This window comes from Buteo buteo, chromosome 4, assembly GCF_964188355.1.
Source record: "Buteo buteo chromosome 4, bButBut1.hap1.1, whole genome shotgun sequence".
Taxonomy (NCBI): Eukaryota; Metazoa; Chordata; class Aves; order Accipitriformes; family Accipitridae; genus Buteo; species Buteo buteo.
This window is the reverse complement of record NC_134174.1, coordinates 29,102,029-29,244,192: the sequence shown is the minus strand read 5'-3', so window position 1 is coordinate 29,244,192 and position 142,164 is coordinate 29,102,029. Positions and strand designations below refer to the sequence as shown.

The following is a 142,164-nucleotide window of genomic DNA, read 5'->3' as shown; positions in this document are numbered from 1 at the left end:
CATTTCTCTGAGTAAATGAATTAAGCAACAGCACTTTGAAGAGCTTGAATTGCTCTTGACCTTTGTTTTACAACTGCTGCTATGTTCAACAAAAAGCACTCAGAAAGAAGTCCTGGCATACAGTTTCCTCAGTGATGTTGCTAGGATACTCCTTCCAGGTGCAGAAACCATTGCAAGCTTTCTTTTTGTATGGGAAAAGACCATCAGCATTCAGTAATAGCTCTTGTGAATAGTTTGCTGTCTAAAGTCTCTGCTGTAGGCACACCATGCTGCTGCCAGGTTTGCCATTTTTTCCTGCAGAGCATCAAACTGCTATGGAGTAAAACACCAAAATTTATTCATTATCTTTATTATTATTATCTTATTATCATTGTCTGCATCTGTCTAGCAGCCTCACATCCCATGTCTCCAATCAGGGAAGGACCTTTCAGAATAATATTTAAAACAAAGCATTAAGCAAAAGCCAGCTTGATACTGAAGGAAAAAACCCCACCACTAAAGTCGTGTTCAAACGCAAGTCTATTCAAAATTATTGTTGCAGATCAATAGTGCCAGAGTACACACATGCTAACAACATGAATATTAGATATCATTCCCTCCTGACTTTGAAATAAAATCTGAAATAGCGAAAGCAAGAATTAGATCATTGGCAACATTGCTAAGCAATGTGGGAGAAGGCCCAGGCAGCATCCTACAAGAGTCTATCAATTTTGCATTAAAAACTCTGTGGATTTAATTTCCATAGCTAAATAACGGTTGCAGTTGCACTTCAGATGTTCTCCCAGTTTTGACAGAAATACATAAAAGCTGCATCCCTTAGATTTGCACAGGGAGCAGTCTTAACTATTTGTGCAAGCTATGTCTCATAGGCCTGATGCAAAAATCACCAAAATGCCATGCTCATTAAAGCTCTACAGTATCTGTCCCTTTACAGCTCAAAGAAGACTGCAGAATCCCCTGTCCCCTTCCCTACTCTACATAAATCATCTGATGAGAAACATCTTCCTGGTTTCTTCATCATTTTTATGAGAGACTTGCTTATGCCTACGTGCAACATACCTGTCAGCAGTCAAGGAACTCAGGCTAATCCTCTTGATTGATCATTTAAATACAGCACAGTTCCCGTTTTACACTCTGCAGCTCTTGCAGAATCATGTTTACCAAAGCCAATCTAGGCAGCTTGCCAGTACTCATGTATTATTATCCTTCAGTTTGGTTTACCTGTCTATTCAACCTCTGCTCATTACCTGGATACCTGAAACCCAAGAATACCCTTTTGGAGCATGTATCGGTCACAATGTGGGGAAGTCATCTGTAACAAGAGCATTGAATAACAAAACTTGGTGCACAGAAAAGCCTCTGGGTGTCCTTGACTAGCACAAAGTGATTTTTTATTCCATCTCTGTAATATGAGCTTTACCATTTTTCACTGAGTTGTTTAACAATTGCAGAATTTTTGCATCTTCTGGCTCTAAGAAAAACTACATGCAAGTCAAACATTATCTGAGTAAAAACTAGGCTAGTTCTGGGGAAGTGAACAGAGAGGCATTTTATTACAATAGCACTCAATTTACTTCTTCAAAGTTTGGGTAAACAATTTATATAACAACAAAGGGCTAACAGTAAATTCATTCCAGGAAAAAACCCACAAGTGCAAATCAAGAATAAACTCCCTTATATGATTCCACTTACATCTGTTGAGACAGAAGAAGACACAGCACATGGAAATAGAAGATTGACTTTTCTGTTTTGTAGCTGGAAAGATCTATCTTGGAATTGCTTTGTATGCTCTATTAAGTTGAACACACAAAAGATCCCACAGATTCTGTGCCTCTTTGCATGAGAGCCCTGGTGTGTTTAATGTGCATCACTTTTTGCAGAAATTCACCAGGAAAGCCATAAGCAAGTACAGTTCTGCTAGAACTGCAAGGCTTCTGCTTTTCTATAGACTAGAGTGCATCGTGGTCACATTTTATAGCAAAAATTACATTTTATAATTAAAGACTGAGTATTTTAAGGAACAAAAAGTTAATAACATTATAGAAAGTTGGGAACTGTAGCAAAACACTTTTTGAACATTAATGAAGACTTTACAAGATGTTTCCTTATTAAAGAATAAAAATTCTATATAAAGACAGAGTTAAGATCATGAAAACATTTTCAATTTTAAGTATATAACAGGGAAACTCTATTTTGCCACAAATATTGTGTACTAGATCCTGTTTTCAGAAACATCCTTTTACTGAAGCAAAGAGTAAATAGTTCAATTGCATTAAAACTGTCAAATCTTGTAACATGTTTAATCTGTTACTGAAACAAACAACAGCTCTCAGGAACAGTGGACAGTATCCTTCTGTTGTTTGATTATTTTGTACAACTCTCAAAGAGAGAAACAAAACAATTGAGTGTCAGTTAAGGTCAATGACACTTCTGCAATCGACATTAAAGAAGCAGCTACAAACACATCTAAATGTCAGATTTCTATACCTACTGATTTCCGCAAGAACAGACACTCACAAATCAGGACAATTAGGCAAACAATGTCCTCCATTTGGACTCAATTACTGGTTTTTACGAACAGAAGATGATGCCATGCAACTTGAAAAAAAAAAAACAAACCAAACCCAACAAAAACCCACAAAACCAAAACCCAACCACTTTTTCTGCCTTCTCTACAACACCCAACTCGTCTAGTCCCAACTGCAAGTGCTATAAACCTTTAAAAATATGACCTATAAATGCTTTCTGAGGTTCCTAGCCAAGAGCCATGAAATCCTTACTCTAATGTTAGGGGTAATGGCAACTCACCGCGATCTTTTCTTTCATCACTAGTAAAAAAAAAAAATCCACAGGCAGGTATAGGAACAATTTACACAGCAGACACCAATATGTTCAGTGTGGTACAATTTTCCTTAAGCCAAGCACAGTGGGAAAGTTTTTGCCATTGAAATGTGTATCTTTGATCTTCAGAGAGATCAGCCCCTTCAACACTTACCGAGGCCACTGGCATGTCCACTTAAATGCTCCAAGAGCATCTTGGGAGCAGGTTTCAAGCTCGGGTACTGACTGAACACATGAGCAAGCAGGCAGCTTCAAATAGACTGTTTAAAAAAACCAGCATCTCTGCTTGCTTGAAGACTAGCAGGCAAGTTGTCTGGTAGAGATCTCTGTTTCACCTGCAACAGCTGGCAAAATAGCCAACAAGCAAAGCCATAGAAATACATCTGCCTTTGGGTCATTCCCACTGTCCACTGCATAACTGGCAGAGAAATTAAACTGAGCAACAGCACTCAAGATAATTATTTTTCATATACCTTAGCGTGCTGATAGCTTTTAAGTAAACTCACATATTGCATTGAACATAACCAGTGCAGCTGGCAGCAAGGAAGATAATTTTTAACCATTTCAGCATTAAGCGTCAAGCTTGATCGTAAAAGACAGATTGACTAAAAAGCTTCATTGCAGTGAGATAAAAATAATACAAAATGAAACAGTCCCAGACAAGTTGCAAAACCCTCAATGATTAGCCCATGGTGCCAAACAACAGAACAGGAATAAACAAGTCACTGGCAAAGTCTCTGGCTCCTTTAACTGTCTGCAGGTGGTGCCATCCACTGCTACAGGAATTTGACACAAGCACATCTTTTCCACTTGGCCTGTCTCCAAAAAGCCTCTTTGCAACCCTGGCATTTGTCCACTAAAACAGCTCTGCCTTTTTCTTGCTCCCAGCCCTGTCCTCTCTTCTGCAATAAATCTCAGACCATCCAAATAGCTCTTTAATGTCAAAAACTTTGTTCTAAGCAGAAAGCATTACTGGGTGTTGGTTAGGTACTTACCTATACAGTGAAAGCCTTCCTATAAAAACATCATCATGCAGTTGTGCATTTCTGTGCCTGTTTAGCTAAAGGTCAACTCCAACTGCTGCAATATTCCCCAGGCTGACTCCTTTGCCTGGAAATGTGCTGTCACACAAACAGCAGTCACAAAAAGTATACAATGTAAAGCTACAGTCATGGGAGTAAGATATACCTACGGTCATGTCCCCCCTCTCCAGAATGGACCGAAATTCGCTTCTTTGCACACTCCCTGGCTTCAGCTCACATTTAGCCCAGCCAAGGAAAGTCACACGCTAGCCTTTCAGAGGAACAGCACCCACAGAGCTATTCAAAAGAGAACATAGCCCCCTGCAGAGGGTTTCCAACAAACCATGAATCAGGGGACAGATGACAGCTGTTATGTCCAACTCACTCCCAGGCAACACTTGGCCAAATCCCACCCACCGCAGAAGCATCTGTCAGAGAGCTTGGTGCAGTTGTAACTTCCGTCAGACCCAGGACCCCAGCTTGCAGTGAGGACAGGAGCCACCATCACATACTGAGGTAGCACAAAGCAGTCCTCAGATCTTGTTTCAGGGCATATCCCACTGCAGGAAGTTTTTTTCATTCAGCTGAGAACAAAGCTTTGATGGAATATGGGCAACTTCACACCTGCCTGAGCAGCTCATGATGTTGATGGATATGCACAGCTACTTTTCCTTCCACTCTCCCTAAACGGATATCCAACTTTAAAGATGTTTCCTATGCTAGAAAGTAAGTTTCTGCAGCCTTTCACTGGGCTGGAATTTATGGCCCACATTAAAAAAAAAACCACACACAAAAAAAACAGTTTAGAAATGAAAAGCATCATCTTTACCACTGCAGAAGGTCTCAGGGGAGTTGTTTGGACACTGCAGATCAAACAGCACTAGTTTGGACTTGAGGACCTTAGCCCACAGTTCCCAAACCTTTCTCCATGGCTTTGGCACTATTAAACACCCTTTTCATGTTTCAGTTCATCTAAATTTCAACCAAAAGGAAGTGATACAAGACAAACAGAGCAACTGAGCACCTCCACTGTATTACGGAAGACTCAGTAAACATATTTTCAAAAGCCAGTTTAACAGAACCCTTACTGCGAAGATACTGGGTTGTTGGATCTCACAGACCAAGGTGAAGCCTCCAATAGAAATTACAGAGGTGTGCAGGTGCCTGCAGGATGTTGAAAACGTAGAACAATTCCAGGGGAAAAAGTAAATATGCAGTCCAGGAAGTACCTAAGCAAGTGATCTGAATGACAGGCTAGATTTGCTGCAATATTTTCTTGAGAACAAGCAAAATATTTCATAATTTCAGTGGAGTTTTCAACCTTGGAAACTCAGCATATAGCTGGCTATAGCCCACAACAGAGAAATCCAGTATCTGGAAAAAAAAATATTGCTACAACAACAAAAAAAAAAAAGCTCGCTTTTTTTTTTTTTTTGAAAAGCAGAATACAGTTCACAGAGGTTCAGTTTATTTCAGTTTTTCAAATAAACAGTGTTTCAGCTTTCAAAACAGACTGAGTTTGCTAAACGAACAGCAGTTTCAGTTGTTTCATTGCCCAGAAATCTTCAGTACAAATCAGGCTGCTTACGGAGAAGCTGTGCACTGCCAGTAAATGGAACATAAGATAAAGCATACTTGGAAAAAAAAAAAAAGTTTCACATCATATATTAATTATTCCCAAAAGCTTCACTCTATTGTCACCAATGAGGGCAGTTTGTTGGGTTTTGCATATTGAGCTTTCTGTTTGTTAGCGGTTTGATAGCACTGTGTGAGTCACGTTAATGATTAACACTACTGACATCTCTTTACTTCAGTTCTCCCAAGACCGTTTTTATAAAACATAGTAAGGAATTGACAGAGTGGCTCTGGATGCATGTTGTTTTAGAAATGCAGATATCTACATTTCTCTAACCTGATGTTTAAAAAAAAACAAAATAGATAGCAAGAAAAATCTTGTGCAAGCACCACAGCAATTTTATCAGGTTAAAGAAAAGCATGCCGCCATCAACCTCAGCTTCTCTGTGCATGTCATGCTTCATTCTGCAAATTTTTAGCTCATGGACTGTATAATCAAAAGATCACTAAAGCTCTCTAAGTATGAAGCAAGAGCAAAGTTGTGTCAATAAAGCCACTCACCTCTTTCTGCTGATACTTCTAATCAATTTTTATTTGGTACTGAATGAAAGCAAGCCTTTTAACAAGGCTGCTCAGTATTGAGGAGGCTCATATTACTCACACAGCAACAAAGGCCAAGAGTGTTCTGGGCTGTATTAACAGGAGCAGAGCCAGTAAATCAAAGAAAATTATTATCTGATTCTACTTGGTGCTTGTTAAACCATGCATACTAAGGCTAGTTTTGGGCCCCAATATAGAAAAGACACCTATAAAAGGGGTCGAGTTCAGCAGAGGGCCACCAAGATGGTCAGGGCTGGAACACTTGCCCTGTGAGCCAAGGCTGAGGGAACAGGTCTTGTTGAATCTGGAGAAGAAATAGTTTTGGGGCACCTGACAGCAGCCCCTTAAGAAGATGAAGCCAGGCTCTGCACAGCAGTGCATGGTGGGAGGATGAAAGACAATAGGCAACAGTTGGAACAGGAGAGGTTCAGACTGGCTGTAAGGAAAACTTTTTTCCTTGAAGGACAGCCCAGCAGTGGAGCAGGTTGCCCACAGAGGTTCTGCAGTCTCCAATCCCGGTGAGTTTCCAAGATGTGACTGGATAAAGGCCTGAGCAACCCGGTCTGACCCCATAGCTGACCCTGCTTTGAGTAGGAGCTAGGATAGGCTCCCAGGAATAAAACAGTAGTCCAGTCATCTGGTCGCTGGTACCTGTGCCTCCCACAGCCACTCACCCCCCACTTCGACCACCCTGCTTTCTGTAACCCAATGCAACAGCACTTTTGACCTCCACTAGCTGTGAAGTTTTCTTGGGTTACACCAAGTTAAAGAAAAAAGGTTACACTTACGTCATGCTGTTAATGCGGCCATGCAAAACAGTGTCCATATGGTAAAACTGTTGGTTTTCTCTTCAACCTTCAAATAAATAGCTACTGTTTTCATAACACTTTTTTCATAACTGAACTCCATCTGTACTGGCTTGTTGTTAGAGCTGGTGTCTCCACAGTGATGGAGTGGACATGTCCTAAAGCAAGACAGCAGTGTAAAAAAGCTAAAACTAGCCTTGAAATGAAGTCACTGACTTTGAAACCGTATCGATAACTATAGCAGAAGCATTACTAATTAATGCAATTTCTTTCATTAACTACATTATATTAACACAAACTGTTGTCTTTTCTGACTGAGACAGAGAAAAAATTAGCACTGTTCAAATTACCCTCATCCTAAAAGAGCATTAAGGCAGTTAAGATCTGCCATTCAGGATTCAAGGTGCAAGAATTCAGAAGACTGAGGATAGCACAGCTCAGCCTGTTTTCTTGAATTTTGTTTTCTCACTCAAAAGATGGAAGCAAGAGCTGCTTCTGCTGAAAATCTTTAGCACTGAGAAATACACAATACATATCAAGTTTTTCACAATTAATGTTGTTAGAGAGTATCTTTAGAAAAATTCAGAGTAAATTAAACTGAATGGAGCTTATTATAAAAAAATTATACACTCCTGTTCAGTGGTAATTGTTAAACAGTGTGACTAGAGACTGCTTGCTGAGACAGTGAAAAAATTTGCACCCACAAACACTTATGCAAATTACACCTTTCAGGTACTTCACTCTGAGCAGATCTGGTAAACGCATCAGGATTTCGAAGAACACTACAGTACCTTGTACCTTGCTGCTGTGAGCACAATCAGTAGTTGAAATACAGCATTTGGGCTTAGTGCAATACATAGTCAACTGAGAAAAGGCTTTTACAATACAGAATTAATACCTTAGTAAGAATTTGATATGGAAATGCATGAAACACCCAGGGGTATCATCTCATCTGAAGGCAGTGGTAAGGGCTGAATGCCAGCTAAAATTAGGTGCTAAATGTTATGAAATAATGTAAGGTTTACATAGCCATTACACGGAGAGAATTAAATTAGTAAGCAAATAATAGCAAGGTAGATAAAAAGTTGGCCTTCAGGGAGTACAAATGTTTTCTTCCTTTTTTCATCCTGAAAATATATCAACAGAATCACTACTGGAGCAATGGCGATAACCAGGAAAACCCAATTATAACAGAATATGCAAGTTAGTAAAATCTGAATCAGATACCTTACTGCAAACAACCTTAAAAGTAATGTTTGAGAATAAAACCATTAAAAACTCACTTAAACTGTTCTTCATGTTCTGGCAGCCTATACACAGCAGTGCAAAATAAAGCACCATTTTAGGTCATCCACTCTTTTCAGGCCTGAAGAAAATAAAAAGGAACAGAACTCTAAATAATCCTAAACAGTCCAATACGAAGTATGACCACATACTGTGAGTTACACTTCACAGAAGCCAGCACCATTGAAGTACAAAATTATTCTCCTTTGACTTGCAAACCTACATCCCAGTTTGTGAGCCAGGATGAAAGACAGTGGAAGAAAGGGACTCCAAAAGAAAGGAATCCCATGAAGCACATCCCCAGCCTCTTGCTGAGCTGGCATCCTCATTAGGATTGTGTGTTCCTGTGTGTAACTACAGAGTGCCTGACAAACAACGTCCACTCCAGAGGCATGACCTTTTGCAGGCAAAACAGGAATCAGGTACTCACAAGGCCATCATTTCATCTGTAGCTTCATTAGACATGCAGCAGAACAACACTGATACAGATGTTAATTGCTGTGAACAAATTTAAATTATTCAAATGAAAATAAATCTGTCCTAAAAGCTTGCCAGGTCCGTTTTGGAAAATGTGAAATGTAAATATTGACTTTTGCAAAACGAGAATACGGAAATTTGCCTCAGTGCCGCATAAGCTATGTCTTAACAGGCTGTTTGCTTCACTGCCACTAAGCTAGGCCTTAACACAGCAAATGTAACCTTTGAGCTCATTGGAGATGGAACGATAAGACAACCGCCTGCAGCTGCCGAAAAAACGCAGGATGAAAGGTGCAGCTGGAGGAAGACTACTAACTTCATCCCTTGCAGACCCCCAGGAGCCCCTCAGAACCACAAGAGATGCGCGCAAGTGGGGGTGGTCTGGGGTGGAGTTATGTTAATCGATACCTGCAATATTAAAATGACTTCTTGAAAACACCACAAACACAGTGTATAAAAGGCAAATTCAGATCTAACTGGGTGCACCTCTGGTTTTGACCATGCACCCAGTACTGTTTGCCTTTGCTCTATAATAAATTTGTAAAATTCATACAATTCTGCGTGAGTGCGTTTCTCACAGAAAAGAATTTGTCTCTCATTTTAAGCAAGGTTGAGAATTGCTAAGAAGTAGAGAACACTCAAGTTCAAGTATGCAGGTATAGGTGTACTCCAGGTGTACTGGTTCCGCAGGTGGCACTTCAAAACTGTTCCTGAAAGCTGGCACAAACATGCAGAGAAGCTCAGCCTGTGAGGACCTCCACAGCGAGGTGGCCAGTGCCTGCAGAGCCACCTGGCAGCACTGCAGAATTCACTCAATAAGTGACACTTGGGAGTCATCACACAGGACCAAATATAGTTTCCCAAAACTGCCCCCCCCACCCCCTTTGGAAGGTAATTACAGCCCATAAATACAATGGAAGTTTTACTCCTTACTCCTCAGGCTGTTGCTGAACCTTTTTCAGGACACTCAATTCCACCCCTCTTCTATCACAGGATTCTGTCTGAACATCAAATTAGCATTAAGTCCCCCTGCCCCTCCCCCCCCCCCCCCAAGCAAAGAAGCTTCAGAGATGCTCTCTGCCCATTTTTTAGCTCCTTTTCTGAGTGCTTCTCTTCTCCCTAAGTTCTGGGATAGACTCACACAAGGGAAAGAGAAGTGGGGAGCTAGCCCTTATCAGGTTACTCCACCAAATGCACAAACAACAAGAACACAAAACAATTCCTTGTCTGATCTCATTCCAGTTCAGTCAATACCTCCAGCAAAAATGGATAAAACCTAACACTTCACAGAAAAGTGTACTGTCTTTTCAATGTCACTCTTCAATAGGAGATTTTCCAAGTCAGATAAATTTGCAGCCTTCTATAGGATATTTTCCAAGTTAGATAAATTTGCAGCCTGCAGTAGGGATTTAAAGGCTCAGCAGAGCCCAACAAGCAGACCTCCTATTAAGATAGGTGATCAACACATTACGTGACCACAGAAAAGTCACAGTCTGTATGCCAATCCCAGCCTCAGCCTAACTGGAAAGCGCAGGGCTTTCTTCGCTTTCCTTGCGAATAGTTTGTAGCCCTGCAACAGAGATGCTGAACTGGCTGCAAATTCAGCCTCTAAAGGCTAAGCAAAAAATGTTTAAATTTTCTATTGTTTGCTTCTATCAGAGAGCGACCACAAGAAGGGAGCCGGGCAATTCAGGCACATGGAAAATGCTGCTATCAAGTGAGAAGGCAGGCTGGGGTGACAGAAACGAGCTGGTTATGACCAAGGACAACAAGCAGGCAGTTGCTGAGATGCATTCTCCTGGACTATCACCCCAGTTTCTCTCTTCAAAGGCTCTGGAGGTCAGTGCCCTCAAATTGAATATTTCTACTTGTATCTAACCCCAGTTGAGAGCCCCCTCCTCCTCTCCCAGCACTGCCCTCATGCATCCCCCGTGGCTGTACAGGAAAGGTGGGAGGGAGCAGTTTGCCCCTCGTTTGCTGAACAATTGACCGAAAAACTCAGCTAAGCACAGGAGATGGTCCTACAGAGACAGATGTTAGCATTTCGACAGAGACTGCTCAATTATCTGATCCAGAGGAAAAGTTTTTTTTTTAAACTGGCCCCTACTTCATCCTCTGAGGGAGATTTTAATTGCCGTGATTTTCCTTTCTTCTTCCCCTCCATCCCCCAAGGAGGAGAATATAACAGCTCCTACCCAGTCCTGTGTGTACCATGCAAGCCAGAGCTGGGATCCCCAACAGAAGGGAAGAGAAAGACACTTTGGATTCTACCTGGGAATAAATACAGCAGGACAGTTTGTGGTTCTTTATAAGCTTTTGGGACTGGATTTTCCCTTTATTTGATTAATCTCCTGGTGGCCAACATGAGTCAAGGTGTAGTCTATTCTGTAAAGTCAGGATGTCCAATTCTGCATATGTTTCTCTAGAACAAACCTCATGTGAACTGCTGGGATAAAAAGTAACACAAAGATCTGTGGGACCACAGTGTCTTCTGATGATGAGCAATAGCCAGGAAAGCTCCTTGAGATACAGCGGTGAGGAGGACTTCTGAGTGCTGGGGGCTTTAAAACCAGCATGCAAAGGGACTGGAGTATGCCAAGGCCCTAGGATAATCCTTCACTGAAATGTGACTTGGCAGTATTAGTGCTGCAGTGCTGCGTGCCCATTACTTCTCACTTACAGTCCAGCAAACAAGTGGTTGTGGATTAAAAAAGGAAAAAACTCAAAATGGTTAGCTGGTTTTTCTCACGAGTCTGAAAACTCAGTCTCGACACTTTTCCCGTACCGTGGCCAAGGATAAAGATACTGTGGGCCAAGTGATTCCCATCACTGACACCTGGTGCCCCCAGATATCTGAAAATTCACCAAACGTTGCTGGAGTTTGCAGACACTGCTATTGCTATGCGCTGCAGGAAATGTTTCCTAAAAACCACTTAGGAAAACTGCTTGGTTCCCAACATCCCAGCCTTTAGTCTTGAAGCACGAGAAACCCAAGTGGCTTGAGTGCCACGTTATTGCAAACAATAACACAAGAGCAGGTAGATTAAAAAAAGCAGTCAAATCTCTATGTAAAATAAAGACAGCAAATATGATACCAATAGCTTCATTTTTAAATATTGTCAATTCCTTTAAAAAAAAAAAAACCCAAGAAACCTTCGTCACTTGCATTTTAGTTGTCTAACTTGTCATTTGTTTCTCTAAAGCAAAATATATATAAGGCAAAAAAGTCTTCCAGAACAGAAAATGGTCATTATGATGACTGATGGAAGAGAAGGCACAGAACACATCAATTTTAACCAGAAAAATTACCTAAATACAGACACTCAAATTGCAAATTTGTTTCAGTTAAGCTTCCAGAAATGGAAGTAAAATGATGAAAACGTCGCTTCAACGTCAATTGTCTGAAAAAGTGAAATTCACAAAGAGAAGCTTCTTCAAAGGCATTCGATTAAAGAAACTGTGAGAGAAGTCTAACTTTTTAGAAACCCCTTTGGGTGTTACTGCAGCAAGAGACAAGATGATAGGGAAAATTATCTAATTAATTTACCAAAATAATTTACATTTGGATTTAACCAGCCGTTGTATGCATCAGAAAAGAGGTTACTGGGAAGCAAGGAGGTAAAAAACAGAGGAGTCAAGGACTCTCTCTAAATCATCTCCAGGAGAGCGGCAAGTAACATATCAATATTCACCATTGATATAAAACTTAACTATAGTAAGAGAGAACCATTCCAAACATACCTAGAGGTATTACTGCTTTTTAGATGGATACCAGTAAGTAAAACACTGTTCTTCCTTCTAACACCTCACCTGGATTAATAAAGAGTTAAGAGGTCAGCAGCCTACTTGTGATCAGGGAAGAGGAACTCATGCAGGAGCAGATGCTACCAGAGTTTAGTAAAGTTACCAGAGTGCCTGAGAAATTAGACTGCACAAAGAGATCAATTTTCTAGTCAGAAAATGGGCCTACGACAGAGAGTGGGTATTCTTTACAAATTATTGGTCAAGAAGGGTAGATGCCAGGAAAAAAAAATAAATCTATGTGATTTAAGCTAAAGCCAGTGTTAAAAGAAGCACAAAAATGTTGGGCTGGCCAAGGACAACACAGGCTAGACATCAGAAATTTTCATGTTAAAAATTTTGAAACAGAACATTCCTCAAGTTTTCCAAAAGTTGACAGATTTCTTGCTTCAGGAAAGAATTCAAAACTGCACTTAAAGAACTGCTAGTTAGCTTCAACAAAAAGCTTTTGTGATCTAATTATTTATTTGTGATCTAATTAGTTATTATTATTATTAGTGATCTTATTATTATTACCTGCCTGAAGTAAAATGTACTTCTAACTTAAAATATAATTCATCCATGGACAGAGAGTATTACAGAGCTACGCTCAGGGAAAAATAACAATAAACCTCTCAAATAATGACAGCTAGGAAAATCCCTACTAACCTTTGGAAATCCGACTGAAAAGGGATTTGTTTGCACTTCACCAAGTACCTAGTAGGTAAAACGAGGTTGAAGAGCTGTATATCTTCTCTTCAGCATCTTCTGTCCTGGTTTGGCTGCTAATGCTTCTGATCCTTTAGTTTTGGGAAAGTTAAAGCACAGGCGGTTCACATCAAATTGTTAAAGCAGACACCTGAGCTGACCCGAAGCAAGGACTACACTGCTCATTTATCACTTACCTGCCTTAAGCTTGGTAATTAGAACTTGGTATCTCCTATAATCACTTTCAGCAGAGCGCAACCCTAATTAACCATGCCAAAACCACACAGAAAATTGCAAGAACTGCAGGAGCGCCATGGTATTGTCTCCTCCTGCTAAAGGTTGGTCAGCAAAGAGCAGCCTCCTGGGATGCTCCACAGGTTGAACCGACATGAGCCCCACAGGACCAAGAGTAAAACAGACCCCAGGATTAATGACCCAAGCATACCGAAGTCTGCCCCCACTCCAGAAACTGCAAACAGTAAAGGGATTTACTGACCAAAACCAATACCCCAAGTAAAAACTGAATTGCTGTGAGGCAGCAGTCAATACCAGGAGCAGAAATTTAATCTGCTCTGCTTGTGAACCACAATTATCACGCTGGCTGGTGTATTTCGCAGTCAGTAACATTTCGGAGGACTTTTTGTGGCAGCTTTGCATTAAGAGTACTCAGTAGTCCAGCAGCTGTACTTTTACATATAGACTAAGCCCTTGCTCGCAGCCTGGCCTCAGCAGACTGCAGAGGTCACTAGCACAATTAATTGAATATGAACCAATTGCAGGTAGCAGACAGAAAAGATGGCTAAATACCCATCAGTACTATCTAGTTAAAAATACTCAAAAAATTTCCCTCGAGGTTGTTTTGTCATTGTTACTGCCAGATCTGATAGCGTGTTCCCTGTGTATCCCATGAAAGTTAATAAATTCAATTTAAGTGATGGGGGGGGGGATATAAGACAGTGCTGTGATATGTCATCTTCTGCAAAATTCCCATCTTCTAAATTTGTAACGTGAATAATTACATATTTAAGGTAGCAACCTCAATCTGTCTGAGCCTGGTTTCTTCTTAGATCTTCCATCAATTTCACTTTTATGCATTTTTAGAAAAGGTCAAATCACTTTGTAGTTTGTTTGTGTTTTGGTTTTTTTTTGTCAATGTCTCCAGAGGAATTAAGACTAAAAGCAGCTGCTGACTTCAGAGCACCATGTCTACATTACCCGCGGTGCTGTGTGCTGTCCATGTTTCCCTCCTCCAGTGGCAGCACGCTCTGTAGCTCTTTCTCAGAGAAATCTTTGTGCTGAGTCAATCCATAACATCCAGCCCCAGCGTTTCTTTCTACACATCATCCTTTGCCTAAAAATGTTCACCATGAATGAAACTAATTTCGTCTTCCACTGGTTATGAATGCACCTTCTAGTTCATTACATGATCAGTCTCTGGACATACTACCTCCAGTCACCTCCTCCAGGAAACAACATTACCCACGACAAAACACCGAAACCAGCCAGCACGCCTGCTTCCTATCACATTTTTCCTAAATATTGAGTGCACATTGAAATGACTCACCAGGTCACCACCGACTTGACTTCAAACCAGATTACCAGCAGCTGAAACCCAGTTTGTCCCAGTGTCCATACCGACAGGGAGGCTGCCGCCTCTGGAGAATGCTGCGGTGGTGATGCCCCGCTCGGTCCCCGCTTTTCCACCAGCCCGGCTGCAGGATTTTTGCCTGCCAGGATTTACACTGATACTGCTAATCACAAAATGCCACAGGCAGAAGTTACCTGCCGCGAGAGAGTGGTTCGGTACCTCCAGCCGATAAAGCCCCCGATGGCAGCTCAGGTGACCCTGCGTGAATCAACCAGCAGCTCTGCAAAACGTAGAGGATCTCACCATCGGGATCACATGGGCAGGCGGTGAAGGAGATTAGAAATAGTCAAGACGAAAGCAAATAAATTCAGTGGCATGGGAGGGCTTCAGCACCGGCCATGTCCTGCTGCCACTGTGGTCAGCCGTACCCCCGCTCTCCCCTCCTGTCTGCTGTGCCAGGATGGGGCACTCTCCCTCCAGAAAATCCCACTCTGGGCTGGAGGAACCTCTGTTTTGCACTAAAATTTCACAGAGACAAAAGACTCCCTCCGCACCCCATCCCGTGTTTTCCTTTCCCAGGATCAGGGCTCTTGCCCTGTCTCAGATTACCCTTTCATGAAGCAAGGCCCTGGCAGAGCAGGCAGGGATTTACGTAGGTTCTTAAATTGCAGGTTGCATTTGAATAATCTTTTTACAAACTGTCCTCATTGAAAAAAGGACCTAAAGTGGATTCATTTTCCTTTTCTTTAAAGTTTAAGCGTGAAGCAGGTATTGGAATGAATTCACTGCTCAGAGTATCTGCACAGCCACTTCTTATCAATCCTACCTACTCTGAGCCCCTGCTATCCAAACGTCACACTGTACAACTTCTGCTTTCATCCATGGATCACAATTATTGTACATTGTATTACCCCCCCCCCAAATCCTCTTTTGTGCTGTCCATCGTTACATGCCCGAATCACAAGACTGAAAATGCTAACTGCACATTCCTTGCAAGCGTATTACTGGATCCCAAGGATAATCAGAGGATTTATACATGTGCTGCCACCCATACATGTCCCAGTACTAAAGGTCTTTTTTTTCCTCTCCTCAGTATGACGAAAAGATACATCACCACCCCACCCCCCCCCAAAAGAGGTCATTAGCTTGATTTCAGGAAAGACACTAAGGCAGAAAATCAGGTTCAATATTGGTAAGAAGCTAATCCTCATTTTAATCTGTTTAGTCACATTATACATGGCTTCCTTGTATCAGAGAGATACTTGACAAGCATAAGCTTTTCTCTGTAAACAAAGGTTTTAAGAATACTCTCAAATTGCACTTGGAAACCCTTCCACAAAATTTTACAATTTGCAACATGAATGTTCTAATAGTTACAATTAATGTAATGTACTTAATAGAAGTACTTAATAGTGGAGGGCCTCGGCTGGACCGAGGGGCCTGGGGAGGATATTGACCTTGACAAGGTTACAGTGTTCCCATGAGAGAACAAGAAAGAATAAGAAGCATGGCTGGGAAACTAAATTTAAGAAACACGTTGACTGTTTGCAGTTGTGATAAGGAACCTCAAAAAGTCACCCAAGGAGGGGTGAGAAAAACAACTTCTGACAACTTTTTGACCAATAAGGGACAGACATATGTACAAGACAACAAGTGTAATGGGTATAAATTTGCTGGCTTGTAGTAATAAAAAAACCCTTCTTTGCTTGTGCTATAAGAATGCGTACGTGTCGTTTGTCCGTCTCGACCGTGACACTTAATTTGCTTGAATAGTACTTTGATAAAACAAGGCATCAGACACAAGCTGAAAAGGAAACTCTCTTATGGGATACCTAGGCTAACTCTTCTGAAACACAGAGGAGTCTTTCCAGATGTTTAAGAGAACTTTCAAAATTCTCTCATTTCATATTAGAACCAAGCTAAAAGCGTAACAACCCGACTCCCCAACCTGTGTATACATTATACTTACAGTGAAAATTGCCTCCTTCTCATTCAACTTTTCCTCTGCACACGTGCAAATGACCATTCTACAGTAAATCAGGTTGGTCTGTGAGACAAGTGGTTTTTGAGACCAGCATTACAACATACTTTTATCTCCAACTGCTTATTTCTATGACATGACATGTGGCACCAATTTTTGCTTTTTTTTTATATGCAGATCTGCTGGCTCCCATCCAGCCCTGCTAAAAAGGGACCAAAAATGAAGGTTGCTGTTCTCCAGCTGTTTCTGCCTCTTGCGTAACAAAACAGGAATGTAACTGGATGACCCTGTGTCAGAAAGACCAAAAAGAATTAAGCAATACAGGGGAAAAAAACCCCAAACCTCACACTCAAACAAATCCTTCTATACACCACTAAAAACGTTGCAAGTGTACTTTCTCCAAGCATTCAGAGCCCCCTCACAGGACTATCGTTACCTATTTGTTCCAAAAGATCACTACGACACTCCAGTATCAGCTAAGATGGAAGATTCTACAGCGTATGAGAGAAAAGACTTTGAGAGGCACCACTCGGACCACATCATTTGCTTCCCACAAAGAAATGAAACGATCAGACCTCACCATGCTAGCAGATCGCTTTCCTATGGGAAGTTTGCGTGAACATGCCTTGACGCTGCAGACCGAGTTATTAGCAAGAACAAAAGGTACCTACACAAGCTCTTTACTCAGCCTGGGCAAGAAAGACAGACTGTTAGATCTGAATATATAGACATCACTGAACAATTTGAACAATTTCTATCAACGAAGTATTTCAACATGCATCTGTGGCTTAACGTGCTCTGTAAATGGTCTGAGGGTAGTAAAGTTCTGCAGGAACTATAGAAAAACTCTAATAGCTTAACTTCATAACCCTGCACCAAAAAAATCAAATTGCAGCAGGCAAGCAACAAACAAATCTACTCAGCACCACTATTCTGTCATTTTAGAGAAGACTAAAGAGAACTAAGCTAATTTGGCCTAGCTGAAACAGCTTGCAGGATTACTGAATCACACCTGAAAAAGATACTGGTTCTTACACATACTGTAGGGTACTTAACCTGAATCCTCAAACAAGTTAGAATCCACTCGTTAAAGAGAACAACAATTTAAAACCCAGCACAATAAAAGGAATCAAAAGCAGCATACAACTGTAGTGTCACATGTTTTCAATACAAATTCATGTATCGGATACCTAGAAATTCAAAAGCAAGGTTCCTAACCACAGTTAAAGCACTACAAAACATGACTTCAGGCAATACTTGGTGTGTTCCAAAACTCTAAATTTATACTCTGTAACATGATGCCATGGATTGATTATATAGTGAATGAATAAAAAAAGGAAAATTATTTTTGCTTGAAAGTAATACATTTTGTTACTAGAGCTTTTTACTGTAACTACTTTCATGCCATACATCTGATGAGACCCAGTATGCAGAAACATAAAAGTTTGGTGGGAAAACACTGGCAGTTTTGATGGCTGAGTAGAGGTATTCATTATTTGTGCCATTTTTATTGTCATACTACATGGCAATATACAAGTCCCAGCTGAATTTCTACTTGAACCATTTCTGCTTTCTGGAAAATATTAGCATAAGTGTATTGACTGTGCTACCTACACATTTTGCAATCTGTTGCTGGCCATAAGACTCAGTCACTCAAAATTAATTATTTTGTATTTTATATTTTTAAATATAAACTGCACTGAACAAATGCATTCAAGGTAAGAACCTGACCTGGGTACACAAAGATTACAGAGAAGCAAGAGAAAAAACACATTTTGTGCACATTCCTGATAAAATTGTCAGTGAAAGTTAACTGTGTTACATTAAGTCCAAACAGATATTGACACAGTACATGAGTCAGCAGAGATGGACTGAAAGCCATTCATCTCTCTCTCAAAGCAATTAAACATTGAAAAAATGTTATGTTAAAGGACTAGGCTTCATCATGTTAGATTCTGAAACAACTCAGTTGTAAATGCTGGATCTATGGAAACCCACAGGCACCCGACAGAGAATTCCAACTTCTTTGTTGTACACTTCAGGGTGCCCCAGGCTGAGCCAGAGGACACCGGACAAACCAAGCAACAACTGGGATAAACCAAGCAACAACTGGGAAGTGATTTTGCAGCAGTGCCCAGGTGCTACAGGCACAAGCATCAAGCACTGGGTGAGTCAAGAAAACATTATGTGTCTTTATCGTGGTAGAACATGCAGCAGTGCTGGAAGCAGCTCCGTTATCCCGCATGCAATCCTCAACACTTCAGAAAACTTTGGCAAAAATTCACTGTTGGTGTACTTGCCACTGTTGCTATGTAGCACTGAAACTATATATTTCTGCCTTTTTATTACCAGCGCAAAAGCAAAGGGGCCTCAAGAGAGCCTACTTTATTCTAGACCATTTTGCATGCAGATGTATCGCTTGGAACTTTCTTCCTAGCCTTATTCACAAACATCCACTGATGTCCGAATATCACTTTGTAAGGGTTTAACTCATTAATTCCCCCATACTAGACAAAATACAAAAGGGAAGGGACATAACCTATAAAGCGAGACCAGATTCCATTTACTAGTCTGCTGTAGCAGTGCTTTCTCTACAGAACAAGGCAGTCTGACCTTTACTACTTTCCACAGAGCATCTGTGATGATTTTAAAACTACAAACAAACTGGATGTTCAGGCATCAGAGTAAAACCCAGCTTAGGCTCAATTTTACCAGCCTTTCACCAGCAACTGGTATGTAATGAAAGACTGAGAAGCGGAAAGTCCACGAGATGGAAAGTGTGGAATTTAAATGAAAAAACATTGTTCATAAATTAAAACTGACAGAAGATTGCTTCTCTAAACCTCTATTACTGATACTCTACTCAATTTTCTTAAGAATTAGTTCTATTTCTGGGAATATTATCAAGAAGCTTTAGCTAATGACCAGCATTGATACTGTGTAGATACAGAACCTTGTGCTGTTTGGTAAAGCAATTTAAACAGTCTGTGGAGGTGTCTGGTCTTCCTCAGATTAGTTGTACTTCAGGAGACAGGTCAAGCTCTGTGGAGGTTGTCAAACTTTTCCTTATTTTTTTTCCTTTATTCTTTACCCTTTTCATTTCCTTTCCAACAGAAATGCAGACTGTACATAGTATCTGAAACACTATTACATCAAAGCAATATAGAGAAAGATTACACTCATTCTAACAAATACTTTTTTTCTTAAATACTGTAAAAATCTGTATCGCTCTAGCAACTATCTCACAGGGCCACTCACTGAAACACAAGATGAGGCCTGCTTGTCACAACAACTGCTTTCAGCTTGGCAGGTTAAGGTAAAAACACCCCAGCAAAATATTTCAACAGATGTTTCAGTGTGCCTAAAAAGATGTTATCTTGAATTCTAGAATTATTTTCTTGTATGTTCACATGTACTGCTGAGAATTCATGAACAAAGTGTTTCAAACGCGATCCTTCCAAGTCCATTTAAGTAAATGGTGCTCAAAGTAAAAAATGAAACATGCTGTCAACAGTTTGTACAAAGGTAAAGGTGAAAAATATAATTTGATTACAAAAGAATTTGTTAACACCATCTGTACACCACAGATAACGCTCTTCATAAGATTAATTTATCACCATCCTCATTCAATCATTCTAATGAGCTGTTATCTCTTAATTCATAAAGCATGCATTTTCTGTGTACTTATATGCAATAATTAGTGTTTTTATAGTACTTCCTACTTCAGTGTGAACAGTTAAGATATTATACAGTGACTCGGGTGAGATGAATGAGGGGGAAGCTTACGCATGTTATTTTAATGAAAATATATTTTACTTGTCTAGCTTCAAAAGAGCCAAGAAAGGTAAGTGATAAAAGCACCAGCTTAGACTCTTTTGAACATAAATTCAGGCATTTTAATGGGTATCTCAGTAAAGCTCCATGAGTTTCCATGTAGGTTATTCATACATATTATGGCACTTGGACTCTCCTAACAGGTATTTAGTTACCTACGACATCTAGGCTAAAAAAGAAAAGGTCTGCTAAAATTAACCATTTCTGTGAGAAAACACTTCTGTCCCAACCTTCAAAACCCTTAATTTTCCTGGAAGTTGCACCAAAATACAATTGTTCGTATTTCACATTATTTGAATAAGTTGCCTTTGACAATATTGTCAAAGGCAACTTGTAAGTTTAGAGCTCTAGTGATTTGTGAACACAAAGGAAGGCAATCTTACCCACTTTCAAAAAATCAGGTTGTGTCCTGCTCCTTAGTAATTATAACATGGAGTATTGATACTTGTGTATCCATTCTTTTGTTGGACTAAAGTCTTTGAAGTAATTACACATATTAAGAAAGAAGTCCAAATTTAATTAAAGGTGGCTTACAATGGTAGCTTTTTCTCCATGTAAGGCATTATTCTGACATCTACTGGCCTGGTATCCAACCATACATTTTAATACACTGCGTTTGTTATTAAAAAGGAGCATATATATTAATCCAAAGATAAGAACAATTAAAGGAACACAAATGACATACATTTAAAACAGGCCCATGTATTTTCATATAAATCTCACAACCCTACCAGTATTTTTGGTAGGTTTCTATTGCTTTCTTAACTCATCTGAACTACTGTATATTATGAGGCTTTAATACAAGCAGCTTTGGGGAAGAAAGTTACATTTGGAAGGGAAAAGAAAGTTGTGACAAGTAAAAAAAAAAATCCAAGAAGCTTTTTTTTAAAAAAAACTTTACTTGCAAAATTAAGCAGCATGCTATTTTGTGATTTATATTTGAATTTAAAAAGACTAATTAGACCGAAATAAAAATAAAAACCTAAAAATGGCAATTCTATAAATAATGAAAATTTTGATTTCACTAGACTTTAATGAAAAACATTTGGTAATTAAATACTTGCTACTGTTCATTACGTTGATGAACTTTATTAGGGTTAAAACTATAACAAAGTTCATCCTAAAACATTTTGCAATGCAAAATTATTTTCACTCAAGGAGTGTCTCAAATTGAATGCTAAGAATTACAAGCAATCTTCAGAAGCAGACACTCACATTCATAAAACTTTATACATCTTTTGGAACTAAGATATTTATACTACTAAAATCAAACATGCATCACTTCCCATACATTCTGGTATCATGATTTATATTACATTATGTAACATCATTCTTCTAAACAGCAGCAGTTTTATCATACGTTTGCTCCATTTTCTTTGGATTTCTGATCTTTATCTTCGTTCTTCACAATATCCTTTAAAAGAAAAAAGGGAGAGGATAACATGAATTCTAGAAGTGCTATTTCTCATGTGAACTGTAAAGCAGCATGAGGCAAAGATACGGTTTGATAGCAACTTTAAATACCATGTTAAACTGAGTAAGGTATCAGTTCGTTATAACCAATTCATATTTCCAGGATCTTCCTGAAAAATTGAGGGGGCAGAAATTAAATGTGACTTAAGCACTTCTGAAGAGAAGCACAAAAAACATCCCCAAAAGCCTGACTTCATGGTCTAAAGGTTTGGGGTTGTTGAGATTTTTTTTTTTTTTTTAAAGAGCAAGTAGAAAGTTCTTGCAAAATCCATGAAATTAGGATTATCATTTACCATAATAGTTCTAAAATAAAATACTTACATTGGCCAGAGCCATCAGAAAACACTAGGCTTAGAAGACATTTTTATCTCAAAAATAACCAGACAGAAATGAGCAAGGCTATTTAACTGAGCTAAGAACATGGCAAAAGAGCATTATGCAGTGCCTTCAGCTGCCAGTTCTGGTGGAGTAGCAGGTCTACAACATTAGTGAAGCACAGGACTGCATAATGATACTGGTGACAGACAGCTGCAAGGTACTGCCAGTTTAATAAGCTACAGTGACTTATATGATGCATCACTTGTATCCTACAAGGGGGGAAAAAAGTTCTAACATTTGTCAAGTTTTCTAGGGTTTTTTGTGTGCATGTGGTTTTGGTTTTAGAGCTTCAAAATAAATGTAGATAGAAGCAGAAGCAAGGCTCCCTCATAGTACCAGTTTGCCACTCAGTAGCCTTCATAACCTACTTCTATTCAGCCTTACTTAACAGACCCCCCCCAGCATTCCTAGGGAATATGCAAGTATCTTTCTGTACAGCGACAGAAATGCTCTGGAGCATTATGCAGTTTGCTTAAAACTCATTTTACTGAAATACCCCCACATAAATTGAAATACTTCAATTCTGCCTTGAAAAATTACTCCTAAGTCATCAAATGGAAGAGCAGATTTGACTGTTGGGGTGGACAAGGTCAGGATAGGAAAACATTAAGATGGTTTGAGATTTACATTGATATTTATAGATTTTTAAAAATATTTAAGTCAAGAACATGTGTTTCGAGCTTAGAAAAAATACATTTTATTTGTTGTCTTTAAGTAATCAGTATCGCATTGAGCATCTTATATATGTTAAGATACTACTGCCCTGAATTAATGTGAAAATTCTTTTTTATTCTGAAGCTTTTGTTCTGATAATTTAGTCTACAGGAAGCTTGCATACAATAAAAAAAAAAATTAATTAAACAATTCTAACCTGTTTAAGAACACTCTGTATTTCATCCATAACAGTAGCTAAATTTTTGATTGTCTTATTCAGCTGACCCTCAAATTGCAAATTTTTATCATCCGAGATCTTCAAATTTTCTTGCAGTTGGCCAAGGTCCTTTTTCACTTCTTTAAGCTCTGTAGACAGACTTTTGTTAGAATTCTCCAGTTGTAGTATGGTCTTTTCATCCTCATCTTAGGGGGAAGAAAAAAAAAAAAAAGTCAGTCACTTCCAATGCTCTGTACTTTGCATCTTAATAGCCCATTTACATGCCAACACCGTAACTACCAATTTTTAAAGAACATTAAAAACTGCATTGCATTACCATTTGATAACACTGAATTCTGACTACATTTGGAAGTCTGACATTCAGCTTGAATAAAAAAGATAAAAGCATTTCAGAATGGTGCCAACAGTACTCAACAATAGATGGTGTGCAAGTTCAAAGGGCTTGGGAAATAGAAAATATAAGTTTATGGTAAACAAATAGCTAAGGAATTTAGATCACAAATATACTCAAATTGGTTCATCTACTTAAAAAGTCTTAGTGTCTTGCATCCATGTAAGTACCACCTTCAAATAATGTCCCACCTGTTTTTTCTTCTAGTAACTGAAGCTTTTGTTCTATCTCTGCCCGCACTCTTTCGCTCTTCTCCAGCTTCTGTAAAAGGCTCCCAACATCCACCATAGCTCCATTGTACACAATGAGGCCAACATTTTCTTCTATGGCTTTTGATTCTTGCTTTATAGTAGGTGATGGTAACAGTAATCTGTTTCCTGTATTAGATTAAGTAGCATTAAGAAATAATCATTCTGTCATTTTTTGGTTCTAGTGACCAACCTCAAAAACTTCTTAGAAGAACAAATTCCTAAAAGAATAAATACAGATTCAAGTTTGCTGGTCTATCCCTCACGTTTCTCTCCTCCCTCCTTACCCCAATTATGCCTCCCCCACCAAAAAAGGACCATGCTCTTTCATGACATTCTTCTATGCCTCCTTTCTGCAGTAATCTATCTTCAAAAATCAGGCTCTGTTCTACTACCTACAGCACTGATCCTCCTCACTGCAAAACTGCTGTGAATGAGAAATGTTGTTCATCAATATTCAACATTAACCTCTGTCCTCCTTCCTGTTCCAAGATATTAAGATTTATCCTATAGATGCAACAAGGTGTGTTGGAAGCCAGAAATACTACAATTTATGAACTGCCCAAGATTTACTTTTCCAAACTGGCAGGTTCCACGCAGACCTGAATTAGTTTCTGCAAGAAAGCAAGTATCTCCGAACTCTCACTATTATTTGCACAGAAACAATTATCTGGAAGTTTGTGGCATTAAAAAAAAAAGTAATACCACCTAACATATCTTCCTGTAGCTCTTCAGACTCTTCTTGGTTTTCTTCATCTTTAGAAGTATCTGTTAGTCTTCTGTAAAAGCAAGATTCTCTAAGCACTACTTTATTAAGTAGCTTCTTGACCTAAAACACAGCCACAGAAAGAAATATGGTGTTACTTAATATGCAGACATTATATTACCTAAACAAGAATGTTTTAACTTGGAAAACTTAGAGAAATTGCACAGCTTTTTGAACTTTAACATACTGGGGCTTAAAATGAAAACAAGCTAGAGGAAAAAAAAACCCACAATATTGAGACAAAAGCTACACATACAATATGGGCATATTAAGAGCTGCAAACTTCACCTTTTTATTCCAAGACAATTTACAAAAGATTAAACTAGTATGTCTTTGTAAATATGAAGTGGCTACATAAAAATCGGGGATCAAGTATGTAAGCAACAGCCTTTAGAAGCTAAACTATACTTACATATATATACTCTACACTTACAGCATTCCTGTAATATTTTCAAAGAGACTTCTATTACTATACAAAACCTGAGCACGTGACAGGTGTAGTCCAAGAGTGTATAGTATCTCCTCCATGTCCTTCTCCAGAAGATATCCACAATGACTTTGATCAAAATAAACAAAGGCCATCAGAAGATCCCTATTAACAGTTACCATCTGCGTCTTGTCTTTCTCCTACAGAAGATTCATTCACAGGATCATTAGGAAGTTAAAATACCATTTTCCCATCATCTACTAAAAACAAGTAAACTTTTCAGTTAAGAAAAGCTTTCCTCTGTTCATTTTATCGTTATTTTCAGTCAAGTGATTAATATAACTAGCATTCACCTACTGAGCTCAAATATAATACAAGCTAGCTACTTAGAATAAGTAATCTTTCAAATATTTAAAAGAATTACAGCACAATGCACAGTAACATCTGGTAGACACACTTTCCTTTTGTTCATGCTAGTTTGTAAAAAAATTTGAAGAATTAACCCAATTAAACAAGTAATAGTAAACATCCCTTCTCTCAATTATATATTTTACTGAACTGCTGTTTTCAAAGTGAAATCCCTATAAACATGTAATGAATAAGCATCCAGCTCTCACAGCTACAGCAATTCTGCACTGTGTTTTCCCATTATTCCTACTCCTACATCTCCTATTTTTCCTTTAGAAAAAAATTAAAAAGAATCAGAAACTTGTTTTATGCCAGTTTATCAATCAAGCTAAGCTTCCGCTTTTCTTAAGTAAGAATACAGCAGTTGAAAATAATGCATAAAATAATCACATCTGCTGCCTCTTATATGCACATAAAGCATCAGTCCTCACATCCTTCAGACAGATCAGTATCTAAGAAAGTTTTCCAACAGCTTTCACCCAAAAAACTTTAAAATGTAAGTGAAAGTAGGTTGTAAGCACTCTACCCAAAGCTGCCACATGTTCCCTAACTTCTAAACACTTAATGTTTCAGCCCAGAAGTGCTGAAGGAATCAAGGAGTGCAAATAGTCTTACAATAAAATAAAGTTAAGCTCTAAGTAGGACACCTCTAACAAGGTTGTATGTAGTTGTTAAGAAAGGTGTTAATTACTTTATCTTTAGATGACCTCTCTTTACAATGCCTATTTCCCTCTCTTCTGTCCTCCCGTTTGTTCATTTCCTCTTCATCCCGGTCTGTAAAATAGAAAGAAAATTCAACATATCCACAGCAAACGATTCTGTAACCATTATCTCAAAATACATATGTTAATTTTAAAAGTTCACATAAACCCCCAAATATCTGAAATTAATGTATTTCCCTGAAAAATAACAGAAAACCCAAATGGCATTTAAGCAAGTCCTGTTACATTTTTATTTTCTCTGGTTTTATTTTAACATAAGCCATTTGTCATTTTTTAACCCTGCGTTTCTTTCACACACACAGGATAGAAGAGCCGAAACAAATGCTAACTAGGCCAAAATGAGTTCCGCCAACATCACCATCTATTTAAGTGGTGCAGAAAATTACCACAATTCTCCCTAATGAGGCTTGGCAGAGTCTGCATTCAGCTATGGTTATTCCTATTAGGACAAAATCAGTACTATTTACTCTCAAGTATTTTATAATCATAAAAACCATATTAACTATATAATCAAAAGCATGTGTTTATACTCATGTCTGAGTGAGATATTACTGATCCTATGACTTAGATTCTCCAAGAAGTTACAAATCACATTGCTTATTAGATGTGAATTACAAACTGCAGTTTTGTTTTGTTTTTTTTTTTTTTAAAGGTAGACAGTACAGTAAAACTAAATCCAAAATCAAGAGAGAAAGAGGAATATGACAACTGCAGGGATGGATTATGGCATGCAGCTCTGTACCTTATGTGCAAGTCTTTGGTTAGAGAATCACGTGCCAAGTTCAGCTTTAAGCTCACCTTTCTTGTGAGGAAAACTTTGGAACAAACTATGTATCAGAACACTTGTCTAATTTTGTCAACACGTTTCTGAGAAGCTATAGCTTTCTCCTGCACCTCCATGGCATGTTGGTTTGTTCTCAGCAACTCTGACTGGGAATGGCACAAGGACAGATTACGGGAAGTAGCAGCACTTGTACAGAACAGACAAGCCCAGGGCACTCTCACAGCCAGATTATAAGCAAGTAAGAGTTATTTTGGAAACCACAGATTAGCACCAATTTTTTAAGGCTGGTGCAGTACTCTGCCAAAATACAACTGAAAAGACTGGGACTGCAATATCTAAGCAGTTCAACCCCACATCTCTAGCAAAAACTCTCCACAAAAGGACAAAAAACCAAAGAAGTACAAACCAAAAAGCATACACCATGTCTTAGACCTTTCTGAATCTCTAAGCAGGGAAAGAGGGCTACTGCTGCTCCCTGGAGACAGGAAAAGTTCCCCAGCCCCTTTCCCCATTTCTTCAGGCAAACACAACTCCACCCAAACAGAAATCAACTCCTCATAACATCAGGTAAAGAGCACCCCACACTACATTCTGGCCTAATAAAAACAGAATGACATTTCAGAACTGAGGAATAGGAAGTTAGGCACTTAAAAGTGGCTTGGTTTTTCAGAGGTGCTGAATACTCACATCTCCTACTGACTTCAATGGGAGTTGCGAGTGGTCTGCATTCTGAAAAAAATAAAACCACTTCTATATGCATGCCTTACTTTGAGTACCACAGCTAGTTTATATCAACTATGTTCATACAATGCCTAGCATAAAGGCACTTACATTTTAAATAGATCTGGTCAGAATTACTATAATAAAATTAGTCTAATAACGTGATTTTAAATTGTCTAGTTCCAGTGCATTCTCCAGCTTGAAAGAACATATTCAGTGGCAGTAAAAAAAAAAATGAAAGCCACAAAATTCATAATTCAAGATACCTTCATCTTCGTCTTCAGCATCTTCTGCCTCCATTGGATCATATTCTTCTTGATTATTGTCATCTTCAGTTTCTTCTTCATCTTTAGAATCATCTTTTCTTTTATCTTCCCTCTGTAACAAAAGTTCGTAAACATTTATCCAGTCAGAACTAAAAAACAGGAAAACAAAAGCCTTACTACCATTCCCTCAAAATTTGTGTATGTTTATATTTAGTCACTTTAAAAAACAAATACAAATCTACATGATCAAGCTGAACGTTAAAATACCCCAATACACCTGTAAAATTTTTAAATTACTGAATCTGACTGAAGCATATTTAAACAAATTGAGTCAAAACAATTAACTAACACTACAAGACCTGAGCTCTCAAAAGCAATAAAGTAAAATTCAAATAGAAACAGTTTAGTATTGATCCAGACAGGACAGTACTTCATATGAGCTATCTGCAGACCTTCTTTTCGTCTCTATCTTCTTTTTTGTCTTTATCATCTCCAGATTTTCTCCTCTTAGGTTTCGGATCATCTGTTTCATCATCTTTTTCTTCTTTTTTTTCTTTTCTCTCATCTTTTTTGCTTTTTTTGTCTTTTTTGTCCTCCCTCTCTGGGAGAGAAATCAGTGCTTTGTAAATTCTGACACCAAAATCTCTCTGAAGCATTTCATTGAAGAGTTCTGCAAACAATGATACCTGCACATAAAGAAGAATGAAAAAAAAATTTAAAATACATATTAAAAATTTATACACTTATAATTAAACAGCTATGAGGTGCTAACTTTACAACTTTCACCATGTCGGAATTTTATATAGTGTCAGATTTCTTACTGTCTGCTTTGAATATAGAAACCTTAAACAACTTTTAGAAATGCTTCTTTCCTGTACTGCAGTAGTTTAGGACCTAGACTAGCTGTATAAATTATAAACTCAGTTCCATATCTGAAAATCAGCGCATTTCTTCTGAATATCATACAGTGCCTGACTATACTGCTATTGTAAACCACATACCAAAGACTGGACAGCTTTTTCTAGGTATTGCACAAAGAAGCTAACTTATTTAAGTTTTATTTTGCCATGCTATCATAAACATCTAACAATTTAAGGATACTGCAGGTATCAGACAGAATTAAAAAGAAACACAAATGGCTAAGTAATATAGCTAAATTACCTCAAAGGAATGTTCTTTATTATCTTCTAATCTATAGTCCAGAAGAACACTAAGAGACATAATGCTACAGTCAAACTTCCCGCTCTTTGCTGCCCAATTAGGATGTACAATGATTGCTGGTTCATCAGGTAAGATATATCGTCTCTCCCGCCGCTGACGTTCCATTTCTTCTTGACGTTTTCTTTCCTCTTCCTAAAAAGAGGCAAAAAAATAACATACAGCATATTCCAAAGCTGAAGTTTCAGCCTATGTATTAGTTTTTAGGACTCACTGCTTTGAAGAAAGCAAAGGGAAGCCTAAGCTGCTGAATGCAACACAGAAGACAGACAGAAGTCACAGACTAGAATTTCCAGAATGCATACTCTGTCCACTGCCAACACTTGCCTAAGACAACTGGAAACTTGAGCAACACAAAGCAGGACATGCAGTGTTGTTTAGCCCACAGAGCAACGAGCACCTTCCAACTATCTTATGGTGCTAACCACAGTATGTTTATTCAACACTGGAAGGACTCAGGCTAGTTCACTTCAAGAAATGGTATGCAAGCTAGCATATGTATGCTAGCTAGTCAGTGCTCCTGAGGGGGCCTTTTGTTTGTTTAGGGGCATTTTCAGAGCTGTACAGTACAGTAAGCCGTCTTATTCCTTATACAGGAAGAGTAAAGGCTTCATACATCATCCTCCCAAAGATACCCAACACAGCTTTAACAATTATCAGATGACAATTTACTCAGCTCTTTTGATTATGGGAAATGCAATCTCTCTAGATACAGCTGATGCAAATCAAAGAAAAGGTAAAAAAAGGAAAAATACCAAGCAGCTTACTGATTGCCAAGAGAGAAATATTGTAGTCTTATGAGTACGGAAAAAAAGTCACAGCAGAGCTTGTGATTTTTAAAAAAGGAAGCACAATCAAAGTTCCCTCCCCTGATCTTAGAAAGCTGTGGCAAGAAACCCCAAGATAGCTGAAGCCCATCCAAGCTGTGGGAAAAGGCAGCAGCTGACAGAATTAGCAAGCACATGGCCTTTGCTCCCTCAACAGGGTTTACACAGATATATAAAATTTCAAATCAACCCATATTGGTTAGCAGGTAGTACACAAAAAGGCAGGTTTAAAAGTAACTAACACACAATATATTCTCCAGACATTTATGTCCCTTTTCTGTGGGTGAGCTTTTGCCTTATTGCACAGATGTTGTTTATCCTTGTGAAATAGCAGAACAGACCAAGTACCAACTGCAAGACTGAGAAACTTCAATACGCAGGAAGTTTATCCAAAAGCAAAAATTAAAGCTTCATAATAAGGGGAAAAAAAGCCTAAGCAAACCATTAGCCATGTGAAGAAACTGGACTGTTTGAGAGCTATAACCTTTTATGGACCAGAACCTGCCCTCCTCCCATTTCCACAACTCCCTAAGGCTTGTATGCCACTAAAAGCCAATTCAACTAAGCAGCTGCTTTTCACGAAGGTTTAAGAAGTTAAGATCTTGTTAAGTGTATTCACCTGTTCTCAAGCATAGTTTTCTCAGGAGCCTGGGATTTATTTTTCCTTACATTTAAGGTCTGACATTAATTCAGACACCCTTAGTGCAGTTGCACATTTCAGCTGAGTTTGCTGATGTAAAAAAATTCAAACTTGCCAAGATTTCGTTCCAATTCAGCAGCTCAAGTTACAGCAAGAGTTCCCAGTACAGTCATCCGAGAACTATAAAATTCCAACACAGCTAGGCATATTCCTGTACTTGTTATACTTATTTAATTATACAGATTTTATAGATAATATTTTATGTATTTATGTATATTTAATAAGACTTAAACCAAGTATGTCCAAAACCTAACCTCTTTGTCATCTTCAGATTTCCTATCCTCCTCCTCTTCCTCTTCTTTCTCAGACTTCTCTAGCTCCTTTTGCTCTTCTTTTTGTTCCTCTACTTTCAGCTGTTTTGTCAGTCGAGCTATCAACTGAGATTTCAGTCCTTTAGAGCTAAGGGTTCGACTTTCTAATTCTTTGCGAAGGTCATTTACCTGGTAAATAAAAGCTCTGTAAGTGGTATCAACCAGTGACATTGCAAAACATTTGATTAGCAGAAAAGGTGAAGTAAAAATTAAGTAAGAGCACTGAAGTCAACTGTATTTTTAAATCTGTACTGAAAACCACTAATATTTACTGATATATAAAACATATTACATTTAAAGTTGTGTTCTCCTCAAAGAATCCCTTTCTGAGGAACTTTTCAGAGGGGCAGGGAAAGGATTTTACTATAGTAAAATATTTTACTACTATTATTCCTTTCGAGGAAACTTTTTATGATGTCTCCTGACGTACATTTTTGTATAATTATTGCCTTTTTAAACTAACATTAAAGTATTTTAGACCCCACATTTTTTAATGCAAACAGATAGGACCAGATTACTGCAGAACTTTCATTTTCCAGTTAATGTATCATATGTGATACCCTTTTAACTGTACAAAGTTCAGAAGTTCAGAATAGTTTCAATTAGCTGTATTCACTTACTAAAATCAGAAGTCACACTTGCAAGCTGTGATATCATACCTAATACCTATAAAATCAGCAAGGAAGATAAAACACTACTGACTTTTTTTTTCTCAGTTAAGGGAATATACACGCTATATTTCAGGTCATGCCTTAAAAATGAAAATGTACAATGGAATCAAGTTTTAAGAAAAGTGTTAGTTACCTTCATTGTTTTTGGATCCAGTTTAGACCAGTGCGTAGGTGTTGAGATCTCTTTAGCTTCCCCATCATCCTTTTCCTCTTCGTCCTGACAAATAAAATTTAGAAATTATCATTCAGAAAGCTTGAAAGCATTTCAGTTTATTTTTTAAATTCTGTTGCTGATCTGTGCAAGGTCACAACTGTTTCAGATAGTCTTCTCCTAAAGTTATTATTTAGACAAGTTCACACACACATTCTACCACTTTATAAATGATCACAGTGCCACTCAGCCAATACAAGCCAGATCTGTGGAACACAAAAGGGTGATAAGCAACACCACAAAGAATATAGGGGTTACACAGACACTGCTGGTCTCCATTAACCACACAGTGTGTGATCTTCCCGCAGGTTTTAAATCCCCCAAATTACTCTTTGTTCAGTCAGACCTTCCCTTATTCCAAGATGTTGATCAGCCACATGGCCTGAAATTCAGATGTTTCAGACTAGCATTTGTTCAATTTCAAATATCACAATTAGAACTGGCCACAAGAGAGAATTTGGAAATTTTAGAAAATGGCAAAATGTTTATAGAGACAGCTATTCATAAACTGCATCTCACTCAACAACTGGTCCCAGATTCCAGCAACTACGTCTATGATAAAAAATTTTCTGCGCATCATAAGCACAATTTAATTCCATTTGTGATATCAGCATACACATTTAAAGTTAGTGAACTAGCTGAAATAAAAATAAAAAACAACATTCACTACACTGCTGAAAGCTGGTTTACCAGTCATTGTTACCAGTTATGTTCCTCCTATGTATGTATGTTGTGTAGTATGTGGTGTGCATTTTGTGCCTGTGTTCCTGTGCCTGTGAGAAGCAGAAATAGAAAAAGGGATTAGCGTTCAGTGCCTGTTCTCCATCAGCCTCCTTGCGTTCACCCTGAAGCTTCTCGACCAGCTGCTGCTTGTATCCTCGGGAGAGGGTTTCCCACTCTGAGCGGGTGGGAAGGCAATGCCAAACATCCGGGAAAAATAAAACCACTGTCTCCACATGAGCTGGAACTGTACGCCCCTTGTGGGTCTCCTCAGGGCGATGGTAGCGAATCTCTGCAAAACGGTACCTGTTGCAAGGGAAGAAGCATGTTGGAAAAAAAATTCTACAATACATTTTAAAGAGCCTAGATCACTTGTAGCACATCAAGTAAAGAAACTTTGCTGCAAGACCTTGAAGTTTATCTAAAGAAAAAAATTATGGAAGCCATATTTTCTCTTTTGGCGCATTCGTAAAAAGGTATCACAATTGAAAAGTAGGAAAACCAACAAAGTTCTGTTTCTGTAACTTGTTCTTTAGCACACATAGGTTTAATGAGCAAATAAAAGTTGCTGAAGCACTTCAAATTTAGCACACAGTAGACTTTCCTGCTATTAGTAAAACTGCAATGGGTGTTAACACAGGACAAACTCATCAAGAGAAAATATGGCTATGTAACGAACGGCTATTTATTTATAACAAAAGAACAATGAAATGAAGTTCTCCTGACGATCTTCTCCAGCTATGCACAAAATGAAAAATATTTTCAATGCACATTCATTAAAAAATTACAGCATAACATGTCAAAATAAATCCAGAATTTTTAATTAGTTCTTAATGCAGTATTCAGCACAGTTGGCACCAATCAAGCTTATTACAAAACAGAACATCCTTTGAGTAGTTTACCTGCACTACCAAGAGCAGCCGACAAAGAAAAAGAGGTTTTTCCATCTTTTTTTTTTTAAACTCCTGGTAACAGACAATTATTTCTACAGCGTACTTTGCTTTGCAGTACAGTACTTACCATTGTGTGCACACACTTAAGTCAATCCCTGTAAGAGCCTTGCAACAGCGAATAGCCGTCTTTATCAGCACGGAAGGGTCCTTTTCTGGATCAGGTCCATCCAGTGATGGGGACCAGTGTCCTCCAATAGCCATAGCTTCATCTTTGCCTTTCATACCCACTAAAAACTAGACAGAAAGAGTCTTCTGAATGTTCCCCTGCTAGGGGTAAAGAGTCATTTTCCCAAAGCTCAAAGAATATTTCATAGCACACACACTGAAATCCATGAGTAAACTGTCACATTATTTTGAAATCTGAAAATGAAAGTCAGTCAAGAAAGAGTTCAGTTGTTTTTTTCCACAGATTATTTCAGAAATGGAATAGGTTTAAAACATCATCACTCATTCTTGTTGGCAAGACTTTCCATCAAGTTTCTTTATTGGTATAGGCTTGTTCCTTCGCAGTTAAAAGCTTTCTAACAAAAGACAAACAGATACTAATTTGTGTCTTAATTCCAATACACACTTATAGATGTTCCTGCTCAAAAGTGATAAAGCAAAGCTACAAAAGGTAAGACCACAAGAGCATGATATCTATAAATTCAAATCCTCCCATTTGCTTTAAGATGATGGAGTTCAATTGGAAAACAAGTCTGTGTTGTCCTGAAACACCATAGCACTTACAGGTTGTTCAGTTTAACAGTAGTTACATTTCACTTAATACAATGGTTACTTAACTGTTGCTTCATTTGTATTCTCTTCACAGCTGATTCCTTAAAAAAAAGTCTAAGTGCTTGTAAAAAAAGGCTAACGAAGTTAATTATTATATAATTAATATAGGTTTCTCCAAATGCCTATTGTTTAACTAAGTTGAACAAAGCAGTAAATACGAAAGCAGTGAAGATGGAGCTCCTATAAACTGGAAAAAGAATTGACATATAAACTAGGTCTCCTCAAAGGAAAAACGAAGCCATCGTTTAGCTGCCTACAAACTTCTCCCTTATCAACAAATACTTAAAAGCTCTATAACCAACCTTTATTGCCAAAAGTGTCTGGCACTGAAGAATATTTACCTTTACAAGTCTAGCAGGATGCTGAAATCCATCACGAAGTTCTTGGGGATCTTCAGCCAGAGCACATGACTTGTGATAGAGATCTTCCATACTAGGACTAGCCATCAACATCACCTGTTGTGTAAGTCAGATCAGTCTTGTGAAGGTCTCCCACTATGACTGGTAAACAATGACCACAACTTGCAAACACACACATACCAGTACTTTTTCCTTAATGTCACAAAAAAATCAGAACAAGTAAAGGTAAAATAAAACTGTAGAACTGAATGTTAAAATGTCTGCCAAGGACCAATTGCCCTCTGTCCCATATGGATGCAACATGTGGTCTTATAAAAAAAAAAACCAAACTGAAAGCATATAAAAGCAACACGCTTTGCATGTTATCACTACATGCCAAATACCCCATACCAAGAAGCACACTGAGTACATTTCTGGTTTCAGTAACCAACTCCTTCCTTCCATTTTCCCACAATCACAAGAGAACTGACCAACACATTCATCTGCATCCTCATAGCATCCCGTTAGCTCAGTCAAATCTAGCAAGGTTGCCTTACATCCTAAACAGGTTAATATTATGAAACAGGATGCTATTCCTCAGTTACTGAATATATTTTTAAGCTTAACCTTCTGAAAGAGAGCTCTTGCTCTGCATCAATAGACTGAAAAAATCAGTATGTCTGATACTTGAGCCAAGGCTTCAAAGTTTTTATACACAGAAGTAAAGTCTTTCAGAAATATGGGGTTAACGGGAGTTTTGTTTCTAAACCCATCTTTAACATGAAATAATTCTAAACAGATTGACCTAGAAATCTCAGACCTATTTTAATGAAAGAGCTTTCAAATGGAACAGGTTTTAGGAAGACTTTTTGACACTGAGGTCTTTTATACATTTAGATAATCCCAATATGCTCAATCTACTTTCAGCTTAGTAATAAATACTGAGATGAAAGAAAAAAGAAAATATCACTAAACAGAAGAGCACAAACTGCATAGAAAGGACCCTTGGGAAAAAAAAAAAAAAAAGAGGGGGGGGCTCCATTAACTACTCAGAATGAATTGCCTAAGAAATACACTCATAGATCTTGCGGGAGCTGGCTCTACTTCCTATAATCAGATCAGTGCAACTGGGTGCAGCGAATGGAAGAGACCTCGGTAAAAACAAGGCTTAGGACAGCTCTAGTAACAGAAAAACAAACTGAATTTCAGTCATGATTCTTCTAGCTCTACATACTAGCTCTTTACCAAAAAGCTTAAAACTGTATTTTGCTCAAATCACTGTAGAATATTTTCAGTTCAGTTATACTCACTTTTTCACTCTATTGGTAAAAAAGATTTCTAATGAATAGTCATAATACTGGAAACCTGTACAAACCTTTGCACTGTACAGATGATCAGCATCAGGCGGATCAAGGACAGCAGCGTTTTTATCTATAGGATCTACTTCTCTATGCATTACGTAGAAATTACAGTAGTTTCCCAGCTGAAATGGTCTAGACATAGGAAAAGCATCCACCCATGTAAATTGAGCATCAAAGAAATCGCTTGGAATATACAAGTTCTGGTAACGCCGCCTCAGCTCCATCATATCACAGCTACGGCTGAAATAAACAACATTATTTGAAAGATACAGCAATAAAAGCACCATTAATAAAGCACATAATTAAGAGGTATATTAACAGGAAATACAACCATTATGTATTTAAAACTATACACATAAAATTTAAAAAACAATATATTTAAGTTAGAGTGTCTTGGATTGAAGTTTAAAAACAAGTAACTACTAAACACTCCTCCGATTAAGGTGTCTGCATTTAGGGAATATTTATTAAACAGGGTTATAAAGGTATTTTTCAGTAGCATTCAAAAATAACAAAGAACCTAGAAAAAGTTTATCGTACAAAGTTCTCAGCCATTACATATTTGATCTTTCTTTGAAGTTAAGATCATAATTTAACACTCGCTACACACATGTGCGTTGACATGGCTCACAGTAATCTGTGCCCACAATGAAGTGAGATGTAGGTAAACATTTGGCACTATAAACATACCAGTCCAATGAAAACTTGGAAAACTGAACCGTGTAACGAGGAACAACACGTCGCGGTCTTCGAGGTGACCTCTCCCTCTCTCGTCTAGGCGATCTCTCTCTGGAGCGTTTTCTCTGGGGTGATCTTTCTCTGGACCTACGTCTCTCTCGTTCTCTTTCACGACTTAAAAAATGCATATAAGATACAAATATTTTTGCATGCTGGTAACACAAAAAGCTTTCTAGCACAACAGAAGCTAGACCTGTCAGAGATGACTCACAAAAGGAGAGGTGAAGTTCCTCAGTTTGTTTCAGTACACTGTCTCTTGTAAAGAGAGACTGATTATGCAATTCCTTTATTTCAGATACACAAGAGCTCTTCACCAATACCTAATGGTAAAGCCACTTGTACTTATCACTGACTCGCTCTGGAGCAAGCAGCTCAGCTCTGTTTGAAGATAGGTCTTTACAGAATGCTTTGATTATAGTCTAGTCTTCTACAACATACCTCCTGTCGTCTTTTCGGTTTGGCATAGGGTCTCCTCCTCTGTCATTCCTCCCAGAAAATCTGGATGGTGGGTCTAGTCTTCGAGCTGGCTGAGGCTGTGAAACTAGACGAACAGGGGGCTGTAACAAACCACCTGAAACAAAAATATACAAGATCAATACGTAACAGGGGGCAACTATCTACCCTTTACAAACATTGCTGCTTTACAGTTGTTTCACTTGTGTACATTTTCTAAACTAACTCTAGAGTCAAATAAATCTATCTATTAATAATACCCACCCCAAGAAATTCAAGAGACCTGTGCTTTTCTTCACTGATGCAAACTGAGACTCTAGTAAGTGAAACTGGTTTAAAACCATCTTCTTAAGATGGAAGCTAATATAATCTAAGCACATAGAAGCTATCACAGTAAATAGCTAAGCCTTTTCTTGGAAAAGTAATTTGTTTTGCACATACTTTTGCTGTCTCAAGACATTTAACCAGCTGATTGTAAATGGAGCAAACACTACTGAACACCAATGAATGACTAATTAGATTGTAATAAGCATTTATCCAAAACAGTTCTGTTGAGGTGACAGCTTAAGATCTTCTCCCCTTGCTTTTACTATGGGTAACACAAATCTTAATTTTATCTTATTATCTATCAGTCCTATTACTGATTCTTCAGCCACTCAAAGTTCAAGTGACCCCACAACAACCTTTGTTTTAGATTTGCCACGTTCAGCAGTGTTTCTTTTCTCAAACGCCAACTTGGCTAACAGAAATAAATAACACACAAATATAGAAATAATAGTTTTAACAATACAACTGTGTGAAACCTGATCTTGTTGAATACTCTGTAAGATGCTGAAGAACTACACTGCCATTAATACTTTCAACTCCCCAGCTTGTCTGTGGAAGTGTCAGACTAAAAATTACATTGAATTTGCTTTCAGCTTGTGAAATCTTAATATGAACAGGAGTCCACAGGGATTTCACTAACCATGTGATTCTTGAGCTACTGCAGGCAATGTGCCTTGCATATAGCTGCAGGAAGACGTATATTCAAACTGAAAATTCTATAGGGTCCTTGCCATATTATTTCAACTATTACTTCAGTCTTCTGACAAACAAAAATATAATCATCACACACTAAGCACCAGAAGGACCACAACAAACTCTGTGTGCTGAAGGAGCACCTTTTTGCTGTGGCTGCTGCAGTAATGGCTGAGGTTGTGTCTGAAGCAAAGGTGTAATTGAAGCTGCTGATATCTGTGCCTGCAACAAGGACTGTGGCTGCGGCTGTGCCTGAACACTGAATGCAGTCTGCTGTGCAATGGGCTGAAGAACTGCCGGAGGTGTCTTCAGTAATGGCTGAGCTTGTGTCTGGTTCTAACAGCAGAAGAGAAAATGAGTTGTGAGTGAGCTTAAACCAGAAGCAGTCAGTACAAGCTAAACTGGGTAACCCCATATACCTGATTTGGAAGTGTCTGGATCCTTTGTGCATTCCATTTGAATGGCATATTAGGATTGTAAGTAGCTTCTACCAAAACTCGGTCACCCACCTGAGGCGTCTTTCCTTTAACAGCACTGCAAATGTTACAGAAAATGTATCGTGAGAGTCTTATTTAGCTAGTTTTACATTTGCAAGCTACATTTAAAGTTGGGAGAAAGTAGACAAAGTTCATTAAAAAAAAAGCTTACAGGAAGAGCATCTACCCCCAAATTCAGTGAAAGTACTATCTGCTTCAGTTTGGAGTATGCACAGGAATTTAATTCCTGTCTTTGGCCCAAAAGCAGAAGTTCCCTAAACAGTACTTAGTTAAGACAGGCATATAGCAAGTTACATGCATTTAAACACCCACAAACTCTGCAACTTCATATTATAAGGAGCTTAATACCTTCTGAGTCTCCCAGCTTTGGGTTTTGCATTAAGAAAATTCAAAAATTCACATAAAGGAACTCAGATCTAGCGTCTATTAACTTACCTGACCATCTGACTTTGTACTGACAGAAAACAACATACTAACTGCAGGCACTCTCAGTGGAGGCACAGAATTAGAATGCAATAATCTAAACTTTTTATTTAGTGAGGATATTAGAGAGTACATCTGCAGGCAAGTATTTACATCTTACCTAAGTTGAAAAAAGACATCTTCATCCACAAAACCAAATGTATCATGTAGTTTAGTAACCACCCCAGTGAAGACACGCTGCTTTTGTGGCTGGGTTTGCTGTTGACTTGACCGGGGTGCTGGATAAGAAACAGTTATCTGGGCTGCCGGTTGAGGAGTAGAGAGGCTAAGACTGGTAGGCAGTGCAACCGCTGGCTGTAAGCAAAATAAAGCAAACTATAAATCTTATAACCAGCTGACATACCTACAAGGAACAGTTCCTTTAGCCATGTAGACAGGAGTTTAAAATGTCTCTAAAGCAATTATTCTGAATAGATATTTTCAGAAAGTGGAAGGTTTTTGTTTCGGTTTGGTTTTGTGGTAGGGTTTTTGTTTTTTGTTTAGCTGTTTTTTTAAGATGATTTTTGTTCTACTTTGAATGAAGACTGGCTTTATTTATCCTTTTCTTTTTTTAAAAAAAGTCAACTTCCCCAAAATACATATATTGTCTAGAAAAAAAAAAAAAGAAGACTGTGTTATTTTCTACAGGTAACCCATACAGTGGGCCTGAAGAGGAGATAAGTTCCTAACTTTGCTAGGAATACACACTTAAGAGATTATTCTCAATTTGTATCCCAACCCTGGCATTAGAAGTCAGTAAAGGTTGAAGCTAACACAAGCCCTTCCCTAACTCAACATTCACATGCTTGCCTTCTTACAAAAGCAGAACCCAGTAACACTATAAAATTAAGTAAGCTATTTTTACCTTTTTTTTAAAAGCATGTTTTAAAAGGTTAAGCGAAAACAGAACTAGAGCAACTTACAGTGTTTTAAACGGTTGCATGTTTGAAACCTGTCAAGCTCAGCAAGATTCTTTTTAAGCCTCTCTATATACCTACTGCAACACTGTTAACACAGAAAGTTAAATTCCTTCTCAAAGGAGAGAAAGATTTTCCCAGTTTGTTACTTATTGCAAAACAACTGAACACTTGAAGTTCAAACAAAAAAAAAAAAAATTACAAGGTAATCAACACATATATTCCCTTCAAGATTAAGGAAAAGTGGTTGCTATTAATTTTTGAAACCAAGGCTATGCATATTTTAACATCTGGATAAAATAAACCTGTACCAATAAAACGTCCATTCATATTAGTTAATTTTACATATTAAACTACCCAAGACGTCACAAATTTGCACTCTTGCATTATCTGTGTTTGGGGATGAGGACCAAACAATAAAACCAAACTAACCTGAGTTAAAAGGGTCTGCTGAGGTTGCTGCAACTTAAAATAAATAAAGTTATAAATTAATTTTATATGCTTAAGGAAATTGTACAATTTTATCTCCTCTTTACAAGTAAGAGTTTTTGCTTAATCTGAGTCAGTTAATAGTCCTTTGGGGTTTGGTCATTTCAGCAGTTTGCACATGCATAAAATTGTGCTCATGTGGTTAATTTTAAGATTACATAATCCAGGTTTATTCAGTAAGCAGAAATGCTGGGCGTTTTGTAACTGAAAGTTAACAACAGTACCAAAAAAAGTTTTGGCACCTGGAGAAGCTTAGGCCTGTAATTTCCATGTCCTTTTATTCTTTTTCAAAATCCTGTTAAGTTCAAAGACCATATGTAAAAGGGAACTTTTTTGGACAGCATCTTTCCAGCAGTTAAAATACACGGCCCTGTTTAGAGCAAAGTTTAGCAGGAATCGTGTACACATGGAATAGTATGTGTTTTTTAAATTTCCTTTTTGCATGAAGGTAGGCAGGCTTCCATTCTGGATACATCTCTCCAAGTTTTTGAGCTTCAAGCTCTCCTTCACTACAAAAATATGTTACTTAGTTTCTTTATCAACTTCCCATATGAGGATGATTTTGGAGACAAATCCTACAAGACACACAACCAACATTATTTTTAAAGTTACTTGTGATGTACACAGTAAGAATCAGACAAACCTGTTGCTGTACACTATAGAGAGTCTGCTGAGGTTGTGAATATTGCTGAAACAGATAAAAGCAAAATATCTCATAAACAGGAAGTATTATTACCCCAATAATACCAAATACAAGTTATCTGCTAAGCAAGTTTTAGATAGAAACTATTCACATTTAACCATTCTAATACAAAACATAACTAATAGTATCAACATATATTATGTTCATAACAAATACTCTTAGCCTTTAGAGTGAACTCTGATGTGCTCTTTATAGCTAAAATCAGCAATTTTTGTTAAGCCTGACACTTATACAGTATATAGTCCACAGTATGAAATCATGCAAAATGCCTGTAAGGATACATATAGTGATGGAAGATACTTGGAACTTGAGATTCTCAGTTTGGGTGCCGCAAAACTCCTTTTCCCAAAAGGCTTTCCATAGCTGAAAGTCAGCACCTCCATAGCCAAAATTCCCACCTTCACAGATTAATACAGCTATTGACAGCTGTAGACCTAAAAATCCCACTGTTTTTTTAAACAGGCTTATACTGTTATGTTCACCATTTCCCATTCTGCTTTTCTCTGGAAAGAACAGCTCTACCGAGCCACTGTTTAATATTGTTAAAGTTCAGAGTCAACAGCAAATGCTCCTTTTTCTTTACCTGCTGTAATGCAGCTGCTGCAGCTGCAGCCTGCTGCTGTAAAGCAGCTGTCTGAGTGAGCTGATAGTTCGTTGGTGTTTGTGTAGTTAGGCCTGCTGCTGCCAATGCCGTCTGCTGGGTGTATATTGTAGGAGAGGCTCCAAGCAGCGATGGCTGCTGTACACCAAGAGCAGCTGAAAAGAGAACACACACAATAAGCACTAAGAGCAACTTTAAACAGCTGAGGTTTCTGACAGTTATACTAGATGCAGTATGTGATGCTTCACTCCTGAGTCAAGCTCGTGAAGTAGATAAATCCAATTCCAAAATGCAAGATAAAGGATCACACCTCACTAGGTTCTCTTCTAAACTCATTTACAAATAGTACACCACAGCAGAGGCACAGAGACCACTTAACCTCCTTCTCTCAAGTTGCTTGTGATTTTATAGCTCTAGTAGTTGTCATCCCTATTTGCGCCCACACTCAACACACACACGCACACACACTGTATTCTTTCCTGAGCTTATTTCAGGTTTTGGATGGGCTAGATGAAGCTTGTTGCTCTGTTCTATAAATTAATTAATATATTTCATTCTATCTGAGGGCAAGAGAAATCTTTACTCTAAGAGCAGCCATGAAACGGAGGCTTATGGAACATGTCCTCTGAAAAAGCACAAGGCTTGGCTTCACTCAGTGCTGCCTTCGTCCCCAAGCAAGCTGAATTTTGTAGATGTGGGAGCTGGTAGAGAAAGGACAGCCTTATAACAACAGGGGGTTTAATCGGTCCCCACGTATAAAGGGACCAAGTCATGCTCTCTCCAGCTCTTACTAGGAAGGGTCTGTACTGCCCAGACTCAAGCTGCCTGGAAGGAAAGATCAGTTTATTTTATTGCCATATCAACTTTTAATTCACTGCAGAAGATTAAACAAATCACTAGGAGCAGCTATCCACATGCTATGCTTCTTATGCATGTGATACTTCCGAACAAGGTATGCTTACGCCTTACGGACGGAACTTTTAGGGACAAAGAGCCCTGCACAATGCAAATCTGAGTGAAGAACTGCAAACATATCTGAAAAGCTGCTCCTTCTTTAGCAGGAGTTTTTTAAAAAGTTATCTGCAGCTGCATGATCAAATATCACTTCATCGAGCTATCAGTCTAGTCTACATATTTAAATAAAACCAGAGAAACTCAGCAAGGAAACACTGCCAGCAAAAACAGGTCAGCCAGCCATCTTCAGAACTGAAGAACATTCAAGTTGAACAGGGTTCCTTTCTCTTCCAAAGCCATTAAAGAGGCACAATTAAATGAAGAACAGATTTAGAGTATTCTTCCTGCAGAGTTTGGGCTCCACACTAGTCTTAGTGATCCAAAATGAAGCTTTCATTGCTGACCCAGGGATGCAGTAAGAGATTGCTTGTAGTTGGTGATCATCATCACAGAATACACAAAAATGCTGTAACCAATTCAACAGATCCTGAATAAGGTAATCCTCTCTACCACGCTGTTCTTTCCAGCAGAGTACAATCTTCAGAAAACAAGTTGATGGCACTGATCATCTTACAATTTTGGAATGAAACATGGAAGAAATATATAAGCAACAGTGAAAACAATCACCATCACTATGATCTGTATCAAATACTGTCACGTTAAGCATTCCAGGAAGTAATACTATTTTAATAATAAATCAAGCATTCTATAGTACAGCAAAATTACAGTACTTCCAGTATTAAATTAATTTTTTCCCTGGAAAATTCCAACATTTGGGTTTCTTTAGAAGCCAAGCAAGCAAAATCTGAGGCTTCTCCCATGACAGGTCCTCTATTCTCTTGATCCTCTTGCCTCCTGCTTGTCCATCAGGTCCAATTTGAATGTCCATTGTTGACCATCCAGAAGCACACTCTCATCTGGGACCTCACCAATGCCTCACATAACACACCTTAAACAGACCTTTAAATCTAATGAAAATGCTTTTCTGTTGCATCCTGGGACAACTTTCACTTTTCTTGGCTGCGTTACTTTGCTGGCTCACTCAAGGCAAATAACCAACACATTAATCTTTCTCCTCTTATTTCCCCGTGCTGAGCAGAAACTCCTAATAGTGCAGAAATTCACTTCACGCTATTACCTTTGAATGTTTGACTATGCTGTCAATGACTGTCATTCAGTCTGATGTTCTATTCTAATGTTGTTCCAACACAGGGGAATGGAGTTGGAAAGCGTCATCAAGCAAGTTTCACAAGTTCTCTCCTACTTTTTGTACCAAGGATACCCACAAAAATATTAACATGCTAGCTCCCCAAACCAGATCTTGGGGTTACTCAGCTCTTCAGTTTCCACTATGACGATTTCCCTTCCAGCATAACCTGTTACTACCTCAAACAATTCCCAGCCCACCCTAAGACTCTCATCCCATTTTGGCCAGGGAGGGGGGGAGATTTCTTGCCACCTCTACTGTCACTTTATGAGCATTTAATATTAACTGGGTATCATGTCATCTACAACACTGCAGATCAACTTACTAACAAAGGGCAAAGACAAAAGACTGCAGGAGTTTAATTTGACTACCTTTTATCTGTGTACTCAGTCAAACAGGCTCTGCTTAAACAGGTGACTGTGTGTGCATTACTAGTTTAAAAAAAAAAAGGGGGGGAAATCACACAGAAAAACAAGACAGAATGGATCACAGACTGTGGAATTGACATCTAACTGCCATATTATTATTATTGGCAACAAGCAACTGCAGTTGACAACAAAAGCTTCTTGGGATTTGTAATTATCTCTGTAAGTACAGTGATGGAGATGCTTGCCTTGGCAAAACCATCTGAAAGGGCTTGGATAGAAATTAAGAATCCTAGGCTGTAGCTCAAGCACCTTTCTAGGTAACAGAAATTTCTGTTGCAGCAAACAAAATGACAGTATTTAGTAGTCCCTCTTGCTGCTTCTAAATTCCAGAGACCCTTTAAGATTAGGGAAACATCTTCAAAGTATGTTGCTACATATATCTCCTTGGTAAGTGACATGGCTTTATTAGGATTACAGTAAAGGAGTACCCTGTCTAGGCTTTGGACACTTTTCACAGTTGTCAGAAATTGAGTTTGGGTCCTCAGGTTTTTAAGTTTCTTCAAACTTAACACACTTGCAATACAAATACCATACAATTTAACTCCAAAAAAAAAATTCCTTTTGACAGGCACACAATAGAAAGTAGGCTCAGCGTATTTATCACACAACATCCGTTCACAGCAAGCCAGCGGAATTGTGCATCAGCTACTATTTCTTAGTGGCTCTGAGATTGGCTACATGCTTGTCCTATTCTTATGCTTTTCTTTAGTCACCTCATAAGGGCCACCAGTAATAACAAGATACTGAGCTTCAGGCGCTTTTGCTTTCTTTCATCAGGTGCACTGTTCTTCACTCTAATGCAATAAAGTCTTGATATAGCAAAGATGAAGACACCAATCAGCCAAAACGCAGCATAGCCAGGACTTCCCCTTGACTGCAGCTCTACAAAAACAGGCTTCACTGTGCAACCAGAAATCATAACCCTGAAAACAGCACATGCCAAGCGCTTTGATACAAACCAAAGACATGTCAAAAATTAATAGCTGAGAGAATAGGAGGGGATTCTCCTTTGCAGGCGTTTCAGGAACTTGCACATTATTATGCAAGTTAAAAGTATAAAGAGTACTTGCAAAAAGCAATCTGTGCTATCTAGGAATTTGATAATTTTTAATTTTTTTAAACTTTAATTTTCTGTAGTAGGCATGATTTAATTTATGCTTTAACAATGCTTAACCAACATAGCAGGGACTTTATTCTGGTTTTAGTCATGTGATGCACAAAACCATGAGACAAGGAGTAGAAAAACAATTTCACTGTGTTACAGGTAGGAGTCTCTCTTCACACATAGATCTTTACTGGCACCTGGATTACCCGTATCTCTTCTAATACCACAGGCACAGACAGTAATTAGTAAGCTATCCCAAAGGGATCCCAGGAACCCTTCATTACATGGCATCTCACTCCACAACTACCTTAGAGTGTCACACCTTAATAATTAAGAGCCTTAACTCATATAGTTACTTCTTCACCAGGGATGGCCAAGAGAGCATCCAAGCCAGAAATACAGGAAAAAAAACAAAACCTACCAAATGAACAAAACCACACCAACCCTGAAATTACCTTTTTTGCAATTATCAAGCTAGGTTTTCACTCACCACTTTTGACAACAGCTTAGGAAAAATCTATATACCATGTTGCTTGTGTTGTAAAAATCAAGATCCCTTTTCCCCATACCCAAGCACCCTGATGCTTTGGAGAAGGAACCTGACACTTGGGTAAAAACAGCTGGTATAAATATATGTAACAACTTCAGCCAATCCTCTGAAAATATATAAAAATTTGGTAAATGTAAATTTTTTTACATCAGTTTATGAACACTGAGATTCACAAGAGTAAGCTGATCTGCACAACTTCTTGAGCAGCAGCCACAGGTGAGAAGTAGTACGTGCTAGTCAGCACGCCTGAGCACTGACAGCATCTCTCTTCATCAGGCAAGCAACCTAGCTGGACAGTCACAGCTTCATGTTGAAAGGTGCATGAAAGGTGACTACTTAGCTGCAGTTCAACTGTAAACACTGTTATTCAGCTCTCAGCAGTACCAGAGAGCACTGCATACTTTGCAAAAGAAGTTTCCTGTGCTCTGCATTACAAGTCATTATAAATCACAATAATTGCCAATAAAAAAAGCAGGGGAACAAGTATGTACACAGGTACTAACACAGGAGCTGCGCAGTAGAATCCCAAGGACTGGATTCAGTAGTACAGACAGGGAAGAAAGAGGACACAGGCATGGCGATTGTGTATTGCTAAGTAGGAATAGGAAAGGATTGCACACAAGGAGCTAAATGCCTTCAAGCGAGGCTGGAGAGAAGATACTACAGTATGAAGAGGGACACTAGGAACATGAAGGAAGGTGGAACTAGCACAGGAAGAAGGCAAAATTGCAGCCAAATGTTAGTCTCTAATGGCTCTCATGTTTGAGTTGGGTGCTGCTGGATCAGATGAACAGCTAAAAATTCCTGGAGATACTGTCCTCATCAAGTAGGTGAAAAATCTCTCACAGCAACTGATGCTCACCAGTCCTACCCCAATTAAATTTTGCACTTCATTTAATTTAAGGAGGCTCAGAAGTAGGCTAACCAAAGGCAGAGTCATAGGAATAAGGAAATGTATAAGAAGTTGGCATGTGCTTCTAGTGCCCTTGCTCCATCCGCCTCTTCTCCAGGGCCCCCTTCTGGTCCTTGCTCAGCAAGGTCTAAGATGGCTGCCAGCTCCTCCCCCACAGCAGGTTTTGCACTGCTTTCCCTTTGAAACAGGACATGGAGCTGGCCCTCAGTCTTCCACCACTATTTCTGATGCACTAGCAGTCACATCAGCCAACTTATCAAGAATACTCCAGCCCAGATGCTGCCATCCAGTGATCGCTCCAAGGTATCACCCAGTCAGACACAAGAACCAAAACCAAAGTTTTTCTCTCCCACGTTCCCAATGCTGACCTTTCCAGCTGTTAAGCAATTTCTTACAGAAGGAAAGTAGTGCCATTTGGATAAGGGAAGTGTGAGCTATTCAGAGAAACAGTGAACAACTACTTGTAGGCAGCTGGTTAGGTACAGCAACAGTTTAGGTAGAGAGTGGGACGGAATGGGCATGGAGGAAAAGGAAAAGGCACACTGGGACCAAGTATTGTGAAACACATGGAGGGGCAGGTGGAGTTCCCCAAGGATATGCACTCAGATTAGACCAGCGCCCAAAGGAAAAACTGGAGATGGAGGAGTCATTTCAGGAAAGGAAACTGAGTCAGGAGAAAGATTTGTCCTTCTTCCCCTCCCTCCTCCCGGCCTCCCGACATGCACCTCCAAAGAATGGCAGGCATTCCCAACTTTTGCTAAGCTCCGAGATGTAAAACCACTGACAAAGGAGGTATGTCATTGAACTGCATATCAAACTAGAGCAAGATGCAAAGGACAACTGCAAAAAACATAGAACTCTTCAGAAATACATCTCTTCAAAAAGGTTACTGCCTGTTCTCACATTTTGACATCCTGAATCCTCAAAGTACCACAGCTTTGTTGAACCATTTTCACATCAGACAATGAAACTACAATATTTAGGAAACATTTTGTATTCAAAAAGAGAAGGCGGCATCCCAGGACTGGAAATGGAAGCACCAAAATTCACCACGCAGCAAGCTTCACATTTTTGCTTCAAAACCTTTTGTTACAAACCAATGTGAAACATGAAAATCTAGCCAGCTAGGTTTTTAAATACACTAGCCTGCAATTATATAAGGCTTCTTAGCTAAATCAAATGAAACCCTCTATCATTATCAGGGTGATACCTTCAGTTATAGGGATCCTCGAGTTCTAACCTGGCATAAAAAAAAAAAAAAATATACCCCCTCCCCATCCAAGGAGCAGATTTCAGAGACCTCTTCACTATGTGAAGTATGTCCAATATATTAGTAAAGGCAAAATACTTTGTAAACGTTGATTTACACTGCCTGGGAAAAGAAACTCAGGCAGCACTCAAAAAACCTGTAATGCCTTATTAGTGCTGTTATTATTTAATCTAGAGCAATGCAATGTGATGAAAGGTAATCTGACTTACACATCTTTGGATATAAGTAACTTAGTATCTTGTTTACTGACCAAGAGAATCAATAAAAATTCACCTGGGATTTTACTTATCACCCCTTAAAAAAACCCAACCCAACAGCTAGTACTAGGCAATGATCTTTAACATCTCTGTTGTGTGAAAAACTCCCAACTTACACCATTTAAATAGAATTTAAATAAGTTAGTTAGCATGGTGCCACTCTTAGCTGCATACCCAACTACGGAATCTCCAAATCTACTAGATGTCAGGGTTCAAACATTAAGTGATATGTAAACTGACCTGGCTGTGATACTGCAGTGGCTGTAAACTGAGTAGCCCAAGGGGGATTCTTCTGTCCTCCAAACTGAGCCATGGCGAAAGGCAAAATCTCCTGGGTGTCTATCTTCTATAACTGCAATCTATTAAAATAAAGCGCAGCTACAATCTTTGAAACATATACCATCAGGCTATTTTAATTCTGGGTCAAAAAATGAAGGAAAAAAAAAAAAGAAAAAGGCGTTGAAGGATTATCTTTACATCCCTAAACCTGGTGGGCAACACACATCAAAAGCGGGAAACGCTAAAAGTTGCAAGACAAGTTATTATATTTTCCTAAGGCACGATCTCCACCCTCCCCCTCTGAACAATGGGGCTAACGCTATTTAAACGCCGAAATTCACGCGAGTTTCCAACGAAGACTAAGGGAGAGGTGACTCTGCAGAACGAGGAGATTTTATTTGCCATTATTCTTCCTTTCTTAGGGCTACTCCTAGGCCGCCGTTGGGAAGCGCAGCCGGCGGGGGAACGAGGCGCACGCTTTCAGCCACGGCTCAGTTTCCCCCTCCTCGAACAAGGGCAAGTTACCCACGCGAACACGGCAGGGCCGCTCGCCAACTCCGCCGCTTCCCTCCCGCCCCCAATATTTTTAAAAGCGACCGTAACAGCCCCCCTCCCCCTCTCCCCATCCCCCCCCCCTTTTTTTTTTTGGCGCGCTCGCGCAGCCTCAAATACCCGCCGTCTAACCGGGCCACGGCCGCCGAGCAGCAGAAAACACCCCACGGGAGAAAGGAAAAGGGGAGGCGACGTGCACCGGCCTTTCCTGCCGGCCCGGCAACCCCTCCCGCGCCGCGGCGAGGCCGCCGCCGCCTCCCCCGGCCAACAATGCGGGCCTAAGCGCGGGCCCGCGGCCGCCATGCTTCCCACCCCAGGCGCCACCGAGGAGCCTGCTCCCGGGGAAGCCGTCAGAGCCTCCGTGCCCCCTCCCGGATCCCTTCTGCCGCCGCCGGCGGCGGTACCTGAGCGGCGCCTCGCCGGAGCCATCGCCGGCCCCTCCGAGCCTCCCTCACCGAGCGCCGTACTCCCCCCCCCCTACTGCGCAAGCGCGCCCACCCCCGCGAACGGCACCAGCCGGCGGCGCACACTGATTACGTCACGGCCTCGCGACGGGACGACTCCGGCGGGGCCCGAGCGCGCAGGCGCGGGGAGGGGCCGGGCTGGCCGTTGGGCGCGCGCCCGGCCCGCCGCGCCGCGTGCGGGGAGGCCGTTAGGCGAAGGGAGGGGTCCCGGCGCCATCTTGGCCGAGGCAGGAGGAGGTAGGGCGGGCCGGGAGGGCCGCCATCTTGCAGCGGGGCCTAGCTGTCGTAGCCGCGGCGGTGTCTCCTCTTTGGTTCCCTCTGGCTGCCGCGGGCGAGCTACTCGGCCTTCTCCCCCGCCCCGCAACGGCTCGTAGCTGGCGTCAGTCTGTGCGGTTGTCAGACGCTTGCCACGCCACCTGACGGGTGCCTTATTGCTGCTGTAGGAACTAGGCAGCCCTTAGCCTGAGGCGGCGGCCCGCGTGAGCCCTTGAACCCGTGAGAGCCGGTTTTACGTGCATAAGCATTCAGGCTGTTACGTGGCGGGGTAACGGGATCATCTGAGGTGAAGGGCAAGCGGACTCGCCAGAGGGACTCACCAAAGCACTTAAGATGCTTTGAAACTGAAATTGCTGCCAGGAAACATTGCAGTAAGTAGTTTAATAGTTCATGGGCAACAGTAGTATCTCTTTCCTCTTTTGATGATGGTATAAAGGGCCTTCCCTCCTGTAAATAGTTTTTTACACAAGTTTGCTTTGAGGTGAAATATGCACATGAGCTATTACTTAACATTTTGAGAGTAAAGACACTTTGTAAATGAAAACGGGACTTGGAAGTTTTATTTGTCATTAAAAACAAAGTTAGTGATGGAATGAAATCGTGAGAGGCAACAGCATTAAACTCTCACTTGCAGTGGGCTGGATAATGTTGTAGGAGGGCAACTAGAGAAAGAAGCAGGAGACCACCAGGTGAATGTAAATCTCTGTCAGCACTTGGTGCTCCGTGATACACAAAGATCTGCCTTAGCCCTTTAAAAGTATATTGGAGATTACATGAGGGTTTGAATGTTTTACACTGAGAAGCATAGTTCTTCATTTTTAACTCTACACATCTTAAACCTTACTCATGTCTCTTCCTGGTATAACTCCATCCAACTCAAGTCAGTTGACTAAAGCAGAATCTGTACTCTAACCTGGAAATAAGATTAGAAAGGTAACAGGGCTCTCTCCCACACTATAAATGAAAAGGACAGTGGCAAAATTGTATTAAAGGAGAAAAATAATTGTCAGCGAATGTCAGTATTTTATGAAGTAGCTCTATTCTTCAGTCTTTTGGCCCAGGGCATTGTCATGGTTTAAGCCCAGCCAGCAACTAAGCCCCACACAGCCGCTCGCTCAGTCCATGCCCCCGGTCGGATGGGGGAGAAAAATCAGAAAACTGAGAAAACTCATGGGCTGAAATAAAGACAGTCTAATAGGCAAAGCAAAAGCCACGCACGCAAGTGAAGCAAAACAAGGAATTCATTCAATACTTCCCATCGGCAGGCAGGTGTTCAGCCATCTCCAGGAAAGCAGGGCTCCATCACGCATAACAGTTACTTGGAAAGACAAACACCATCACTCTGAAAGTCGTCCCCTTCCTTCTTCTTCCCCCAGCTTTGTAGGCTGGGCATGACATCATGTGGTCTGGAACATCCCCTTGGTCAGTTGGGGTCAGCTGTCCCAGCTGTGTCCCCTCCCAACTTCTTGTGCACCCCCAGCCTACTCGCTTGGTAGGGTGCAGTGAGAAGCAGAAAAGGCCTTGACTCTGTGTAAGCACTGCTCAGCAATAATGAAAACATCCCTGTGTTACCAACACTTTTCAGCACAGATCAAAAACAGCCCCATACTAGCTACTATGAAGAAAATTTAACTCCCAGCCAAAACCAGCACAGGCCTTTTTATCAGAGGATGCATAATTCTTACTGATGCTCTCAAAGAAAGCCTTAGAAGCTCATAGGAAGCCACAAGCCTGTACCTCAAGTAGAACATTACTTCATCTACTTTCTCCTTTCCATATACATATTGCTACCATTAGCTGGCAAATTTTGCCACTGCCATTTATAGTACACTAATGGCTCCAATTGAATTCTTTAGGTCTCTGCATCCTCTTTTCAAAACAAGCAATGCTGTTGTGATGAAGAACAGCTGTAATGGAAATCGCAGTGAAAAAATGTAAGCGCTTCTAGTCTTGTTTCTTAAAATAACCCTAGGTGCCTTAAGTATCTTTTGAGTACATTGGACAATTTAATCCAAAATTGATGAAGGGGCAGAAGTCTGAAAGAGACAACATTTCTACAAGTTACCTTAAAGTAATGGGCAAGTTGAGAAAAAGATACAAATCAGAAGGCAAAAACCGTAAAGCATATGTAGGGGTCGGCGTTCGGAAGATCTCGCGTTGTCACGGAAAGTTAGAGGGTTAGTGACAGCCTTGTGATGTACCTGTAACCCCACCTCCCCTTGTTAGTATAAAAGGAATTAACTGCGCAATAAAAGGCGGAAGTTGGCGCTCACACTGCGTGTGTTATCTGTCTCTTTCCCTGGTCCAGGTCGACCAGTGATCTAAGCGTGGCACCTTGATATGTAGCGAATGCTACAAGCATATGCTGCTTCCAGGCTTCTTGGTGGTTACAGGAGTGAAGAACAAGCTGGGGATATTGTGGAAAGAAGTGATAATTTTTAGACCTTATAATCAAAGATCATCATATGTATTTTGGTACAATCAGTAAATTTAACAAAGATGAAGAGTGCAAAGAAAAGAACTTGGTATCAGGAAATGCTACACAGTAGTAAAATCTCATAGTTAATACTTTGGATCTCTGGCCTTTAGCACTCAGCTGCTTACCTTTGCTCAGGAAAGCCATGAAGTTGATCTATGGCACGTTCCACAGTGGCGTACATGCTCTTTACTAATCAGTTTTTCTGGAATGAAAACAGGTATATCCCCTTTGAACAAAGGTTCATTTGGTACTTGATGAAATACTGTTATTTAAAAAGGTTTAAACCTAACAGCTTTCTGGGTTTTTTTTGTTTGTTTGTTTTTTGTTTTGTGTTTTTTTTTGAGGATCCGTGACTAAAAGACCTCTCAGAAACAACACCTCTCTGTATACCACTTAACACAGTCATAGAAATAAATACATTTTCCACTACCACAACAGTGCCCAGCGTTACTGATTCAGCACTGTAGAAGCAACAGCTAATACACCAAAAAGTATAAACACTGATGTAGCAAGTAGAAGCATGCTGATTGGGTGTAGGTGGAGCGTAGATTGCGACTTGGATATCTTGGACAGGTCCTTAATGAGCATAATGGGTGTTCAAAAAGCTAGTGTATGGCTTGCTTTGAGACAGAGGAGTTTCTCCATTAGCTCAAGGAATATGAAATTGTACTGTTTCTGCATATGGCATACATTTTGGACCTGCACTGATGTTGGTATGCATCAACATTTGCCACATTATATTTGTTGTTTGGTGCAGTATCTCACTTCCAGCTGAGAAAGAAAAAACAAAAATCCTGTAATTTATTTCAGAGATACAAACATGTTTCCCCTTAGTGAAGCTGACTAATTACTCCCAGTTCAGATCCCTGAGATGTTGAAGAATCAGAAAAATAATTAAATTTGTCATTAAACAAATCTTTACTGTCTTCAAAGTGCCCCTAAGATGTCTCATAACAGTGATTGTATCATAAACTTAACACAAAACAACAGTGTGTGGTGCAGGGGTTTTGCAATCTAAAAGGAATGACCCGGTATCAGCTGCAAATAAAATTTTCATTGCCTTTAGAAATGCTTTTAAGTTCTACCTCACAGCCTTGCAAAAGTAGATGTCCCATTTTTGAAATGAAGTGAAACAAGAAACTGTTATAATGCTTATCCTTCTTTTGAAAATGAGAACGTGGGTAAGGATGGTTGTAAGGAAACGATAAGAACAGTATGCTTCAGAGGCAAGTTCCCTTATTACCAACACTAGCAGATTGCTTCACCATTACTCTCTAATAAATCACTATATATTATTGACACTATATATAGCGTTTGACACCATAATAAATAAATTATGGCTGAACACCTGTTATATAGTATATTTTACACAAAAATTAAGCACTTACCAAACACTTGTCACTGTACGGCAGCAACAGTGGTACTGTGATATTTCCTGCATCAGGCAGAACAAAATTAGTTTGAGATATGTTGGGTGTGTGCTGTGAAAGAAAAATGTAGAAGAAAACGTGGAAGAGGCATATTCTTGGTTGAAGAAAACCAGAAACAGATTTAACTGTATTCATACTATGTATTTAGGGGAATTAATTGGAGGACAAATTCTAATCTTCTAATAAACATAGTTTTGACAATCTGTACAATTGAGAAGGCAAATTAGTGTTTCATACCAAACATGAAGCTACTGGAAAGAAAACTAATAATGATCAGTAACTGGTCATATTGTATCTGTCCAGTTAATGTAAGACCTTTGCCAATTACAGGGAGATGGTTATTTCACTCAATTTTGATGATGTAACTTTGATGATGAAAGATCATTATATTATGTTTTTCTCATATTCTTGTTGGAAATACATTTCTAGGCCTCCTGCTCAATGCCTGAATTAACTTTCAGATCTATACATGTTATCACGGGAACCTGCTCTTTGTAGCTGTTGATGGGTTTATTTATGTATTCTCTTCAGAATGTCAGAAAAGATCATTCAGAGATTCAAACACATTTTTAGATATCCAGGAATACCTGATGATAACAACAGTTCAGCTGATGGCTTTTTTGACACTTGAGTTGTAGGAGCCAAGTGCAGCATATAACCTTCTGAGCAAATTATCATAGTTTTCTTGTGCAAAAATTTGTTGTAGTCTTTACGACTGTAGTCATATGTACTGAAGCTTTACACTTTCCCAAACACATGATATATTCAGTACGGTAAGTTTATTACATACTGCTACACAAAGTATTTGACAAAAGTGTTTCCGACCTGGCCAGACCCCTCAAGAACATAGGGGGGACATCACAGAGTTAAATCAACCTGATCGGGCTTAGCAGATTGCAAATAACATTTATTTTATTCGTTTGTTTTTAAGAGTCACAGGGTGAGGCAGGAAAGGCTTTTATGGTCTGCTACACTGCAACAAAATTAAGTGGGTTGAGGTTGGACTTCTATCAAAGTTTGAATTAGTATAAATGCTCTAGCATAAATAAAACAAATTTTAATGATTTTGAAGCTAATACACACCAGGAGCACAGGGAAAAATTTTCATCTTCATACAAGAATAAAGTTTTTTTACAGTGAGAACAATCAATCACTGGAAGAACCTCCCCAGAAATGTGGTGGAGTCTCCACAACTGGAGGTTTTCCAGATGCAACTGGACAGGGTGCTAGATAATCTCATCTAGACTCCCTTTTCCACAAAAGGCTGAACCAGATGATCTTTTGAGATCCCTTCCAACCTGGGGTGTTCTGTGATCCATGAACATCACATACAATATATTTAACTGGTAAAGTTTGCTGTCTAAGGGAATCGATAGTGATTCAGTAAAATGATTTGAGGTCATGATTTCAGAGAGCTCAGAGAAGAGTATCTTATCCCTTGGTGAAAGTTGTTAGCACTTATTGATATTGCAAAAGTAGTGTGGAGATCTTAGTCTGATAAAGGTCCCCTTTCTAGAATTTTAATGTGAGGGCTTTTACTGAACAGGTTGGTTGTAGATTTTAATCAGAACATTTAGCGTCCTGGGTTAAAAAATTGCAGTCTTACAGTACAGAGAAAGGGCACTACAGTCTGTACATCCCCTAAATACTGAATTTCTGTCACATCTCTAGTCATATACGTTTGTGAGACTGGATGCACTTGTAACTATTTCCTTAAATTTAATTTAAAGATACGTGTATTTGACAAGAGGTTGGTCTTTCCTAAATTCAAGTTTGACCCTATGTCCTAGAGGGCTGAATCCTAGAATATTTTACAGAGCATTGCACAGCTGTCTGCATTGGTATTACATGCAGAGGTTTGACCCTCTGAAATTATTAGGGGATTAGTCTTGATACAGCTTATTTTACTACCTCTCATATTCATGCCACTCACATCTCTAACTCAAGAATAAGGGTTTATGCATTTTGCTGTAGTTTATACAGATTAAACACAGCATTTAATCCCACTGTGATCTCAGTAAGTGGTACAGTGTTTATTTACACTGAATTTAGAGGCTAAATGGAATGAATGTCTTTCCCAGGCATAGAAAAAACCCCCTCCTTATTAAGGCTGGTAGCTGTTCATAGCTATAATTTACCCTTAGTTGATCACCAGGCACTACTCCTGGTGCTGACAGATGGTAGTGCAGGGGGGCTAAGGCATACTTTCACTGAGGAACCCCAGTGAACTCCATCAGAAGTACCAAGAATTAACTCTCAGATAAGCTTTAAAGGTCCTTAGAGGTTTACAAAATTATTTAAAAGGTAGAACGCACTTCTCAATACTCCACAGCCGCATTGTGTATGATATAGTTCTTACAAATAGTATTCCAATGTATTTCACAAAAGGTTTATAATTGTCACTGGGATGGATAAGGGGGATACGACAAGGGATATATAACAAGGCTGGGTTAGTTCTGAAGAGTGCTGATAGAGAACTGAAGCAACTCCCATCCTAATGTAGTCATGCCCAAAGTTGATTTATGAACAACAACAAAAAAACCACTTAGAGAAACAGTAGCATTTTTAGAACAGGATTTGACATCAGGTAGAAAATATGTAGAAAAATTAAGTCTGTTAATAGGACAGTGCTGCCCACAGTGACAGCTGGACTAGAAAGGAGAGGGCTCTTTAGATGGAAATGATGAATGTCTTACAGAACTGTTTCAGTGCAGGCAATGGTAGTGGCAGTGCAGAAGAGATGCATGCTATTAAATGTGGCCTTGCTGTTACCTGAACTGTAGTTGTTGGCTGCAGTTATGGCATAAAGCCTTACACAGCCTCTGTTGAACTTTTTTTTTTTTTTTAATGTAACAAGTGATACATAAAAATCTACAGCTAAAAAATTTGGAACACGGACTAGATTCAAGAAAGAGACATATTTCTGTAAAAATAGGAAAAAGAAATTCTTAACATGTTTCTGCTAATAACTTAGAGGATAATCTGAGGTAAATGGAAGAGTGAACAGATTGTCAGTGGTGCCAAGATGAAATGTAACCTAAATACCATCTCAGTGCCCTGTTAATGGGGCGACTCACCACTAGTGAGGTAACTACTAAAACCATTTCTATTTCAGTTCTGAACTCAGATCCCTACACAGAGGCCTGCAGGGTCTGCATTGTTTACAGCTATTCTTCTGCCAATCCCATGAAAGCTTGGCTTTCATTCAGTTGAACCGATGCTTGGGCACAGTAATTTTATATAAACAACTAAACATCTTTTCCTAACCAAGTACAAAATACATTTTTTCTTCTGAATACTCCCATTTGACATTTAAAAAAAAAAATACATTCTTATAACTGAAAAGATGTATTAGAAGAACACCCTTTTGAAAATTGTTTTGGATGATCATAGTTAATGTGATATTTCAGAGAAACACATTTCTTACAAAAGGAGAAAAATGTCTTTTTGGAGAATGTAACTGTATCTTTTAAGAGTAAAATAATTTCTGAACTAAAATCAGACAGATATGGTTTCAAATTTTATGACTTTAGATTTTGCTTAACCATTTAACATTTGACTTCAATCAGAAATACTTACCTGAGTCTTACAGTTCTTAGGGGAATACAGGATAGCTTTTAGCTAATGTTGGTTGAAGGAGAAAATGTTATTATGAATGTTAGTTTAATGTGAGGTTTCCCATTTAGGGAGAGCTATAATGTTTGGATCATCCCTCATGATTCATGGAAGATAGAAGAGGTATAATTCATGTTGATCAGGTAGCACAGGAATAGCTGCCTGGCATAAGGGCATAGGTTTTAAGGATTCATTTCTTCTTAACCAAGCTGACTTGTATTTGAGTGCTTTAGGAAAAGTCCTCAGTACCTTTAGGAAGGCCCCATTTTTCTAGGTGTATCAGCTTTGATAGTGTATACAAGAAAGGATTTCTATCTACCTCCTTACACTCTTGGGGTAACCAAGCTTTATGAAAGACAGAGTTAATGCACTTCTATAGACAGGCAATAAAGAAGAGTAATTGGCAAAAAAATCCTGACCACCTTTAAAATCTTAGCTCCATTGTTTGAAAAGCAGAAGACTGAGAGCTGAGAACCTATTTCACTTCCACTACTGCCTGCAATATTTACCCTCTTCCCATAGCAGAGCACAGGCCTCTGATCTGAAAGACAGGCAGGCATAATTCCCAGTGCAGTACAGCCAAGTGTAGAGATTCAGAGAGCCAAGTTGCTGTGGACCACACAGAGCTGGGATTTACAGGAAGAGCAGGGAATATCTTGAGAACTGTTATGTGCAATACCAGCCCCAAGTAATGCCTCTTTCAGTGTGAGAAGGCAGAGAAGAAAGACTAAATCTCTAATATTTGCTCATATGCAATAGAAATTACATATAAAGGGAATACTTGCCTATACTGTTTGAGGTGATCCAGAGCCTCTAGCACTTGAAAGGCTTGCTGGTGAGCACTCTACAGTAAAACATTCTTCTTTTTTTTTTCTTTTCTTTTGACTAGATAGCTAGTCAGATCTCACAAGAGCTACAGCCCAAGGAGGGTTGTTAAGCAGTGGCACACTTAAGCCACTTACAGCTTCTTACCCTCACAGAACAGGGTAATTTGCAACAGCCCAACAAATCTTACCCTTAAAATTTGTAGCAGCTGTAACCCAGATGAATCCTTACAAGGCTTTCTGCTATTGTGGAAGTGAGTTAGGGTCTATCATAGCAGTGTTTGCTTGACGAAGCACAGGATTAGTACTTCATTTCCCTGAGGGATTCCCCAAGTGAAGGGAGTCAGTCATCACCATGCAAAACCAGAAGTTTAGATGTAAAACAAAGTGGTCACAAGAAACTGAACTGCTGGCTTGTTATGCCACAGAAGAAAAAAGTTCTACTGTTCTGAGCTGAAAAATAAGGCTAAGACATGATGCCTTCAGCAGCAATTCAGGACTACTTCAGGATCAAACAGTGAAGTGTTACCAGTTATGTTATGAATGAATGGAGATGTACATGTGATAGAGTAGGGACTTTAAGTAATTTTTGGCCTTGTGTAAAAAAAATTGACATTTTCAAGAATTCAACTGCTAAGAATTTTGTATAACTGGTGTACGTCATAAAAGCAAGCGTATCCAGAAGTAAGCAGACTGGGCAGGGAATTAAGAGGCCCATCTCAGGAATCATGCTCCATCCAATGGTTATTGAAATAGCTGGGTTTAAACTTCCACAATTTAAGTATTTTTCCAGTGAGTCTTAGATTGAAAACACAGATGGGTATTGGTGGTAATTATTTTATTTTAGACTAGGACATTTCTGGAACCAAAACACTACTAATTGAAGCACTATCTTGTGTTTAAATTACATTTGAATATGCTGCTTGTTCTGATGTAGAAAATTCACGGAAAGTCCTGTATTTCAATGAATACCCCTTCTGAAGATGTAAACGAATATTATATAATAATATATGACAACAGTAATCAGCATTAGCATTATCCAACAGCAAACCCTGCTGTTCTATGATCTTCATCAGGTATTACAGTACTGCAGAAATGCGTAACTGTAGCACTAGCAAAAAAGTTTATCTTGCAATTTAAACTATTGTTAACAATACCATTTTAATAGGTATCATAATTTAAGGCTATAGCTTCTTAAGAATTTAAAAGCAACCAACTGTAGTACATCAATATTCTATTACCTATATAATTTATATAAGAAATCTAAAATATGAGAAAGCACTGAACCCACCTCTAGGTGTTGAGCTCTAGAAGATAAACTCATGTTTGGCAACCTTTCAGGGATGCCAGGGCTGGTAAATTTCGTTTGGTGTTGTTCCCACAAGCTATGGGTGAAGCTGTGTTTTAAAATCTCTGTATGTAATATGCTCCATAATGTATGAGGAAATGTAGCTCTGACTGGGAACGTGCTAGGCAACGGGAATGCCGGAGGAGGCAATATGCAGTTGGCTGGCAGTTCCTGAAAGGGAGCTGCAAAATGTTGCTTCTCATCAATGTCTCTCCCTTGATAATGATGTTCTTGGATCTGCTCCTAAGTCTTTAAGTACCATTCAAAATCCACATGCTTTCTTAGACACCTGTGCTATAGGTTACAGGCTCTAATATCAAACCGTGAAATGCACAGCGCTGTTGAAAGATTTGATAGCACGGTTTAGAGAAGGCCTGGGGCAAGCTGGGAGCTGTTGCTATAAAACCCCAGTAATGATTATCCTCTAAAAGAGCAGCAAACTACATAGGAGAGTAAAGGCCTTCCTATTGGATTACTGCATTCAGCTCCCAGGAACTAGATGCACCATATCACATAATGTATAGTTTATTACTAGGGAATTATTGAAGCCTGAGGATAGCAGCATTTTTCTGCCCTCTACGAGATTCCAGTTATCTGGAAGATTATTTTAACAGCAGCTTTTGCTACTGCACTTACTAGAGAAGGAAAAGAAGCAAGTAAGAACATTCAGAGTTGTATTCTTCCTTTTCTTCAGGTCTAAAGAACAGGAATTCTGTCTAGTATTATTGTTCTGCACTAAAATGTCACATATAAAGTGGACTAGCGCTGAGGTCTCTTTTGTCTTGAGAAAAGTAATATACCCTCTGATTCAAAGCAAATAAAACCTGGACTGTTTCCACTGGATGGGAATTAAAAGCCACGGTAAATGATTCCTATAACCTTGCTCTGCCAGACAGGGCTGGTAGAAAAAAGAGATGCTGTGTAGATGTGTTCACAAACCGTTTTGTCCCTTTTAGTCAGAAGATGAAGAAATTCAGAATTTTCTGCCTGCTTCCCTTGCTGTACAGCTCTGCCTGGGACAGGTCAGTCCTGCATGAAGCAAAGGCAGACTGATGACAGGGACCAGATAGCTGAATGATTTATGCCCATCCCTTTCCAATGCAGAAACCCTGCTGACTTGGGTGAACCCACTGTAGTCCTATAGGGCTGAGTTCATTCATAAATGTATTTCTACATGTAACAATGGTTATTGGTGATAAGAGCAAAATTTCTGCAGGGAAAATGGCTCATAAAATGAAAATACTTTTATTAGCAATTATTTTCTTACTCCTCCCTTAATAAGATGTTTTACTGCCTTTTGTTTTACGGACTAAAGGGTAAATTATATAAACATACAGAATCTAAAGACCAGTATTTTTATTAAGAGTAACTCCTTGCTATTGTCAGAACATCTTTGATGAGGTTCTCAGCACCCTCAGATATGCTGCAAGATTAGACTATTTCTAGCTTTAGAATAAGTAATTTTTTAATTCCTTGTCTAAAATTTCAAGCCATGTAATGGTTTTAGATGGGGCACATATGTAGCATTATATGCTGTATTGTAAAGCAGGGCATTAACTTTGCTGTAAGTTGTATGGTATAGGCTCTCCTGGCCTAAATTTTTAGTCTTTACATCCTTCAGCATGACTTTATTTTGGTTTGTATTGGGAAAACAGCTTTTACTTCTCAAAGCATTTTACAAAAAGACATGCGTAAAAAATGCAGGAAAGAAAAATTAGACGACTAAGTGCAAAATAGAAGTATAAAATTTATTTAAAACCACCCACAAAGTTCTGTGTAATCAGGAATGATACAATTTGTAATAGTCTTTTTAAAAACTCATGACAAGATTTAAAATATATTTTCAATTACAGTATTCATTTAGCCTTATTCAGTTAGGACAATAAAAAAAAAAGAAAGTTTACGTTCTAAACAGATGAGACACACAAGAAAAATAGAACAGAACAGACAATTTCCACAACAACAATTTTTACATGTATGTTTCAATACTAGTATCAACATTTCAATGCATCTTGCTACATAAACATGAAATCATGTACAACAACTGCTTGCACCAAAAAACATAGCTTAATTAGATCTTTCAAGTAACATGCAGTCACAACTCACAAGTCTTCAAGTACTGCTGGTAAGGGTTCCCTTGTCTGCAAAGAAGATTTTAAGGTTCAGTTTCTCAGCTAGCGTAACTCTTCACAGCTTCACCAGCCTCATGAAGCTATGCCCAGTTATACTAGGAAAGAATCAGGCCCCAAATGTTTTTTGAGAAAAGAAGTAATTTTTATACTTTCTCCTGTAAATACTGTGACATAATGAAGTGCTTTTTCTTTCTGATTTTTTTCTCCCTGTACATCATCTTTTGTTTAAAAAAGTTAATTCTATGTTCCAGATCTAAATACAGTAGGTTGAAAACTGGAAATAATCCAAAACTTCAAATTCAAGGTTGATAAATAAATATCAAATGCATCCCAAAGAAAGAAAGAAAAAGAAAGAAAAGAAAAGAAGGAAAGAAAGGAAATGCTGACTTTTTTTTTTTTTGCTTTGGCATACTGTTAATTTTTTAATTTTGCGAAGCAGGAAAGAACTCATTAGCCATAGCATTTCAGTACAGTGTGTCCTTACATATTAACGTTCCTTCTTACGACAGCAAATTCTGAACAGTATTTATGACCTGGTATGATATTGTCACATTATGAAGAGCTGTCTCTTCCAAACCAAACAAATAACTGTAGAATAATTAATTGTTAAAGACTGAAGTGTCTGAATGTTTTTATTGGTTACAACTGGCTTTCTTTTAGTGGTGTTGGGATATCACATTTGTTTTTCTTGCCCACAGTTATTTTTTCATTTTGAGGACAAGAGATTAATGAAGTTCAGATGCTGCCTTTTGAATTGCATGGATTGGACTGGCATTCACAAAGTTAGTACGAAATCTGTTCTCATTAGGCTCTGCAGTATCACTGCAGTTTAGAAATTTAAGAATGAAAATAGATTTCCTTTTCCTCAAACTTTTTTTGAAAGAGAAGTTTGCATTGCATTGCGTTTTGCAACTGCAATGTAGTGGGGCTTGATGCTTACATAAAGCTTCCATTGGCCGCAAGGGAAGCTCTGCATGACTCAAGCAAGCAGGGCAGTGCCAACAGTTTCACTGTTGAGTATCACCACAGTTAGGGCAGGCAGAAAGTGTTGGCTTTTAGCTTTGTGTCTCAAAACTCACCCCAGTGTGACAACATCACACAATACTGCACACCCTGTTGGGTCTTAAGTCAGAAAAGAACTGAGTTCAGTAGATTGTCACAACCCCATTTTATATAATCAAGTAAAAGGGATCAACTTATGATGAAGGGAAGCAAGTATCTTAAGAAAAACTACCAAAGCTTAGAAATAGTATTATTGACAATTCTGTGAGATTTCTGGCCAAGCCGTTACCTAGAGGTACAAATCTTTTACCACATTCTCTTTGTAGACAATGTTGGGAAAAGGACAGCCAATGTAAATGAATACTTAAAACCTGATAAAAACCAAGCCAGTTTCTTTTCAACCTGTATTTCTAAACTAAGAACAATCTGGATGTTACCGGCCAGTATGTGCACAATAGGGATATCATGAAATTGATTTCAGATGATTGTACAAATCAGTCATTTGGTAACGGTTTTGATTTATACTACTGACCTTTTATACCATTATCAGTGTAATGGGATACTCTGAAGGATGTAAGCTAAATCGACATCCATTTAAGGCCCCTTTATCCTTTTAATGTGATGCAAAGGAGAGTAGCATAAATGAGAATCAGGGCCTTCATTCTTATTTTAAGACGACTCCCAAACCCTAGACCCTTTTCCATTACAATATTATAATAAAGATACAGATATACATGTAAAATATTGATCAGGTCACAAAACTTTCCACAACAGTATTAAAATGTTCTGTGGCAACAACTGCAATACTGAACATCAAACTAGCAGTTCCCTTGCTCCACTGCAACAGCACTTCTTTGGAATACAGTTCACCTGCTGTAACTGGTAACTCTGTAGATTAACTGCCAAATCTGTCCTCCCTTCTTATGTATGTAGGTTTTTTTGAGGTCTACACCTGCATCCTCTGACTTTATGAGGAAAGCTGGTAAGGTGTGCAAAGTGTTGAAAACAGCATTGTTAATCAGTCACACCAAACAGAGCAAGCCACCTTCATGTTAAGTTATTTAGCACCCCAGTCTTGCATTCACTGCAAGTATGCTGTTGGAAGATTCTAGCATTTTAATGTAAGTATGCGTGGAAAAATGACATATATAATGGTCCAGTAGAAGAAAAGAGAAAAAGATACTGTTGTGGGAAGAATTAAGGATAAAGCATCGAGAAGCATCTTGTATCTTTTAAAACTGAAGTTAAAAGTATGCGGTTAAACACTGTAAACAATGTTGGGATGATGAAGTGGGGAACTGGATTGAAAAAAGAATCGTAACGTCTTTATATCTCAGAATAAAACGGTGATGCCTTTAACAAAAGGCAGTAACTACTTAATTATTTTCTGCTCGAGCTCAATCAATTCCACGTGCTGCTACAGAGGAAGAACATCTTTTTTCCAAGCAGTCCTATGTTAGTTAAGGCATTTAACTTACGCAATACTTGGGTTTCTCACAAGGACTATGACTGATCTAACCAGAAGATGTAAAGAAACACTCCCGCTCTTGTAATTGTGCAGGGTCTGCAGCATCCATCTTATGTCAAGATTTGAGCAGAACTGGAAGAGTAACTCGAAAGAAAAGAGGGCATTCTGCAGAGATGCTAGCAACAGAAGCAAAAATCTTGTAGCCTGAGAAGAGATGACTTTTCCTTCTCAGGGGGTGACCAGTTTTCTGGTCTTGCAAAGTCTCTTTTGTTTGGCTACTTGCAGATATAAGAACAGAGTGTAAGAACTACCTCAAGAAATCTAAAAATTATCTGGAAAATTGATTATTTGATTTAAAAAGTAAGAAAACACTGATTGTGACAGGTAATGAATTGTCCCTCTTTCTTAGAATGAAAAAATATCCAGCTGTGATATTCTAGGCTTGCTATGAGAGAACATGAAGTAAAAAAAGCCCTATAACTGTCACACATAGAATAAAAGATGACTGAAAGAAACTGATTTCAGAAGAGTCACGAGGAGAATAAATTCTTACGATATTCCTGAGATGAAGACTGGCTGATTTACATACAAAGCAGCGACAGTGTGCGTGGGGAATTCACAAGCAGGCTGACAGCTATATTGCTAATGCTGAGTACTGAAGCAGATCTGCAGAGGGATAGGAAGAACTTCTGGAGTAGTTACAAGCATTTAAAGCATTCAGCAGCAGGTTATAATGGGATCTAGCACTGACTGTGAAAACAGCTAACCACAGCAGACGATCCATACAGAGACCATGGAGTGAGAAAAGTGGCTGTAGCATTCAGTGTCATCTGTACAGTGTAGAAAGCAATACGTACTAATCAACACTAGTCAAATTAAATGTTCTTCAGGGAGACAACACAGCATTATGTAGAATTGAGTCTTCATAATTTAGTCAAGTATGTAAATGGCAGTATTAAACAAAAAGTGTTGCTCACTCCTCTAAAATAACCAAAAAAATGTTTTAACAGGGAAGTAATAAACACAAAATATATTTTCAACCACTCTTTGGAAGAAGTGATCAGCATGTATACTGGTGCCTGATTAAATACTACTATTAGAAATCCTTGGTCTTTGAGAAAAGCTCAAGTATAAAACTGTTTATGTACTTATAATTTTGCGGCAACATACTGGAGCAGCATGTAGACAAGTTGTGAAAACTGTCTGACTAAACATCAGGTAATTCCAGAAGACACTAAAGCCAGTTTCTGTACTGTTCCACTAAGTAGCTACATCCTCAGGACTTTTGACACTGGCCACTCTGTTTAATCTTAAAGGAGAACATGAATATGTCACAGACTAAATAAAAAGTTTACAAATTTAAAGTTAGAGATACCAGAAAAAGGGTCAATATAAAGAAGTACCTCTGCAATTACAACGTGTATAGAGAAGGCTGTCCTAAAAGCTGATTGTACCTTCATAGCTTTGCCTGCGACTTACTCATGCTGTGCATCCCATCAGCTTTCCATATTCTATATCTTAATTGTGGGAAGGAGCAGCAGACTGGTGATGACAGCACTGCTCGCTACCTTGTTCATCTACACAGATTAAAGGAGGGGTGTGAGACTCTCTCTCTCTCCTCTTTGTTTTTTTTCTTGATTTTTTTTTCCTTGTTTTTTTTTTTTTTCCTTAAACCAGTTTACACAGGCAGAGAACAAATTAGTTTCCAGAGGAACTGTGGAAAGAGATGAATTTATACCTATATCCACAGCTGTGTGACACAAGGACACATCCTTACTGGTTAGAAACAATGCTGTAACACAGGCATTGCAGTGCAGCACCATGGTGTCACAATACTCAATGGCAACTTTCTCTACAGTTTAATCTTATGGAAAGATATTCCCTCTACACTTCCGCCAGAAAGTCAGATCAACACCTGATATAATTAAGAAGAAAGCCAGAATTTCCAAATGTGATTGGACTGTTCCTCATCTCTAACTGTGTTATTAAGATCAGATCATAGACAGTATCAGGGGTCACAGTTGGGCAGACACCTTTCACACAAGAAATAAAGCACAATTTTATGGAAGATATGTCACAAAGACCCTAATCTGAATTTTAGCAACCACAATAGACCTGAAAGAGAGTTTGTTCAACGCTGCCTGGATGTAACTGCCGTTAGCATATACAAAGTGTGGAAGTGGACATGCAGTTTAGTTTTTCATATATCTGAGGGCACAGTTATTTCTTCCTGTTAACCTAGAAATTACAGGATTTCTGTGGAAAAAAAGAGAAAAATCACATATATAAAAATGGATGACAAAGCTGATGACTGCTTGATAAAAGGAGCTAATTTAGAATCATAGAATCGTTTAGGTTGGAAAAGACCTTTAAGATCATTGGGTCCAACCATTCTTTCACATGAGAGTTCACATGAGTTCTTTCACATGAGAGAAATTTAATGGGAAGTGAAAGGGCAAGATTGACCTTACATTTTAAATATAAAACCATGAAGATGCAGTTTTACTAGCATGCTTCCATGCTAATCTCTCACTGAACAACCTATCAGATAAGAAAAATAAAAAAGCTGTGAAGAGCATAAGCCTGAAGGTGGTCTGAAATAGACCTGCCTGCATACCTGAAACTTGAGGTGAAGTTATTATGTCTCTCTATAGACCCTGAATCACTTCTCATGCTACAAACAATACAACCTCAGTGTTTAACCAGAAGTACAGCATTTACTCCAAATCTCTCTCCATCTGTCCTTGCAAAACCTATTAATTGTAGGGTTGCAAGGGTCTGAGTCGGCACAGACTTTGGTCAACTGTTACTCATATCCATCCAGTCAAATATGAAAATTGCATGAAAGCTTGATGAATGAGCACGTTGCAGTCAATGGGGCTGCAGCAACGTTAACAGGTCCCAAATTTAAATCACCAAATTTAGCGTAATACTGCGATGATGTTAAAAAGGTCTTTAAAAAAACCCCGAACAGGGAAGTTGTCATTTACCCATGCTTAACATAAAAGGTTGCTTTAGATACTACAGTTATTTCCTGTTCTAAGTGTAGAGAAGCACTGTCATAGGTAAGATAAGGACTTTTAACAGCAGTTATTCCTAAGTAAAAGTTAGCTTAGAAAGTCCTTAAAAAAAAAGAATAAATCTGAATACAACTGTTACAGCTAGAAAGTCACAAGTATTTGTAAGTCCTTAAAAAGCTTTTTGGATCTTGTGACTAAAATATTTATAGAAATAATTTTTTCTATTTTCTGTAATACAATAGCATGTTACAAATCAGCAAGCACAGAGAAACTGCACGAGTAAAATTCACTGTTTAATTGGGCGTGACTGCAGTAACTCCAACAGGGACTCAGCGAGCCAAACAGAATGGGCTCCTGCAGAAAGCACTACTCCTTCCCTCCAGCGTGAAGGTGGAGTGGTGGTACTGGACCCAGTGGAGAAAGGGATGAGAGACATTTCTTCTGGGAAGTCAGAGGTGTCCTGTGCTGGATCACAACAGTTTTTGCTAGCATACTGTGAAAAAGGATCAAAAGACAAGCACACCCCACCACCAGCCCACACCTGAATGCATTTTCTGTTTCTTTTTCACCAAGAGCACAGTGCCAGCTGTTGGAAACCAAGTAAAATATGCAGGTCTGACCTAGCCAGCTACCTTAATTTTAGATCCTGCTCCTGATCTGGCCATCCTGGAAGGACTTTGTTAAGGGGTAAGAGCAAATTACAAGTGGTTGTGTGGCCTGCAAAGGAAAGCAATACACCCACAGATTTGCAAATTTTCAGAGACAAATACTGTTATAAAATGATAACCTTACTCAAAACAACATAATTGGTGTACAAGACTGATAAATATTCTGAAATGTTACAATAAATAGCACACAGTTGTAAAAACAGTAAATAGTTGCATTTTCTATTCCGCAGTACAGCAATAGAAAATATTAGCTTCTCAAATCACAACCTGCTATGTGCCACAGCAGGAAGTAAAAGTGGCCAGCTAACCTGCCTGTTAGGTACATGTTGAAAAAAGTAGTTATGTGATAGACAGTCAAGGAAAGAGCACCGCGAATGATATTTTATTGTATAGGTATTTTTCTCATGTAAGTAATCTTAATAAAGTAGTAACTGTGAGTTTTAGCACCTATCAGTTAATAGCATTATGTTAAGATATACTTTTCTCTGTTAAAATTGCCATTTAAAAAAGGTAGACCTGGACTTACTTGTGCAGTGACTTGCCAGGGGCTATGTTTGGAGGTGTCCTTTTAGATCCACCTTTCAGTTTCTCACTTCTTTGAGGGAAGCTGCTGGTTTTTCAGTGGAACATTTTTATCTTTGAAGTCTCCAATCATACATAAGTTAAACATGGGCATTTGTACGGGAAGATTCAAATAAAAATGATCCACTTTAATGATCTGAACATGTTAAAAGTTAAAGCAATGGCTCTGTAAATTACTAATTTTGTGTAGAAAAATTGTTATTCACATGGGAGTGCTGAATGATAAATGATTTTTTCAATTTGCATTATAGAAACTAAAGCTATCAGCACTATAGTGAAACCAATAAACTAGTCTTTTCTGTAAATGATCGATCGTGGCGTTGGACAAGGGTTTTCAGATAGCAAATACATGAACGGAACAGCTAGAGAACGTACAGTACTACTTACTGTATGGACAGCTGGAATTCTTACTAATCTTCGGCTCACCAAAAATATACAAGTTTTAAAATGGAAATCTAAGGCACACAAAATACCATAATGATTTGATGTATACTGTATATTACATAGTCAAGAAGCATAAAACTGCTGGTACAAAACGATGGCATAATATTGTTTCTGTTTTATTATTATTTACAATCCCTTCATATCCTCTATTTGAACTAATATTAAGCTTTGAACTAAAATTTGCAGCATACCCGGTTTTTACAAATTTTACTTAAAATAGGTAAGATACAAAGAAGGGGTTCAATTCGGCCAACCTCTGCCATCAACATTTTTGTTAATTTTGACAGGAATCTGTAGAATTGAACCCAAGGTCATTACATAGTGATTGCTACTTCAGACCTTGCTCCTGCAAACACTATACGTGTATACATTTATACAGGAGAATAGTCTCATTGATCTACAGCCGCATTTAAGTATTTGTAGCACCAAGGTCCTAACTGGCACTATGTGTTAAAAATACAATTTGTGTACTTTTCGTACCGAAACTGTAAATATAGCGCTTACAGTTCAACTTTTCCAGGAAAAAGCACCTTGTCTAGGTTTTAAATAAAGCAGATCTAGATAGTTCATATTCCTCTGTTACAGCACCACTACATTACAATATTATCAAGTATATTATTAGTATCTTTTCACACTGGAAAACTCTGACCTCGTTATACCTACAGGTTACCCAGCCGGGGAGGACTCCGAGGCAGAATTAAGGTACAGCTTCGTCTCTGGGGCCTGATCCTGCAGCTCTCAGTCACGAGAGGAGTCCTGGCTTGAGCGGTCCTCCTGGCTCTGACTGGGCAGGTATGGCTACGCAGAGCTGTTCTCATGGAAGAAGTTGCAGGATGAGGTCGGTCCTTAGCTAATATTGTCATTTGGTAATTGGTTTAAATAAATAAGTTTAAAAAAGAAATACATAGGAGAGGAGAATCAGAAAGAAGAGTGGGATGCTACAGTATTTAAAAGCAATGGAGTGTCTGTTTTTCCTCTGGTTTAGCAAATACTCATTTCATGATATGTCACTTTTTCAACAGAAATGGAGAACATAAATTTCATATGTTTGGAAGGAAGAATACAACCCTTTCTACATGAAATGTAAAAATCACTTAAAAAATTTACAAAACATTTTGTAAAAAACTGAACTTAGAAAGCTGGTGAATATTACAGATAGGTTATTCTTAATGAAAAATTTGCTGTTAAATATTAGAAATTTCATACTTTTCCAACACTTCCTTTGTATTTTCCCCAATTTTTTTTTTTTTTCCAGAATAGAATAAGGCAACTCTAGGGGGTATTTTTTTAATCCCAAAACAATCCTACCCCTGAGGCATTAGGAACATTTGGTTGTCATATTAACTTATAATGCTCCAAACGAATGAGACTTATGCACTTATTGCTCAAAGAAATCATAACAAATGCTGCCGTTAAAAAACCAAATAATATTCATAACTCCCAATAGTAACACACGTATTGACAATTTCATGTTTGTACACTCTCTTGAAAATAATAAAATGTTTCTATATTTTATAACTGTTGTTTATATGCAACATAAAATCTTCGATGAAAAAGGGCAAGTCTAAAAACAATCACATATGCTATTAGCATACATACTGCAGCTGTAACAATATGGAACTCTACACAGCAAGAATAAAATGATTTCTTCTGTAGAGTATGCACAAACCTTAGACAATATGATCCTTATACTATACTATTTCAAGTTAATTTTAAAAATAGAAAGTGCTTTTAAAATATATATTTACAGCTTAAAAACAACTTCCAGCCATCATTACCAATAACTTCATTTCATACATAATGACAAATCTAGAGAAAAAAATTCATTGGTTTTCTAAAAGATTTATCTGCAATTTGGACTACATAGCAATGGTTGGAAGTTGTTAAAGCAATGGCACCATGAAGTAATAATTCAGCTTATTTATTTTTAACTGTTTGATGTGGTTAAGCACCAAGAGCTGTGTAGAGCTATTACTGTATAACTTGATTTAACACCATAAAATGTGAACCTGTTAAAATCCCTATAAATGATTTTTTGTAGTAAACAGACTTGATTTAAAGCACCAAAATATAAATTCCTAAAGGTAATAAACTGAATGATTCAATCAAGGTTAATAACCTAAACAAAATCTTTTTTAGAATGTATTAAAACTATACAACTTTTTTTTTTTGCTTAAAATGTGCTTGAGCACCACCAAATGTTAAAGTCACAGTTTAAGAAGAAATCCCCCCGCCTTTTTTTTTTTACCTCAGCCTTAAAATGGTTGAGATGAGCAAATAGTAAACGACACGAGACTTGTTCTTTAACAGCACCTTAAAGAAACACTGTGTAACACTGCACCAAGAGGAGGCATTTGATACTAAAACCTATGCCCAATGGTTGTAAGGCCCTGCAACTCGTGTAAGGGCATAAGAAGATACTGTTATTACATTATCCTTAGTTACTGTTAATGCTCTGCGTGATGGAATTTGGTTGAACTCATTGTCTTCGTAAAAAATATCTCTGTTTTCACTTGTTTGCTTTGTTTTCCTGCTGCTAGAGTTTAGTTCAGTATTCTCCGTTCCTAATCTTTCAGCTTCTTTTTCTTTTTCTTTCGCCCTCTCAGCCATCTTCGCTTCCCACATGGCTAAACCATGTTTTGGCTCATTTAAATTTTTGTGTTGGTAGAACACTAACGAAATTCTTGTGGGATGATTGCGGTTGGGTTTTTTTATAGGGGTGGTAGCATGGAGTTCACGTCTTGCACATTCAATTAAGATAGAACCATGAGAAGGTGCCACAGCAACCCCGCCAATGTCATCATCCAAAAAATTGTGCTCGCTGTCTGACCACATTTCCTCAGCTTTTTCTTCAGAATCAGTCGGTTGTCCCAGTGCACTGTTTTGCTTTTCGTCAACACAGTCAAAATCACACATCTGTTCTCGATGGGAGCTGCCCTTTTCCATTGGGCATCCATGGGAACAGTCAGCTTCGTTTCCGACTGCATCCTTTGCCGGAGAGCTTAGCGGTACTGACAAATCACAAGAGCTGATCATCTGTGAAGAAGGAGAATTGTCTAACTGAAGCTGACAATTCCGTTTGTCTGGCTGATGTTCAAGTATAGTGGGCAGGGGGTCTTTATGGGCTGGGGGGCCTGGAGCAGTGACCTCTGGAAGAATCGGTGGCACACCATTCATCTTATCATTCAGCAAAATTCCAGTATAATCTTTGACTGACACATCAAAGTTCTTACAATTAACATAAGGTGTCACGTGAGGTTGCTTACTACTGCATTCAAAATACCCGTAGGGAACTGAAAAATCTTGTTGAATATTAGTCACTGCTGTTATGCCAGGCTTATGTGCTAAAGATGAATAAGGATGTAAACTATCCACCTTGAAGGGGGAGGAAGCCGTATACTGTTTTAATAAGGAGCAATTTTTAGTAGTGTTTGAAGTATGTTTCATGGCATAGAGGTGATCGGAAGTCTCCATTTTTATTCCAGGTTTTAAAGCATCTGTTTTGTTCCCTAAAAAAAACGCACACCAAAGTGTAAGTACTTTTCCTCACTTAAGTAATAAAAATATAACTTTTATAATATTTTCATGCTTCCTTTCTAATATGAAAGATATACATGATGACTACAGATTTTTCAAACTAGTTATTTTTAGCTTTTTAGGGATATCTCTATGACTCCAAGTACATACATAATAACCTTGCTGAATTAACACCTTAACCTTTTCCAGTCAGATTGTTGGTATATATAACAGAAAGGGATTTCACAGAGGGATGAATAAAATAAACAGACAAAATGACATAACTATTCAGTCCTGATTCACACAGCCCAATTTTACACAGGCACTTGCCAGCAGCTGACTGCTGGCCTTCAGCACTACCCAGCCTAGCAGGAAGCACTATGTAGAAGTTTTTACATAATTGATGAAATTTAGTCTGTCTGAAATTAAGCCTGTGAAACAATCAAAATTCTTGGCTGCCTTAACCCCATATTACGATCAAAGGAAAAAGTGTGTTTATAGATCTTGTCCATCGCAGCAAAAAAGTTACTGAATTACGACTCATGCATTAGCAAGTAACTACTCAGAAATTTTCTTTAAAAAAAAAAAGTATCTGGGAACATACTCCAGGTAAATCCATCCTTACAAAGCTGCATCACGTTATTTGGCTGTCTTCCATCTAATTGCCACACACCAATTATTTCAGATCTTTGTGGAGACATACTTGTTCAATTTATGTCAGCTCCCTAATCAATTTCTAGTCCTGGCACACTGCAGCTGTGCTTGTTTGTGGAACAGCCTCCTGAAATGACTCATTCTTGTCATGGATAAGTTCAATCCAGAGTCCATTGGCATAATGGGAAAGAATTCCGTTGACTCTGATGGGCTTTGCATCATGCCCTGAAATTGCTTTACATGTGTTTTGCTGGCAGGCTGGCACCCCACAGAGAGCTCTCGCATATTCTCATAAAAGACTGTCTCTGTCAGTGTTTCTTCTTTGTTCCATAAATACACAGAACGTTTAATCGCTTTACCAAATATAGAAGAACTATTCTTTCTTCTATTCTGTCTTCTAATAATTTATAAATAGTGATGGATTAAAACCCATTCTTTCAATAGGAATGCAAAAAAGGCAAAGTGGGATAAATTATGGACACAATAGTTAGTATGCAAACACTGAAGTTGTGGAGGGACATAAGGAAGCCGCATCAGCTCTTTAAAAACCTTTTTGATGAAATCAAACTGAAACTGTCTCTAAGTTGGTGGTTCATCTCCTGTTCTATCCAATATGGGCCAAGAAGAATTGCTAGTATTTATGGAGACAAAAAATAACCTTTCCGTCTGTAAAGTTTATTTGTCCAGAATAATGTGGTTAAATGACAAGACTATACAAGGAAGGATGCAAGGCCTGTATCTTTAATATGTATTTTGTAATAATTTGGGATTTCAAAGGCTCTCAGCATTAACAAAAACATAAAAATAAACAGTTGTGCTGCCTGCTGTTGGCAAAAGGTGAGTGACAAGTGCACCCTATTTAATACACAACATTTCTACAAAGGACTTGGCACAGTCGAGATTCAAAACAAGTCTTCACATATGCACGCTCTACCAAGCTGACTTAATCTGTCTTCAGCACTCAGAAGGTCCTCCTCACCACCATCTTTGCTGCCTGGTGAAGACAGTAAAGAGGACAAGAGAGACCCCTTTCCCTTTTTAATTTCCTTTTCTCCATGTGGTGAAGACATGCAGGTTAGAGGAGTCTCTCAAGCTTTCCAGGCTTCCCAGCTGGGGGATACTGCAATGGCTCCGAAATGACGGCGGGGCCTCCTTCAAAAGAGCATACTACCTCTATGTGATGGGCAACATGGCATAGCTGGCCTTATGACTCCTTCATGATCCTCCCAGGCTACTCCAAAAAGTGATGGCCTCACATGGCCGAAAACACGACTTGACGGTATATACCACGGTTATCTCATCTCATCTAATTGCATGTTCTCCATATTCTTTTTAATATTTAAAAAGCCAAACCAATATTCTAAACTCTTGTCCTCATTAGTAAATCGAGTACTATACATTACATACACCATTTATCAATACCTTTTCCTTTACCCTTGAAGTGTAGCTACGTATTCTTTCATTCTTACATTAGGAGAAAATTTAATAGTAGCATCTGACTTGCTTAATGTACCTTCAGCAGTACTTTATTCACTGCTTACCTAAAACTAGAGTCAGTAATCTTTTTTCTTACCCTAGTAAGTTTTTCTATTTTTACTATTTTTCAATCCTTTGTCTTTAGTTCTATGTTTAAAAGGTGTGACCAGAATTGAATGCCACTAGTAATATGAAGGGATCCCGATTTAAATAATAGTTTCCTCTAGTTTACCATCAGGAGTGACTACTACATAGTCTAATTTCAACTCCTCTGACTCACAGGCCCTTTGATTTGTTTTCATCTAAAGCCTAACAATGTCAGCTAGACTAAAATTTTCTATTCCTCAGGACTAAGGATACCTGCCACTGGCAGAATGGAAAGAACCAATCAATAACTGATCCCCCATAACCGCATAAGACCTGTATGTACAAGTATAATACTGTAGTATTCTAAATCCCTATTTTACATATCTTTGCATTTCACTGTGGGTTAGGGGCAAGGCATCAGTGGTGTGCTGAGGTCTTTACCCAGCCGTCGTCCTGTATGACTAGAGTAAACACATAAATTATGTGCATATATACTTCAAGTTATTTATCTCATGCAGAGCACACCACCTTGCCCTTTGCAAACCTGAACATCCCCTGCCACTGCTGCCCAGTTAGCAAAGCCTCTCTGAAACTGTTCACATGGCCAACCACAGCAATATGTGCCATTGGCAGATTTGGGGATTACGGTGTTGACATCTCTTTCGAGGGATTCCACTATCGAAACTTCCATGACAAAACCTGCACTTTTATGACAGAAACTACATATTTCTATTCACATTCTTATTTTTCCATCTCTGAACAACTGCCTCACTCATAGAACTATTTCTTCCTCACTCCATGACTTATTTTTATCAGCAGCCCTTTTAAATTACTTTACCAAACTACTTCAAGTCCAAACCAATTATGTAAGTTGGCTTGTTTACACAGTTATTTTATTATTTTTGCACGTTCAAGAAATAAAGTTCTATGTTCCCAACGCATATGGCAAAACTCTGGATATTGTACCATTTGTTACAGCCATGTTTTTCAGATATCGAAGCCACGCCTATTTGTAACTACAGTGTCATGTACAGGTAGGCGGTTCATAACTCTATTTCAGTGTTCCAAAACAACGTTCCAGTGAGATCAGACAATTTCAGAATTCCTTCCCAAACCAGAGCCCTCTAACGCTTCCAGGACTTCCACTCCACCCTGAGCACGATGGAAGTTATTAATCATTGCTTCAGAGTTATTGGATGTTGTCCTCAGCCAGAGGAGCCCTTTTATATTTGTTTCAAAGCCTGGACTGTGTCTCCCAAACTTGCATGTAGATTAACTGAATGTCTGTCTCATTTCCTAGGGGTGTCAATAAAACTGCTTTTCTTGTTCTTATTCCATCTTGCTATATGCAGTGTTTATTGGTTGCCCTGACTCCTCTACTGAGACAAAGCAGGGTGCTGAGTGCCAGTTATGAAAATGTGTCAAATGGATTTTTTTTTTTTAATTTTATCCCCCCAAAATGCAGATGTTGTTCTAAATACATTTAACTATTATTCCTCCCCTTAAATCTACTACATAATTCTGGATGTCTCTCATGAAATAAAATTCAAAATTATAGCAGGCTGACTAATGTTCCTCTCTCCTTCCTAAAAGGCAAACAGGCTATGCTTTAATTCCTTTTAATCATTTTTCCCCCCTCTGATCACAGAATCTAAGTCCATGGCTTCCTCCACTTCTTCCTTCTTTTCTACTTCTCCTTACTGCAAAGTCCCATAGAATAGGTGTATCCTCTGAAGTACTGGTCCAAGATCTGACCCCAGGTACAACAGCATAAATCAAAAGCGCCTCCGCACAGCTCAGCCAAGTCACGATTCTATGTTGCACAAACACGTCCTGTAGCAGGAGGCTCTGGCCACAGTGATCTTCTTGTAACAGAACAACCGTGGCATACCTTTTACCTAGCTGCTGATGGATTCCTTCTCTCTGGCCCCTGCTAATAATATTTCAAAGAACAATTTGAGAAGCACTGTCTTATTTGATAAAACCTGGGGTTTTTTGCAAATCTCTTGCTTTGCAGCAGTATCCATGCCATCGATAGGGAACTATCATCAACTCAGATTCCAAGAAAGCCATTGTCTTTCATAGGAAGTGGGTAACACAGCTCTTGTTCTTTCAAATGAGAGAAATTCGTGTCGGTTATTTAGATGAGCATTCCTACAACAGTATTTCAAGATGATCCTACTGCCATTATTTATTAGAATAAGGGAACTTGGCAATATTTTACTGGTGCTCACATACCACCACAAACTTTATTTTTAGGCGATCACCTGTTTTTTTGCTGTGCCAAGAGAGAATACTGACTACACTGACTTGCTCATTAGCTCCTAAAATGCCAGCTATACAAGTATTTTATAAAACCAAGTATTAAGGAGCTTTTCCTTCCCCTCAGATGGGTAAGAGGCAACACAGTATCAGAAGAGACTGGCAGAATTTAGTAAGCACCACTCACCTAAACAATGCAAAGTGTTGCCAAGATTTTCTGGGGCTTCAGTTTTCAGCTTTACTGGTGTTGGATATTTTTTATCTATTAATGGCTGCTTTTCAGTCAGGGTCCTCCTTGTGTCTGGTTTCTTTTTCTTTGTAGCTCTGAGAGGCTCAGCTAACATTCGTACTTCTCTGGGAAAAGCTGTGAGCACCTGTATGGCTCCGGCTTTTATCTTAGCTTCCAGTCCCTCTTCGGTGCCGAATTCATCTGTTTGTGAAATTTTGTAAAGAGGTAACACATGGAGCTGTTCATCGCTTGGAATCACCCCCACTCTCCGGTTATCTTCCTTCGTTAATGTACAGACCTGGCAAGAACAGAAAAATTTACAAATACAACCACAGACATAAAATACAAAAGTTATTTAAATATTTAAGCAGTCATCCTAGACTTCATTGTTTTCTCATAGTTTATGGCCTCACTGCTATGGGTCTTTCAAATGCAAACATCTGAACAAATATTTTATTTGATTAATGATGATGCAGAAAAATTATTTGCACTTGAAGAATAAGATCAAGACCCATGTCTTGGACAGGAAAAAATGAAACTTTGGCTCAACTTGCACTATCCACAAATATATGCCAACCTTGGTAAATAATCTGAGCTGTAAATATACTGTAAATTCCTAAGCATTCAGATTTTTTTTTTGTTTTTATACATATTTGATGTTCAAATTCATTTTTAAGGACTAAAAAATATGAAAAAAGAAAATACTATTTTTGGATCAAACAAGAAGTTTTTATGACATGGAACTGGTTTTGTTTTTTGTTTTGGCTGGCAAATGGAAAAAAAACCAAAAACAAACAGTTACTCATACTGCTCTGTATTCTTAGCAATCTCAGCTCTAACTCCCTTCCTCCCGCCTTATACACACTTTCTGAAATTCACACCCTTCCCCAACTCTGACTGCCTGCTGTAGTTAAGTCATGAGACCCAGCAAATGTTTGGTTTCTCTTAGATCACTGGCCTACTTTCTCTTATTAAATTATCTGTTGTGAGATACTGGAGCTGAGAGGAGAATGCTGGTTAGATCCAGTTTGATAAGGGCACATCAGAAATGTGGATAAATGTTCAAACTTATCGCAATGGTTTTCTTATAATTTTTCTGAATTACTGCTGAACCTTTGCAGTACTTACAATTTTCAGCATTTCTAGAGTTCTGGCCATTATTAATCCTAACCCTTCACCCTAAATGAAGCGCTAAAATCAGCAGTATGCTTCCTGGTTTTGTTCTGTGCTTTCCAAGGGATGGCGACAGTTTTACACGTACAAGCGAGTGTACAAATAGTCACGCCATTTATAGTGTTATTGATTACATTCATAAAAGACTACTGTTTTTCACAACAATACACTACATCGCTAGAAAGCCATGCATTAATATCATGGCTTAGTTAAGCTGCTGTTTCACAGGGAGTTACTAACTACACACATACAGGAATTTGAGCGCCTTCCAAGGATGAGATGATACTCCCTAAACGGAAACGTTATCATTCCATCATTGTGTAGGCTGAATGTGATGCCTATCATAAACAGTTAATCCAGTTTCTCAGAATCTTGTCACCATGCCTAGCATTCCAGGGGAGAAGAATAATATTATTATTTGGGGGGACACACACACCAAACATTTTTGATTTTACAGCACAGCTTTCACATAAAGGCATCACACAATTATTTCTAGAATAATAAAATTACAGAATCACAAACTAAGAATCCTAAATCAATAAGGTGGTGGTAAGGGCTTTATAAATAGCTATATGCAAAGCTTGACAGTTGCAGAGCAGCAAAAGGAGAAAAATTGAGGGGCAGAGACAAAGGAGAAGAGCTTTTCAGCTGGCATTTTGAAAGGATCGAGAGAAGGGTTCTTAAGAAGGCAAAGTGAAGGGGCAATTAGAAGCTGATGAGTAGCGTTTACTGATCTGCTTGCTCCATGCGTACTTACCTCTACTGGGCAGCCTTTGGACTACGAGGAAGATTTAGAAAAAACAACAAGTTGTTCCATGAGCAGTGAGTGACGCCTGGTTCCCTCCCTATGGACTTCTCCATCCCCGCACTCCCACGTGCCCAACCCCAGCACCGTTATCCCTGCTCCCACCTCGGAAGCAGGGCCTGGCTGAAACTCCGTGCCTCCTGGCTACCAGGCCAGCGCGTGCACCCAGGGCTGCAGCTGTGAGGACCCTGCTGCCTCCTCGGTGGAGGAGCTAACCTGGATCCGTCTCCCCCACTCAACAGTGAAATTTCACAACTTGGAACAAACGGTTAAAATCTCCAAAGATGATTCAGTTTCTGCAGAGTTCAGTGAAATCTGGTTGAACTTTGCCAGCAGATTCAAAGTTATTCAGGAAGGGTGAAAGAGGGTAGGGCGTACAGAGGGCACAATGACGTATGACTCGTTCTTAGAAAGCCCAACACATCCTCCCCTTCTACATTAAAAACAAAAGCAGTACTGAAATAAGCATGAAGGGGCCTAGCTCTCACTTGTTCTCATCAGAAACAGAAAGATTCTCACCTGGCTTTAAAAATATTCTGTCCGACCTGTATGTGTCTGGACCGATGCACTAGTCTGAAAACTGTCCAAATCTTGAAGATTCAAGCCACAATCTTGCTTATTTTGAAAATTGAGACCCTCATCCAATTTACAGTTTTAAATTTTCACGTGTTTTACCAGACACTTTCATTGAAAACTGATCTTGTACATTTATTCTTTTCTATAAAAAGATTTACTCTTAAAAAAGTATTAATCATCTTTCATCTGACTTACAATTAGGGAAAGGTAGATTAGCTCTACATTTTCACAATGCTTGGCCTCGGGGAAAGCATACAAGCAGAGACAAAAATCAAAGCTCATATTGGTTGAAGGAAGGCCTATTTTAAGCAAAAGTGAGTATTTGTCACTACCACAAAGCCAACACTCTCTTTAGAACAAGAAAGCTAAAGAACTGTTTTGAGGAACTAAAGATGAGGGCTGCAGTGTATTGGCAGAAGTATGTTGAAACTATAGTCAACTTCAACACAATATATTAGATACCGGGTTAAAACACCCAAAATTAAGAAATTCAGGTATATTAAAAGCTATGTTAAAAACCTGAAGACCAGTACACCTACAGCCTAAACACCATGACAACAAATTTAATGTGTATAAAATTTCGAGGTCCATGTCCCCCGTAATATATTTTAATATTAAAGGAAGGACACAATGGCAAGTGGATAACTGAAAAGTTAATGTTACGGGGAGACCAGCTATAAATTAAGGCCATACAGGTAAGCTAGCAATTTACAGGTGAAGTAGAATATCCACCAAATGAGAAACATCCATTTCAAAAGCCAGTCTAATATTCAAATCTGTGCAAAATATTCCATTAAGAAACTTAAAGAGAAGCTATCGCTGAGAAGTTAAAAGCAACGTTTTCCACTGGCACTGATACCGTGCTGCAAACTGACCAAAATTAAACCCGAACATGAGAAAATCATGGACTCTGTTAAAGCCCCTTTACACAGTGAAGCTGCATATCCTGCTACTCTAAATACTTTTTCCAGAACATGCAGCTAAATCATCAGGATGCTCAAAAGCCAAAGAAAATGTTGGCCAAGTGGTTTGTTTAGATTTCCAGTGTGCTTGGTGATCAAAACCATTGCCTATTCTGGGTTTAGTGATGTCATGGTAAAAGTTGCATATTTGTAAAACTTTATTTTTATTTCTTTTAAACTTAAAATGCACCCACTAACTCAGTGAAATTCCCTCCACAGATCTCCAGAGAAACATCTGTAGCCACACAGCTCCCAACGCATTATTGTTGGACTCTTTGATCTGCCTTTGTCCTCTTGAACTTCACACGTAGGAATGATGTAGCCTTTTCCACTATGTCATAAGAACAGATGTTTTAAATTCAAGTTTCAGCAAAGCAGTCAAACAGCCTTTGTAAACCTGAAAGATGGAATCAAGTTTCCTACACTCATCTTTCCTTTGCAGATGGAAAGCAGAGTGGGTGCCACTGGGGACTCCAAGGTGCTGCTGCATCAGAACAACGCTGCTTTGCCTTTACAGCCGGGACAAACTGTGTCATTTTATTGGCCTGTTAGACCCTGAACGAGCGTGCGTAAGTCTGAGAGCCAGAGAAAGGAACCCCAAACACATTTTCCTTTTGACCACTATATACACACATAGGAAGTGTCATCAGACAGCATTTCTGTACTGTATGCTGTAACGCAGGTATGGCACACAAAGCACTATCTGTGAGCTCGCGGGTTATAGAGTGAACTACTACTGTCTCTCCATTTTCACCATATAAAGAACAGTAACAAAAATCCTTCCTTTACAGCCCTGTGGGGTTTCTCTTTCCTCCTATTTGTTATAATCTGAACTACCAACTTAACCATCTAGTACTTCTGTAGCTCACAAAGCAAGCTGTGGGCATGGTCCTGGACACAGTCTAGCCACTCACAGAGACACTCTGTCATTTATTGCAAAGGCCTGGACCTATATGCAATGACTGGATGAGCTATAACTACAGAAATATAGTAAGTTATTGGAAGAGCTGAGGATTTTTTTTTTTTAAATAAATCAGGAAGAGTTTGTTGATGGATTGATGATTGGCACTACTTAGTTCTGCTGCCAATAATAAATTTTATATTGTAGCTGCCCTTGAAGCATAGATTTATCTTCTTTCCCTTCTTCCACAGTGCCTGCTACAGACTGTGTGGCACCAATGATCACATGTAATCGCAGCTGGTGTCTCTCCTTCCTCAACCCCAGCAGAAAGGGCAACGTGCCCCACAGGATGAGAAACAGCCATATACATGCTACAGAACTAGCGAAGTCGTCATTAACCATGTTGTTCCAGTCACTGTAAAACCCCGTAAGTCAGCGATTTAAACAGATTCATGCAGGTATGAAACATGTGATCCTTAGCAGCTAATCCAATAAAGAAACAAAAATACTTACATTTCACAGACTCCATTAATAACTATAAAGCTTTTATCTATGTGTTGCTCATTTAGCTTTGTATCCACAAGGAACACTGCACCCTAACACTGCAGTTGTAATGTACATCAATGGCCCTTAGGAGAACATTAAAAGATGACAAAAGAGTCTGAGTAAAAATGGATGGTATATTTATTGACTTAAAGGTTCTTAAAAAACTCAATTTGTAGGCAGAAGTTACTTTTGCTTCTTTCAGGTAAACACGTTAGTTTACACCTCTGTAGAACTGCCAAGTGTTTTCATTCTAGTACAGAGCAAACAGGGAATATTCATTTTTATTTTTAGCTTTTCTACTAAAAAGCAGCTCTGCTAAATTCAGGGTGTGATTCTTCTAGGCAGGAAAGATGTTCAGCTAATCAAGTCTCCCATGGCAATCCTCAATTTGTGTAAGTTAAGATGTACTATTCTATCCTGTATCTACAGAAGACACGTCAAAAGACTCCCCGCCCCTCACTAATAAAAATGACAGCCTCATTTATTTTCAGTCACATACAAATAATGCAGCTGATCATCAGAACATGCATACCCAGAAAAATACCAGAACGCTTTTCTGAAATTCTGGCAGAGGCAGAGTAAGGAAATGATTATTGGCAGCTCATTAGATAAGCTATTCCTTCAAGTGTACAGTAAACTCCATGCTTATCATTAAACTCATCTAAGTGTTTTGCTGAACTCATGTCTGTGTCTGGTTTAAATGATTTAAATAGCTTCTGTTTTTCCTTTAGTTTCGGTGCACTGTGCAGCATTTCTTTCATATTTGTGGTGAAAGTGATCCACCAACAACTGAAAGCAGAAAATGAAGAGGTGTCACTTATGCCTTCAGTAGTGGCGATAGAGCTGGCAGCATTCACAAATACCATCTTATAAGGTATTTATTTTAACCTTTTTAGTCTAGAGGAATTTCAAATTTTATAAATGAAGATTTTGTGTTGAAATAAGGAGGAAGGGAAGAAATCTTACCAACGCTAACGAGGTGCAAGATGACAAGTACACTTTGTACAGGCTTTAAACTGTGAGGTGTGACTACCATTTAAAAAAATCAAATAAACAAAATACAAGATAAAAATAGTAAATAAAGTTATGGATGTTTGAGGTTTGTAAGGCAGTGCAAATCATTCTCATTCTGCTTCTTACCACATTATCAGAAAACAGTCATCTATATGAAAGCTATCAACTCGGTTAGATGAATTACTTGCACATAGTACATTTTAACAGACAAAATATGTCATAGTTATGTAAATGACCCCTCCACCATTATTACCAGTGATTTATGAGAAATCATAATGTATTTTAAGCTATGTAGGTAGCCAAAGCAGCTTCTGGAACTAGATGGGAAGGCAGGAGGTGACCAGACAGATGCTAGAATCCACATGTAGTAATTTCTTTTTGTTTTCCTACCATTAGTTTTCCTATGTTATTGCCCGATTTGGTTATCTGCCAAAATTAACAACCTTCATTTTGATTATCATCGAACCGATCTAGATTGGAGAAAGCCCAGCATGTCCTATCACCCCGTTTGCAAACCAACAACATTGTTTGCTTTAGGCTTCCAATATGTACCACAGTAACTGTATACCCAGACAGACCAACACTCTCTGTGTCCTATCAATCACACCCACATCTACTCACTGTGAAGGCTGTATATAGATCATTAGGTAACTCTGAACTCTTATTTCACCTTCCAAATGCCCCAATTCAAGTATATAAATTGAGTGTTAATACTTGCAGTGATTTCCTATTTATATATAGCCCTTTGTTGCAAGTATATTAAAACAAAGAGAGATCAAATCTAAATAAAGAGAATGTCAGAATGTCAAACTCTGTATGAGTTAGCTATTTGATGAAAATCCAATTCCAAGGCATAGTTTGCAGCAGTTATAATGATTCAATAATGTTCTGCAAGACTGACAAGATTTGGCAGAACATGATAAGAAAGACAATGGTAAGTTCTGGCCTATACAACAACCTTACACGGGTCATAATTTTTCATGCTGCTTAGATTTGGAATTTCTTGCAAACACACCATGTACAATCTGTAGAAATAAAGTACCAACACCATCAAGGATAAGCTGAAGCTGAAATAACAACAGATGATTACAGACAAATGCATTTGTAGAACTATTCCCGAAATACATTCTTCAAAAAAAGGGCTAATTGTCCCTCCAGCTGCTTCTGGCCATAACTTATGACTTTTCTGGGATCCCATGTGGCAGAATGAGTAGCAGACTCAGTTTCCATTTCATTTTGTCTTTAAGTTAAGAGGCAAGGTAGCACTTAACAAAATATCACTATTTTCGGAATACCCAAATTAAATTTCGTTAAAAAGTATACCATGCAGTTTGTCATGAAAAGGAAGTCTCATTTTCAAATTTGGGATCTTTAAGAGGTTTGAATTCCTATGCTTCAAAAGCTTTGAAGGGACAGTACTTACACATGAGACTACTACTCATAACATCTTACTAATATTTTGCAAAGTATGCTTCCAGCATTTTCTTACAGAATATCCGCATGTAAGTAGAATTCAGTGCTAATCAAAAATATTTGTCTGTTCAGGACTGGCATTCCTGGTGAATTCCAAGACCTGCTTCTGTACTTTAAAGTAACAGACATTTGCCAACATCCAAGCACACAATTAATATTCAACAATTGTACCAGTCGTTTCACTGCTGTTACACACAAACGCTAAATGTTACGTATACCTTTGAATGCAACATTTTATTGAACCACAGCAACATAATTCTTCAATTTTCATCTCTGGATTTTTAAAAAGACCGTTTCTAGAGTAGGCAGAGATTTTAGATTTTTTTTTTCCCAGATATGCATCCTTTGATAGAGAAATTATTCTTGAGTGTTACCTCCACTGAGGTACAACAAGTCATCCCAGCTATTTAGAGCACTGCAATGCTCTAACTACTAAAAAACCCACATTGCCAGTTTTATTTTCTTTTCTCCTTTGTGCTTGTCTTTCTTCAAGAGTATGGTCTCAATTTCTAAAAGATCACTTAACTAAGTAATTCCCAACTGATTTTCTCACTAGCAATCCAGCAAGGTATTTGGTACAACGACCACACCAAAAAACCCCACACCTGTAGGTTTTCCTTTCATAGTGAGATTGAAAGATCTTAACAGTCACTTGATTCCACCATGATATCATACTCCCTACTTTCTGACTAGTAACTATACTAATGTGAAGCCTGGTAAGTGCACTGTGCAAGAAAAAGTCAATTTGATGAGAACTGAGCCTGGGGGAGGTAAATTAATAAAGAAACAGTTTGGTTTAGCTCTTCCTCTAGAGAAGTCTGTACAACTCCTCAGTTAGATAATTATTTGCCTTTGAACATCAAACCTTTACTGTGAGTAGCTTATCTGTCCTATGGCCAATCCTCTCCAAAGGGCCTGGATCTCTTAAAAGAATTAAGAGATTTTGTAGGAAGGGTCACTCCCGTATCTTTCTCAGTCTGTTCTGGAATAAGATGAACTTAGGTCCTCTGTCGATCAGTAATAAATATATGCAAACAACGTGGGAATTTATAAATGACAACATGCAGTTAATTTCATAATGCCTTAAAAAACTTCATGCAAATGTACCCACTAAATCAAGCAGCATTTTAAAAACACACAGGAATCACAACAGTAAACAGTACAAATGAGAAAATCCTATGTACATACCACAGTGCTTCCGTTGTGCATGTTATGTGTGTCCTTATGGGCATGGGCACAGAAATCTATGCAAGCTGTTACACCAGAGAAAGGCCTACCGTCCTTGGATCCAAGCCGACAGTCTGGGCCCATGTGTTCATTTTCCACCTAGAAGTAAAATAAACTACAGGTACTTGGGACTGAAAGTGAGCGACTTGGAACCCCACGAGCCACAACTGCACTGGTGACTGAATAAATGCAGCCCATAAGAATGACAGGAAAGCACATATTTTCCTGTGAAACATGCAACAGTTGTGACTGGACATCAACAAGATAATAGGCTCAGCCAGAGGCAAAATGTCTTTAAATAATAAAAACGTTTTATTTACAGTATTTTCTCTAAGCCCTTTACTTGTGCACAGCTCAGGGCATAACTCAACCATCAGCTGAAACAAAAAAAAGGTGCAGTATTTTTAAAACTAGCCAAATGAAGCAACCACTGTAAGTAAGCACAGGGATTCACCACATCTGCGAGGTCCGCGGCTTCTACCCATGAACATGCTTTGGGGTTTCATCTTGTTTTCAAACTATGCTGCTTGTTCAGAGCTACAGCCACGCTAGTGGAATGTCACAGACCTACCTGGTTCTGGAAAGCTTCAGGAGCAAGCTTTTTATAAAGCGGAGCCACGTCAGTTGCTAAAGTTTGCAAATTATTTTCAAGAAGTTCCTCCTGCAGAGAAAGACAACATTCAGAGCGCTGTAGTTTGCTTTCAAAGAATCTAATCCAGTTTAGATATGCCTGACAAGTCAGCAAAGCTAAGGAAGTCCACCTCTATCTTAAATTTTATTAACCTGACTTCTGTTTTGGTGCCTTTTGTCATCAACCATAAATAAGCCTACTTTTGCATGACTAAAATACCAAAATTGTTAAATGGAAGTCAACCAAATAACAATGGAAGGTATCTGCTAGGGTAAAGAAACCCAATACACAAGGAACTGATTTTTGCATCATTTCCTTCTTCTGACACATAGACAGTGGAGGAATGAGGTATGCTCAACACAAAATAGAGAAGTAACATCCAGAAGAGAAAAATTATATCACGTGCTGAGTGAAGATGGAACCCCAGGTCTTCTTTTAGTGGTTTGCTTATGGGGCCTTAATTTATGTCAGTACAGGTCTGCTGAAAGAATCCCAGGTTTCCATTCTCTTTTTCTTTTAATTGTATGAGTAACTCGCCAATAGCATTTAACATTAATTTCAGCTCTTAGGGGAAGGGGGAGGTTTCTAACATTGCAACAGAATTCTTATTAGGAACATTCAATAAATATTTTGGGTTTTGGAGGTGCAAAACTCAGGACTTTATGGAAATATCTATTAGATTAGGAAGTAATATTCCTTTCCTTGAGGTAAGCTGTATAAACATGGAGATAGCTAGGTGGGCTTCTATGGCAGTGTGACATTTAAACTTTTGTTTATAGAAACAATCCCTAAATTCTTTTCCTAAATTTTTGCTTTTCCAGGAAAATCACTGACCAACTGGGAAAGAAAAGGGTGGTGACATACTCCCTACTTTGTTTTCCTCCAAGGGCCAGGCTTTGACAGACAACTGCAGCTTCAGTTTTGCATGCTGTATAGTGGCAAAAAATAACAGCTTACTTTATTTTGTTCAAAAAAATCCAAACCAAAACAAACACCACCACTTATCACCATATATTGTAAACACCAATGTATATAAACATACAAGGATACTTTCACATTTTTCAATGTGATCTTGCATTACAAAACGACACCGTGTTTTTAACTCAGACTACAGCCAGTTTATTAACTGTTGAGCACTACCACAAGTTTTTCTGAACTGCATGGAAGGTAATGCATCCTTAATTATCCATCCTATGTACTATTCTTACCTAGATGTATTACACCCTTAACCTCATCTCACTCTATCCAGTACTTCAAATGATCCAAGTCTTTCTGGACTTCGAACTATCTTCTTCTTAATTCGCTATACCTCCTAGCTTTATGTCATCTGCAAAATCATCAATATCCAATATTTAGCTAAAAGAAGTATCTGCTAGAAAAATTAATGACAAAACCAAATGAAGAGAAAAATTATTTACTACTTTGAGACGCACTGACAACCTGCACACACACCACAACTGCCCAAGCACCACTGTCGCCTACAGCTGGAGGTTTTTGCATGGTGGCAGCCTAAGGGTGCACACACTTCCCTCGCAGGCAAACACAGTTATGGAGTGCCTGTGTGCTGTGCAACCCTCATCCCCTCTCAGCTGCAGAATCCAAAGAGGCTTTAAAACAACTTCAATGGAAAAGAAGAAATGAGGGAATGCACTTTTAGATCACAAATCTAGAAAATGTCCTGGTTCAGTATCTTCTCTTTTAGGCAATGGCTGTTGCCCTGTGGTAGAAGGCATTCTCCTGCAAAAACCTGCAGGTTACCTGTCAAGTGAACAGGCTGTGCCAGACAGCTCTCATGAGGAGGGTATCATTTCCAGGTGCTGCTGTGAATGCTGTCGTGCTTGACTAAGTGTCCGAACAGGGCTCAGGGTGGCCGTTTCACAGACTTGGAGGAAGTGATGCCACCATCAGAGCTTGCAGTCTCACGGAGTGTATTCTGACAACAGACAGACCTCTTGGAGCTGTCTTGTAAGAGATCTGGCACAGCCTAATATTTCATTACATAGTACCTATGAAGGTTGCCACCTTTGCTGATTCCCCAGAGAAAACACATGCACAGAATGCTCCATGTGTAGCATTACACAGGGGGACACCCTAAAACCACAGGATCACAGAAAATGGAAAAGGACAAGGAGAAGGAACAGGATTCCTAAAATGAAAGAATGCCCAATACATACATTTTTCTATAAACTGAAAATTTGTAAAATAAATTCCCTCTTGAGACAAGCAGGGCTATTTTCAGCTTGTACTGCCTTAGTCATGTATTCAGTGAGAAGAAGGGCACAAGGGCTGTGCACACTCTGTTCTGCTGAGGCAGAATTTCCCCACTTCAATACCCACCATGCGAGTGGACAGCACAACTCAGAGGAGATTGAGGGTTTTGCATTCATGCACATATGCATAAAAGATGCTTCATCAACCCTTTCAGGAAAAAATTAGGACTTGGGAGGAATATTTAGCTCCAGTGAGTCAACTGACATCTCTCTCTTCCAAGAAATAATGTTTAACATTGTGTGTACATACGCACGTGTACACTACACATTAAAAAATGCAAGAATACCTCTGTTACTGTCTGGACTTCAACCAGCTGGGTCTTTTCTGTAGCTGGTAGCAGTGGAGTTCAGGAGCCAAGGATTATCAGCAGGGTAACCCAAATGGAGAACTAGGTAACTGACTGCTATACTATAGTATATCTCTCTTACAGCATGCCAGATGTGCTAGTAAAGACATGATACTTTTATCTAGGAGTTCCACAGGGAAGTGGGGTTAGACACATCTACAGTCAGAACAAAAGGCACTTTAGAGTTACCCTGAGGAAGGTAAGTTCATCAGGCAGCGGTTATCAGTTTACAACATGTTTATTCCTTCTTCATGAAAATACTTCCAATGTAAAAAACAAGTTTGGTTGGTTTTTTTTTTAAGAGGTTCATTACTTCACATAATGCACCACTGTATTTTCTGTGCTATCTCAGCTTTATGTCATCACTAACACTCATAAGCAGCAATTACAGTATCATTTCACTGCATCATATCTTAGTGTATTCATTCCTTCAAGCGTGTTTAAAAAACATGCTGTCCACAGAAAAAACAGTTTATTCTAGGTGGCAGACAGAAGACCAGGTTGTCAGCTAGTCAGACAGCAGTGTGAAAGCAGTGCAACCCAAGGTACAACATTTTCTATGACAAGGCAAAAGGACTGAATCTCTGAGGTACAGGCTTGGTCCTTAGGAAAAACCTTTAGCTGTACTTTATACTGACAAAGAATTAACATTTCATACAGAGTTAGACAGTGGAGCCAAATATCCATACATAAAAGCATTTAAGGATAATTTTAGGGTATTTAAATACATAGTAAACAACGCTAAGTTTTCATACAGTGGAAGAATCATAAATACTACATTTACAAAACATTTAGTTGGGTGCCTGTGTGGTAAGCTATGCATACGTGTGTGAGAGAGAAGGGGTGGATATCTGTAGATTCCATTTCTAATTCTGAAAATCATCAGAATAAGTATTTGGAGGAAAAAACCAAACAAACAATAAAATAAATAAAATAAATCTTACTTGTTTAGGGTCATCAGTGAGAAGCCTAAATTTCCTGGGGTTTTTGCTTCTGGCAAACTTACAGCCATTGAAATACATACTCCATGAACAGCCAAATGAGAATGATGCTCCACAAGTTTCTGGATCAAGTCCTTGACATGCACAAGTACGACTATGAAAGGAAATAAAGACACATCAAGTCAGCTGACAACACGGCTCTTTTTTTTAGGTCAATCCTATAATATATAGCATAACAACAGAGGAATTTATAAAGTATATGGTTTAACCAGGTATTTTTTGTTAAGGAAATATTAATATGTAGAGGACAGACTTTTTCCCCCATAAAGACAGTCTCAACTCCCCAGAGTCCCACTTCTGGGAAATAAATACATAACACTCAGTTACAGCTATATAAATAATACCCATGTTACTTTGATTTTGACTTCTCCAGTTGGATAAAATTTTTATCCAAGAAAATACCACTGCTACTAAAGGTTACCCCTAAATCCAATAATTATTTTTTATGTGCGGCAATACCATTAGCTCCAAACTGATCCAACTTTCAAAGTGTAACACCTCTACTCAGCCCAGCCCTTTAAGAGCACAAGCATTAGATTCAGGTTGCTGTACAGCTATTAGAGTCTGTTAAATGTGGGCTACACAAAAATCAGCACAAAGGCAGCACTGCTACAGAGCCTGAGTTGCAATATATTATCTAGTCAATTAAACTAAATCCTCTCAGAGGCACAGAGAGGAAGATCCTAATTTTGAGTGTTCAATCTCTCATTTATTTAAAAAAGCCACATATCACCTTCTTAGCAGCTCTTTAGCATGGCCCTGTGTGGAAAGGGCACACTGACTGTCTTCAGGCAGCACGCACAAAGCCAGAAGTTCACTGCCACCCCTTTCCCTGGGTGTAGCATGTACAACTATCACTTACAGCCTGGTCTCTAGGAAAAGTCAGGAACTAAGTTTTTTATACTGAAATGACACCTAGTGGTTTGTAGTTTTAAATGAGCTTTTGTATAGTTATTTTATTAGTTGAACTATTGAATTCTCAAGTTATTTATTGCAGAACATTCAAAAGGCAACACAACAATAATTTACTATTAAAGTAACTTACTCTTCATTTAACGCACATCTACGGCTGGTGGGACAGCCGTATTTTCTGAGACTCTGCGTCAGTTCTTTGTACAGCGTATCAGCCAGGAGATGAGGGATCCCTTCCCAGGCCAGTATGAGAATCACGATGACAGCAGTTTGACAGTGGTGTCCTGCACGCTGACGTACCAAGCACAGCAACTTTTCCTCATCGCTACTTCTTCGTATCACCTGGAAGAATCATTTTGTTTATTCTTAGATAAGTGTAGGAAACATGTAATGCAATGCTCTTCTCTGGGACACATAAGGCCTTGAAGAGTAAGAAATACTGCTGCCCAGAGAGTCCCTCAGCAAGCAGGACTGGAACAGCATCACACACTGATCTCTGGTATAGAACATGATTTTGCATTGCCTTTTTACCTGTAAAAGAAATAGCAGTACATTTTACAGGAGGAGGAATATTTTAGATGTTCTACACAAACAATAAAGAATATGGATTAAGAGAAAAATAACTACTAGAAGGAAATAATAATCCTGAGACAACAGATCCACTGCAAACCTAACAGTTACCTTGAAAGTAATACTGAAAACATACTGCCAAAACCCAGAATGCAGGTACATAAAAGCACATCACAAAAACACATGTACACATGGGTTAGGATGGTTACCACAGTGACACGTCAGTACATAAAAAGGTTCCCACCTCACAAAGTAAGATGAGAAGAAGATGATGAAAATAAACTCCATTCTTATTGAAGGAAGTAATGAGATTTTTCAGAACATATCCCTAGAAAACCTACACAACAGAGTGCTGAAGTTTTTTACTAAACGGTATGATATACAAAGCAACCTTTGTCAACTTTATCCATGAAACAAAAAGACTAACACAATATGGAACCATACAATATACCACTGAACTAAAAAAAAAAAAAGCCAGGCAGTCCTACTCCCACATTAAAGCTAGGCAATACAAGAACACAATCTTTGAAAATATGTTTATCTATTCTTCAAACATATTTTAGCCAGCACAGCCTGTATGAGGCCTCCAACAAAGGTTAATTTCAAACATATTAGGCCTGGACCTTTCTCAGGCACTAGAGGCTAAATCCTCTTCCTCTGCTCTGCCATACATAGGATGGGGACCAGCAAGTCTCTCTTCCTCACTGTGTGCAGATGGCGAGCCCTTGCAGATATTCTCTGCCAGCTCTGTAGCGATACACTTGCTCAGGGCAAGCAGTCGGTCACCCTGGCTTTCCACCCAACACCCCCTCTTCGTCAGCAGAATTCCCATACATACGTTACTAGTCACGAACTATAAAAGCTGGAAGGCAATGGAGTTTCACCTACTCTTTCAATACCTCCAAATATCTGAGTTTTCACGCAGATTCCCTATTGGGCTGACGTCAAAGCTTCTTTGTTGCCAGATGTGCAGCTGTCATTCATATGTGACCCCTAGCCTGATCAGCTGTGAATATCTAAATTATTTGAACTCATTAAAAGCAGGGACCAAAGTACACTTGCAATTAATCTGCAAATGAAAAGGTTTTCAATGGCCGAACAGTTTCAGAGGGAATCTGTGCAGGCTTAGCAGGAAGAAGCAAGCTTAAAGTTACTTTGTGTCAAGAGAGTAAGTATCACCCTTCTAAAGTTAATCATACAGTCTTACAATCAGCCTTAAACTTCATGAGAAAACAAGCAAATGCATCCAAGATACCATTCCTCAAAAGGAGTCTTGGTTGTGACTGACCAACCAGTACAGTATTTTTTATAAAGAAGGAAAAATAATGCAACTCATTTACATTTGAGTGAGGTTTACAGAAAATCTATTATGGCTGATATACAATACAGGTTATTCATGTCAGTGTGAGTTTTACATTCCTGCGGCAGCACAGTTCCTTCAAGTCAGAAGGAGAGGAATTTAATTTTGTTACTCAGCATGAAGGGTGATGCTTTTACTCTTTTTTCTTTTTCTAGACTTCGTAACTTCAATAAAGAAATCTGGTACCTCTTAGTTTCTCAGTACATCAGGTTGCCCTTTCTGAGTTCTCATATAGTTTTAAACTGGAAATACACAGTCCAGGAAAAATGACAAACAGACAGGAAGGAAATCTATAGTTTCCTTTAAACTAACACCACACTCCCCTGGAGTTAAACATAGCTGGAGTTTGCTTCATTATGCATGCAGCAGAGAATGCAATACTCTTACTGGACCCAAAAACATTTTACAATCCATCATCTTTCAGGCCACAAAGGTAGATAATAGATTTATTAGTTGTCTGAATTTAATTTCTGTGGCTCTTAAGAGGTTACATCGTATGCTCATCTGACTACTGCAGCCAGAGTACTCCCATCCTTTCGTTAGCAGAGATAAGGCACTTTTCTCACCTGACTATTATGGTCTTAGAAGAGCGCAACTTGCACTGAAACAATCACGGTTCCTCCAGGCCTGCAGCCAGTGACACTGCAGACAGAGCTGGAGCCACGTTGCTTTCCCCATATAAACTGATGATGCCCCTTCATGTGCTATGGCTGACATTCTCAAAGCAGTAATAAACAGAGCCTCTCTTTCGTAATAATAATAAACCCACAGCAATACCAAGCTCAATATACAGAAAAGCACATTTGAGCAGGACAACTAAAAACTATGGAATAAATCCAGCCAACAGAAACACCATGTCATTCTTGATTTAACAATTTTTCTAGTAGGGGAAACAGCCACTGCAATTGTGGCAGTTTGGCTTGGTGAGTTCTTAGTTACATTAACACTCATGTAAGTCCATTCATTTCCAACTTGTCATTTGTTCTCCAGTGCCTGACTACATCAAATACATGTTTGAACTCTATAATAAGTTATATGTATATTGTATTATAAGTATAAATATATCAAGCAAAAGTAAAACTGATTGCCTTTGCTTTTGTTACTAAACTTGTGGTTATCTGAGTAATTAGTACTACAAGCTGTGTACCGCTTACCAAGATTTTGCCTGATGTGCTTACAGGTCAGATTTCTTACTGTTTTTTTAAGTAATGGACCTAATAAGGCTTTAGTTGACTGATCACTTCTAGAATTACTCTTTAGCTGTCTCCAGTTTGTTTCTTTATTTCTATTCCAGTTTCTGCAGCTTGAAATTACAGGGGATGGTTCCAAGATCTTTTCACCACTAAACATCCCCAAACCATACAGTGTTTTAACCAACTGCACCCCCACCTACTTTATGGAAACATCACACTTGTTAAATTCATAGAACAGCAACACTGCCTTAATGATGTCATCAGGAAAGCAGCATATATGAAATCTCAGCCTACACTTTAGTTCACTTTGTTCTTTTCAGCATGCACTTGTCAGTGTCCTCCTCAGTAAGGCAAACAGAATTAGTATACTGTCACAGCCACAGAGAATACGATAATAATGCAATTTATTAATCAATTCTTCATGCAATAATTTAAAAACATGTATTTATTTGCTATTGAAAGTTTGCAAACGTAATTCCCAGTGTACTTACTGTTTACCTATGAAACACTGGGATACCAAATATTAAGTTAAATATGCAACAAACAGAGCAAGTCGTGAATGTTTCCTCAGGCTGTGAACAATACACAAATCAGCTGGCAAATCTTGTGTCCAAAAATTGTTGGTACTACTCATGATTTCTGTGCTGTAGTTAACAACAGTGATACAGTAAATAATTTAATACCTCAGTTTGTTTAATTTTGGTCCCTACTGCATTTAAAAGGAATGAGAAAGTAAACATTTGTTAAGTGGTGGAACTTCAAAGCTAAGTTTTTAAAATGGGAAGAGAAAAACTTTTCCCCTACAATTACTTTTCCACAAAAAATAACCATGACTTCTTAGTGACTCACATAGAAAAATAATATGATGAACAAAACAAGCTTGTAATAAGTTTGTAAAGTAATGTCATATGGTCATCTTTTTGCAGGTATGTAGGGCCAGATTACCCCTGAACTCATTTTAGCAAGCACTAGCTGTTGTCAGTACTAAGTACCCATCAAAAGATAATTCATTAAAAATGAATTATCTGTTTCAGCTGCAACGCAGCACTTCTGGAAAGCAACAGACCTAACAAATTCCCCCATAATGCTTGACTGATACCTATCGGCCCCGTTCTGTGCTTACAATAACTGGGCATGAAGCTACATGCTACCCACTCCCTCACCTGTTTGTGAACATTACCATATTTAGGACAAAAGGAAAAACTGAAATGGGACACAACTCCTTCCAAACAGTTTTCTTACGCACACACATATTTGGACATACAATACCACAAGTATCATCCTTGTAGGTTGCTGATTTGGGCAGGATGCTCATTTATTTTGATCATTTTCAAAACCAAGTTTTGTACATCCCTTCTCTGCTGGAGTCAGGCACCCACCACTACCACTTTCTGTGCCATGCCTGTTCTGTGTTATTATGGCTACCCATGTGTCTTTGTTCATGTGTACATTTATAAGAAGGCAGCAATTCAAGTAATTTATTTTATTAGCAAGCCCAGATATTCTCAAATGGCAGAATCTGAGATTATGAGCAAGCCTTCAAGGTGAGCCACAGCCAGTCAGCTAGGACAGAAATACAATCAACAGCTATTATGGCAACATACCACAGATAAGCCTCTCTTTCTACAAGCCACAAAGGTAGAAGTTTACCCAATTTTCTTAACAGAAAGCATGAGCCAAAAGCTAGAGTCTATTTATTGAAGAGGTGCCATATGCAGCAGAATTTCCTCCAGCAATTTAGCAACAAGTTATGGGATAAACAAGAGGAAAAGTTAGTTCTTCACTCCCTCACATACAAGAAACAGAAAGGGAAGCTAAGAATTAAAGAATACAACAAGACGAGGTCAGAGGAGTGCACTGTCTAGCCTGATCCTGATCCTTAGAGTGACTAACAGCAGTTGCCTCGGGATGAGTAGTCAGGAAGGCACTCAGATGCAGAGATGCTTCTCAACAACCACCAGGCACCTTCCAGCCACTTGCCAGCAGCTCCCGCGGGGGACGTGCTCTCTCCCAGCTTTTGAAGGATTTGCCTTCTGTGCATCTGTCCACTCACTTCTAAATCTATGCAGCATTTTACCATCTGCTACATCTCCGGGCAAAACTTACTTCCAGACTATGTGAAAGAAGAAATGTTACCTTTTCTTTGTCCTGAGCTCGCCCCCTGCTAGTGCTCTGTAGTTTTGATATAGGATGACACTGTGAGTAATAGATTGCTATTCAGCTCTCCATGCCACCAAAGGCTTTAGAGACCCCTGCTTTCTCCCCTTCCCTCTCTGCTAGCCTGATGAGTGTACCTCTACCTGTCTTTCCCAGTTCTGCTGTGCTTTCTTGAGTTGGGGGACCAGAACCGGACAGTATTCAAGATTGGGGTGCAGCATGCTTTCTCACCAAGGCATAATTACGTTTCATGTTTTCTTTATTCCTCCCCAGTAATTCTCACCAGTTTCTTTTGCTGTTTTCATCACTACTGAACACCGAAGCTGATGTCTAATGAACTATTAGACCCAAGCAGTAACACTCAACCTAGTGTGCATCGTTGTGTATATGAAACTACAACACTGTGCTCTTTGTGTAACCTTATCAAGTGAGTTTTATCTATGATTTTTTAGTGGCCATTCGTTCTGGATCACAAGTCCGTCCTGCTCTTCATTGTACCTGTCCCTCCTCTTCATTATCCTGAACAACTTTGTATCATCAGTTTGTCACCACAGGGTCTCCCACATTTTTCAAATAATTTCTGAATGTATTGAGCAGCATCAGTAAAGTTATACTATCAATAAAATCTGCTTCGGCTGTCCAAATGCTCGAGTTCTACTTGAATTATTTCTTTTAGATTGCTGAAACAACTGTCTCAACCCTTGGCAGAAGCTCTAGAACAAGGAATAAGTACACTGTGAATAAAAATTACTTGATGTCCTTAAACACAAGCCAGTCTATCTAAACTAGCACGTACATGACTTATGTAAGTAGCTAAGACTCAGACTGCAGAAGCTTAACATACCAGATGCTGAATTACCACATGGATGAGAAATTACTTTCCAATTCAGGATCACCAGAATAGTTGCGTTAACTTTAACATGATATAAACCAGACACCACTAGCAAATAGTACAAAATTTTAATTGCAAGTTAAACACACTGCTATAAATTACTTGATGAAAAAAATAATGGAACCAACAAAAAGGTCCTTTTTGTGTTTATTCCATCTCCACATAGTTCCACTGCAACAGTCCCTCCAGCACTCTGAATTTCTTCAGTAAAATAGCTAAGTCTCCTTTGCAGGATATCAGAAGTTGATTTTAAAGTGAGAACATAGCCTAACTGTTCACTGTAATTTCCTGAAATAGGTGACTCATTTATAACAGTTTGGCTCCAAGTTTTCTAATCTGCAGATTTTGCCTCTCTGCAAAGTCTGTGTGTGTATGGAGTCTTCTCTGCACAGGACAAGATTCTCTGCCAAGCTACAATTCCATAATAACCTACACCAGTGCACAACCTACACAACCTACAAAGTGAGAGCACGGTGCTGTTAAAACCTGCTGCTGTTTTAGCAGGTGACGCTGTGTAACAGACAGCAGGAGAAATGTCCTTGTTTGCCACAGAAGCGAGTCTGCCCTCCTTTTTCCTAAGTCACCCCTACACACACATTACACCACATTAAACTCTTTTCTTACTGGACAATGTTATAACCTTTTATTCTCAGCATGTCTAAGAGATATTAAAACAGAAATATGTTCCACTTCCCTAAATTCTCTCTTCCTGAGTACTAGCAGACTACATCGAAAGAATCAGCACAGAACAGTTACTGTCAACCCCAATACTATGGAGTTACTTAGCTATTTTTACAGGAATATCACTGAAGTGTGATATCTGCAATTATCTGCAAACACCTTTTTTCAAGTTACTACTGGAAGCAGTATTACACTGTTTACAAATGAGCAGACTGCAGCTTACATAGGTTAAGTGATTCCTCTATAATCATGCAGCCAATACTGCAGAAATGAGGACAAAATTCAAGTCTCAACTCCCAGTGCCCTCTTACCCTCCTTACTCCCTCAAATTTCCCTTTCTGTTATATTGCAGGCTATGGCAAACTGCACTTTGTATGATATAGATGACAATAAGAATCTACTTTCTCAGTTTGTTCAGGCAACCCATTTGTTTTAATTAAAGTAGTGATAATGGCAACTTAAATGCTTGCTCTTTTATAATACTTAACTTTACCTTAACATATTTTTGTTTCATGTCTACTCTATTAAAATATTTCAGTAGTTCTTCATATTAAACAATATTAAAACACTTTTATTTACTTTAGAAACCATGTAAAAGTTTCTAATAATTTTGAATCTCAAAGCATCACAGCACTGAACAAAGAATGGCTTTACTTTGGATAATGTTACAAACATTTTCATCCAAAATAATTCTCTCTAACTCCTCTAATTCTGTATTTAGAAGGTACATCTCCTAGCAAACAGGAAAAATAGTGCCTGCACAACTATAGTACCTGCTACACACACTAACTTAATGTATTACAACATTATGGCAAGAAAGTGATGCTCTAATACAATGTGGTCCAAAAAGGTGAACAAAACAAAAAACCCCAACAACCACCCTCTCCATGTGCCGAAATTAAATTCCTTCTAGACTTCTCCTATGGAGAACATCATTTAATCATAAAGACCGTTTAATAAATGGAATAAAACCTTGAAGTACAGTAAGGTGTTCAAAGCAGAATGGAGCTGCACATTCCACTTAAACCTGTGGCCAGGGGACAGTCAGTCCAGCAAAAATTTACTTTAAAGCCCTTTTCAAATATATTTCAAAAAATCCTCACTCTTATCATGTTCCAAATAGCATGACAGCTTTACTATCCCCTAGCTAGCAGTGCTGCACCAGACCTCCTGATGATTTCACTGCCAAGCGGCAGAAACAGAAAATAAGCATCAGAGAGTCTGCTTATATGTGCTTGACTTCCTGATAAAGTGGACCTCTTGACAGCTGGGTTGATTAGTAATGATCATCCACTGCAGAGCAAAGTACATTGCTCATTCGTCAGTTCATGTTCTTTAATAAATTACGCATCTCTTCTAATACTAACAATAACTCATACGTAGAGAGCCTAGAAAACTGGAGTAACTTCTCAGTTTTCTTGCTTTTTCAATTCCCAATTTCAATCACTTTCTCAACTCAAGCTAAACTAGCAAACTGAAAAAAATCATCTTCTCTGCATCTATAAAAGAATCTATTGTTATTAAGCTCATTCAGCACTCAACAAATTGTAGTTTCTGGCATTTAGCTACAAATTCCTATCAGTTCAATGACCTATAAAATCTTGATTACAACAGTGGGTTATCTAAGCATTGCTTTTAAAAAATTGATTAATTTCAGTGGCTAATATTAGGTTCAGGCCTGTACAGGACTGTATTTTCAAATTTAACTATATTTTAAAAGTATTTGTAATTGGGGTTTTTATCCATTTTTAATCCACCCCTATTTTTTTATTATTTATATATCCTACTAATAAACAACCAGCACTACAGAAAAGATAATAAAGATCTGTCTGGTTATAAATATAAAACCCCAAAAAGGCAGACTGTACAGAAGCGAAAAAGTTTGAGAAACTACTTGCAAAAGGCATAAAAGCCCCATAATACTATATTTTCAAACAAATTAGGGCCACCAGCAGGCTAACAGAATCTGAAAGGTCAACAGATCACCCACGTGCTTATTAAAAAAAAAAAAAAAGGTGCTCAGAGAAGATAAGGTTCAAGATGCAAAACCCACTTCTGCTGTGTTCACAAACAAGTAGTTTGGGAAGATTCCTATGTCAACCTTCACGGGGGACAACCAAGGATTTTTTTCTGAAGTTAAATCCCTGACAAAAGTGGTTAGAGGACAATAGTGACAAAAAAAACCCCAAACCAAACAACCGTCCCCCCTACCAAACAATAGCAATTTGCCAAGTTCAGATGATGTCCACCAAAGAAACTCAAGGATGAAACAACTGAATTATTAAATTGATGTGCGTTGTCTTGATTTATAATACATTAGTACCAGAGGGCCTGAAGATTACCAAGAGGATACCACTCTCTAAAAAGAGCCTAGAAGAAATATGTTGATTCGGTGGTCACATTAGCCTGGTATCTGTGTGGGGCAAAGCAGTGATCACACAGAAAAGTGTGATGCACAGGGCGAAGTCAAATAAACTTTTCTGAAGTGAAGTCACAGCTCAGTCATACTGCAGGTCTTTCTAGATTTCCAGAAGCCCTTCAGTAAGGTCCTTTAGTAAAGGCTCTTAAAAAACCCCTCATGTGTCTTGGGACAAATCAAAAGACCACACATGAATAATTAGTGAAAAGACACAAAACAAAGTCTGGTATGTCCCCAATGGCAGCTCTGTAGAACTGTGTTCAAGCCTGTGCTCTTCAGCATGTTTGTTAAGGGTAAATAAAAGGATGACAACATTTGTTGATGACACTAAGCAATTCAGAGTAGTGAAGACAAGCACAATCTGCAAACAAATGAAGGAGTTGTCCATACTGCTGAATGGGCAGTAAAATGGCAGATAAAATTCACTGTAGATGTTCATATTTAATGCACATGGTGAAAACAATTCTATTTTTAGATAGAGATGGACTCTGACTTGGCCATTACCATGCAGGAATGAGAATCTGGCGTAATGATAGAAAGCGCTATGAAAATACCAAATCACTGCTCTGCAAGGGAGAAAAAGCAAAAACAACTGCTAGGAATTACTGGGAGTAGAACACAAGGCTGAAAACATTATGCCAACATTTTAACTCCTAGCATAAGAGAAGAGGAAGGAAAAGAAGAAATAAAGATGTCTATATTTATGAAAGGCAACTGAACACAGACACTGCGTCCAGCTCAGGGAACCACAGACCTATGAATTACTGGAAAAGAGAGTCTTCTGAGAGGCAACTGCCCTGCTCTTACACCTTTCTGCTATCAGTCAGTGCTGGAGACAGGATATTGGCAAGAAGGACCTCCACCCTGACCTGGCCGTTTTTATTGCTTATCTCTCGTCTTTATTCAGAGCTGGAGCCTTAACAATTACATTGCAACTCTGAATAAAGAAAACAGATAGCAATGATAGCTTAGTTGATCTAAACCAACAACCACTGAAACCAGGAGAAGGAACTCAGAGGAAATGGGTTTAATCCAGGAAACATTAAGACCCAAAGCTGCCCTCCTCTGAGGTCAGTGACATGTATCTTTGACTTCAGTGCAGCAGGATGATGCCTACAGTGAGTTACTCATGGACAACTAAAAAATTCATAAAATGTTTCACATAAACTGAGGTCATTGTAATTCACCATCAGACATACTGAGAGCAGAAAAAAACCCAAACCACACAACACACCTGTTACCACCTAAAGCACTGATAAAACAATGGGACTGATATGAGTCAAGTCACTTGTCACTGGCTGGTTATAGGGGATGCACAGTAACATGGAACTTTTTTGTTATTAACTTACTATGAAGAAGTATGATGAACTTGGACAAAGCAAAAAAGTTAAAGAAATCCAAACAGAAAAGAAAGAAGAGTACATTTACCCCAGCATATGTCACAGAATGGTAAGTTATTTTCTAATCACATAGTTATCACTTACACAGATATCCACACATCTGAAATCTCTGGCCAAACACTATTAATTCTATTTTAACATAAAAATGAGACGATACAATTTCTGATGCAAAAAAATCGGAGGTCAAGCAGTCTCCTTGCCACCGCATGTAGTGAAAACAATAGCGAACTCATCTTCACTGTGCAGTTGGCTTATGTGGGTGTCAGTCTAATGTTACACATACAACTGTCATAAGGTTTCAAACTCTAGGTAGTATTTATTGAAAATATTTAGGTTCAGCTAATAGGAGCATTCTTGTCCACATCCAGAGGGACAAAGTATCATCCTGAAATATTATATGTCAGAAATATACAGAGGAGACATGTTTATTTCTTCTCAAAAGAAGACTGAAAGAGAAAAGATTCTGCAAGTTTATGGTAACCTGAAATCTAAGGAAGAAACTATCGGCTCCTTTTGGGGAAAGGAGTCTGTCTCAGTAAATGTTTAACACACCAGGCACATTAAGAGAAATGGAGCCACTTAAGCGAAAACAATTTAGGAGGGAATCAGTATTACAAAATGCAGTCACTAACAGAAGAATGTATGGATACAGGTATTTTAGAAAGCCTCCTTTAGTCTTAAAATGTTTCTAATGAACCAATAAGACAAAATTATCTAGTGGAAATAGGGAAAATTAATTGGGAAAAATAGTTCAATATGATCAACAGATACATTCAATTTTTTCTTATCATATTTGCTTCAGCAGAGCTCCATCATGGTGCTCTCATCAGCAAGTCTCTCGGGAGCCCTAAGGGCAATAGCTTGTCCATCTGCAAAGCAGAAATGAGTCTGTCCGAAAACTACACTGTAAATGAGTAAGTGAAAGTCTCTGTGCAGCTGACAGAACCTTGTGACTGCAATTATCAGAGAGCACAGCAAACTTTTTCCATATGCTTTCAAACAAATTTCACAATTATGTTTCTTTGGTCATAGCCAAAACCCAAATATGCTCCATTATAAGGATTAATATTAGCATTGCCAATGAAAAGTTAATGCAACACATTAAGAATACCAACCCTGAAATGTGGATTTTATACAGGATGAAAGAATTCTACAGAGGAGATTTCAGTGATTTCCTTCCCTCTCTTGTAATAAACAGTTACACAGTAACAGCAGACTTGGAAAAGCATTCATCCTCTTTGGGTCTGAATTTGCACACAAAAAAAGTCACTGCTGCATAAAACAAGATTGGAACTTCAGTTAAATGAACATTAAAGCTTACTCTCGCAAACACTTTACATAGAGAAATGTGAAAATTAACTAACTGGAGAGCAGGTCCCCATACCTTAAAACTGCCTTTTCTGTATGCATCCGAGTGCTTTCTGTCATATTGTACACACATGTTGGACACCTACAGCCATGCAGATATACAATAAAATCTATCATTTCTGTTTTACATAAAAGACAGTATGTTGATACTGGCAACAGAAAAATGAACGTTAAGAGTTAGTTTTAAATGCCCTCTTCCCTTCAACTGCTCACAACCGTTTCTAAGACAAGACTTTAAACTCCTGTCCTCTGTTAAAACTGAGTCTTTTATTTAGTTGAAACACTGAGAAAAATCATTCCATTCTTTTTGGGTCAGTTGTTTATTAAATTAATTTTACCATTTTTTTTCTTGGATGCTGATTCATTATTAAATATTATCTGAAGCAACATGCACATATGGGATTCCTTTCTGAAAAACAGTTATGTATTGAGTATGCAAAACACATTTTGACTGTCCCAAACACAAGCAGTAAATGTTTAGCATGCAATACCATTCACATACAATATGTAATGTCATTATTTTTGTCGTGTAGTTACAAACGCTAGTCTACCAACTGTACAGTTATCTTCATTTTTTTTAATTGAGTCCGAAATTCCTAAATCCAGCAATAATTTTTTTTTCTTTTAACAACCAAGTTCTTTTATTATTTTCCAAAACTCAGTTTACAAGATTTCCATTCTACTTTTTACCTCCCTCGGTGGTTTCAGCAAAGATTAAGGACAATCAATTCTTTCCAAGCTCTCTCCTGGAGCTTGTGTCTGTTACCTCATTTCCTGGCTCCTATGAAGCAATGTGAGACAAGACTTTGGTGAAAACTATCACCATAACATTTACATTTCCAAATACTGACTTCAGTTCCTCAAAAATAGTAATGAACTCCATGGCATATGAGATTGAACCTCATCTCACACATTCTCTTTTCTTCAGGTGTTCATACAACTGGGAAGGGTTTTAAGAAATGTTACTGGATAGTTTTCCAACTGTCCCAAGCAACTATCCCGTCTTTTCTCTCTTTCACACTTCCCAATAGCATATTTCAGCAGACAGTCCAACTTTTGGACACTGTCAGGGTCTTCTTACCCTTGATTGGATCATCTCTGCTAGCTCTGTTAAGCACCTCTCTTTCACACTCATTCAAACCACTGCATAACATATAGCACCACACCTTAAATAAAATTAAAAAAAAAATTGTTTTCCTTAGCTTCATCATTCAGGCAGACTTGTAGATCAATTAAATGAAAAACCAGATCTTCGTTAAAGATCAGATTATATTTAAGCTCAAGGACTACACATAATTTTGTATTTAAAAGCCACACAAAACAATTTTACTGCTGTAACATAAAAACTTACCCACTTGGCAATTGGACACCCCTGAGAGCTTTTTCCTTCCTTTCCTGTATAAACCACTACCTCTATTCTTACAGCGCTTCCTTTTGCTCCATACCTGCATTTAAAAAAGTTCATGAGTAAAACAAACTGCTGTAGACCACTTTAAAACAGGAAACATTTTCAATAAAACAAGAATAACATTTATTTTTACCAAGAATGGAAGAAAAGCAAAATGTTTATAATGTCAAAAAATACTTTTGAATTTAAAATCCTATTTGTGAGAGTGATTTTTGGCATCTCTCTTCTGATAACAAGCTTCTGCCGCTAAGGAAACATTATCTGGGGGAAAAGAATGTTACCTGCATGTAAATCCTAGTACACTTAGTCACTAAATGTGACCTTTCTGTCCCGTTTGCCACAGCTTTTTCATATGCAGGACACTAGAAAACCTAATGCTGCCAGCTGCTCACCTCTGTCATTCCTATTGACTTCAATGGCACCTAAGAGCACACTGCACTTGAAATTCAACCCTAAAGTTGCAAGAGCTCAGAAGAGGCACATGAGTTTGGAACTGAAATGCTAGTGCTCACCTCATGCACATCTGAACAGAAAAACACTTTACAAATGAGTACTGCAAAAAGTTTAGAAAAAAATAGCATCTGATTTCTCACAGCTCCTCTTCTTTCCTGTTTAGACAGTTAAAAATACCGTGGGCATTAAATGCTGAATGTTCCTCACCTGTTCTCCATTATTTCTCTCACAGCAGCAACACTTGGTCCTGTCCCGAGGTGTGTGTAATATGGGCCTTCATCTTTCTCTATAATTTGCTCTGTAAGCAGGTTGAAAAAACTAAGTTGGCACATACAAAATTTATTTACACCATTACAAGTAAGCTTAGAAATGGTTTAAAGAAACATCTTCCAAATTAAACTACAATACATAAAATCTGTCCCCGAAACATAATGAATAAAGACTATGGCAGATTTTTCTCCTCAGAAGCATCAAAACTATTTTACACTTGTTTCCTTCTATTAATCTGCTAGTATTTTCTCTTTATGTTATAAAGTAATCTTAATATAGTAATATTTTGCACTCTTTACAAATCTTCGTTACAGGAGCTGGCATGTATTGAGTAAGTAAGCTTCCCCATATCCTTTTTGGGAAGAAAACATTATTAATTCATATTAGACAAAGGAGAATTGAGGGGAAAAAAAAAACACCTGATAGTCATCAACTACAGAAAAGAGAACATAATCCAGGCTTCTTAACTAGCACTCTGTTGATCCAGAACATTAAAGCAAAGATGAAACAATCTGCCTGACTACAATTTGTTGTTAAGTCTCTGACTTGTTTTTCCATCTGTGCGCTTTGATAGTCTGAAAACACAGCATGTCTAACACCATCAATCAAGCTGTATTTGCAAAATCCTCAATACTGAGTTCAGTCTGACATCTCATCCCGCAACACAAATGATTATGTATGTGGCCTCACCTGAACTCCACCTTACCTTTCCTTTCTGCAATAAGAGGCCTTGGACATGGACTCTTTGAGGCAAACTGACATCGGTCATCTGGACTAACAGTGACAGTAACAAGACAGCCCACAACTATACCCTGCCGCTTATCTAACAGCATTTCGGCAACAATAACAACATACTGGATAATTTTTGCCCAGGCCATCTCAGGCAAAAACTAGTTCTAGACCATAAAAATCAGAATCTGATATGCTGCAGATAAATTCACATAGAGCACAAGTCAGCAACGACAAAACAACAAATAGAAAAACTCCTTTTCCTCCTAGGTTTAAATTTAAGTAGAGAATTTAAACCTGCCAGTTGCAATACCAAAAATACTCAATTCTGCTGTGCTTTGAAGGCCCAAAGAATGCCAGGCGAAAGTTACAGAAAGGGAAAAGATTATTTCCTCCCATTTCCTAACGGTGAAACATTGATCCTTTTGCAACAGCTAAGTATCAAGTACACTTCCTCACGTTAAAGGAAGCAACATAAACACACGTCCATCTGAGAGGTACAGGCACAAGTTCGCAAAAAGACTTACCAACACAGTCACAAGTTGGCAATTCAGATTGTCCTTTTTTTGTAGGTGTATCTATTAAATTTTTTGTAGGGGTATCAAGAAACTTCATAGGTGATTCAAGGAAACTGCTGAGCGTGTTTTTTGCTGGAGAACACCCTGAGTCGCCTGTGCTCTGTGGGTGGTCAGTACCCAAACTGGTTGACGTCAGAACGGTCACTTCGCCCGCACACTCCATATTCCTGAGAGCTTCGACAGAACCTGGTACCTGGGCCCCACCACAGGGAACAGGCAGCACCTGTGACTTCAGATCTACTTGTTGTTCGACAGCACCCTGCTGAACATAGGTTTTGTCTTCACTATGCATTTCGTTAGCTCTCAGGTTAGACTGATTAAAAGTTTGAGGCAAAGGATGCGTCTGACTGACATTCGCTGTTTGCTGTACCTGAGAATTACATTGTTCTGTAAACATCTGTAGGTTTTCACTTGGTCTGTTCAATAAGGATGCTGTTTTCAACTGTGAAACAGCCAGAGGATTACAGGAGGACAGGTCGCTATACTGGTTACGTGCAACAACTTCATTTTTCAGTGGATCAATGCCTAGTGGGTCACTGGAGCCTGCAGTTTTGATTTGCTCATTCACCACTTCACAGCCAAACAACCTGTCTTTTTTTTTCTCTTGCGGTACCTCAGGTAAACATCTATGGAATTTTATCTGTGTTTGTGGGAGAAATAATCTAGTTTTTTCTTGTGATGCTAAAGTATTTTGATTCAGTGCTCTCTGTACTTTGGTTCTTGGAGATTTTTTTTCAGATGGAGCTATTCTGGAGTCCTGTGGCATGGTTTGACCAAGCTTGTGCAGTTTTGATGATATCCAAATGTCCTGTAACTCGCTATGCTGGCATGACAACAGCTCTAGCTGGTTTTGATTATTTTGTTGATAGCGTGCTTCTTGAGGCTTCTTTTTGTGTCTTGGTTTCCACGGTACAGCATTTCCTTTTTTATTTGTTGGCTGTTTTTGCTTTAACATTAAGGAACTATAATTGTGCCTAAAAAATACAGATTCTTTTTTCTGCAACACATCTTGGTTATATTTTGGCTGCCTCTCGTGTGATATTAGATTAAGCAGTGATGCCTTTATGTCATTCTTCTGCTCTGGATTTGTCTGGTTTGATTCAATTAGTGCTGCAAGTTGGGTTAGTTGTGTAGCTACATCCTCTTCATCCTGGCTGTGAATTCCTCCTTCTTTAATCAAAGAACTAGCTTCCAAGTTCAAATCTTTACAGGTTGGCTTTTGTTCTAACTGGCCAAGAGTTTCCAAGTTGTTACTTGTTTGCTGGACATTATGTGAAGCACTGCAATAGCGTGCAAGGGCGACTGGATCATGAGTATAATTTTTCTTGGTAGTATATCCTGAAAATGATTTTGCATTTGATGTAAAGTCAGATAAAATTTTGGTATCTCTCGAGGATAACTGTAATTTATACATCTCGCCAGCCAGATTGGCAGGTTTATCATGCAATTCAGAAATTGAACTTTGGCCATTGTATAACACTGCCTTATTAGGGAGCTGCTTCTGTGAGTGACTGCAGTGAGCCAAGAGCTGTTGCTCATTCTGTAAGTAAGTGTCTTTGATTTCTTTTAATGCAGAAGATGTGAGGGAGGATGAGATATCCCTTTTATAACTATGGAGCAAGTTGGAAGTTGTTTCTTCTGTATGTTCAGTACTTTCAGTTTTAGCTGGTGAAGTTGTTTCTAAAGGGGCTTCGGATAACTGTGTTAAAGCTTCAATAGCTACAACCTGCTCTACAGTTAAATTTCTGGTTTTAATCAGGGACAAGAAAGTCGGCTGCAGTGAAGAATCCTCATGCTGTGTCTCTGTGTTAGGTACTTTAAAGCCATCCTTTCCTACGTGCACTTCCTCTTCAGGCAGTGGAGGACAACACAAGCTTTCTTGCAGATCTGAAATGGAACCCGCCTGCAAAACTGACTTACCAGCATCCTCAAAGATGCTGCAAGTGCAGTTTTCCTCTTTCATTAAAACATTTCCTTGTTCTTCTGGGTGAACACAGCCAACGCCAGTCGTCAGAGTGTTTACTATGTTATTCAGATTGGTACCCTTCATCCATTGCATATGGGAGTTGCTTGTCAAATCCGTCCTTTCCTCTATGGATACTTTTTTCAGTGAAGCAACTGCTTCCGGTGGTGAATAATGTAGGGGTTTTATGCCATTTTTGATGGTCTGTGCAAATAATTTTTTTGGCTCAGCTAACTGACTGGGAGAGACTGCTCTTTCACTGTCTTCAGCGTTTTTCAAGTGTTCGTTGCCTGTCACAGTTCCATGGATATCTCCGTTGACATGGACACCAAAAGATGGCTTCTCGTTATGTGCCCACTTCTCTGCTTCTAAGCCTGTCATTCTTTCTTTCTCCTTAGACTGCACATTTTCAATGGGTACTGTTTGGTTTGTTTTCACCCTGTATTTTTCACCATGACCACATATACTGCATTCCATGAGTTCTGGTCTGCGGCCATTTACTGGTTTGTTTTCTAAATTTGCCTATAAAATAATAATAAAAAAATTTGTTGTAACAGCTGTTCAAAAACATTAAAAATAAGAAGCATGAGATTTACAGCAATTACACCCTACTTTGACAGATATGAGGAATATCCTAATGAAGCACAGGCACAGACAATGGAAAAAACCCAGGAAGTCATAAAGAAACCCTGACGCCTAAAGACCCTATCCATATTTATAGCTATTTTTCCCCACTGTTGTGAGGGGGGCAGAGGAAGAAAGTGGGGGGGGTGGGGGGGGGGGGAGACCAAAGAAATGAATGAACAGATAACGGACGTTAGCATTTAGAATCAGATCTAAGGATTCAATTTTTAATGAATTTGCCTAAGGAGATTAAAGTCTCCCTTGAGTTCAAAGCAGGACTGAAATCTAAAGGCCTGTACCACAGAGAGTTTAGTAGTAATTTGGTATAATTACACCGATTTGGCTAGACCAATAAACTGATACAACACTTGGTTGGACACTCTAGCAATAATGGCTGGTTTTCAGGCTTAGTTTCAAATCCTCACAAAATGACAAAACCTAAGCTAAAATGGATAGTAAACCAATTAATGTTAGCTCACCTGAAAGTTACCCTCTAAACCCTGTGTTTAGCTTCTGTATTTAGATGGTAACTTCCAGGTTTCTGAACAGTCTCTCATGTAAGCTATCCCTAATAGCATTTTAGTAAATTCTAAATTCTAATATTTGGTTAAATATACTCTTCATCTTCGCTAATATTATACAATTCATGTAGTTGAAGCAATGTCAAAATCTAGAGTCAGAATACTGTGTCCTGGAAAGAATATGTATATGGGCCTTAAGGTACTATTATGGAGATGAAGTAAGGAGTTATGCAATTTAAGTCAAACAAAAAAAAATTAAGGCAGGAACTCAGGCAGAAACAGCAATAAAGGCAGGAATCCAATTTTTATTACGTTAATGAAATTTATTCTATATTTATTAAAATTTCTTTTAAAAAATAATTTTAAGTCACAATAGACAGTGCTGGTACTTAATAATATTGTAACATCTAAAAGTGATTTAAATAATCTGTAGCCTTAAGCCCTACTTAACAAGAAAACCAGTACTGCTTTTCAAATCAGATATAAGCAACACTACTGGTTAATTAACCATACGTTGGCACAATACATCTTAGCAGTTCCCAGAAAATAGCAGCCAGTTTAATATAAAACATTCAGTTAAATCACACATGCTTTTGTGGTCATACCAGCTAAAGTGCATGGACTTCTCTGAGAAAATAACTCAGAAGAACAAATGCAAAATAGATTTATGATTAATCATAACCATCGAGATGGAATTGCCAGAAACCCACGAGCAAAACAAGGCATAAGGACTCAGCTCCATCTGAAGCCCAGTGTTCACCTCACAACTGATTCCGGACCGATAAAAAACAAAACTGGGAATCCATAGCATGCCCTAGATATTATGAAAGGCATCATAAATTCTCATGGAAATGCTATGTAAAAACACGTCCAGCACCTAGGCAGCTAAGTCAAACCTATGGAAATTACATTAAGAAAGAAAGATACCTTATTTAATGCTTTTTCATTACACACAGATGCTGACTAATGGTCTGTGAGCCTTAACTCCTCTGGATCCTGGTGATTTTCAATCAGTGATACACAGACCCAGGGGATCTGAACAATTTCTAAGGGATCCACAAAAGCAGTTAAGCAGCTCTTGTTAGCAGGGGTAAATGCATGACACAGGCTTCTGCAACCATACCAGAAAATATTTTAAGAGTCCACCATGGAAAAGTAAAAACCCACAATTCTATACCTGTGCAAAAGCTGAATTTCAATTACCTTAATTTAACTTCAGAAAAAAATAAGATATGAAATTTCTGGGTTTTCCTTCAGCAAAAGTATATCTAAGATCTCTATCAGTCCAAAAGTTGTCCCAAGCATGTAAAATTGTTACAAAATATGGTTTAATTAGACAATTAGGAGGCTGAGGAGATAGAAGCAAATAGACGAAAATATTCCCCAGCATTTATACATTTTCAACATGACAACACATTTTTGTATTCCCTTCATTTTTAGAGGGTGGCACTCACTCCATTTAAAAAAAAAAAAAAAAATCTAAGTCTGGTAAATTGAGAGCAATGAGAGCTGGTGGGGAGGATTCATCCATGATCAGCAGAGATGAGAAGATCTGACACAGAGTCCACTGACAGCACTCAAAGTGCAAAAACGTCATCACACTCCTCTCAACCATGTTGTTCCTCAATAAAATACTTTCATCTGACCAAAAAGCAGTGCTACATTTGAAAATACTCAGGATATTCCCTAATCTGCTAGTAATGCACAGGTGCAGTGCTGTGTCCCCATAAGACCCCAGTGATCCCAGCAGTAAAGTGGGATTACTTTTAAAATAAAATTATTCCTCATACATCATAATTTCCACTAACATTACTGGAAGCTGCCCACATGCAATGAGGAAGAAAAAAGAACCAGATGAATCATATCATTGGCACGATTTGGTTCATATTTTGTTTTTCCACACAAAGAATAAATATTATCATAAAATCAGATATATTTTCTTTTAAATCAAACTCTCTTCCTTTTGAGCACTACGTTGCTTTTTCTCTTCTGTTACTGAACTGCAATGAATCCTAAAAAATACCTTTTTCTTTCCTCTCTTTACCAGACTTTCCAGTGGCCTTTTCTGTTTAATATATGAAGTTATTGTTTCCCAACATAAAAAGAAACGCAGACTTACTAGCAGGGGCAGAGCTCATTTGATTCTTTTCCTCAATGCAAGTCTGGCAGACCAAAAGTAATAGCTCAGCAAAAACCTTTTGCAGCTGAACAACCTAGGAGCAATCTATCTTTAAGTCCTGAATCACGACTCAAAAAAAATGTAGGGAAAACTACAGACAAGAGTACCACAATTCCAAGTAACAGTCTTAAAATTAATGGAAGTTAAGCACAGAAGTCTGATCTGATTGACTTCTAAATCTTTTACACAAGTGTAATGAAAAGCTGAAGAATAAACCGGATCAATAAAAGTAATTTCCTCTCTTCCTCATTAAGGAGAGCACCACTCTGTCTGGAGGCATCAAACACCAACAAATCTCGCTCAAGCTTAGATTCTGCAGTAGTTAGTGCTATAAGGCCCCAAACAATACAGTATAGTCTGCCGTAGCCATTGCTGTATTACTTAAACTTCAACCAGACATTCTCTCGTATACACACACACACACACGCACACATATATATACACACACAGAAAATTCACTCCATGAGCTAATGCTTCCAGCACACATAAAAAGCCAGTTAGAGTAAATCATTTCACCATTCTGAAAAGGGTCAGACTTCAATATTAAGTTTTCTTTTAACACAAGATGCCTCTGAGGTAATGCAAAGACTTCACCAATTCACAATCAAAATACAATGCTAAAGCTACCCTAAAGACATTTCCACATCTTCTGTACAACAGAGAGTAGGCCACAGGTTTACATCTCTTGCTTCAAACCTCTATAGGTGGTAACAACACATACTGTACTAAAGGACACAACCAGAAACAATTATTCCCATAAACCAGAAATAACAGATGATGCCCAGATCAACTACTGATAAAATGGCTCTACGAGCAAGTTGTGACAAATCACAAGATAACCTATGCCAAGTCCCCCTAACTAGTCCTCCCTATAGGATTTTGCCCAGGTCCCCACAACAATACAGTACTCAACATATCAAAAAATGATTGCACCTCCTAGCTTGTGCCAATAACCAGGATGTCCAGAAAGGCAGTTCTTCCAAGGTCACAACATTCACCAACATAAAAGGACAAGTGGGTGAGAAGTGCTTGCACTTTGCATCTCTTCCATTGCAGTGCAATGGGTAAGTTTGGATCCTGCTGCAGTGTCTGCAGCCACGTAGCCAGCCCCACATGCCCTTCCACGTTGGCACAGAGCTGGCAGCTCCTCAGAGCTCAAATACCACAACAGAAGTTTTCTTTCAGAAAAACTGTTTGGAAAAAAACCCAAACATACTTCATCTAACATTCGAACAGGGTGTTTTCTTCATGGTCCAACTGTCAGATGTCACTGCTTCACCAAGAGATAAGAAAGCACCAGCCAGCTGACCAGCAGCAATTTACTCCTATGCAATTTATTCCTACCTTGCAGCGTCTGCTCCCCAGGACATGCAGAAACTCAGTGGAATCCAGGACTTGCACTGTACGGGACCAACATACAGGGATAAGGAGATAAGATCTGGACAGGACACGGGATGGGGAGACAGAGAGCACAGGTGTGGAGAAAGAGTTGCTTATGCTGAGTGCTATGCAGAAAGCCATGCACTGGTTAGAACAGAGACGAATGTAAGGCAGGATGCTATTGAAAGTATAGGCCACCTTCTAAGTACAGCCAAGTTTTTTTGCATTTCAAAATAAACACAGATACAATAATACATTTAAGGATAAACTTCTATTTTAGACCACGCTACTTCATGTGTGACTAGCGTAACACAGACAACAGCAACATGCTGTAAGTTGCTGCCCAAGGCTGCAGCCTGAGCAGGTTTCCAAGCAGGCTACCAGGAGAGAGAGGAGAACAGCTGAGAAGGGGCCAAGCTGCAAGCTGAGGCATATTCCCACAAACCTCACCAGAGGCATAAAGCAATTACCACCACACTTATGTAAGAACCATGGACGTGAAACGGTCTCTTAGTATAACGCAGTTATACAGCAGTTTAAGTAAGGCACAATTTCTATAGGTCTTCGTTCAGAGAAACAGATTGGGGCCCTTTAGTAGTGTAACACAGCCTGCATATACAAGATGTTTTGTTCTTCAAGAGAACAACGTTCACAGACGGCACTGAGGGACAGGACAGATAATAATTCTGTAGTTTAGAAGCTCTTGCGATCAAAGCAAATAACCTCTACTCTTGGCAAAATGACATAGACAAATTTTAGCAGAGAGGCTGGTTTGTACAGAAACTCAGGGGAACAAGAGGTTCTGCAAATCCGGAGAAAGTGACCTGACCTAGGATGTGCAGCAGAGATCGCTTAGGATGCCCAGGCTTTCCTGGAGGGATCCCCCTCACTCCCAACTCCCCTGCCCCCAAGTATCAAATCCGCCCAAAGCCACCAACTTCAGTATCACAGGAGGTACCACTTCGCACTGAATCTTACAACAGCTGGGAAGTCTGCTCTCGTTAATGGTGGGGTTTTTTTTCATATCCGTAGCAACAGCAAAGAACATTCTCCAAGCTTCAGCTTAGCTCTCTCCTCAGTTTCATCTCCATTTTATCTCCATTTATATCCTCTTTGCTATGTTCTTCAAACACTAGGCAGCTTTCCCACCAGAAAAGTTCCTTATCTTGTCTTTCCATGAGGAATTAGAACATTATGGCCTTGAAGTCTTTACACCTTTGCTCTCTTCATTTTCTCTCCTACACTATTACCACAGTCCTGCCCACTGTGTGTAACCACTTCAGTGAGACCACTTACAAAGAAGATCTCCAGTATCAGACCCTAAGGATGCACTTACTAACAAAATGAAAAACTACAGGATACTAATTCTAGCTCTAAAGGCTTCAAATGGTGACCCCCAGAGAAGAGTATTTATTGGATTACTACTTGGAAATAGCCCCTCTCAGCCACAAATTTAAATTGTTGTTTCCATCAACCCTGAGCTCTAGGTTGTGAAAGCTACAAACAGGAGCAAGAAAAAATACAGAGTGAACGACAGCCCATTCTCCTACACAGGCACCCAAGAAGTAGGTGTGTTAAGAAAGAAAAAAAGCCCAACCAGTACAGTATTTTCTCTGACACAGAAGCAAACAAAAACAAGCATCTTGTTTGGTGGCTTTTGTTTGGTTTGGTTTGGTTTGTTTTTTACTGGTGTTTTGAATGACTCAATCATTTGTCTTCAACATTGAAAGTGAGCACTCAAAGAGACACTGGCAGCTCTGGAAAATATAGCACTCAATTAAGCCACAAAAGAAAAATGATACAATCAGCAGCAATATGTATTCCCTAACACAACCTTCCCCTAATGTGCTTTAACTCAAAAGCAGAGATGAAAGAAATCCAGTCTTTGAATTTATCCATCCTAGTTAATGTCTCTTGTGGTCTACTCATTTATGAAACCATCACCACAGCATTAAGAAAGTACTGCCTGGCCCTTAACTGTAAATGGAGAATCATCACAGTGTAACAGGGTCTTCAGGGAACACATTGCAGCTATGTATAACATTTTTAGCAATGATCTGAAAGAACAGTGATATTAATACTGGTAGAAGAATAACAAATAATTAAAAGATCAGACATGATGCTTCCTAAATTAACTGGCAAGCCAGCTGCAAGCACATTTCAATACAGCTAAAGGTGAAGTTGTGTATCTAGCAGCAAAGACATGGGACTATATTTACAAAACGCAGGTTTTATCTTAGAAAGCAATGCCTTTAAGGACAACATTAACATGGTCAATAATCAACTGTGCAGTAACTATAGAAACTCCTATTGCAACTTTATGGCTGAAAGGGTTAGTGAGATTCTTGGGTGCATAAATAACAATATAATTAGGAAAAGACGGGTTACTTTCTATCCTGTACTTGGCACTTTTGCACCTGCTAGTGGAATAAAGCGTCCAGTTCTGGCATACCCAATTCAAGCAAGACATTGATATGCTGGAGAGGGCTTGGAGGACCATGAGAATGACAAAGGATTGAAACATCTTGAAGTGAAAGCCTCAAGTTCACTCTCTACAATTTACCAAAGAAAAAGAAAACTGAAAAGCCACAAACTGCAGCTAAGTCTACGTGGAAAAGAAAGCTGATAACAGAAGGCTCCTTGTTCTAGCAGACAAAAGTATAACAAGACTCAGTGACTTTAAGGCCAGAAAAGTCTGGCCTTGAACTAGGGTGCACATTTTTGCAGAGGGGCAGAGAAAGAGTAAAGAATCTTTTAAGCATCTTGTTAGGTGTTTTGATGCACTTTTCATCCTTGGGAATTTTCAAATTCAAGTTGAGCTATTTTTAAAACATGATGCTTAATCCAAATAAGTTGATACAGTCTTACAACCTCTCAGCAACAAGTGACCACAATGATCTTGCCTGGGTTTACCATATGTGAACCAAACTGATACAAGTTAATAATTTTCCTTCAGTTTCAGTTCAGTAAAGATCTGAACTGCTAAGGTAACAGCATTAACATTGCAGTTCCTATGATCTAACCAGGAAGATGCTCAGCCCCTTAATCTAGGGCCCAGTTCAAGTGCCTAACCAGCTGTTGTACAACCAATTATGTTCTTTACAAGTTGCTACATGCCGGTAGCTCTCTCAGACCAGATCTGCTGAGGCCATACAAAACTGTAAGTTAACAATGCTAACCAGCCCTCACACACCTATATCCTATTTTCCCCTCACTCTGAAATACCAGCACTGGTCCCAAATACACAATGCAACAAGTCACACACAAGTCTTCTCCAAATTTAAACATTTATATTATGGGCATATTCTAACCTGGTTTTAAAGTTGATGAGAGGCCACAAGACTAAACGGAAGAACTAATACTCTTGAACAATAGAAAAGTCATAACAGGTATGTCAGAGGAACAACTAAAGGTAATTCAGGTAAAAGAAAGAAAAATAGTCATGTTGATCACTTAAGCGACCAAGCTACAAGGCTGCAGCACTATTCAGGATTTTGCATCTATGTTTTGCTTATTCTCATGAGGAAAAAAGTCTAACAAATGGCAAATGATGTTTCTCTTCTGTCTCGATCAGAGCTAGCACACCTATGGTTTTAAATAAAGCTCAAAATGGAATTTACACTGTATGTAACTTCCACTCTTTAAAGGAGTACCAACTTTCACTCACATACTGGAATAACAGCAATGAAGTTCTGGAGCAGCACTGCAACAGTGGTGGTTGTGTTGCAGAATTCAGACAGTGACCATCTGTCACAAAAGTAAATGCTTTACATTTTTAAATACACAGAAATTTTTCCTCTTATTCAGAAGTTCAGCAAAACCTTTATTTTAGGAAAATTAAACATAGATCCAAATTTTACTACAGAGCATCAATTAAATTATAATACAATATAGATGATGCCAACAAAACACCAACCGAGAAAGGAATTCACAGTCAAGTGTGAAGACACGAACCACTCAATTTTAAGTCAGCCTTGAAAAATCCTAATATTCTAAAGGGACAACAAGGACAGCCAAATATATTCGACATACTGATTTTACATAGATTAATGAAAAGTGATTATTATTAGTACCTTATATGTAATTTCTGTTTTCTTTTTTCTTGATAGGGGTTACGTTTCATGTATTTGACATTTTAAAAGAAAACACCTTTATAAGAATGCTTGGATTCTTCTTACCTCCCAAACAAAACCCTATAATTAATTAGGAATTTATTTTAGCAGGAATTAAATCTTTTGTTCTTCACATAGGCAAGGCTCCTACTAGTGTCAATGGGAGAGATTGCTGGAGTAGTATCTGCTAAATTACCTTTCTCATACTCAGTAACACTAAATATAAAAATCTTAGTATAACATTGCAGAAAGAAAAAAAAAAATCACAGAAGTGAAAATCTGCTGCTGCTCAAGTTAAGTTTGGGGATTCTCACTGGTTTTCTCCCACATCAGTTACTAAATGCAAAAACCAAACTTGCTTAGCAATACAGTATCAGATTCTAAACAAGTAGTGTCCATTTTCAAAGGATTTTCTCGATATTCCTGTCTATAAATGTATGGACAAACGGCAAACTGACAACAAATTTCTGGAATTTGCAAAGCCATCTCAATTATTTCAATGCCTACATTACATACAGCAAGTGCAAGTATTCAATAAAGCTCATAATTCAGTAGTGAATACAAATAATATTAACTAAACATACCTGGAATAGGAAACCAGTGCTTATTTTGTAATGCTGTAACTTCATTAAGAGTACCTAAACAATATATCAATACACCTATCCAACTGACCTTCATCTACACACATACATTTTCCTTCCTTTCCACAAATTATGTTACTTTTACTAATTGTTCCATGACGTTTTTGATCACAAACACATTTTCTGCCTTTTTAAGAAGCTCCACTTCTAAATCCACTAAAGTGGAAGACCCAGCACTGCACTAAAACACAGAGTGACAGTCAAGATCTACAAATAAATAGTGATTCAAAATGTGCAAAATCCCTCCAAAACCACTGTAATCACTAGGTTCAGGCCAGCCTTACTCAACACTTCCCAGCCTCATCGTGCCTCTGCCTCCACCATTCCCTGAGAAGAGGAGGAGTGGCATTGTCCACCACAGCAACAAATGATTTAAAAGAGAAAACCCTACACCTCCCTGTCCTCTCAAAGGACAGTGTCCCTTTCTTCCCTCAACATTTGGGGGAGTTGGGTTGTGGGGGCAAAGAGTAGCATGATGGTGCTGCTGAGCAAGCAGTGCAAGGGTCCTGAGGAGGTGGTGAATGGGGGAAGGAGCAGCACTGAAGTAAGGGAGCTCTACAGGAGTAGGGGGCAAGGGAAGGAGAGCTTCTCTGCGTCCTGTCCAGCTCACTCTGCACCACAGGAAGAAGTCCAGAAGGAACAGTCTTCAACTCCCCCAGAAACTGGCTGGAAAAATTAAGGATTAGAAAATTACTAGGGTAAGATTAATAATTTACAGACCATTTACAAAGGCCTTCTTTGTTAGGACTCCATTCAAAAAATGTCTACATACGTGAGTAATCTTAGCAGTACTGTACAAACAAAATATGGAAGTGCTTCATATGTTCACGAGTGCATTCATGTGGAAGCGCTGGAAAGGCTGCACGTGGAAGTGTGCTACCAAATTACAACCATAATTGTGCCTGCTGACATCAAGTGAGGTGTGTGAGCCTACCAAGAGCAAAAAAAAATTTAATCCCATTTAGACAGACACACATCCAGCTCGAAAAAGGTCAAAAATAGAAGAACATTCCTTTCAAAAAATGATACCTAGTTTTTTTTAAACTAAGGTAACAGCTAATGTACCTATTTATCTTATTTCTAAAAATAAAAGTTAACTAATTAGTGTAGGCCACTCACATACCAAAAGTAAGCTCCCCCTATCAAAAAAAGGGAGCAAAAAGGCACGTAAGAAATAGGCAGACACTTTCAACCAGTACTCAAAGCCATTTTAATGGGTATTTGCTGAAGGAATACATTCCAATGTGATAATGTCCCTTCAAGAAACACAAAGAATAAGATAAGTATTTTCTGGACGACATCCTTTCCAACTTGTATTACACCGTTCTGTCTTCTTCCTCTGTAAAATTCCACTGCAGTGCAATTCCATCCACTGACTTGTTCTTATCTTTAGATTTTAAAGGGGAAAAAAAGTAATAAATTTTAATTTCTTCCAGCTAAATATTCTGGTAGATATTTTGCACTAAAACATACACCATAATTTAGAATAAATGTTCAAAGTCAGTTCAATCCATGCTCACTCAAAGCATTATCATGAACATTAGCAGTTACTTTCCTTAACTCTTAACACATATATGACCTTGACAAAAAAGTGGTTTTTTAATTTCTTTAAGCAGCATAACTAAAACTGCATCGTAAAAAGGGCGACAGCAGGTCTGCCAAACCAACTTTACATTTTAAAGTTGTTTTTGATAAGACAGACTATGCTTTGTATGTGTGGAACAGAAAAATTAAGAGTGCTCAAGTATATATCTGTACCTTTGATGGAAATGAAACTTTTACTGGTTCCTAACATGATGTTTATAAACCAAAAGTTCTAGATACTGAGTCATCTCTGGCTTTTGGCTTGGCTTAAACAGAACAGACTCCACAGAGTTTAGCAGGCATCGTTCGCACTTTCCCGGTGCACACAATTACCATTATAGTGTTTATGCATAAACACGCAAACAGCATCAGTCAGAGAACAAAAAATGTGCATGCAGTTATAATACTCACTTAGCACTGCATCTATTATTCTGGATCTCTCTCACTGTCTCTTCCTTTTTTTTTTTTTTCCTTTTCTCTTTTTTTTTTTTTTTTTTTTATCTCTCCATCAATGCAGCAAACATCTGCAGCCATCCAAATGGTAGCCTTGGCTCCACAGAACCTAGTAGAAAGACGACTGACTGTACTTCTTCATCAGCTGTATCTTGACCTGTGTGAGGTTTCCTTACTGGTGCCACTGCTGTCTATACCTGATAAGTGTAGATTCCGCTGACAATGGGATGCCATGTTCAACTGTCCCATTCTTCTGAGCTCTGTGTTAATAAACTTGCACGTGGCTGCAAACATTTCCCCACTGTTAAGGAGAGGTGCACTGCACTGCCCAAACTGAGTGAGAACACTGCTAAGTGGCTAAAAGGAAAATTATAGTAAGTGAAGCAAGATGTATAACAGGCCTTCTGAAATGCAGGCAAATGAATTTTTAAGTATGAATCACTTCTATATAGACTTTGCATTATCAGGAATAAAATCAAAGAAGTGCCTGCTTAACTGGGGAAAACACATAATACGAACGGTAAGAAAAACCATGAGTATATTCCTTCCTTAGTATCCATTACTATGAACTCACAAAGACTCTTTCTTCAATGAGCATTTGCTTGCTAGAAGTAATGAATATTTCAGATGTTCTTTCACAATAAACATGAAGAACCTAATACAGTATTTATGGCACAGAGGAATTTCCTCAATGACTCCTCAAATAACCAGAAAGAAGCATTAAAACACAAGTGTGGAAAATGACAAATAATAATTGAAAGGTACAGTATAATAGTATGCATTACTTTTAGTCTTAATGTTTATATCTGTCCAACCTGTTTTCAACAGGAAAAGCACTGCTTATTTTCACCCGGTAGAGAAGAATTTGTAAATATGTTAGTCCTAAGAAGCACAATTAGAAAGAGCACTAGCCCTCCAATTAAATAAATGTGCATCTACAAAAACTTAGGAGTATTAGAAAAATACTAACTCCATGTATTACTGGAAAACAGTCCTACAGATCCTCCTTAAAGAAAGTTTACAATACTATTTGAAGCAAAATACAAAGAAAAAAAAAAAAGAAGAAATACGCTGTCAAAATTTTGAAAGTGTCACTGGTCAGATGCCCTCTATCACTACCGATCATTAGATCAAACATTGAAGCTATAATTCAATAGATATGACAATACCACTTTACATGGCAGTCCCGCCAATAACAGAAGCCAGGTTAGAAAGTCATATACCGGAACGCTGTATTTCTAAAAATGTCCTTGTAAAGAAGTCTGCAAATTATGTAGCTTTTTCTAAGTTTATTGCAGCTGACAGAGAGCTGCAATGTAACTTAAGATGACCAACCTCCCTCCTCCCCTCCAAAAACAAAGGAAAACACCACCAACCCCAACCTAGACATTTAACGAGATGCCTTCAGGGGTACCACTTCAGGGGTACCGTGCCTTACTTGGTGGATGCAAGTGAACAAACTCTTACGAAATACACTTCAGCACCACAAAACAAACACAAATACCAGAAAACACAAAGAACAGTACCTAAAACCTAAAAACAGTACCTAAAAGAGGAAACACTGCTGAATCAATTCAGCAAAGGAAAAGTCAAACCAGAAATAAACACAAGTCTAATGACTAATATACAATACTACGCGCGCGCACAAAAACAAGACAAGACTTTCCATTTAAGAGCCAAGGGAAAAAAAACTCTTCAGAAGGCTTTTTGGAAAGGAAAGGAATGACAGCATCATATTACATAGCAACCTGCACTGCCATCAAATCAGAAAGAGTGGCAAAATGAACTCAAAGAGAAAAATCTGAAGACCCACTATGAACCCATGCTGTAGACAGACGCCTAATAACAACATATCTGCCTACCACCAAAAAGAAGATTTTTCACACTTTGACAGAACAGGTGCCATACCAATTACACGTTACAAAGTTGAACACCTCATTTACAAACCATCCTTATTTTGCACACTACTATCAACAGCGCAAAACATAGAATGAACAAATGCTAAAGTTTTAACTACATCTATGCGCTGTATTACAAGAGCGTTGGTAATTAAAATGAATAATTAAAAGCATATTCTTGACTTAATGAAAAATGCTAATTTTTTAATGGACTGATATATTTAACGCAAGAAAAAAGCACTTGCTAGTGTCGTACAATCACAATTACTGTTAGCATACAAGGAGGTGGTTAGCACAACTACTCCCACATGAGATGACAGACATCCTTGAGGCTGGACATACTTGCAAGTCAAATAAGGTTATTTGCTCCTTACTTAATCTTAACTTGTAACTTTGCTTTGTCTTATAAAATTGTAACTCCTTTAAGCAAGTTTCTGTAATGTGTAACAGTGATGACAAAACTGGTAAGAAATTGGGATGTTTTCAAATAAAATTACACCACAGACATTCAGCATTTATCAAATCCACTATGTCCAATAACTTCTGAAAGTTTAATGTACTGAAACAATACTAAACTATCTTACATTACATTTAGTTGGCATAAGACAATAGTTCTACAAAGTCTAACATTTTTTTTCTTTTTCCTTCGCTTCCTCTTACACCTACCATCCATCTTACTCGCACCATCCATCCTCCAACATGTTAGTTTGCAACAACAGAATTAATGATTTCTATCCAAAATATTCTAAAGACCAAAAGATGCAATATCGATGTGCTACCTGCTACTTTTTTAAAAAAACATCAGCCATGACTGTAACAAGCCAGAAGCCTGTATTTTGTTATAAAGGCTAAAACATTTCCATTTGAAACACCAATCTTTTGTTACCATGAAAGATAGCCATCTTAAAAATCTTGAAGAAACGTGTTACCACGTGAAACTGAAGGCTGTTTTAAGTTTACAGAATTTTCAGTTTCACTTAAGGTGTACTAAAGTTTAAAGAAAAAAGGAAATCAAAACTACAGTAACATAAGCATAAAACTTCCACTTTTGTCAATTTGGTTTGCATTCTAACACGGGCTTCTCACATTAAATTTCAGATGCCATAAAATCGGTATACTAAAATCCCCACCAACATTCAACTGCTACCTTTGGAAGTATGAAACTAGGAATAGAGAAAATTGAAGTGAATCTTCAATGCAATGGAAAGCAAACTTTTGGTCTGCAGACATGTGCAGAAAGATTCAAATATGTACACAACATGCTGGAGAGAAAGAGGGGAAAAAAAGAACATGTTCTGCGCTTTTAAAATTAGCTAATCTCCTGAATAGCTGGAAAGCGCCGCTTCCCAGAAGTTAACCCTTTGGCTTCCTAATGTATATGACAAGAAAACGCTGCTTAAAACGGGAGGGGATAAATATTAAAGCAATCATCGGTTACCTTTAAAACTCTTTGCTTCCTCCTCTGAGGCCTTTTGTTTTCAGTTAGAACCTAAAAAAACATCAAATTGCAGAATAAGTTGTGGTCACAAAGGCAGACACCTCCGATTTTATTATCAAACTGCAAGATTTCTTAAATACCCGGAATGCTTTACATGCGGCACTTTAGAGGGCTGTACGGAGGCTCTACGCGGCCCCTCCGCCGCCACCCCGACACACGGCGACGCCGGAGACGGCCGAGGGGAGAGGCCCCGCCGCCCCCCTGCAGCCGGCCTCGCTGGTGCCCCGCATTCCTCACAGCGGCGCCCACGAGGCGGCCATCTTGCTTCCTGCCGCAGCGGCGCCCTCCTCCAGGCGGCGTCGCGGGCGCGAGCCTCGTGCGGCTCCGCGGCGCGCACCCGCGCGGCGGGCGCGCCGCCGCCGCCGCCGCCGTCAGGAGCCGCCGGACCGTCCCAGCCAATGGGGCGGCCGCGGCCCCGCGGCTGAGCGCTCCCCACCCCACCGGCCTCCTCCCGCGCTCCCGCCGGCCCTGCCCAAACAAAGGGTCTCCTGTGCGGGGCGCCGCGGCGGCCGCCGCCAAGAGGCGGCACGGACTCCCCGCGCCTGCGGACGCGGAGCCGCCGCCGCCACGCGCGCGCGGCGGAGGTGCTGAGGGGAAGTGCGGGGGGGGGGGGTGGGGTGCGTGGGGTGTGCGTGTGAGGTGGGACACGCAGCCGGGCAGTAGTCCCGGGGTGTGTGTGTGTGTGTGTGTCTTTCGGCTCCGTCAGGGCTGTTACACGCGGGGTCAGGCGAGGACACGGCCTCAGCGCACCCGCGCGCGCGTGCCCGCCCGCCCGCGCCCCCGTGCACGGGCGGAGGTGCGCGCGCCCGCCCCCGCGCATGTGCGCAAGCAGGGCAGGGAGCGGGCGGCAAAGCGCGGGCGGGCCAGGGCCAGACCCGGACCCCCGTCCTGCAAAACGGGGGGTGTGCTGAGGCAGGGGTGCGCCGTCGGTCGTGCGTGGGGCTCCCGCGGCGTGGAAATCCCTCCCCGCCCGCCCGCAGGCTCCGTCTTCACCTCTCGCTGTGGCATCGAACAGAACACGTCTGCTGACGGATTGCGGCGAGAACAGGCTTTCTGATAAACAATAACACCCAATTAATTTCCCTCGCCTCCGCGCCCGCTTAAAAACATTCGTCCGGGTGGAAGAAGGATGGAGGGGGCACAGCTCTACCGCAAGTTTTCACACCGGGCCCTAGGGGATCACGCAGACGCTTGCTGACCGTGGGCAACAAACAAATAACGACGCCTCCAACGCGCCGCTAGCCACTGAAGCATTTACTGAAACAATTTCCAGTTGACATCTAAACCAGAAAGTTGGCCGTGGATTTACACGCTATGCATGAAAAACCTGCAAGAATGTCTTTTCAGCAGCCACAGAGTGCAATTTAAAACTGTTTTCTTTATCTACTGCTAAATTACAAGTGTAATTCCCACCCGGTTATCAGTGCAGATCAGCGAAGTACTGCAAATGCGCGGATGGGAACACACAACTCGTTCTGCGGCATTATCAATTAAGTCAGAGAAAGCTGTTGCTCATTTTTGTGGTCTGATGCTACCTCGTATTTAAGCTCCTCATTTGGTGCACCACAGTACTTTATTAAATAGGAGTTAGGATCAGGTAAGAGAAAAGTACTGATTTGTAATGTTTTCCCAAAATACCACAAGTCTACAAGGGTCTTTAAGCGTAATAAAACCCAAGAGAGGTACATACACTTGGTGATCTGATTCTTCTTTGCAGTTTTGGCTACTTAAGATGCTTTGCGGTCCAGAAAAAAAAAAAAAAAAGTTATTTTGTTTGCTTAGAAACCTAAGACCCCGTATTCTGATTTAGTCCCTGGTTTGTTGCGTACTCTGGACAGCACTTAGGTGGTAGTTTCAGATTTCCTTGTTAGACAGTTTCCCCTCCTGTTAGGATGGGTCCTCATACGCAAGGAAGGAAAGAAACCTCTTCAAATAAAAATTTCTCCATAAAAGCTGCAAGAACTGGCACAGAAAATAAGAAGCAGTGAAGAGGCAACTTTTAAAACGCATCTTCTGAAAATAACTAGACCCCAGACTAACCCATTTCCCTGTAATTTAGGCTGCAATATAGTCCACACCCAGGATCACAGAGAATGGCAAAGTGCAAGTTGTAATTCTTTTACTCACCCACGGAGCGTGCGTGTGTAAAATAAGAGTAAACTGCACTACGTCAACCCCCTGCCCTGCATCCGCGGGGCAGGCTGTACACAGCTTTGCTCATCTTTGCCACACATGTTACCAAACTCTTCCAGCCCATGTGCTATATCCCCTTACAAAACTCTCGAGTATCGTATTCAAGAGGAGTGTTTTTATGTGCACTCATTTTAAGATTTAACTGGCTTAAATATTTCTGGAGTCTATTGTAAAATAAATACCACAAAGTCTAAATTTCTTGATTATAACTAGGTCTGGCTAGAAAACAAGAATTCCATTTTGCTTTTATTTTTTTGAGATTTCAACACTTGGTTGTGTTCCAAAGCAGAGCAAACCTTTCAAAAATTCAAGAGGAGACAGATGGGATGTGGGAGACCAAAGTTCAAGCCCCCGGTCTGCATCAGGCAAAAAGCCCTAACCACCAAGCTGTTCCAATAATTCTCTCCCTCTTTTTAAGTTTTAAACAGAAATTTCATTTGGAATCTTGAGAAACTTTTCCCCAAAAATAGTTGCATCGAGACAGATAGTAGCTGTGAAAGCTTCCTGTTAAATCAGCATTTTCCATTCAAGGAATGGCTTGCTGGAAAGTTCCCAACCAACTCTAATTGCAGCATCCTTTTTAAATATGTCTGGGTTTTCAGCAGCATGTTAAAAACCCACAAGCAAGCAGGCCCTTATTGTTATTTAATATTTCCGTGTTACTCAAATTACAGCTATTAAATAAGACGTCTCGAGACACCTTGGTCAACCCAGTGAACTTACACTTGGTGACCTGATTTGTTTTCATTTTTTTTTGACTCCAGGTCCCACTAAACCTAACATGGTCCATTACCCCATATGAACTAAAGCTCTCCCCAGCAGATGCTTTCAGCCCAAGAGGGCTCCCTGCCCTGGCAGGATCTTAAAACGTAAGCACCTTGGCAAGCCTTGCAGAAAGCAGCTTTTGGAGGTGAGGGCTCCCCACAGCTCTACAGCAGCCGTGTACGTTTATGGCCTTTTGGGCAAGAGGAGCTCCAGTGACATGTTACGAAACCCTGCAAGTTCACTTTGGTAAGCGGAGCTGCTCAGCGTGGCACCTTCCCGGGCCAGGGCCAGCGCGATGGCTATGCCCAGGAGAGCGCTGGCCAGCTGGGAGCCAGAGGAGAGCCGAGTCCACCCACCTTGCCAGAGCCCAGCACGCACAAAGTACAACTACCGTGCACCACAGCCAACTTGACCGATGACTGCAAGCACCCAGAAGGCAGCGTTTTCATCTTGAGCGTGTGCTGCTGCATCTGCAACACCTGCCTGTGCAAAACGGGAATCCTTTCTCCAAGGAGAAAACAAAATAAATAACGGACCACCTTCCCTACCTACGTGCCGGCTTTGAAGCCTACGAAATCCTTGCCCCACATCGCGATGCATCCTGATGGCCTCAACGTGTGTGATGATGCAATGGAAGCAAAGCAGACCGCTTCTTGAAGTGAAAGATGCTTTTTGGTAGAAAATAGCTGTGAAATAGCCTTCAGTGGCTGCTACACTATTTCAGAAAACAGCAGTCTTGGAAAGACAAGGGAAAAACGTGGAAGCATCACGCCCTCGTGGACGTAAACTTGTCAAAGCCTCTTTTCACTGCGAAGCATTCCTGCATTACTCATTCTGAGAGGGACAATAACCTAATATAAAGCCTTTTCCCTCCTCTTTTCAAAGCTTGCTTACGTTTTTTATTTATCAGGCTGCTCTTCAAAAAATTCAGTAAGCAGAAATTTTTTTCCCCCTATATATTTTAGAATTTTTCTTTACCAACTCCTAACCAAGCAGCCACGGCGTGAATCCCTCAGGAAGAGGGGCATTGCAGGTAACAATATTGCTACACACAGGGGCTGTGAACTAGAGCCCACAATGTTTTATCCAGACTTTCATGACATCACGTCCCTGCAAAACTCATTACATTCAGCAAGGTAAAAGTATCACTGAAGGTTTATGTGGATGTTATTTTTAAGTGATATTTTTCAAGTCCAATATAGTTTTCAAATCTTTATCTGGATTATGTGTGAATTAATGAAAATAACAGTAATGTAACTAACACCAGCTCCAAACATGCAACCGATACTCTCTGAGGGTTGAATGCTTGTGCACACATGGGCATGTGTGTTGGAATATGCACTTCAGTCTACATTCACAGCTTCTACCAGCCAGTCCTTACTCCCCATAACTGTAAATCCACCTAAGTTCTTAAGGGAAACCAACACTTTTTCTTTTTTAAACAGCACACGTGGACTGCCAACCCCTGCACTGGCTATCCTACAGCCATTTAATGTACAGCACCCTCATTGACTTCATTGTGACTTTTGCATTGTTTAGTTAGAATGAGAAGAGATAATTCCCTTTAAGGCAAAACATCAATGTTTAAACTATGCTCATGCAGAGCATGTCTATCCCCTACAACCTCCTCCCAGTGAATCACGTCCAAAAAATGCTTACATTCCACCAACATGAGAAAGAGATGCATGACTTCTGAACAAGGAATGCACTGAACACAACCTCATTTCTCTTAATTATTACATTCACTTTCTATACCATGGACAGAGACCTACAGTTTTGGGTTTTCCCCAGCTGCCCTCTATTTGAAACGCATTACTGTCATAGAAGTCCCAGCTGTTGCAGTCCCAGTCCTACCAGTTTGGGAAAACACAATGGGATTCCCTTCCAGAGTGCTCCAATCTTATCTAAAGGATAGCTGCTGAACAGAGTGATATAGTGTTTCCCATCCCCCAACACCTCCCCCTGTATCTCAACATCTTTAAAGAGCTCTCCTAACATATCTACATTGTAAAAATACTTTCCTCTTTCATTTTCTCAGAGCACGGTTTCTAGAGATTACAAATGAGGCAAGGCTTGCTTCTAGGAACATCTGAAAAGGCACCAGGTTTCATTCAAATGCAATTTTATAAGAAAATACCTGACATGTTCTTAAATGTCAGGAATACTTCATTTCCTCTGTGCAGTACTCTGAAACTTCCTATGAAATTTAACGAGAAATGAAGGAGGCCTCTGGTGCAGCTCTAAATGCATTGTCCAAAATGCGACCAGTTTGATAAAATAAAAGCACACCAAAAAAAAAAAAGCTGCCAAAGAAAAGAATAAAAACAAGGAATCTCTCAAAGAAAGCAAAAGGAGCACCCAGAGAGGACAAAGGTGAAGGGGCAAAGCTAATCTGCAAGGAGAAGGTCAGCCTGAGCAACAAGAAAAGAAGCATGTTTAGCCTGGAAAACAAAGGTTGACAGAAAAGCTGGAGTGCTTCCTTTCACCGACCCTGCCAAAACCCTTTTTAAAACATGGCTTTTAGATCACTTCCTACCTCAACTCCACCAATTCTCTCCCATGAGCTTCTTCAATCCCACTGACTAAATATACAAAAGGATATAATGTCGCTACTCTTTTGCTGTAAAAAGTCAGGATCAGTCTCTATCACCTTTATTGTTTTAATATATATCTTAAATCACGTTATAGCTGTCCCTCCCCTCACTTTTTTTTTTTTTTTTTTAAAGAGCATTTAGGAGCAGTTGAGACACAAAGAGGTTTTTGAATGAACTCTGAGCCAAGCTGTTAAAACCTACTTCCCTTAATATTATAACTTAAAATATACTTCCCCCACAAAGGGGAATATACTATATGCCCTCACTGCTACAGGACTTTTCTTTCTGCTTGCCTACCTTAAAAACAGACTGGACTTCTCTGCAAACCCTGGTAAGCACAGGACAGAGCAGTGAAAACAGGAGGTCTCCTGAGATCTCCACAGCTGACAGGAATGTCTACCTGCTGTAAGAACACACCATTTTAATGAAACTGCTATTGAGAAAGGTTTTGCAGGTGCATTCTCCCCAGTGTGAACTGCTCCACTCAGAGTACACACTGGTGCAGAGACTTGAACCTCAGTTTCCCACATCCCAAGGCAAATGTCCCAGTGACTTAACTACTGAGACAGCATCTCCCCCTCCGAGGCTCGGGTACTATTGGATCACACGAAGCAGAACACTTCCAGCAGGACGTGGCGGTGCAGAGGCTAACTCTGCAGCTCAGAGGTCAGGGAATTCAGTTGGGATGTGGGAAATCTACGTTCAACTCCCTACTTACCTGATTTAAAGCCTGATCTTGAACTGAAATCTCTCAGAAGGTCAGTGCTGTTATCACAGGGGCATACAGACTGTCTTTTCCCCTCCTCTTTGTTCCAAAAGTAATGACCTGGGTTATAGAAGGCTGATGGATCAGGAAAATGAGTAAGAAACACAGAAAAAGGAAGTATGTATAGGAGATGTGGTAAAAGACAAAGGGAGACAGGCAGGAGAAGTGAAAGGAGAGAAACAGAAGAATAGACAATTAGAAAGGCAGAGAGATGTGAAAGGGGAAAACGCAGCTACAATTTGGTCCTGAAGTTTATAAATTTATTTCCACCAAATCTGTCATCACAAGCAAATTACTTTAACTGAATTAAAGAGCAAACAGCCTTCCTTCCTTTGCTTTTTAGCCTTAAGTATTTTGAAATACAGACACTGTCCCTAATAATTCATTGTCTCCTAAGACTACCATCATTCTCCCCCCTCCCCGCATTTTGCACTTAAATTTTTCTCACCTCTTCATGCCTCAATTAATTCATTGTTTTGGCCAATACCTGGAACACAGAGTTAAAGCCATGCTTACCTCTGACTTTATGCATTTACACAGCAGGAACAAGAATAACTCCAGCTCACTTTAATCTACACCTCTATAGATGACAAGAGAAAGTAACCATGCAACCTGTTAGCTCCAACAGTAACCCTAAGCTCTCTAAAGCTGTACAGTGACCAGCACTTCCCTTTGCAGAATTTTAAGATGTACCTCAAGCCTCACAAGAGTGACTTAATTTGCAACTTCTTTGGCTTACCTCAAAAGGTAGCGTGATTGGTGGTGGTGGCTTTTTCAGTTCTTCACATTTTCTCTTTTTACATATCCGGTGACTAGTTTTGCGTTTCCTGCAACAGCTGCATTCTTCACAATTTGTTTTCCGCAGACAGGGCTCACAGACTCCACAACGCCTTCGTTTCTTTTTCTCTAGCATAGGGAGCAGAGATGAATATGGAACAGGGTAATCACCAGCTGGATTTTTAAGAGAGGATGGCCCTGAGGCCTCAACCGCTTCAGTGCTGTCGCTCACGTTGTCCTGAACCAAATTCAAGCTTACTCCGACACTTCCCAGCTGTGATGAATAATCATTATGCTGCAGTCTTGAGTCAGCTGGCAAATCTGCATTTATGGCTTTTTCTGAGGCAAGAGCAGAGATTTCCATGCTTGAAGGCAAGTCCGAAACAAAACCTTCAGAGAATTGTCCAGAGCTTTCACCAGAGATTTTATCAACTGTGTTTTTTCCTAAATCTGGAGGTAAACTGGGGACATAACCTGAATTCAAAATAAATGTCTCTGCATCAATACATTTAACAAGCTGTTCAATGTCCTCCACTTCAATATTGTTTAAAGAGGTATCGGAAACTGGTTCACATACTGTAAATAAGTTTTTTGAGTCAGATTCTGATTTCTCTCTTGTACAGCTCAAACCCAAATTTGAGTCAAGTTCTTTGTGAACGGGTACAAAATCCACAACCAGTTTCATGTGGGATTCTGCAAGTGAGCTTGCACCTTCAAAATGTAAAAGCAAATTTGATTCAGTGGCAGCTACAGAGCTGGAATTTGAACCAACGTCTTTATTCTCAAACTCTAAATCCCAGCCTGCCTTCAAGCAGGACTCTGCAAGTGAGCTTGCATCTTCTAAAAAATGTTCTTGTGAGTTAAACTCAGAGGTAACTATAGGTGCAGAAATCGAGTCTTGTTCTTCACTAGGTAGCACCAGGTCCGACTCTGCTTCCGTGTGGGATTTGGCAAGCGGGGCCGACTCTTCCAACAGTACTGCTGAGCTGAGGTCTGAGGTATCGGCAGAACTGGAGTCAGGTTCTTTACTGTTAGGCACCAGATCGAAGGGAGTCTCTGCACACACCTTCGAGTTTGATTCAGAGGTGATTAAGGAGTCAGAAGGAGAAGATGGAAGCACAAGTGCAGCATCTTCAACAGATGCTTCAGCCAAACTACCTGTATCAAGATCGCTGGATGTCTGCTCACAGGGCAGGTCTTCGTGCTTGCATTTCACCTCCGGCGCTTCTGTGTCATCATCATCAGTTACCTGACTGCTTGGAACGGAGTCATTTGTTTCAGGTATTTCTACCTCTTTGTCTTGACTGGCACACGTGGTAGCAGGCTTTTCGCCTACAGTACATGGAGCATCTTCTACAGGCAGAGGAGCTAACTCATTTTGTGCTAAATCTTGTTTCAAACCTCTTTCGCCCGCCTCAACGTTTTTTTCTTCTACTACTAGCAGGGCTTCTTGTTCATGTTTTTCCTTTGTTTCTAGCCTTTTTTGTGCTGCAGCTTTCCTGGGTTTTGCAACTGGAGTTTGGGACAATCTACGGGAGAATGATCGGTTACGGAGAGACATCGTAAAGCCATTGATGTTGAAAGAATCCTGGTTATGAAAGAGGATATTGTCAGCTTTCTCCAAACTCACCCAAGATGCTCCAGACAAGGTTCTAGTTACACTGCTCCTGAGAAGTCTACCTGAAGAGCTCATGATTGGTTTCTTTTCTTGCTGTTTTTTCTTAACATCTTTTTCTTGCGCTGGCTTTTTGCCTTTTCCAGAACTAACAGCTTTTGTGGAAGTCTTTGTGGTTTTCTTTCTCACTTGGCTAGATTTCTTTTTGCCCTGGTTAGATTTCCTTTTGCCTAACTCTTCCTTTTTGACTAATCTGGAAGGCCTCGCGTGGTGAGCCATGTTTGCAGAGTAGTAGAAATGTTAAGAGGAGAGATGGAAAAGAATCATGAGCTCTTGAGAGAACTTTTCAACAGAAAACTGCACACTCCCATTGCTGCTCTGTGGTGATACAGCATTAACTCTGAAATAGAAGAAGATATAAAATAGCATAAATATAGTTCTAGTTAACGAAGGGTTCACATATATTAAACTGATCATTTTTTAATATTTAAAAATACACAGGTAGAATTAGAAATACTGGTATTTGATGTTATGTTCAATTAACACAAAACCTTTGAAAATACTGCAAAATGGAAAGCTTGCCTAAATGCGTATAAACACAAATGAAGCAGCAAACAGAGCTCAAACGACCAGGCAACATCACATATTTACTGTTTTATGTCAGTTTTAATAAGATTGAGAAAATGCAAACTTCTCAGCAGTCCATTAACCACCCCCTTCCCTTGAGTAAGAATGGGTGAAGTTTACATCTATAGCTTTATGTTCAACAGCATATCTATCACTGTAAGGACATTCAAGAAAAAAGAACAAAGCTGAGTTTATTGTGTGTGTTCCACTCATACACCATCACCAGGGCATCTCTCACTCTTTTACCATCCATCATCTGCCCACCATGGTGCAATCCCAGGTAAAATGGGAGAAGTTAGTCGCTCCCCAAAGATGTCTAACTTGTGGTGTTACTCACAGGGGAACCGGACCAGGGAAGAATTGCCTTTCCCCATGTTTCCTCCCAGCGTAACATACCAGCACACTGTATTACACTGCAAGCCTTGAGTCTGTCCTGTCTAGCTATATCAAATGTACTATGCTGGCAGTCGTCTCTGTTTCATCATTATGACTGCTAACATATTTGCCTCCAACAAAATACCACACATTTGTCCTAAGCTTTCATCCCCAAATACAACCGCGATGCAGAAGTCCCCCAACTCCCAAAACACAATTCAGTCATCTCAGAAGATACAATGGATTCTTCAAGCTCCAAATCAATTTCCTTCAAGGTGGGCTGGGGTTTTTTAAATGTAAAGCAATTCTCATAAGTACATAGTTTTTAAGTACATGGTGCTTTTAAGTACCTGTGAAAAACTTTTAAAGCTTTATTTAGCTGTTTGAATAGATCAGATAGGTAGACAAGGGCATCCTAAAAATGGGAGCACGCAGAGCAAGAGGCTCTGTAGTCTCAGGCAGGAGGGTGCCTTCCCTTGGTAATTCCCATGGTTCCTTTGAATTCCTTAAGCCCAAATCAAGTCGCCTACAGGACACATGCACCTCACTGATGAGAGGACGGAAAGAAAAGGAAGAACAAAAAGCATGCAATGATGTCTAAAATCCTGACATCTAAAGGAAGTTAAAAAAAGGGAATCCTTGTGCCTTCTAAAGGAAGTAGAAGAGGGAAGAAGGGTGCTACCGAGCTCCTGACACCACCACCACCACCTCAAAAGGCTGGTGAGGCAGAGTGCACTCTCCTTCCCATGACCTCAACCCCACCTTGAAGCCAGCAGGTCAAGCTGATGGAGGCTGCCCTTAGCCACAGCCTGGTCCAAGCTCTGCTGAAGGTGGGGAGAGCTACGCTGGTGCAGCCCAGTCTACTTAATGCCCCAGAAACGTTTAATGGTTTGGCTGGTGTAGGGCAAACAAAAAGGCACAGGGCACGTGAAGAGCAGGCTCCACAAGCAGAACACACCCCCAGACCATAAAAACTTATCTACAGCACAAGGCACATAGAACGCTTACAACCATCCGCACCAAACAGCACCACACTGCACCAAGATAAGCTCGTTAGCGTGCCAAGGGGATGGTCTAGCACAGCCAACGCATGTGTCCTCTGTGCGGGACCACCAGCTCCTGCTGCTCCCCAAAACCAGCACGCTGGCAGCGAGCTTGTTTGCCTGTCAGCCCTGAGCAGGCTGCCCAGTGGCCACAGTACCTACATCAAGGCTAACAGAAACTCCCCAAACTCTTTTCAAATAGCTTATTTAAAGCATTTTGAAGGCTAGCTCTTGTTTACTGAGCAGTAGTAAGCCAACTGATCCTGTGTACTACAACATATAAACCAAGTATCTTACCTTAACATGATGTGATTATTCTGTACCATATCTTCATATTACATACCAGATGAACATTATTACCGAGACAGCAGTTTTTCCACATACTCAAATAGCATTTTGGAGCCAGCACTGCTGTACGAGACAAGGCTAAGCACAATTCTAAGGTCAGATCAGAAAATAATGCCCATCAAACACACAATAAACAAGCTAACAGCATCCCTCCTCCTTCACAACAGAACTTCCAACCCAGAGAGACTAAGAAGACACGTGTAGTTGTTTATAATTGCAGGTAAAGACCACAGAAGAAGAGATCTGAACAGCTCCTGCAGAAGCATTCTATAAAAGTTGGGTCAGACACTGAAACAGCAAAATAAATACAAAGCTGAAATGAAGGTAATCTGAGTGCTTTCCTCCCACTACCCTTCTCTGGAGACACACGAGGGAAGGGGGACGTGGCCATTACTAGTCACTCCGTGAATCAAAGAGGGCATCGGCATGACATCAGCAGGTCCATGAAATAGTTGTTGGCAGCCTGCAAAAAACTTCCCCAGTTTCTTGGGGTTTTGACAGAGACTGGGCTCCTCATTCCAAAGGATAGCCTGGAGGGCTGCAAAACCAGTTGGAAGCTAGCAGCAGGCAGTGTATCTGTAGCCATTAGCAGCCAGTGCTACATAACAGTGGCAGGAGAGGAAATGCAAGCTACTTTCAGAGGCTATAGCCAGGAGAGCAAGGAATAAAGCAAGCAAACAAGAAGAGCCAGGCAACATGGGAATGTGTGAATCAGGAGGGGGACTGAAGAGATAAAGTTTTTTCTCTTTATCAGCCCTGAAGCAGAAGCAGAACGATGAGAGAATACAGAGGATCTGGAGTGGAAACAGAGACTGGATTTTTGAAGATACTGAGTATATATAATGCTTTGCTCATATTAATTCTCTACATAAGCAGTCGCCACTGCTGTTGTGAAGTTTGGGAAGCATGATCACCGAAACTATCAATTAGACGCTTCATTTATAATAATTTTGTATTTTTTTTTTTAAATCATCATTATAATTACATGATAATATGTCTTTACCTGCATTTGGAAATTGCAACGTGGTTGTTTAAGGACTGAAGAAGCAAGACCATCTTGGTTTTTTACTGGTGGTTTCGTTTGTTTGGGTTTTTTTCCTTTAAATTAATACAAAAAAACATACCTGTCTGGCAAGAATGTAGAAAAGTATCAAAGCCAAAGCATTGCTTCTTTTCAGGGCCAAAATTAGAGGCTATGGACATCAAGTGGTTGAAGACTTCCCTTTTTCTTGCTAAACAAAGAATGCTGGTATTTGTAGGAAACTGACTGGCATTTAAATGCTGCGTTAAAGAAGATGGCAAAAGCAGCTAGTATTTGCCTTGCTCGGAGATGACAACACAGGGGCACAGTAACAGCAACAGTTTTATCTATTTTGTTTCAATTTTGTCACTGGAGTGAATTTAGGTTTTTCAGAAGAGATCTGGGTGATAGGCCCCTAAAGGAAAATTTAGTAATCTCACCCCCCATTAATACTTGACTTTAGTTATATTTGTCTGGGACTTTGAGCACCTGACCCCCAAGGTGACTGTAAGCTCTTGGGAGAAATGCCTGTCAGCAAGAGATCTTTGCTTACCTTAAAGAAAGCCCATACTCTTGACAAATACTAGTCTGCTACAACCACCTTAACCGGTAGAAAAAAAAACAAACTAACATTTTTTAAATAAAGTGTCTAATAAAACTAAATTACATTGTTACTTCTTTGTTTACTCTTTCACATTTAGGACCAAAATATTAGATAGCTAAAAGTATTCAAGTTTTGTTTTCTGTAACACTAGGCAATATTTTACCTTCCCTTTTCCATTTAAAGCACTGGCAATGACTCTGTTGATGCCTGCCGCAGTTGCAAATTGCCTCACATCACTTGTTAAGGACAACAAATGGCTGTATCATACTGGTCACATTTCATAGCAAGAAATTAATTATATTTCCAAAACATCTATGTGGACTTAGCAAGATTATCAAACATAAACCTCATGGGGCAATATAATAACTTGGCAGTTTTCCATCATCCTGGAGAGAAACAAACTTACTTCAATGCTCTCTTCCAAAAGCCAAATCAGGTGGGACCTACCATACCCTCCCTGAGAGCAGAGGACAGGCGTCTCTATGAAGTAAAATGGGTAATAGGTACAGGAGGGTTTGCAGGGAACTGCCCTAGATAATAACAGTGCATCCCGAAGCTGTTTGTTACTTGACCTGACTTATCTCTTCTAATTCATGTGCAAAGCCGAAAGCTGGTTTTAAGGCCAGTTGCTTAAGTTTTGCTCATTCACAGTAATAAATCTGGAGCAATCCCACTGACTGCTATAATCCTCAACAAATACTGCTAAAAAGCTAATCAAGGGCTAAATCTTTTAGTCCCATCTTGGTCAAAATTCCAAACAATTAGAAGGAGAATTTTGCCTACAAAGTAATTGGGGAATTTAATCCCATACTGCTGCAATGCCTCCAGGAAAAAAACAAACAAACAAACAAACAAAAAAACACCCAAAACCAAACCAAACACCAACCCAACCCCCTCCCCTGCTTTTCTTATTTACTTTCCCTTTGCACAAAAAGACAAAAAAATAAAGCAAGTTTTCCTTTTAGAGGTAGCGTCCATCAAGATTCTGTTCCATAACTTGATTCTTGTTGGAAGATGGAGGTAAAAAAGAGATTAAAAGATGTGCTCTCATAAAATGGTGGCAGCTTTTTTATGGCATTGTGAAAGAGAGCAAGTGACCCCTGAACAAACACAGCTGCATGGGGAAAAAAAAATGACACAGCTAGGACTAGTTGAGCCTGCTTTCACTACAGTCAGATGCACTAATTAAACACATTTTGTTTCAGTGTTTAGGTATCCTTTAAAAAGTCACTTGAGGTTGGCCCGGTGGTGAAACAAGACCTGGAAGCTCTCACAAAAGCCTCTTAATACTACACATGTCCCAAGCAATAAGGGCCACAATTTGACTTAGAAGTTGTCGCACAAGCTCAGATCTACAACTTTGAATTGGAAAGCATCTCATCTTCCAGCAGCAAACGCTCTAGAGGAAGATGCAAGAGACACCAGAGAAGAAAATCTGACCCTCGTGTTAGGTGCAAAAGCTTTTTTTTCACAGTCTTTTCAGGATTATGTCATATCATCTGCATATTCTTCCCAATGTCAACCTGCTTTTCAATCTTGCCTAATTCCCTGCGTCTACTGATTGCTCTGTACAACACTTTGTATATGAAAAGAAGGGAAATGGGTTAGGAGGAGGGAATTAGCTTTAATTTTCCCTTTCCCCCCTTCTTTAATTCTTGAGCACTCATTCGGTTTTGGTTAAGAAATAAAAATGAAACTTCTCATCTGCCTTCTCAGTACCATGAGTTATTTCACAGACAGTCTTGTAAAGAAGCCTCCCCAAGCTCCCTCTGCAGAGGCACCCCCAAGGTGTCTCCCCCACTTACCACCCCCCAGCCCCTCAGACCTCTCCTCCCTCAATCCTCTTTCAAGTGGTGTTTCTATAACCTCACATGCCACTGAAGAGTACTGTTTTCCATTTTACTATACATAAGTTTTCTGCTTTACTTTACAGGATTATGCCACTCTTAAGGCAATCAGGCATATTTTATCCACACATATTAAACCTTGTACACATTCCAGTAGCAAAACTGCAAATCTGGGACAGGCACTGCAGGATGCCACCTCAGTTTCTCACAGACAAAGGCGTACACTCAAAGCGTAACCCTTTTCCCACTGACATCAGTAACACAAGATGATGTTGAGCAGACCAAGCACCAAGGCCTTCATCCTAAATTTTTGTCCTTGATGGACCCGGAAGGCCACCTCTGTGTCTAGAGGATAAGTCCGGATAAGGCTGGACTGTCACCATGTCCCACTTCCCTCTGCTGCGTGGGGAGCTGAAGACTGCTGTGAAATATGCACTCTCAATGAATTCAGCAAGAGATGTCAACGTTTAGCATTTTGCAATGTCATGACTTCATGCACCTTGGAGCCTGCACAGTGAGTGAAACAGATAAAAAAATACCACAAAAAAAACCCCAACAGCCAAACCTCTTGGTTTAGGGAAAGCTCTACTAGAACATTTTAAAAAAAAAAAAAAACAAAACAGCATGGCAAGGAACCACACATACTTAAACCACAAAACCAGATTAAGCCTCAGACAACCAACTGGCACCAAGAATCCATTGTGAAGACTCACACCGCATGTGCAAGTATCCTCCCTCCAGCCCAGCGAGGAGCACAGGCTTGCTTTAACCTCTGTTCAGTGCAGCCAAACACTGACCTTAACAGGAGGAATGCCAAAAAGTAAAAAGATACCAAGTAATTTCTAAGGGTTCACCAAATGAAAGTCCGTTCCACCAGAACACTCCAGGTACTTTTGAATACAAAAAAGCAAACAAAACAAACAAAACCCCTCAGCTAATCATATGGCCCTCTAACTCTGCATTTACGCAGTTTCAAACACTGCATTTCTTTTTGACAATATTTGACTTCATTCTTCAGGGGTTTTGCCTTTTCTTAACAAAAAAAAGAAAAAAGAAAAGAAAAAAAACGCTAACTGAATCACCTTATCTCAAACTCAATTAAAAGAAGGGGGAGGTGGAGGGAAGAACCTTCAGGCAAAGATTAAGCCTGGAAAATTTCAGCCTGAAAGGTGTTTTGAAATGTAAGTAACTGAAAACAGAAAGCAGGATGGAAATGCTTAGGCCAGCTTTAACAGCCACGGGTAGCACTCCAGCTGTAATAAAACACTATCAGTGGGGATTTTGAATTATTGCACAGTGAAGACTTAGGTCTTGCAGAAACCATATCAGAAAGTTGCTTGGTACATCTCACCTTGAATTCTTCCCTGATTACCTGCTTTGTGCAACCCAGCCCACCCTTGTCTCCTCTAAGCACAACCAACCTCTCCTGTCCAGAAGGGCTGAGCCTCACCCCGAGAGCAACCACCACTGGCCCTTGTGCTGCCAGAGAAACTGCTTCTGAAAACCATAAACCAGCCTTTGCCTCCCTTACAGTCAGGGTCCACCAGGCTCTACCTGCCCAATTTTGCCCAGACCAAGAATAAATGCAAAGTTTCCTGGATTTAATGTCTACTCCTAATTCGTGTTGACTAGCATTAATGAAAGCAAGGCCATTACTGCATAGAATAGCCCTCTGCCTCTCCACAAGAGTACCTTAAAAAGAGCACTGAGCACAGCTGGGAAGAGCTACTATAAGGAAGATTTGGGTTTTATTATTACTATTTTCACAGCTTTCTCCATTGGCTTTAAAATTTAAAGACACACCTTTGCCCTAGAATTCTGCTTGGTCATGTTAAAATATCTAACGCTGCAAGTGCATCTTTGCCCGGCTTTGCCATTAATGTACCAACACTTCTAGAAAGAGAGCTCTTTGGCCAAATCCATGCTGGAGCAGCCACCCCGGGGTCGACCACCACCACTGACATCGGCGTGCTCATGCCCTGCTCTAGATGCCTACTTGCACGCTCCCTTCTCCTCCTTAAAGGAGTAGCATCTCACCACGCTGGGCTGCTGCTACGTAGGCCGAGATGCAAGCGATGCGGACTACGTTGCTCTTTAAATATCTTTGGGGTGCAGCAGGATAGGCTGGCTGGGTGTAGGACAGGCTAGGCACACGATTGGCGCGACTCCTTTGACTACAGCTTGCGCCTGGTCCCTTTGCAAATCCAGCATGCTCCACCGCTCGCTCCCCGGGCAGTAGCAGCCATATACCTTTGTAAGGTTAACTGGTCCTGCCTCCCAGCAGGCCGCCCGGTCCTTTTTTTTCCTTACCCATCCCATTCGGCGAACAGCATCCTTCTCCCCCGGCTCCATCACGACCGTGCCAGGGACCATCCCTACCAGCACCGAACCTCCACTCGCCCCAAGGCCACCGCCACCACCACCACCTCTTCTCCCCCAGCTCCCAGAGCGGCTGGATGGGCACTCAAGCGCCCAGGACCACCTCGGGGGCTGCAGCCCCGCCGGGCTCTGGTTCCTTTAGTGCAGGCAGGCGGACCCCGGAGCAAGACCGGGGCGGGGGGGGGGGAGAAGGGAAGGGGCAGGCAGGGCCCGCCTAGGGGGGAAGGCAGCGGCTCCTCGTGGCCCGGCCCCGCCGCTGGCCGTGCCCCCCCCCCAACCCCGGGAGCCCTCCCCGGGGCCGCAGACAATGGGGCCGGCCCCAGCGGGAGCGCCGGGGACCCGCAGCGTCCATCCAGCCGGACGCGCCCCGCTTCTCCCGCGGCAAAGGGCGGGGAGCCGCCCCCGGGGATGCTCCCCCCCGGCCCCGGCACCTCCAGAGGGGGATGCTGCTGCTGCACGGCCCTCGTTCGCCTGGTTTTGGGTTTTTTTTGGGGGTGGGGAGGGAGGGTGGCTGCGGGGTTTTTCCGGCTGGCCGGGGGCCCCGGCTGCCGGGCAGGGTCCCTTTAATTGTTCCCTGCCCTCCGCGGAGGCTGCAGGCAGTTTCTCTCGCCTGGCGGGTTTTTCCAGGCAGGCTCTGGCTGCTGCAGCACAAACACGCTCCAGCACAGCCAGGGAGACCGGACTTTTTCGTTCTTTCGGCCAACAAACTGCGTTTTGCATTTGAATAACCCCCAAGCCTGTCCTCCTGCCTTCCTCCTCGCCTCGAAACCGCCCGACCCTCGGGGCTCCGAGCCCGGCCGCGGGGGTGCCCCTACCTCCCCCCTCCCCTCTCCACCCCTAGCTCAACTTTGCAACGAGCCAAGCGGCTAAGCGAGAGGGGAAGGAAAGGAAAATGGGGAGGGAGGGGGGTGTATTTAAAAAAAAAAAAAAAAAAAAAGGGGATGGTCCGAAAGCAGAGGTCTCCGCTGCCCCCCCACCCCCTCCCCTCCACCACCCCCCACCCGCAGCAGCCCCGGGACCCGTCCCACGCACGTACCAGGGCTGCGGCGCGGCCAGCCCGCAGCTCACAGGAAGGGGCGATGCTGGCATGGCTTGGCGGTCCGCGCTCGGAGGCGGAGGTGGGAGGGGGGTGGATTGGGAAAGGGGGGGGGGGGGGGGGGTCGGTCGAGGCACGGTTCACGGCCCGGGCCCCCGCGGGCGAACGGCTCCCATGGTGCGACGAGCCCAGGCCGGGGAGAGGGAGCCCCGGGGCCGCGAAACGTGCTCTCGGTCGGCGGCGGCAGCGCGTCGCCCCTGGCCGGACCCTCCGGGAGGGAGCGGGGAGGGGGCGGCTCGGCGGGGCGCTCGCCGCACCGAGCCCTCCCGGCAGGCGGCAAAACGCGCCCTGGATCCCCGCGGATGGAGCGGGATTCGCCGCCCCCCCCACACATCCTCCCAACCTCCACCCCACCCACGCCCCCGCGGTGCGGGGGGAACCGGCGGCGGCGGGGTTGGCCCGGCGTGGCCCCGGGGAAAGGGAGGGTGGCGGCGGTGCCTCCTCGGCGGGTAACAACGGGGATTATTTAACAACAGCAGCAAAAAAAAAAAAAAAAAAAAAAAAATCAATAAAAAA

General features: G+C 39.7%; 2 protein-coding genes and 1 non-coding gene across 8 annotated transcripts; all 3 read right to left on the bottom strand.

Annotated features, from left to right (window-relative positions):
- Positions 1 to 19,709: 19,709 nt before the first annotated feature.
- On the bottom strand, positions 19,710 to 49,964 carry CCAR1 (cell division cycle and apoptosis regulator 1). Of its 6 annotated transcripts, none has more exons than XM_075025336.1 (26): positions 49,858 to 49,964; positions 48,863 to 48,981; positions 41,921 to 42,093; positions 41,278 to 41,322; positions 40,578 to 40,610; positions 39,350 to 39,543; positions 38,689 to 38,803; positions 38,413 to 38,605; positions 37,235 to 37,367; positions 36,749 to 36,910; positions 36,073 to 36,298; positions 34,701 to 34,814; positions 33,650 to 33,816; positions 32,722 to 32,935; positions 31,832 to 31,912; positions 30,971 to 31,156; positions 29,133 to 29,324; positions 28,424 to 28,657; positions 27,972 to 28,083; positions 27,673 to 27,714; positions 26,171 to 26,253; positions 25,125 to 25,271; positions 24,587 to 24,707; positions 23,822 to 24,007; positions 23,219 to 23,424; positions 19,710 to 21,910 (listed from the first exon to the last, which is right to left on the bottom strand). In XM_075025336.1, the coding sequence occupies exons 2-26, from the start codon at positions 48,933 to 48,935 to the stop codon at positions 21,851 to 21,853; spliced, it is 3,492 nt and encodes a 1,163-aa protein (XP_074881437.1). In that variant the 5' UTR covers positions 48,936 to 48,981; positions 49,858 to 49,964; the 3' UTR covers positions 19,710 to 21,850. The 6 variants fall into 6 exon arrangements, with proteins under 6 accessions (XP_074881437.1, XP_074881438.1, XP_074881440.1 ...); XM_075025337.1 differs by having other exon boundaries at positions 40,578 to 40,604; XM_075025339.1 differs by lacking the exon at positions 27,673 to 27,714.
- Positions 33,968 to 34,031, bottom strand: LOC142030732 (small nucleolar RNA SNORD98). The gene has a single exon (XR_012650267.1). It is a non-coding gene; the product is annotated as a small nucleolar RNA SNORD98 (small nucleolar RNA).
- An 11,658-nt stretch (positions 49,965 to 61,622) lies between the features above and the next one.
- On the bottom strand, positions 61,623 to 141,715 carry TET1 (tet methylcytosine dioxygenase 1). The gene is made up of 12 exons (XM_075025335.1): positions 141,589 to 141,715; positions 130,656 to 132,708; positions 123,539 to 123,589; positions 106,695 to 109,230; positions 105,376 to 105,466; positions 104,659 to 104,752; positions 91,401 to 91,609; positions 90,299 to 90,449; positions 86,678 to 86,767; positions 86,068 to 86,205; positions 77,388 to 77,727; positions 61,623 to 72,714 (listed from the first exon to the last, which is right to left on the bottom strand). Exons 2-12 carry the CDS (start codon positions 132,585 to 132,587, stop codon positions 71,573 to 71,575), a joined length of 6,774 nt encoding a protein of 2,257 aa, XP_074881436.1. The 5' UTR covers positions 132,588 to 132,708; positions 141,589 to 141,715; the 3' UTR covers positions 61,623 to 71,572.
- Between the last annotated feature and the right edge of the window lie 449 nt (positions 141,716 to 142,164).

Bases quoted from the DNA above. Each gene is read 5' to 3' on its own strand.
- CCAR1 (XM_075025336.1), bottom strand. From the start codon at position 48,935: ATGGCTCAGTTTGGAGGACAGAAGAATCCCCCTTGGGCTACTCAGTTT. The intron at 42,094-48,862 runs GTCAGTTTACAT...TTCTCTTTTCAG, and splicing joins CACTGCAGTATCACAGCCAG to CTGCTCTTGGTGTACAGCAG. The intron at 39,544-40,577 runs GTTAGTTTGGTT...TTTTGCTTACAG, and splicing joins AGCAGACCCTTTTAACTCAG to CCAGCGGTTGCACTGCCTAC.
- TET1 (XM_075025335.1), bottom strand. From the start codon at position 132,587: ATGGCTCACCACGCGAGGCCTTCCAGATTAGTCAAAAAGGAAGAGTTA. The intron at 123,590-130,655 runs GTAAGCCAAAGA...ATGTTTTTTTAG, and splicing joins CAATCACGCTACCTTTTGAG to GTTCTAACTGAAAACAAAAG. The intron at 86,768-90,298 runs GTAAGATTTATT...CTTTCTCTGCAG, and splicing joins TCACTGATGACCCTAAACAA to GAGGAACTTCTTGAAAATAA.